Raw genomic sequence first — 130,189 nt, forward strand, 5'->3', positions numbered from 1 at the left:
CCCTCATCTTTCTACCCTGCCTAACCCTGACACCGGAGAGGACTTTTTAAAATGCAAATAACCCTTCAATACATCACCCACCCACCGCTTGTCATATCTTATTTTTATTTCCACATTGTCTATTTCCCCCTTTTTTTTAAGACTCCAGAAGTTTGACCTTTGACCGAGACACCTGACCAACATCAGCCCATGGCAGCACAGATACCCGGAACATCCCGACTTTGAATACTCATGCCAAGCCATGAATTTACAGAGCCTTTACTTGGGAAAACACTATATTGAAGCAGAGCTGAGTGAGAAGAGTATCGATCGAAAGGGAGAGTAAAGTAGCAGCTGCATCACCGGGAACAATTTTTCCTGGTGCGTGGGAAAGAACAGCGGATGTTTTTCTGCCTGGCATACTGGTGTGGAGCCCATCTTGGAAACTACTGATATTAGCAGGATTGGTTAATATGTTGCCTATCACCAAGGCTCAGTTTCATTTCATAATGTTACTGGTCCTGTCAAGCTGCTCCATAAATTCATGGCCGACTTCACTGAACCTTTGCTCTGGTCAATGCAGAATGATGTATATGCTAACAGATTATGAGCTGCCTCCACTGTGAGCTTGTAAAAGAAAAGAAATGGTCTATTATGACTATTTATTGATGTTACATAACAAGCTTTGTAAAGATATTGTATAAAGAGCTTTTTAACCCCCACAATAGATAACATAGAAGTTTAAATTGAATAGTGGTAGTAAATGCGCACCATGGAGAAAACTATGCAGCACATGAAGTGTTAAGGATTTACTGCAGCTTTTTGAAACTTTATTGCTCTTAAATGTGATGCAAATGAAGAGGAAAACACACAATTGTCTGCCAGCAATTCTTTTATTTGCGTTACAGATTTATTTGGTTATTCGAAGATTTAGTGCCTGTCGCCTAGGTTATTTACATTGTTCAGTGGTAATAAAACTGTATACAACTATATACTTTAATTTGTGGGATTTAAAATCATTCAATTTGAAACAAAAGTACTGTTATTAAATGCTAACATATGTTCATCTTTAGGCAGTAAAATCTGTTTCACTCTCATCATAAACTGGGTTTACAAAGTGTACAGCTGTCTGAGTCATCGAGATTGAATTACTAACTCCAGTCCCATATAGACTAGGAATGTCAGGCATCATAGTGGGCTGGTCAAACATAGGATTATCAAACCCATGGTCGAGAGGTCCACCGAGATCTGGTATGTTGTTTCTATTTTTGAATCTGTTCAGTGTTGGCATTTGAACAACCCCTTTATGAATCAAGACACCCAAGATAATGAGTGTAATCAGCAGTAAAACTCCAAAAACAACTCCAACTGCCAACCCTGCACTATCTCCAGTTTCCTCAGAAGAGGTCTGAACTTCAACTCCGGAGATTCCCAAATTAGAGCCATGAGAACGAGCATCCTTCATTATGTCCTGGGCCAAAGCTGCTGACTGTATTCCCTGCTCTCCATCCAGTATTACTATCTGGATTTCAGATAACGTACCAAGACGGATTATCCCCATCAGCCGCTGTGGCTTTAAGACTTTGGACATCCCCAGCTGAATGGACTGGTATTGTGGCAGGGCAAGAAAAAGGTGACGGATTCGTTCCCTGTAAGTCTGAAGGTTAAAACCGTCATCAAAAAGGAGGGTAACAATGGCACCACACACATCACAACAGTGTCCTGTTGGGCGAAGAGGGTTCTTACAATTTGGAGAGTCACACGTTACTGTGCTACAGATCTGCTGATGGTGTACAGAATTCCCACAGTCACAGCCAGAGGGATCCTCACAGGCTGGGTTTCCGACAGCAACAGCAGAGGATCCATGAAACTGCAGTTTGCCCAAACTTGAGCTGAGATACTGGGAGAACTCAGACTGGGTAGTAAATGTATCCCCCAGCACAGACACAGATTTGACAGTGATGCTAGAATGACTAGAGCTGGTGTCCACTCTGAAGGAGGAGAGGGCTTTAAAAACAACATCATCGTAATGGCAGGGGACGCTCTCCTCGTGGACAGAGAATAGGAAGTTTCCTTGCTCTAGGTCATTCAGAGTTGCAGCTGCCTGCCATAGAGTTGGATCGTACCACTGAAATGACTCTGAATCTTTAAACTCGGTCGTGACACCCGTTCCACAGCCTGGGTCCTGCCCGGTGACAGCATAAAATCCAGCTCCTGAATTCAGGATGAACTCCCCATCAACTGGCAACCTCATCTCCAGCACAGCATGAGTGGTCTCCACAAACACAGACACTTTTCTTTGAGCCGAAAACTGAACTATGTCATTGCCACAAGGAATATCGCCTTTGTCCCAGTTGGTCTTATTCTCATAGTTTGTATCAGGAATCCACTGTTTATATAGGGCATTTGCTACCCCAACGAGACAGAAGAGCAAGAGCATGTCTGGTATTTTCAGCATCCTGGGTAATTGTGACAGCCTAAAAGAATATTGCGTGACCTTTGTTTCAAATCTTGTGACTAACACGAGTGCACACAGCTTACTAAGGGTACTAAACCAAATCAGCCTGCTCAAGCAGGTAAAACATTTACATTTTCTGCTACAACAGACCGGTTTTATTGGTAATACCAAAACATCCTTACCACTGCATTTTCCCTTCAATGCATTTCTGCTTAGAACTAAAGTAGAAATGAATTATTTAGGTTTATATTGCTGCTATTGCCACTGACACTGCTATTTGTATACTCACTGAATTACATTAAGTCCAATGCAATCAAATGTGGTGATAATTCTGCTTCGTCAGTAATGCTAATTCTCTGATCGATGCAATAATTTAGCTTCTGGTCTAAATTATATATATATATATATATATATATATTGTGGAGCAGGGAAATTATTTTACTGCTATTGTTAAATAATCATCATTATTACCATTGCATTAATAATATAATCTGCAGTATGATCATTGCTTTAACAATGTAACAGATAGCTTTAAGATGGCCTTAAGATGTTTATGATGATGTTAATTTTGTATTTCAGATGCAGTTATAACTATTGTGTACACAATGCATATCTGTGCTTATTTGAGTTGATGTTCAGGTTCTTTAAAGGTCTTAAGCTTCACTGACGTGACTGTTCAGGTGATACATGCTGAGGGAAAACTAGAACATAGAAGGAATTGCAATACATGCTTACAAAACACTTATATATCAGGTCATTTCATATTAAGGTTTTAGTAGAGGTTCTTGGTTAAAACATTTATTTAGTAGAAGACATACACATAGTCTCGGTGAGCCTCTGGTCTAGTGAAAGGTCAGAAGTGCAACAGGTGAAGAGGTGACACAGAGAGCATGTGAGGTCGTGACACACACACATGAGTTAGATTTATTTAGAGGAGAGAGAGATTAGTCATGTCTCGGTAAAAGAGGAACCGTCCTTGTCGTCTCGGCAAGAAAGAGGAACTGAAAGGTAGAAAGGAAGTGCCGGCCATGAAAATAGAAGATGATCTTCTGGGTTAAAAGTCATTGTGGTGTTGATCTGATCTATGTATAAAATGTATCTGTGACGCATGAAGGGGCGTCAGTAAATCAAACCCTGATGCTATAAAATATCTGTTTATGCTTTGATTAAGTCGAAGATCACTTGCTGTCTGCGTACAGAGTGTCTTCCCACACGTGTGTAGTCATTAAAATCATTGTTTGACCAAGAGCTTCTGGACCAAGGGTGGTTTGTACTCTCCCTCCTCAATTTTGAACCTTAACAATATATATATATATATATATATATATATATATATATATATATATATATATATATATATATATATATATAATGTGTGTGTGTGTGTCAAACATAATTAATTTGACTGCTACCAGCATCAGATACGCACCTTAATGATCAACCATCATCTAATTCATTTTCAGTGAGTAATGAGCATTTATATGCACATAAATCCATTCAGATGCTTAATATGAATGCATCAAAGTCCATATCATTTACATTGTTTATTTTGCATTCGAAGGAAAGCCATCAAGTTTACTTCTTGAATTTTCAAATGTCTAAGGTCAACAGGACTACACTTACAGTCGCACGACCAAAATAGCTCCTTCTTGGAAGCTGCAAGAATCTGCATAGTAAACAGACTCAAGTACCCGTCGCACTTGGATTTCCCTTCAGGCAGTTCCTGACGTGCGCCAGTGTCACGAGCTAGTAGAGTTCGTTGTTTATGGAATAACGACCAAATACGAAACCGGACCTGACCAGCACAAGTGACGATTGGGGAAAAACACCAAAATATGTGGTGTAAGTCTCCTTTGGGTGCGGTGAGAGATTAAACAATCAGCCAAAACTAATTGCACCTGTTTTTAGTCGTTTACGTGAGCACTGCGGAAGCTTTCTGTGCAATCTGACCTGCGCAGACTAGAGCGCTGATCCACTTAGGCTATGCCTTGTTTTCCAACTCAGTGTTCAGTTTAGATAAACTTTAACCCGAAAGCAACATGCACCCTCTGGCATCTTGACACTAGTTTGAAAGTCCAACACGAACGCTGTAGATCAGTTTTCAAAGATTCACTTTTCTTTCTGTCTTTCTTTTCTCTCGCTTTCTCTCTCTCTTTTTTGGACAATCACATTTAAAATAGTGGTGGATGTAAATAATATTAATCCTGTAGCTAAAGCTGAAATATCGTTGTTTTCCATAATAAAAGACTCATGTGGTGTTTTAGTACTCTTGAGTGCGCTTTTATAGTCCTTCCCCGCTTATTTTCTTTAGTAGGCTCATAATAAAATCTTGTATTTCTCAGCGGTTAACCTGTAAAGATATGGGATCATTACAGCTTCACTTAAGCTAAAGCACATGATCTTTTGTAGGAAAATGCCAAACGTTGTTATGACGGCTCATCCATCAAATGGTGGAACTGTGACACAAGTGGACAGCATCCAGCATTTGCCCAGTCCTCCCCATCCTCCCACTGTGGATGGTGCTAGTGAAAGTGGACACGATGTGGAAGTAGTTAAAGAAAGGACCCCCCAAGGTGGTGAATGGCTCCTGTCTGGGATAATTTGCATCAACATCCTGATGCTTGGCTGTGCTCTGGTCAGCAGCAGCGCCTTCAATGTTGTGGCCATAACACCAGTGCACCGGCAAATCTTCCTCATCACCCTCCTCGTCCTTACTATGTTGTGGATGCTGTTTTACATGGTCGTCACCTCCCGAAAGGATCGTGCAGTCTTATTTAAAGATCGCCATGCTGGGCCTGTGTGGCTCAAGGGTGAGAAGTCCGAGCAGTGCTTTCTGGCTCTGTTTCTGATTGCTCGTTTCAGCTTAAACCCCTAATTTTTTATTTTTTTATATGTTGCAGCTGGGCTTGTGCTGTTTGGCCTCCTTAGTTTCCTCATGGACATCTTCAAGATCGCCACTTATGTGGGCTACCTTCACTGTGATTCTCCTGTTAAAGTAGCCTACCCCATTGTGCAAGCTGTGTTTTTATTTTTCCAGGTTGTTGCATGTTATGAAAATTGTAAGAATATACGCGCTCTTGCATGCTGCACTGGCAAAACTTTTAAAAGTTGTCTCTTTTAGACCTACTTCCTGTGGTTTCATTCAAGGGACTGCGTGCAGCTACACACCAGCTTAACACGGTAGATTCTTTTAAACATTTCATCACCTCCATTCACTCATTTCAGAGTATATAACATTCCTTATCTTTTTTCCCTTTCAGATGTGGGCTTACTCTTACACTTTCAACTAACCTGGTGGTGTGGATGGCAGCAGTGACTGAGGAGTCAATTCACCAAACTGAGATAACTCATCTGAATATAAGTGTCTCGCACAAGTTGTACAGAGGTATTGAGCCGTAGCTTCCTGTTTTTAGATGAAGGTCAGTGTTTACAAGGAAAATAACTGATGGTTGCTCTTTCTGTTCCAGCCAACTACGGTGCCAAGAAGTGCACATGCAGTCATATGGCATGTGAGACCTTCAAAGAGGCCTTCTACTACCTGTACCCCTTCAACATAGAATACAGCCTCTTTGCTTCTGCCATGACCTACATAATGTGGAAAAACGTGGGCAGAATTGTTGAACATCACAAGCACTACAAATTTAACTTCTATGTGAAAGATGTTTTCGTAGGGCCTGTAGCAGGACTGCTCCTGGTGGTGGCAGGACTTGTTACATTTGTACTGTACAAGATTAACATACTCAAAGAAGACAAGGATAAACGAAATAAGGCCCTGCTGATTCATTTCATTATGAACATAGTGATTGTTAGCTTGATGTCCCTCTCCACTATGATTGGCTGCATTATTTACAGACTGGACCGCAGGGAATATGTATCAGACAAAAACCCCACTCGCAGCCTGGACGTGGGGCTACTGGTGGCATCCTCTTTGGGGCAATTCATCATTAGCTATTTCAGCCTTGTGGCTACAGTGGCGAGTGGAGCCCAGGGTTACCTAAATGTGCTCAACCTGGCCTGGGCTGTGGTATTGGTGGTTGAGATTGGCCTGCAGAACTATTTCATCATTGAAGGCCTCCATCGGGAGCCCATCAATGTAATGCCGGCAAATGCCCGTGCTTTTCAAGATCATGCTGAAATGGCCAATGACGTGGAGGGTCAAATATCAAGATACTCAATTTCTAAAAAGCCAAGTTGGAAAAGGAGAGTTCTGAGGGAAGTGTGTGCCTTTTTGCTCCTGGCAAACATAATTGTAAGTTGTATTTGTGCTTATTGGACTATCTACAGTTGTAACAACCAGTGTTTCCTGTCAAAATGTGTCTAATTCCCTTTTTCTATATTGACAGCTATGGATCATGCCTGCATTTGGGGCTCGTCCCCAGTTCGACCACTCCGCTGAGATATACTTTTACAATTACACAATGTGGAACGCAATTGTGAATATTGGACTTCCTTTTGGAATCTTCTATCGCATGCACGCTGTGGCCAGTCTCTTTGAAGTTTATCTAAGAGATTGACTAATCTCGTAATCATTATTTTGATTTAGGTGAACAATTTTATGTATCAAAACATTTAACATGTTATTTAACTACCTTTAATAAATAAATTTAAAAAATGTCTTCGTGTTTTCAGTTTTCCCTGTAGAAGGATTCAGTGCAGGGATTTGATATGTGGCGATGCAAATGTGTTCATATAATAAACCTTTTGCAGATTAAGTGACGAACAGGAGCATGATGCCACCTAGTGGTTAACATGTGAAGGTGGCGCTTTTACAGATGGCAGAATTGGACTTTGTGCAGAACTGCTGCTACTTTATGAACTGTTTACACACCTGAAATTTCAGATTTGCTTTACAGCACTGTCATACATAATGTGACCAATGCAGAATTTGCAGATACATATTATATATTATATATATTTTTTTTCAGGACACTTTAAGGAAAATACAATTTCAGCATAGAACATTATAAGCATTTCTCAAAAATGAAACCTTGTCATATACATAAAAACATACAATCTGTCTCAAAATATAATCACATAAACTTCAACCACAAACGACAACTCAAAAAGGTGCAAGTTCACTTTAAAGCATTTCAAGTACAACAAATAATATTGGAATGATAACTTTGAGCTATACAGGATATGTTACACGTCTTTGAAAGTTAAACAATGTTCCCTCTTTCACTTTTATACTGCTAAAATTTGCCTCAGCCCTTACCAAACACTCCAGTCATCTCAGTGCTTTGACAAACATTCTGCGGTCTTAAGGTTTGAAGAAATGTACAAACACAGTTGTTTATGGACACTAGTGATAATTCAAACACTTTCTATCTTAATATAGAGAGAAATTTCTACTCCACTCATCTGAATGACTCCCCTGTCTAGTTTGGTGGTGTCAGAAGCAAGCAACAGGTTCACAAGGATAGTTTCAACACAATGAGGTTTCCCACAAAACCAGCAGATACTGAAGGGATGAAGAACCCTAGATTCATTTTCATTGACAGTCTACATCCTCTGGATCTCAAATAGTCGGACGTCAGTGTCATACCAGATCGGAGGATCAACATTGCTGAAACAGAAAAAAAGAAAATAATGGATTCGTTTTAATTTGCTTTTGAGGATATCAGTGTCCATAATTCTCGTCTAAAATTTCTAACTCACCGCAAATAAACGACGCCCCACATGTAGGTGCGAAACCACATGGCAGTGCCTGCATTGGCCTGATATTTCCTAATGAGGATGGGGTGAGGAACCGGCAGCAGGCCCACTAATGTGCCATGCTGTAGAAACTTTAGGATCTCTGATTCATCTGTTAGACCTCTGCAATGAAAGACACAGTAGACGTTTACAGCATTTTTAGTAATATATCAAAACAGTTAGAATATGCTTTTTGCAGTCCGATCAAAGCTAAGCGAAGTGTTTGCATACTTGTCGATGCAGATTTTCTCCACCTGAGGCACCAGCACCTGTAGAAGTCTCATGATGGTCTGCAGGGGTAGCTTACATTTCCAAGAGAGGACCTGGGATAAAAGCGAGCAAATCTAAATTGACTTCTCATTCCTCTAAATATCCAACATCTAACAAAAACTGAATGAGAGGCTGAAAGCAAACCCAGTCTGGTGTGGGAGCCCAAAAGGACGTTGACGATGCACTTGACAAACGTCTTCTCTCCATTTCTGCTTCAGTGTAGAAAACATCCTAATAGTGTGAATAAATGCATTTAGAAATATCCTCTTTCCACTGGAGCAAACCAATACACCCCATAAAAAGGCACTTACTTCATTGTCCCTGCCTGAGTTAGACTCCGTGTCGCTGGTCCCAGTGACTGCACTTTGGTCTGGGTGGACAGCGTTTGGGGAGTCTGTCTTTGGAACTGACACCATGGTGCCATCCTCTGATACTTGGGACTTCTCTGTCAGTTTATCAATGCCTACAGGAAACCAGCATCATAAATCACAGGACATTAGTGAATACGTTACAGATGTGTCTGGCGACATTACTTTACTTTTATAGTCTTACCAAAAAATTAAATGCAACACCAACTAATTTTGTGTTGTAACTAAAAAATGCATAGAGACTAAATTAAAGACATATGAATTCAATCTGCTAGTTCTAAGGCAGTCATTTTCATGTGCATGATGTGCATATGTACATGAAATACATGACACTTTATTAGTTATAGATGTTCAGCAGCTTGCATCTAATGAGCTAATAACATGGCAGCAACTCAATGTATCTAGGCATGTAGACATGGTCAAAGCAGCCTGCTGAAATTCCAACCGAGCATCAGAATGGGGAAGAAGGGTAGTTTAAGTGACTGAACATGAAATGGTTGTTGGTACCAGATGTGTTGGTCTGAGTAAGATTTACAGAGAATGGTCTAAAAATAAGAAAATATGGAATGAGCAGCAGTTCTCTGGGTGAAATGTCTTGTTGATGTCAGAAGAGGATGGCCAGACCGCTTTCAGCTTATAGGAAGACAACAGTAATTCCACTTCTTATAATCAAGATACACAGAAGAGCATCTCTGAACACACAAAATATTGAACCTTGAAGCAGATAGGCTACAGCGACAAAAAGCACACCAGGTGCCACCCCTGTCAGCTAAGAACAGGAAACTGAAGCTACAGTTCACACGGGCTGGTGGAAAAACTCTTCCAGGTCTGCTAAGTCTCAAAGTCTCAGTCGGATAGTAGAGACAAAATTTGGTGTGAACAACATAAACGCTTGGCACATTTTGGGCCCCTTATTACCAACTGAGTATTATTTAAACCCCACAGAGGACTTGAGTATTGTTAATGACCTTTATGACCAGTGTACCAATCTCCTAATTGTTGCTTCCAGCAGGATAACGCTCCACGTGATGAATCTCAAATTATGTCTGTTTTTTGAAGAAGATAATGAGTTGACTGTATTTGAATGGCCTCCACAGTCACCAGATCGTAGACCTATAGAGCACCTTTGCAATGTGGTGGAACAGGAGATTCTCATCATGAATTTACAGCCCATAAATGTGCAGTAACTGTGTGGTGTCATGTCAATATGGATCAAAATCTCAGAGAAATGTTTTCCTCACCGTTTTTGAATCTGTGCCATGAAAAATGAAAAGACTTCTGAAGGAAAAATGTGTCCGGCGAAGATATATGTTATGTGCGCTGTGACTACCACACAGTGAATAGATTGTTTTGAAATTACAACATTACCGTACAAACAACACGTAGAGTCATTACCTGGCATAGCAACCAGGCTGGCCTTTAGTGTACCGGGCTCCGCTGGCACTGCAGGGTGTGAGCCCTCCATGGATACAGTCTCTTGGGAGCTGGTGCGGGAAATGACGTCGGGCGACTTCTTCTTCCTTTGCAAAGCCTTCTGGATGGAACTGGGGTCAGAGGGCAGGTTAGCCAGCTGATGGAACACATTACGCTTGCGAATTATGGCATAAACCAGGTTGCAGTTTCCTGGGGAGAGAAACATGGACACTTGTGAAAATAATGTATCTCACAACAAAAGAACTAGATATCTATCTATCTATCTATCTATCTATCTATCTATCTATCTATCTATCTATGCCTTGAATGTCTCCAGCTTTCTCTTACCATCAAACTGGTACTGGATAATGTTGTTGAAAGCCTCGAGAAGGAAAAAAACCAGGTGATGGTTCTGAGCTGCAGAGAACAGGAACCAGGTGGTGGAAAAGGCCTCCAGCAGGTGGAGCAGTTTATTAGCTGCTACCATTGACAGGCTCTTCAAGTAAGGGGAAACTGAAGGATAAGCAGGAGTATTAAAAGGGTGTGAAATAAAAACTGTAACAACTAATTGTCATGGCGTGGTTATGTTGAAAACAAAATCTGAAATCAAATGCGTATTTACCATTTACAATGATGGTTAGTAGGCAGTCAAAGAGAGGCTGGAGACGCTGGTGGCCTGTTGTGATTATCTTGTGAAACACCTAGAAACCAAACAGAGCCACAGCTGTAAAACTTCACTGTATTTGAATTAGTTAGCTATCAAGAAAACTCCCATTTCAGCACAGCAGCAGGTGTGTCTTACCACTATAAGGAGGTCAGCATGAGTCCCTGTGAACACCGGGATGTCCATAGGCACATGGAGAGAATAGGGCTTATTCAAGCGCACGCCAAAGTTTCTCTCACCACTCAGCAACAGCAAAATGAACACACCAATGTGCATAAGTCCAACACGTGCTGCAGAAAAGACAAATCACACCAGAAATTGTTAAATGCATGCTTCTAGTAGAGGTTTGTCGTGTGCAGTGAAGCAACTGAGGAGACTCACACTGGTCTGCTCTCGCGTCATTCAAGTAATAGAGTATAGGAACCAGGATATCTAACACATCGCTGCTCTTCAGGACAAAGAACAGGAACTTCTGTAGTGGGAACACAAAGTAGATTGTGACGTCAAATGAAAGCACCTTTTAATGCATCGCCTCCCCAAAGAAGCCTTTATCTTTGTTCTAACCTTATTGAAGTCGCAAAGTTTCCAGAAAAGCACCAGAAGCTCCTGGTGGAACTGGATCTTCTTGGTGGAGTTAGGCAGGTAAGTCTGGGTCAAAGGGTTGGTCAGCAGACGAGCCAGGCCTTTCAGTACAAAATCAAAGTCCTACCATTGGGAGACCACAAAGATACAGATTTTCACAATACAGTCTTTAAAGTAATGACATTGGAGGATTTTTAAGAAACACTGATATGCATACCTCCTCTCTGTGAATCCTTGACAAATAATTCACAAACAGGTTTTCTGGTCCTGTAGACTGAGCCGAACAAATTCAGAAAGATTTGAATAACATTAATTAAATGCAATAAAGCCATCAAGTGTCTTCGTCACAGTCTTGAAGTTACCTCTTGTTCCTCTATGCTGGATGGAGAGGCAGGGGGGTGGGGAATCCCTCCATCATGCTCCAGTGTCACAATGAGGATCTGTACCGCCTGCTCCACCAGCTGCTCCCGGTAGTCAGAGAAGAGCAGGTGGTTGTACGGGATGCCATAACCCACCGGGTCATAAGCGCACACCACATTCAGGAGAGACGTGAATAGAGGCAGAGCATGTCTAGGGACAAACAAAGATGGTGACAATGTCACTAAATGTCATGCAATCCATCTTTCATTTTTTGCAATTTTATTTACATCTAAGAGATAACTGAACCATGACACATCACCATGGTGATATAGCAAGGTTTATGTCACAAACACTGAGGGGGTTTTGTGACTGAGTTTGAGTGTTGTATTATTTTACTTTCAGCACTTATTCTTGGTTGGTTTCTTTATGTTTATACTCTCAGGCTTTTTTGGTTTCTGAACAAGTATTTGATTTCTTCTCATGGTAGTTTGTTAATATTTAGTTCCTTAAGTCTTCGGTTTCTTTTACCCCCTCTGTGTTCTTTGTATCCTGCTGTCAGCTCTTAGCCTCTGTGGTAGGTGTTTTTCTGTCTTGTTATTTCCTGCTTTATTCTGTCATTTGTCTCCTAGTGTCATGTTTTAATTTTACTTATTATTCTGATTTAGTTCAGCTGTGTGTCCCAGGTTCCTCCTCACTGCACCAATAACCCCTCTGTGTATTTATAATCACTATCTTCCTTTGTCCTTTGCCAGGCCGTCTGTGTTCTCAGCCTGTTCAGTCCGATCTGTTTGTTATGGTTCCTTGGTTTCAGTGGTCGATTTTCTGCTTTTTATTTGTATTGACTTATACTCCACTAGAAGAAAAGTCATTATTATTTAGCAAGATTGGCCTCTATAGTCTGCATTTGGCTCCTTTTGCGTACATCACTACATTTGTGTGTGTGTGTGTGTGTGTGTGTGTGTGTGTGTGTGTGTGTGTGTGTGTGTGTGTGTGTGTGTGTGTGTGTGTGTGTGTGTGTGTCATGGTAAATAGTCAAAACCTTCTGTCAGTTCTAAGGTTTACATATCAGGAAATTATTAAAACATTTTCTAGTCCTTACTGTGTCACCCTAAGATGAACAACAGCATGACATATTACACTTTATCTTTATTTATTTAAAAACTGATATGAAATTGAAGAAAATGCACCATTCAGTAGCTTGAAGAACTGCCTTTATCAGCAATAACTAGAACTACTTGTTTTCTCTATGACTTTATCAGTCTTTTCCATCATTATGGACTCTTCTTTACATGCATAACCCAGTTTCAGCCAAACTTTAGATATCAGACAGAAGGCCCCACATTTGACTCTAGAATAATTTGGTATACAGAAAAGTTCAGGGTCAGCTCAGTGACTGCAAAGTGCCCAAGAAAACAAGCATAAATCATCACCTTTTATAATTGGTATGAGGTGTTTGTGCTGATATGCCTTGTTTGGTTCTCTCTAAATGTGGTGCTTTGCATGATGACCAAACATTTCTGCTTTGGTATTGTTTGCATAAAAGACACTGGTGTTTTCAGATGCAACTTTTCACATCTAAGCCATTCTTTTTAGAGAGAAGATGCTTGTGTTTTTCTTATCGCTTTGAAAAAACATTAACTTTTTTCTTTTTGAGTCTGACATGCAGCTTGGGTTTTTTGCACTTTCTGTGAGCACTGTGCTGTCTGACCTTTGGGTAAATTTGCTGGGATGCCCACTCCTGAAGATACTGGTAGCTGTCTTGCAATATTTTCCACTTGTGAATAATGTCTCTCGCTGAAAAACAATTGAAACTGCCTTATAAACCTCCCACTGCCAAAATATCTGTTTTTTTAGAAGTTGTCGCACTTGCTGATGATCAGTTAATGACGTATATTTGGTTAGCAGCACCTGGCTGCTCTTAATTCCCATGGAACCAGTAAGGATGTACTTGGTTTTGTCACACACCGCTTCTGTAGTCTGGTTTAAGTTGTGTTAAGTGATAAATGACATGCTGTCATATGCCATAGTTCATCTGAGGTTGTATTTACCTCATTTTGAGATGTGCTAAGGGCCTTTTTTTTTTTTATCGTGTCCTGTGAGTAAAACTTTAGAATTGGATTTTAAAATTTGTGTACTTCTCCTTCTTTCTTTTTTTTTTTTTTTAAATCATTGCTGTATGTGTGCATGTGCTTTTATTTTCCATTACCTGTTTTCTGTTGAGCAGAAAAATGTCACCCAAGGATTGAGGATAGTGTTGTCTGATGAAGGAGGGAGGTACATGGCCTCGGAGAAGCAGGTCAGTAATAATCTCAACAGTTCTGTCCTGAAGGATGGAGATTGAAAAGACAGAAAAGACAAAAAAGAAAAAAGAAAAGTAAATCACACACACAAAAATAAGATTACATTTTAGCTTTTACCACACATGAGATTTTACACACTTGAGGCCAACTCACCTATTCAGATCATGGATGTAGTTTAGAGGGGGCGACTGTGCAAATCCCACCCCTGCCTCCCAAATGTATTCACAGCTGTCTATAGACTGCATGCTCTCTACTGAGTCCTGGATAAAGTCACACACACAGACGTACACACACACAAAAAAAATCCAGTCAAATAGCTTTATAGCTACATTTCCTGGTCTTAGATTTGCAAAGTAATTTATTCAGTGACTTAGACTCAATTGTAGATAATGGGAAGATTGACATTGTCAAACATTGTTAACTCCTGGTAAGAAATAGCTTATGAAACCTGATTTCTGGTATATGAATTCTAATATTCTGCCATTGCCATCCAGATTGTGGGTAGGTATAATTTGCTGTTGCTGTCACTTTTTATATAAAAGATAATTTCACTTTAGTTGCCATAACAGACTTTTCTGACATCTACCTTAGCACTGAAATGATTACATGAACAGCAATGGGGAGTTCAAAGTTACAGACTGAGCAACATTCTTTTCATACTCATGGAGAATTCTTCCTTTGTCGCTGAGAAAGTATCAGCCACCAGAACCTAGCTCGGTGCTTCGGTCAAACTTGAGTGGCAGGTTAGTTGGGAAATCTTTGATCAGGAAGAAGGAAACAGTGCTTGAAGAAATATGTCTAACGTCTGGAACAATGTTAGAGACTAAGGTCAAGGAATAAATGTTTATTCTGTCAGCAGTAACTTCTTTTGCTGGATGGAGGTAGGATGACAAATTAATGACACTGGACTGTACCGTGTCAGAAGGACAGCTGTTACTCACAGGGCCCCTCTTGTGACTATGCACAGTGAAGTCAGGGCAGAAGAGGAGGTCAGCGATAGCCAGGAGCAGCGACTCGGCCAGTGGTCGAGCTCCTTCATCATCATCCAGCTCGTCTGTCTGAAAAAATGTGGAAAAAGTGGAATCCTTCAAAAATATTTACATTTTTTTAAAGAAAAGGAAGAGAATACACCTTTTTATATCTGGAATGAGGGAATTTAGGTTCACTGGAATAAAGCATTCCCACTTGGGAAAGCACAGGGCTTATAACCACTGTTCCCTATAAGCTGAGTGCATGAGCAATCGCGCACTGCTGACACAGTCTCCGCGCACAGAAAATCAGCGAAATAAAATAAATACATGTATTTACTTTAATTCCAATTCAGGCTGGATTTTTTTTCTTTTTGTGTGTGTGATTTTCTGTGTGGGGAGACCGTGTCAGCAGTATGCGATTGCTCACGCGCTCAGCTTAGAGGGAACATTGCAACTAATTTATTAGGTGAATCCATCTTTATATAAGTAAAATAAGAAAGCTTCCGAGAAGCTTGTTGACACTCTGTCATATTTTTTTAGAAACAAACAAAAGCAGTATTTAGTGTTACAAGTGATTTAAAAACCCGCTGAATGTGATGAGTATATTTATGAATATTTTTATCTAGCTATCTATTTTCTTAACTCCTGATCCAGCCTTGTGAGCACTGTGATAGACTGGTGACCTCTCCAGTGTGTGCCTCGATTTTCTTCCATACAACCATGGATACACAATGTTAATCTGTGACAAACTGATCTTCCTTTTCCCATGCCAACTCACCCCAGCCCGCCCAGCACCAGGCACTGTGGACCAGAAAAATCCTCTCCAGTCCTGGTCCTCAAAGATGTAGGGAAGGATGCGGGTCAGGATGCGACAGCAATTCAGGACTACCTGCTTTTCTTTCTCAGAGGGACAACCAGACTCTGCTCCCTGGACAAGCTTCTCCACGGCCTGAAGAATCCAGAAACATTGTAAGTGGGTGATTATATTTAGTATGGAACATAATATCTAGTATCTACATCTTCTGTACTGATATATGGCACTGATCATTTAATTCAGTTTGATATTGTGTTTTAATTCAATTTAAAAACAGTGAATATGCTTCAGCTACACTGGTGCTAGAACTTGTTTAGTTAATGAAGCATGACCCACACAGCACACCTCACCACACATCAAGGATCTATAGTGTTTTATAACATTTTTTTGAAATAATATAATTATTTTAACACTGAATTCTTTCCAAACCAGAATGTCACCATGAGGAAAACAGCTATCCATCCATAATCATAGATTTTAATCTATGATTATAATAATTCCCAATCAACTTTTAGTTTGAGGACATAAAGATATTATAGCAGTTATCAAGAGTCATGCTCATTTGTTTGTTAGGAAACATGGCACCATGTTAAGCACCAGCAGTCTTACCAACAAACAGACAAGCATACTTAATCTCTGTATCTGCAATTTTTGGACCAAAAACAAAAATTTACTTGGTGATTTATTATCTAAATTTAATCAAATACACGCTGCAGATAAGCAAGCTAAAAAATAAGCAAGAACCCCTTTGAACCTGCTCAGCTTTCAAGGGCTCTCATCCCCACCTCTTCATTTAATTATGCTGTGAGCCCCACTGTGTTTGTTTCTGACAGGCAGCTTCAAAACGGAAGCTGGTGGCTAGAGACGGGAAGCAACGGGAAAAGGAAGGGGAGCTGACTCATTTATTCAGACATCTAAGAGCCTGTGCAGGGCTCTGCAGTCAAAATAAAGCACAGTTTCCAAACAACAGCATTCCATTATGTAACACAAAATGCGCCGAGAGTTTATTTAATGCTTACTTTATAACAAAGGGTCGCTAAATTCGAGGGGGACTCCTCTCGAACAGCTCTTATCTCTGCAGCTGGCACCAGTGCGAAAACATCCTGGACCGTGGTGGTGGTGTCTGCCCAGAACTGATCCCAGAAGGCATCGTCTGTGGCTTCCACTGGCTGGAGAAAAATATGTGCACATTTCAGTTCCCTTTGAAGCAAAGCTGAGCATTTAACCTCGGCCAGACGTCTTATTTTATTTTATTTTATTTACAACAGCCTTGATCTTGCGCTGCACAGCATTAAAATCGCATCTGAGACCTTTACCTTCATACAAAGATGTACACGCTTATCCTTTATTTATACATAATCAGAGCTCATGGCAATGTCAACACAATTGGTTGTTCTAGCAGCAGCGCAAACAGTATCTGTGACACTGACGGCACAGTCCACCTGCCGCATCTGCAAACGTAGTCCAGACCTACGTCATCACCTTTGATTTTGCTGTACGCCATAATGTATAATCATCTGAACTGAACGCGTACAGCATTGAAAAACCAAACAAGCAAAAAACAAACAAACAAACAAAAACAAATTACGGTGACTCACAAAACAGATTCTGTGACAATTTAATCCAGTTTAATAAAAATACGACACAGGCCTGTTTGCCGCGTTACATTCAGGTGATAAATATTTATAATCTGCAAAATAATAAACAGACGTGACCCAAAAAGGCTGCATGCAACACGAGATTAGTTTATTTTTATTTATATATATTTTCTTTTGCTCCTGCGTCGCAAGCGTTATCCCTTCATCTCGTCGACGATGCTCTTCGGTGCGCCCACTGGCTCTGTCTTTTAACGATTTATTTAGTTGGATAGAATATATATATAAACTGCTCATAACCCACCTGTGTTTTGGTCGTGAGCTGGATCACTGCCTTCCTGAAGTTCAATTTAGAGTCGGTGCTGCCCATTGCGGTTATTTGCCTTTATACACAGAAGGACCGCCGCTACTGACAATCCCTGATAATCTCACCTTCGTCCTTCGCTCGAGTCATTGGCGGAGACAATTTTTCACTCTATTGGCTGACTGGGCAAGCAGGCTGCACTACAGACTGCAACTTCCGGGTTGAAAATGTGCCAGCCACTTACTTCAGAGTGGATATTTTGTTTTAAGCCTTCTATCTGCCATACAACAGAAAATACAATATAATACATGGCAACCTAATCTGCACGTCTACTCTTCAGTATAAAATATCCATAAGAAGGTATATGTGGAAATAGACTTCAGCTTACTGCTTTGTTGACTTGTTTCTATTTAATAGTCTCAGCCCTCAAGACAAACATTATGACAATAAATGTGTTTGCAAATGGCGACATCCTATGGGGAAATTAATGTGGTATAAATGGGGTTGACTTGATCAGTACATTTTCAGGGTTAATGTGCTGTTTAAAGTCAGTTCTTGTGTAGAACGTAAGTCTCTGAATGCTTTGTTACTTTCGGTTACCACAGAATCCGGGAACAAGAGCAAGAGATTTGTGCATTTGACTGACATCGAACCAAAAACTTGCTTCTAAAGCGAATGTACAAATTTCACACTATAATTGCTAGAATACTGTTACCTTTAGGCGTTCTTCCTTTCAGTCCCAAGCCACCTCATATTTTTACTTATGAAAAAGGAAAAGCATGCATTACACAAGTTAGCTTTATTTTCTGTTGCTTATTTCTGTTGCCCTTGTTATTAACCTTCACGTCTATATTGGTATATATATATGCTTTGTTCTCCCAAAAAAACAAAGCCATGTGAGTTAGGGTTCGTTTTTTCCTATTGGTCTTTAAAGGCACCATAATTGGTCTTTGCGCAGGCGCGGTGCCATGTAAACACAACAGTTGCGGTTGGTTGTGCGTGTTATCAGTTGCAAGTATCGTTGGCTAGGTTGAGTTTGAACGCTAGTAATTTTATTTCGATTTAAGAGCGCAATAGTTCCGAAAGGGAGTAAAAATTGTACTGCGTGCTGTAGTTAGCTAACATATGATAAGAGGATTCCCGTTAGCTTGCGGTGACGTTAGCATTAGCTTTGAACCTATGATAAAGCGCTTTAGGACAGGCTTGTTAACTACCTAGCTCGTCAACGCCTGATCTTTTTTGTTGTCAATTAGCGCCACGTTGATTTTTTTGTGTGGTTTATCACTCTAACTGATGTCTTTGGCACTGTGACTGAAATGGAAAACCGTATCGCATTGTTATTGAGCGTAATTAGCTAATCAGGCAAAGTTAGCTAAACTAACAGGCCGTCGACAGACAGGAAACGAGCTCCGTTAACCAGCAAATAACGACAGCCAACCGGCTCCTCCTGTCTGCTCAGAAGAAAATAAAAAGAAGAATCTCATTTAGGTTGCTCAAGTGTTATCATATGTTGACTGAAAGCAGGTGAGCTTACAATATAACTCCATTTGAGTAGATTGAGTAGTGATTGAACGAGAGTTGGCTCGACGTTTCCGTGGCCTTTGTTGCAGGACCCACGTAAAATATTGAATATGCTAACAAAATAAGCATGGTTCCAGCAACCGTAACTGGTCACAGCAACTGTATTACTTTAACAACTGTAGTGCTGTAGGTCTATGGTGTCTTCGAAGTACCGTTGAGAATATACCGAGCTAGCTGGTCTTGAATATAACAATGGCAGCTTGCAGTGACTTTGCATAATAATCGTCATGTATACACTGTAGCAGGGATAAGTCATTGCTTTTAAATTCGTCTACTCTACAGTTAACTGAGGAGTTAGGTCTCATATGTTGCTTACACTTGTTTTTAATAAGTTGGTGAGGCCAAATTAATCTTTACCTATTTTGGCTTTCTACCTGAACAGGAAACGGCAGCACAGTGGTGGTGATGAGGAGAATGGCCACCTGGTGCCCCAAGCCAAAAGGCAGACCAGAGCACATCCCATCTCTCCTGAGCCAGGGCGTGATGCCTGGGACTCTGAGGTACAAGCGTTAACTGAAACTTGCATTAAGCATGTTATTCAGTTCATTTAGAAACTATAGAGGGAAGGTAACATGATACTCACAGAAACCTGAATAGAAATGCAGAATAAGCATTTCTCATTTTTTTGCATGTCATTAAGAAAATTTTGATATTACACAAAGATGACTGGTGTGAATACAAAGTGCAGTTTTTAAATGATGGTTTCATTTATTAAGGGGAAAAAGCTATCCAAACCTACCTGGCCCTATGTGAACAAGTAAACCTAATAACTACTTGTGCCATCCTTTGACCCAAGAACTGCAGTCTAGCTTTTGATAACTGGCTACGAGTCCTTCACATTACTGTAAATGAATTTTTGCCCTTTCTTTTTTACAGAATTGTTTTAATTCAGCTACACTCTCTAGGTTTTTGAGCACTTTTCGAGTTCAGGACAAACCCAAAGCATCCGAATCTGATTTGAGTCTAGAATTTGACTAGGTCAGTCCAAAGCTGTCCATTTTTTTGTTTTCTTGAGCCATTCAAAGGTGGACTTGCTTGTGTGTTTTTAGATAAGTCCGACTGCATTGACTAGTGTGTTTGAGCTTCATGGCACAAACTGATCAACAGACTTTCTCCCTTAAACGTTACCTACCATATTTGACTTTTAATGTAATGTTGGCAGCACAGTGGTTGGCACTGTTCTGTCACAGCAAGAATGTCCTGGGTTCAATTCCACTATCAGGCCGGGGTCTTTCTGTGTGGAGTCTGCATGTTCTCCCTGTGTTTGTGTGGGTTCTCTCCGGGTACTCCGGCTTCCTCCCACAGCCCAAAGACATGCAGTTAATAGGGATATGTTAATTGGAACCTCTAAATTGCCCATAGATATGAATGCGGGTGCAACTAGTTGTGTGTGTGTGTGTGTGTGTGTGTGTGTGTGTGTATTAGCCCTGCGACGGACTGGCAACCTGTCCAGGGTGCACCCTGCCTCTTGCCCTATAACAGCTGGCATAGGCTCCAGCACCCCTGCAACCCTGAAAAAAAGATAAGCAGTAGAGAATAGATGGATATGATGTTGATGTACAAATTAAATTTTATGCTGGTACTAATGAAACTCAAACCTTATTTTCCAAAACTTTCAATTAAAGATATTAAGATTTAAGATCATTTAAAACATGCATTTTGTGTTCATTCAGGTTATCTTTGTCTAATGCTAAAATTGGTTTGACCTGAAACATGTCAGTTTTCCAAATCTGCAATAAAAGAAAACAAGTACACTTACTTGCACCCATAATGTCACTGTGCAGATGAAACTGTTGTAAAATCATGACTGCTTGTTCCTTAGTTTGAAATATCCCTCTGTTTTCCTGTATTAGTCTGTGTACATGTGGTATTTTAACTTTGTAGTATTTAATTTTATTTTTAGTCAGGAGCTTTGAATTTTACTAGATGCAGATTTAAAGTAGTATCTGTTTCACTTTGTATGATATTAAATTCCACGTTGATGTGCAGACCCTGGATTCTAACATTCTAATGGTAATGTAATATCTGCATTTCAGTCATCCAACAGTGAGAGCAGCAGCAGCATCAGCAGTCCTGAACGTGCAGCTGGGAGCTGCGTCAGTCAGTGTGCTCAGGGCCCCTGCAGTCCGCTTAGTGTGGGCAATTCTTTTGAGCCCACGAACCCAGTGTCCTACCTGCATATCAACCGCATCCTGAAGGATGCCCACTTCCAGAGCCTTCAAAACCGAGGTCACCTGAGAGACACATGATGACATAACGTCCCTCTGTCTGTCGCCAGAGGATTGAAGCCCTGAGATGAGTATGAGGATCACATGCTGAGTCACTTCACACATCTCTTCCCTACCCATCTCCACTGTGGTATGTCACAGCTCTATAGATGTGTGGATGGAGACCAGCATCTGGTCATGTGTCTGAGGATGGTTCATCATTAAAATAAATCATAATGATAATCATTTTAGCAATAATAACTGTGATCAACAACCATTCTTTTGATCCACTTATTTTCCGACCAGTCTGGTTTACGTGCTTCTCTATGAGCCTTATTGTGACTAGAAGATGATGATGAATCCATGTATTTTGTCTTAAATGTTGTGTGAAAACAAAGCAAGCTGTCAAGGTGCCACCATACACAATTTTAGGCTGGTCAGTGTGACTGCTTTAGGCTTCTAGTAGGGGAATGGGGGTTGTAAAATGCTGAATCAGATGTCTGTGTAAGTACATAGACCAGTCTCAGGGAGGATTTGCACTTGTCTTGGACTGCTCATTTGCTTTCATAATCAGACAGGGACTACTTTATGGGGGGCTGTAGAAACCATGGCTGTTAACTTGGCAAAGGACAAGATCTTTTCAACCCTTAATTATTTAAATACCTGATTTACTGTTTTGTAAATGCATCTCAATCAAACGTGTTAGAGTTGGGTCACGGAGAAGGTCACATTTTTGAAGGATTGATAACACTCCACTACAGAGAATTTCCAACAGTTTGACTGGTAAAATATTTTCAGTGCCATTGCATTCTTGTGTTCATTTTCATGTAGTTTAATTTACTTCTGATTTTGAAATTTACCATGTGTGGATCACTTGAATCACACTTTTTGTTAGTTCATGTTAATAATAACAAGATACTGAATTAAAAAAAAATAAATAAAAAGATGGACCAGTGCTTTTGCTTACTTTTTTTTTTTTTTTTTTTTTTCTCAATTCAGTACCTTGTTATTTTAGTTTGAAAGCCAAGGCACTGCTAACCAGCTAGCCCCACCTTTTTTCTGCTAGCTGGGAAACTTTCAGCTGCCTTCAGTGAGTCTGTTATCCCAAGAAGGCTCTTTTCTGGCTCGGTACGAAATCAGCTGTAAGCTGAAAGGTCACTTCAGCCAGAATCTGCAGCAGACGCAGAAATTGTACATGTTTCATAATGCAAAGCTCAGCAGACGTGCAGATCAGGACAAGAACCAACATCTTTAACTGTAGTCCAATTCAATGGCGTTTAAGTCTATTTGTGGAACGTGATAAGTACTGGAGAGGCAGGGAAATGACATGAAAACCACGAGAATAGCCTCCTGGCCAACATGGGAGCTAGGGTAAGGTAGTTAATTCCAATTAGACCTAAAATAATATACCTCTGTATTGCAAGTTTTGTGAAAGTTATCTGATTGGTCGACCACTCAGCCCTTAATGCAGACTGAATCATCTATAATAAGGTGCATGTAATTATAATGTTACTGTTTTAAATAACAACTGGATTAAGCCATTTCCAAATGAATATAATAACGATCAAAAGGGACAGTGGGAATGCTCTTATTTGTCTGTATTATTATTTTTTCTTATAATAATGACAATAGAGGCTGGTTGGTATAAAATTGAGTGGACAAAGCTGACTAACAAAAACACAAGAGTACTTTGATTATTGTGAGTTGAGCTCAGACGAAGTAAAGATAATTTTAGTGTTTTGTGACCATGGAAAAGTGATCCAGTATGTTACCTTTTTATCTCGTGACCACAAAGAGAAATCCAAACAGTAATAACACCCATTAGCTCTACAGCCTTCCAGATGTCTTATTTTCTCAGTTTTTTTTTGTTTTTTGTTTTTTTTCTTTCTTTCCTTTATTGTACAGGGGATGGTGCATTTGGGGGACAGCTAGTTGTTTCTGTCCAGACAGAGTTGCGGTGCAGCCTTTTAGGTTTAAAAAATAAAAAATAGGCTTGGACTGCAATTATTACTGGAGCCACTAAAGAGCAGATAGTTTTTTCTGCCTGTGCACTACCATTCAGATATTGCTGCATGAGTGTCCCTCTGCACCAAACATCCAGGTGGGTTTCTAGCATCCTGTTGGGATTGATTTATTTAAATCATTGTCCCAGGACTAAACTCAGTTGTTGTTTTTCTTTTATTTTAATTTTTAAACTGGCATGGCAGAAATGAAAGCCTTTTGAAGATGTGGTTTATTTTTGTTCAATTTTATATTTTTTCTATATTATATATTTAGTAATGTACATGATATTAATGTGGCAATGATTCTTTTGTGAATATCCTCTCATTTCATAAATAAAATTTATTGATTTTTCAACAGTTGTCTTTCTTTTCTTTTTTTTGCTTCTGGTCACCAAATGATTTATGCTTTCCAAAGTAATGATGTCTTTTGGTTTGTTGTTAATATATCAACTCTTAATTTTCAGTGCGAGAAGGAATGTTTTCTATTGGCTATTCATGCTGTCAGGTTTGCTCATTGTGGAAAGTCTATGCATACAGGTATCCCATCTATCCACTTTTTTTTTTCCTCCAGTAATGAATGGCTCCCCATGCACTGAGACCATCTTTAATGAGACATGACCTGTGTCTAAGGGAAGCACAATGAAAGGTTTCTTTAATTAGCATGCTATGTGTCCTTGTCACAGACACAGTAATAGATTACATACATTAATGCACCACATGTAACCACGGTTACCGTACTGGCTACTGTGGGCGCTCATTACTTGCCTCCTTTGATTCACCCATCTCCACCTCTGCTAAATTAGAGATGACAAATGGGTTAGAAATGTTCCTGCATTGTACAGATATACCTCTTTCTGCAGGTGCATGATTTAACTAACATACAGCAACATACAGCCTTTCATCTAAGCATCATCATCTGAAGTATATCAGAATATCCTCTTGTTTTGTTGTGGACAGATATATATACATATAGAGAGAGAGATAAATAGATTTAATTTCTTTTTCCAATATGCATGAGGGAGGAAAGAAGCCTATTAAAGATATTATACAATATTGCTTCCAAAAATGATTCTTTAAGTTGATGAAGTAATAAACTGTAAAAGGTACAACAGCTAAAGTTGGCCAAGGGCTGTCTTTATTTTAACCAAGTATGTAATTATGTATTTATTTATGAATTAATCTAACTTTTCTGATCTTATTTAACATTAAGTGTCATTGAAATTTTGCAAAAGCCCAAAGGCTGCTCCTGCACCAACCTGCCATTAAAACAACCCCAGTAGGGTTGAGTGTGCATCCCAGTCTGTGCTGTGGAAGCGGCAGATGTTCTAAGCACAGATGTTCTCAAACAGAGCAGCAGAGGGCAGCACACTCTGTTAGCTAGACAACGGTGTTCATTGCAGTCTGAAACTCATAAACAGTAAACAACTCCACAGCAGGATCAAGACATGTGAGCTACATAGAAGATATTTATCTTTAATCAGTTGTTACATAGAAACACACACACACAGAGTCCTTTCCTTTCAGCACACAGATATGAAGGTGGGCGATGATGAATGGCTCCCATCAGTTGAGTGGAGAAGCAGGAGAGAGTTAAATGCGCTGTCCTTGTTCTGCGGTCTATGTATGCGCATACATTGTTATATTTTTACCATGGCCAGCTAAAAATCTGGGTTAGTCTATGGCTCCTTTTCTGTGTGTCCTCTCGGCTGATTCCCATCTCGCTTTAAAGGTGAATGCACGGTGAACACCAGTTACACACAACAGTGCAGGCAAACAGAGAAACCTGTGCATGTTTTACATTCATCAGTGTCTGGTTCACCTTCAGTTTCAAGATTTGCAGATACCAAAGCTCCTGGAATAATCTAACCAACATTGTTCTAAATAATGTTCACAGGGCAGTCCCTCAAGTAATGGACATTCAGGTGTATATATAGTTATACGTATAAGTGTAAGGACTAAAAGAACATGAGAAAAGACAGAAAAAGTCTGTGTTAAGCTGCTCTGGTCACCTTTGACTCTGTTTGCCAGACTCTGGCTGAAATGTATTTGGGCAGCTGTTGCCTGGCATGAAATGGTGATTGGGTTGGCATCAAGTATGGTGTTTTCCTTCTCCAGCCAACACAAACATCTGCTTTGCCTCCCATCACCATTTCGCCCGATATCAAACAACAAAGCTCGCCTGCTCTGCTGCCCACGGCCATCCTAAGGATTAATGACCCACCGAGCACATTAGCAGTGCCCTATTGCCCCTGCCTGGCTGGGGATGGGAACAAGGAAAGCCAGGGCAGGCAAACAAGGAGAGGGAAGGATTAATGGTCCGGATGATAAAGTACTGTACAGGTCAGGAATCAAGATGAATAAATTTTCAGGTGATTGTGAAATGTTGAGTATTTTCTCTTTATACACTTGGCCTTGATCAATAATTTTACTGCCAGAATAAAAATATTGCAATATCTGAAAAAAACAACACATAGCAGGGAAAGTCATCTGAGGATAGAGGTCGTTAAAATACGGAATGTATGGCTACTAAAGCACAGCACTCAGGCTAAAACGACTTGCTCTTAAGTAAAAACAAAAACTAAGGATCTTCTTCCTTCTCCTTTATGAGCTGACCTGCACTGCTCCTGTGAGTGCTCACTTTCCTAAATGCTGATGTCCGGGTGTGGACGGGAGGGCTGGATTACCTCAGTGACTGTAGCCTAAACATGCAGCTCCAATGCAGCTGAGACACAGTCGTCATTTTCCTGAGCGAAAGAAAGCACAGTGCGGCCTCTATCTATAGAGCTGTTTTAAAGCTTTGACCGGACTGACCAGACAAGGAAGATAACCAGCTCTGCATGCTTGGGCCGCTGTCTCCAGTCCACTTTATGGCCTCCCTATTCAATTTCACACAATACATTCCATGGGCAATGTACAGTTTAAGCTTTTCATCGCACAGCCGAGTCTGGGCCCCAATCGGACGCTATAAACGTTCATCCCAGAGTTCTGTGTGTCACATGCATGCTGCAGCTGTTCCTCCTTTTATGGATGCTTAGGAGAATATTCACCCACGCTGTCTTGTATTTGTAAAATGTGATGTTTACGTGGTTCCGTTTTGCTCTGTTGAACTGTCAAAACTTGCGGGCTTTCAACCCAGAGAGCTCTGCAGAGAATAAGTGCAATAGTTTAGAGAGTGTCATGCTAAGTGGGACTGTTTAGGGTTGGCTGGGTAGAACATGCACTCAGCACACCACCATATAGACTGCTGTTTTCTAAATGGACCCTATTAACTGAATGGAAATGGGCTGCACTCAGGCCTGCATTGTTAGTTCAGAGAGGACAAGCTACGCGGCTCACACAGCCTGGTGTCGTCTCAACACGGCTGACCTGCCACACTGGCATGTTTCATCACCAGAGGACCGATATGGCGCCGCTCGCAGCCACCAAAGGGCAATTTGTTGCATTTGGACTATAACTGTCAGGAAGAGATATACCCTCACTTAAATAGCCGCCCATAATCTGCCCCTCTCCCTGTATTATCCTAATTGAACCCATGGGCGGCCAACACCATCAATAGCTGAGCTCATCTGCAAATTAATAAAACATGGGCCTTCACCAACTCTATGTCTGTGATAGAGCTTGGAGCTACTTAGACACACTAAAGGAGAGAGTGTTTGTGATTTTTATTTGGAGAAGAAAAGGAAGTACAATAAAATGTTCTCATTTTGTTTTCCAGTGGTGATGAGCACAACTTCTTATGGCTCCCATGGTCAAACATGCATTTCCTAATGAGATCCTTTATCTTCTTCTCCTTCCAATAATGGAAATGCCTATGAAAACCATTATACACCACTTACCTAAACATAATCGTGGTAGTTACCCTGTCATATAGTGTTGCTAGATCACTGGTTGCAGGTTCCAGCTGATTCAACAGGTGATACGATGTTCTGTGTTTTTTCCTCACTGCTGATGTGAGAACACATATGCCTCAGTCAGGACTGAGACATGCTGGCACCATCAACAAGTGCCACATCAGCGCAAGTACGGGGCGGCGGGGCTTTTGACTAGTGTTTATTTTGACTGTCTGGACCGAAGCCCAGCGTGATGTGGGAGACTACGAGAGAGGTGGTCATCATAATAAGACCTGCTTCTTAATAACAACAAATCCTCGAGGACACTAAGAAAACAGCCCGACGTTATTAAAGACATCTATCACATCTCGTGGGCCGTTAATCACTCAGTCACCATCTCTCCCTCCACCTCCTTTCGCCACTGATGATCACTCTTCTACCGAGTGTGCAACCAAGCCCACAGTGACCAAACTTTCCTCTTCTTGCTCTTTTTTCAATCCCATGCAGCTTTCTTCTATGTAGCACAAGGACCTTTGTTTTCACACACACAAAAAACCCACAGCAAAGACTTTCAAAGACTTTGACCTCCCACTGGTCCCCGAAAAGGAAGGCCAGGTCCAAAGTGGCATCACTCTCTGAGGGAAAACAGTGCTCCTCCAATATCAACACAGCGTACCTGGCCTTGAGTGCACCTCAAAGCTTTTGGTCTATTCATGGGTTTATTTTACAGAAGAGTTAGTGTGCACTAAAAAAAGAAGAAGAAAAAAGAAAAAGCCTCTTGGACATAAAGAAAGGAATGCTGTAAAAGCTGCAAGGCCATGACAACTTGATGAGCCATCAAGACCGACGCTGAGCAACCACAAACATGGATAAAAAAGGCTGACATCACAGGGCTTGCTTATATGGAGTCATGGATATATGGACAAAACAGAAAAACAAACTGACTCCCCAAAGAAAACAGAGCGAGTAATCCTTGGACAGAGCATTGTTTGGGCACATTCATGATTGTTGAAACACCTCAATGTTATTGTGAATGATGGGGCATGATTGTCTGTGCTGGACTGGTTACAAGGTGAGGGGGTGTAAAAACATGAGTAACCATTAAACAACGAAGGGTTCCCACAAAAAAAATATACACATATATGAGAATGTTTAAAGCTTTTAATTACATGCATAAGAATGAAGAAAAGTATTTCAGAGTATAAGAATCATGTCATAACCTTTGAGTTAACTGAATCATACTAAAAAAGGATGGGTAGAGTTAGAATATAGTAAAGTGCATTTTTTTCTCAACTCTCTGACTTCACTTGCGCTATTCTTGGCGATTTCTGCAATGTTTGACTTTATTCCAGTGAAATTTAAGGGAAAATATAGTGCCTTTAAAAGAGTCTCTAAACCAGCGGTCCCCAACCCCTGGGCCTCGGTCCGGTACCGGTCCGTGAGTCGTTTGGTACCGGGCCGCGAGAGTTGAGGCTCAGGTGTGAAATGTATAGTTTTCAGGGTTTTTATCGGTTTTCAGCGTTATTTTGTTATCGTTTTTATCGTTTACTCGGTTTTCCTTGGTCTTTTCACGTGTGTTATGAATAAATTTTCTTTTTTTCGGGACCTGTACTAGTTTTATTTTGTTGTATTTATCCGCGACACCTTAAAGGCCGGTCCATGAAAATATTGTCGGGCATAAACCGGTCCGTGGCGCAAAAAAGGTTGGGGACCGCTGCTCTAAACCATCCACCGCCTCCTTTGGCTGTGAATCCAATGTGGGAAAAACATACTTGTGACTTTAAAAAAAATCAAAAATCAAATCTAGATTTGAAACAAAAAGCTTACATTACAAACTGGAGGTGAGACGTTTAAAGAAAGTGGATATTCAGAGATGGGAATCTTGGTTGTAAAGGATACTCACTTCAGGCAAATGAAGGTCGGATGTATGGGTGGATGTGGATGCTGGGAGTTATACAACACACTGAAACTCTATACCAAAGGCGAGTTGCTCTCGAGCAGCAACTGAAATGTGGTTAAGTTGTAACTCATTTTATAACTCAAATGCTTTGTTATGTCCATAAAGCGTTTGGACGTAACAAAGCATGTATGGTCAAGCTAGTATGGTCAATTCTGGCTGCAGGAACCCAATGTGCAAGTGGTTTTAAAATGTGGAATCCAAAACAAATGGGTTGCAGGATGGTGGCTGTGTCAGTCTTTTATACAGTCTCTGCTAGCATACAAAGTAATTCAGGAATTTAGTTTGAAATGCACCTTTTCCCCTCGCTGACTTGATTTCAGATTTCTAAATTTTGCTGTGATGTCAGGACTGAAAAGCCAAGCCAAGCCAAACTGCAGTTCCTCTAATGGCCACTTGACTTTCACTAGTTACTTTAACAGCATGAAGAAGTATAATATATGTTTTTAGCCTACATGAGTAGTTTCCTCCATCATAACAGCTGTTCGGTTGGAGAATGTTTTGATTTGTGGACTAAAGGGGACGGTCCCTTGATTGATAGCTTTTCTAACATACCTGCTCTAGCTAACGGCCTAAAATCCACTGAATTGTCCACTGTGTGTTTATGCTCTACCTGCCTTTTGGAGCATTTTTAATTGAATGATCTGATACATAATTTAGCTTTCTGTGTGTTTTTTCATCAAAGAAAACAGTGAGTAATCCTTGGACAAAGTATTTTTTTGGCACTGCACATGATTGCTGAAACGCCTAAATGTCACTGTGAATGATGGTGCATAATTGTCTACAACCTGTTCAATCTTCAGTTGTGGTGAGTGAAATTCTAGTGTTTTGTTAGCATGTAAGCATTCATTAACTGATCTGAATGTATTTGCCTTGCACCCATGCAGATTATGAGTACAGCTAGCTAACATTAGCCGATATCTTGGTGCTTCAAAAAACCCCTAAACAATGCTAAAGTTAAGGCTTTAAAAGGGAAGTCTAAAACCAGTGGGTGACATCACAGTGGCTGTGTTCATCTGTACAAAGTCTGTGATTAATCTCCACAGACTCCCATGTTAAAATGTTTTACAACAAACTCTGCTGTTTACATTGTATTAAGGCTTAAAGTTGTGCACTTTTAGAGGGATGGACAGTTATGTGACAAGTGGCACTGACTAGGCCCAGCTGTCTATGAAGTATTGCCTCAGCATGTTTGATTTTCTTAGCTGGACCTCTCAGACATTCACAATATTATTGTATTCTATGCTCAATATTCCATTCAGTTAAAAATATCATCAATTTTACTGTTTTTTTAACAGCAGGAGATCAAAACATATTGACATATTCACTTTGCTATAGATCAAACAAAAATAAGTTAATCCATAGTGCTAGTAAGTGTACTCTGTTCCTTTTAAACACAGCCAGGTTATCCATTTGACCCTGCTTTGAATCTTCATCCTGAGCAAAGTTGTTAGGTCTAGCTTCATATTTTTCACACAAATGTGACAATATAGATTTTTCACATTTAATACTACACCAAAAAAAAAAGAAAGAAAGAAAGAAAGAAAGAAAGAAAGAAAGAAAGAAGAAGCACATTTCACAAAATGTTGGGTTCTGTGTGAACAGCACCCCTTCTTTCTGACAATCCCACATTTCCTGAAATGATAATAGGTGTTCAGACTGTCTAACACTGTTTGAAATAGTTTGCACAACTACATTAAAATCCTCCCTACAGCTTTGTGCATTAATAATTTAGCGCTCTGGAAGGGGCCATTCTTCATAAAGATGACTATTACTTTTGATTCCTAAGTAGTAAATTTTACAGCTGATACTTAAGCGCAACTTCTTCTGTAAGGTTGCACGTGTATTGTCGCAGTAAATTAAATTCCTAGGACTCGAATAGGATCTACCAAGAATGCCAGAAAGAGACATAATACCTTTATTTCTTCAAGTGTGGTCTTTAAAACAGCGCAGTGTCATGCAATGAGCTGTCCGGTTTCTATTTAATGATTTACTCCCGCGAAACTTCAGTGGAAACATAATATTTTACATCCCTCTGAATGTCTTGTGTAGTGCAGCAGAACGTAATGTCGACTTTCATTACTGGAATTGGAGTTTTTCAGAGAGTACAAGCTGGAGTTTGTCCAGACAGGGCTGTTGAAATTTGCTGTGTTGATTAACATAAAAAAAAAAAGAAGTCACTCACTGTCGCTGTCACTGCCCATAAAAAGTCGAGCCCAAAAGACATTAAGTAGAGGATTTATGGCCCCTATATATTTGAGTGGAGGGCTGCTAAACCTTGTGAAGTCTCTCTTGGCGCGGTAAGGTTTTGCTTTCTCTGTCTCGCTCTGTTGGTTTTTTCCCTGTTGCTTCAGAGTGCCTACAATTTCCCTTTCTTTATTTTCATTGGCATTTAAAGAGCACAGCGCTCTGTTGAATGTACTCATTCAATAGTGAGCTTTTCAACACAGACATACACACAGGAATACATTAGAACACAGACCCGTGTACACACACAAAGAACGAAGCCATGCGCATGCAGAGAGTAGACCCTGACTTTCCTGCTCAATGCCACATGACGTTGGAACCCAGCGAGCATCAAACATGCACCGGCTCTGAAAGCATTTCTACCTGTCTGTGTTCGTTATTGTTGGGGGGGCATTAATTGATTGGCTTGCTCTCTGTTCCCGTTTGTGAAGTGGATTTAGTCCTGGCCTTATGAAGGTTGCTGAAATCTATTCAGACCATTCTCTTTGCCTGGTGGAGCAGAGCACAGCGGTGGAGCAGCCGCTGTCTCCAACTTTATTGGTGGAAATTGCCCTTGCACTTTTTAATCTGCCATCTCCCGGGGTCTCATAACACTTTATGGCTTTATATGTCTCATCAGGTTTTATATTCTACGATCATACAAAAGATGACTTTCTGCTTTTTATGTCTTTGATCTCGTTTTTGGTTTTTCAGTCACATCAATTTCTTTTCTTCGATATTTCCAGCTAAACGAGTGGATGATGTTATGGGGCCCTAAGAGAAGTTGAAGTATTGTTTTTACACTTCAGTACAATAGTTTAAAAAAAAAGAGATGTGCATGTACCATTGCGCTAAAATAGAAAGAAACATGCCTTTTATGAATGCTGTATGTGCGTCAGTATGACTGAACTGATGAATAGAAGCAGTCACATGGGGGAGATCAAACTGTGTTTGTACAGCTACAGTTTATGATCTGTTTTTTTATATACACACTTCAAACTATGTTCCAGTAATTAAACATTTAGCTGTTTTTCTCTCCCATAAAACAGCCCACGTGCACCTCGAGGCTATCTGGATCATCCATAATTCTTAGAGGGAATAATTGCAGAGAGAAATTGTCAGGATCAAATCATCAAAAATAGTGACATTACTCAGTTTGACTCATATAAGCTGCAACTTTCTGTGCATGCCTCCCCCCCCCCCCCCTTCTTCTTCTTTTTTTAACACACACACACACACATGGTAATAGCTCATGCAGATGGTTCTATAGTCACATCTGGCAACAGCTGGAGTTGTGGGCCCATCTGTTCCATCCTAGGTGGAGACAGAGTGGGATTCTGCTGCTTTCATACTGACCCTCCTTTACATATATTCACTTTTCAATCCACTGCAGCAACACAACAGCCAAAATCCTACACCAGCGGGGCTCTCGTACCTTCCCCCTATTCAGACAGAGCAGTCTATTACGTTGTTGTTTCCTTCTCTTTGTTTTCTTCCTCTTGTGACTTCGCTGATTTTTCTTCCTTTTGTTCTTTTATTTTTCTCATTTCTGTCCCCCTCAGTTTTTCCCCTTCCTTTTCATTTTCCTCCCCCACTTTAATAATATGTCCACATATTATCAAAGTGACTCGTAATTAACTGCGTGGAACACGTACAGCTAGATGTGTGTGGGAGACACAAGATCATTTCTAAAGCAGCGAGGGTTTGTGGTCATTTCGTCACCGCCGTTTGATGACATCTTGCCATCGGAGGCTAACTCTGCATCAAACCCCCAAACAAAATAAAAACACCTAAGTTCTGTGCGGTTTTCAAACTAGACTGAAAAGACGCAAATAATTAGATCTGAATAAAAATGTGGAAACTCAAATACAGTTCAAGACACATGGCCTGTCTCTTACTCGTTTAATTTCACTCCCCAGTTCTTTTTTCTGGAGAGATCCATGAGACCCATTTCCTTTCTCTTCCATCACCTCCCACTACTCTACATCTTACTTTTTACTTGCCACATTCTGCAATCAATCTGGTGTTCATTTTATCTAATGAGCTCACTAGGTTGTCTTAAGCAATGGTGATTGATAATAATGGCTTAGAAATGTCTCATTGATTCACTCCTGTATCAGACTAGTGAAGTAAAGGCTCTCTCTTCATTAAAATCATAGGTCATCAACTGAACGGTCTCTCCCACAGTATGTTTTGCCTCTATCGGGTTGGCAGATCCTTTGTTTTTGACTGCCCCTCCCCCACTCCAATGCATGATAAGTGAAGCTGGTTTGTAGTTAACGCATCTGCATCTCTTGTAATATTCCTTTCTGTAAGGCTTCCCAATCTTATGTTATTGCTTCTTTTTTTTTTGAGAACATACCATCCGCCATGTTTTACAATATTTTGCACCTTTAAACAGACTATTGAGTGTTAGCAAATGTGTGCAGTAGACATCATTTCATTGCAGCCAATCAAAGAAAAGCAAACGTGTTACAGTTGGTCAGTTTGCTGGAAGTCTTTAATTTTTATGGCTGGGCTTCTTAACAGCCATGACTGATGGAGCCATTTGACTTTAAAGCTGTAAGAGCTCCTGTTTGTTATGCAGGCAAGATTGTGAGGCCACTGGCAATATGTCTCAAAACATATTACTGCTTTATGCATATACCCTTTGTGTGTTTGCACTCGCATGTGTGAGAGGTTGTGCATGAGAGAGGGGGAGTGACAGCGAGAGAAGGAAAAAGAACTTGAGGGGTGGGGGCTTCTTCTAATGATAATTTAGGAATGGGTGTATGTGACAGAATTTGCACCTACATGAACAGTGCACAGTCAGCATGCGAGCTCAAATCACTTCAGTAGTTTCACATCAACCAATTTAATAGCTCAATCCCGGCCAGTGAAGTTTTTATTCCAAATCCTGTCCATAATCTAATGGCCTTTGAAAGTCTGCCACTTCCCCCTGGCTGACAGGTTGTGCATTTGGATCTAATTGAATCCATTTACATCCTGCACAAATGGAAAGCACATGGAGGCCTTCCCACCTGGTTTTGATCAGCTACTGAGTTGGGAGAACCACACTCTTTGGAGTCCGCCGAGTGCCAGCAGGGGTACGCTGCGGAGTGAAAGATGGAGAGTGAAGGAAGAGAGGACACATTTTGATATTACCCTTGGCTCTAATTAAATTCAGTTTGAGTCCTGTTGCCTCTTTACAATTTTGAGTGTCCCTGCCTGTCTGCCAGACTGTAGTTGTTTACAGTTGTATTATTTTGCCACAAGGGGGAGTCTGGCAATACCCACTCATGTATCACTGCTTCTGTAGACCCAAGAATCTTTCATCCTTCTTTTCTGGTTTGATGTTGGATAGAATATAGATTCAATCTTAGATGTACAAGCCCTCAGGGGGTAGTTGAAATGTTACAGTAGTTTGAAGGATAATTAAAAACCTTTGCTGTAGCCTTTAAATCCACTTAACAATCAACAGGTTTGAGTTTTTAAAGCAACTTAAGGCATCTAAAGACAAACAGAACTCAAAAGAGGTCAAACCATTTGCAGCTGAGGTGCAGGAATCTACGAAATGCCTTTGTTAGGCTCCTCTTTTTTATTTTCGCTTCATTTTACAGTGTTTAAACTAGTATAAAAAAAAGATTTGGGGGCATGCTGGTGTTGTCACTGGGTGCACTTGGTTTTAGGGATGGGTCATAAAAATGTTTAATGTAGTTAGTCAAAAGTTCCATCCGTCTACTTTTTTCCACTAATCCAATTCATGGTTGTGGGGAGGGTGTGCTGGAGCTTATCCCAGCTGTCAGAAGTTAAAACGTTAAATTCATCTCAGGAAGAGTTAGAAGAGAAGCTAAACTTAAAGACCAGACATTAAAAAATATGCTTCATTTTACACATGTTAACCTGTGTACCGCTGTAGTCATCAAGGAGATTTAACAGTCATGCCTTGTTCCCATATAGAACTGCAGTCTTAAAAAATTATGCGTGAAACATATTTTCTCTCTCCCAGGCAGCTCGGTGGTGCAGTGGTTAGCACTGTTGCCTCACAGCATAAAGGTCTTGGGTTGAAATCCAGTCTGGTTCATTTGTGATTCTCACTGTATCAGGACATAGCCTATCTTGGTAGTTGGGATAGGCTCCAGCCTCCCCCATGACCCTGAACTGGATAGACAGATGAAGATGGACGAATATAACGGATGAACAACTGACCTCACAGCTCATTGTTCATTTAGTGGGCAAAGTTCAGTTATTGTGCAAATGTACTGTTTATAAGGTTGGGGAAACCTGCAGTCAGCTGAGACTGAAGAAGTCACTTAGATGAGTGACGAAATGTTTCTTCCACTGAAAGCGCTACATTCAGATGAACAGAATCAACCTTTTTGGGATGGATGACTATATTTTCTCCCAAACCTTCCTTTTTTCAGAGAGAGCATATATAGTTATATATAATTATATTATTTACAAGATAATTTTTTTTCACTTTCTTTCAGGAAATAAATCATACTGGTAACCATAACAAAAACAGTTTAGTCTCTAAAATGAGGCCAATGTTGTGAACCCAACATTGGCCTCATCTCCTGAGTGAAAGATCTGCATTTGACCACCCCACCCTCCTCAAAGTATAAACATCTCTAATACCAGGAGCAGGATTACAGCTATTATTACTGGGGGGGGGAAAGTATATATATATTAGCTATCAAGAAGACAATCTATTCAAACACAGGCACACTGATGCTGTCTCTCATTCAAAGCATAATTAAGATTTTGTTTTACTTGTGTGGGAAAATAAGAGGTTGTTTGTGTATCACCAGTTGCCAGCAGTAGCTTTGTGTACTGCATGCAGCATGCAAACGTTAAGATTAGTGTCATTATTTCTATCAAGAGAATTTCCTAATGCTGTTCTTTTAATTTAATGACTATAACTTTTTTGTTTGTAATGCTGATGTATTGCGCACATCATGGCTAAAGTATCCCTGCATGCTGAAGGGAAGCATATGAGTGGAAATTGGCATTTGTGTGTCTTTTTCCACACACATCAGAATTCATAGCACGACTGCTGTGCATGGCCTACATCCATGTAGTTCTGCAAACAGATACGGTTATTGGAGCAATGGGTAACATCATGACCTTCATCGGGTCCTGCTCTGTCCATCCAGCCCCACCTCCTGCCGCATCTGGTTTGACCATCTCAACCCCAAACCCCTGCTAGCCACCCCCACCTGCACCTCATCAATCTTGGGTGTCATCATTGCCACACTTCTGGCTATTGCTAAAGTAAGCCACGACATGAAGACGTGAAAATGATGAATGGACTTTTCCGGACAGGAAGCGGCAATGTTTGAAGAGACACCCCACCCCTCCGTTGTCTTTCCGATCCATTTTTCACTTTCTTGCATCTGCCATGTCTCTCAGTTGTCCGTCATCCTTGCATCAATAGAAACCCAGTTCCACAAAAATAGGCCTCAAAAAGACGTTTTGCGTTTCTTTTTTTTTTTTTCATATTCTCTCTACAAAGTTGAATCCTCAAAAACACGTTTGTCTAAATTTAGTCTGTTGGTCATGAGCCACACTGAGAAAATGTATTTTCTGCAAACTGTGACTGCATAAAGGGAGCTTGAGAAAATCACTAAATACTTGTTATACATTCATCCTTTTTCAATACAGTCACTCAAACCCATGCAGTTCCCCACCATTTTAGCAGTTACTTCGCCATAAACAAGACTTAAAGTGAACTTTGACTGTCTGCATGTCATCCATTGTTGCATCTACATACCTATAGTACAGTCATTCATTGCTGTAAAATGCCATCCATTAACAGTTGTAGAAGTTTCTGTATTTTTATGGTTGTTGATGTGAAAAGAACCACTGTGTGTTCCAAAAGAGCCATTATCAATCCAAATCTTCATAACTCTTCTCCATAAAGCTTCTGTCGAACACTTGCATATTGTCGCTGAATGCCACAGAGGTTTTTATAACTGTTCATGACTGAGATATTCATCGTAAATGTTGGTCAGGCATGGTTATTACAATATGAATGACAGTAGTTTTCTCTGTCATGTGATTTTGAAGTTTATCTCAGGATGTATGTTAAGGCTTTAGGCGCATATTTTGTTGAAAAGAGCCAGCTCCTCAAATTCTTCTATAGTCTTTGCTTGCATTTTGCTCCCATGAACTCTAGCTTCCAATATCAGACCAAAGAAACACTCCCTTGTTCCTATGCTCCCTCAGGGCAAAGTGGCAGTGCTAGATATTTAAGAGATTTAAGCCTCCTTTGTCAAGCGGACTGAAGCCACTCCTTCTTTTTTTCCCCTAAAGCGCAGTATAGCAGCTGGGCTTTAATACAATATCGTCATCATCTGTAGATTAAGACAGGCAAGGTATGTTGTTCCCATCAAAATGAGCAGGGGAATAAAACGTCCACTGAAGTTTTCTTGAACTCATTTGTTTTCCAAGCCTTTCGGAAATGATTCTCTGTGGAATTGCGCAATTTGTCTCACATCAATTATTTCTTATAAGACAAAATGCTCCTGTTAAGTCTGCTATGCACAGCAGGACATATGTGAATATTCAATAAAAGATACAAAACTGCAGGTAAACACTCCAGTAAGGCTTTTTTTATTTGACACATATTCCATCACAGCATTTCATTGTGAATACATTGAGAGATACCCTTTCTTGTAATTTGATTAGTGGACCAGAATTACAGCCAGCCCTCTCTCATTTACTATTACTAAGAAGAAAACAATTAAGCTATACATGTTAGCTATCAAGGAGACAACACGCCTGTGCAGAGACACACTACTAGATAAAACATACACTCACACACACACACACACACACAAGTCTCATTTAATCCTTTATGATGCGCCTGGAATTTATAATGATTTTAATTAGAAAAGGTGCGGTAGGAGTCTACTCCATAGCAATGCTGACACTCCAGGGTGCCTCGAGCCAATTAAAAATATGTGCTGATCAAACAGTCTGCCCTCACCGTGTACAACTATCCCCGGAGCCTCTGCTGCAGCAGAGGGATGGACAAGCTCACGGCCTCTTGCTCTCACCGCGCAGGCTACAGAGAAGCCAGCAGCTCCACTCGACACTCTCCACCCTGAGATCTGGTTCAAGGCTCAGTTATTCCCATTAGCCGTATATGACGCAGGGTAACGGAGGCCTAAGCGCTGAGCAGAACCCCCATAAGAGAAATCCATCAGTTCACAATCAAACGTTTGTGAGAAAATGTCACACACCCATTTGATCCCAAAAGAGATCTCCCCCCCTCACAAGGGAACAGGCACAGCCCACTTTGCTCTCACACTCTGAGTGAGAATTATATGACAATTTCGAGTGACAATTAAGCCTGGTATTAATTACATCATTCTTTTTGTTTCAAGAAATCCCTGTGATGTTGCCAGACCCAGGAGTGCTCAAAATAGATACATTTAAATGAATGTGAAATCTTCTTATATTTTCCAGATGTTAATATTCTTGAGGAATCCTCCATCTCTGTCACATCCTTTTCTCCCCTCTCTCTGTGAAGTCCCTCCTCCCTCTATCATTAGGCATCTCTGTCCCTAGTGATTAATGACACTAATGAGCATGTGCAGCCATTCACTCTGCCACACATTATTCTATTCTCTGGCCTAGGCCATGTGTCATGTCCTCTTGAGGATGAAGAACATAGCTTCCTGGTCATATTCAACTGAACAACAATATTAACCCCTATCTTTTGCAATAAATGCATATCAGGGTTACACTTGATGCACAATCGCACAAACAGAAACAAACAGAGAGACAAATGATCATGCTAAAAGGTTTACATTTAAACCCACCTGAGTATATAATGAAAAATGATTTAGATAGATAATGATTTTCTAGCTCGTGCTCAGGTCAGAAAAATGTGAAAGCACAAACTTTTAAAAAAAGAGGCCAAAGCTTGTAGTGAGATCATCAAAAAAATAAGATAATTTTTCTCTTTGTGTGTTGCTTTGTGTCACTCTGCTGGTTTGGCAGCTCATAAATCCACATTCAAACTTTCTCTTTCTTAAAAATGAAGGGTTATTGATGATATTAGAGGAGATGTTGCTTATTGAACTGACAGTGCCTGATGCCGTTTCTGCTTTTCTCTGCTCCAGCGTTGCTGTGGTGGATCTGGCGCTGTTAAACTTTTATCTTTGGCAGACGTTGCAGGCTTGTCAGGTGAGCAATAGGAAATCATAACTGCATATTTGAAGATCCATAAAGAAGGCCCCCATATCTTTCAAGACATGTATTAGCCAGGACCCTGAAATACAGCTGCTCACTTTTATGTTGGAACCCCAGTTGGCCATTGGGATTTGAAATTAATATGACAGAAGGGCCATCTGCTATAGGAGACCACAATAACATTCAGGAAAACTGGTTTAGGCCTTGCAGAGGACATTTTTAATTGGATGCGTCACACAAAAATATATACATGTCATATAAACTCATTTGTTGGAATGATGGCTGAGCTGGATTTATAGTAGCCTGCAAAGAGACACAGAGACTCAGGACAAGAAGGGGAGATGCTTAGAAGGAAAATAAATCAAAGGCAGACACCCGGCCACTATTATTATATTCTTGTTATTGCTTTACAATCAATGCACCGCATCAGATAGCTGTGAAGGAATGCTTAGTTTTACTCCAATTGTTCTGCTTGTTATCGGAAGTCATGGCATTTTAACATGTCCTGACATCAGTGCCTTTAACTAAAAGCCACATAGTTTCAGTCAGGCCCGCAGCTTGCTGTGCCGCGAGGCTTGAGTCACTGAATCCCTATTGATCATTCATCAGTAACTGGTGGCTCACTCTCAGCATCTTCTTGATTCGGCAGCGGTGTAGTGTTATGCCCTGGTTTCATTTTTTTGCTTTGCTCTGCAGTCTCTGCTACATGTGTTGCAGTAAAGTCACAATACAGCATTGCAGAAGCAGAGCTGTTTTACTATATTCATGAGCAATAAAATGTATTTTTTTTTGTAATTATTTATTTGAGGCTCGTTTGTACCTTGCATCTGCCGTTCAAACACATTTACAGCTTTTGCTAATTATTATCTGGTACCTTGATCATATTATGACATACTTTTTTTTTCCTTTCCAAAGCTGGATTTATCATAAATGTTGCTCATAAATGTTTTGCTCTCCTTTCTTTATACTGAATTTTCAAGACAATCTGGGTTCTTGTCATTTTAAAACTCGTGCAAAGGATTTTAGCAATCATCTTAAAGCAGGATTTGCCACATAATTTCTCTCTGACATTACAAAGCAAGCAGTAAAAGAATTCTTTATTTGAACTATTTCACTGTCAGCAGAAATCCCGCAGTATTGAAACTGGCAATTGAAATCAAAAAATCCTAACAAACCAGTCCTAACAAGGATTCATGGTGTTGTGAGGGGGAGGGAATACACAGTGAGTTGTGTGTTTGAGTGTGTCTGTGTGTGCTCCTGAATGAAAAGCGGAAACCCAAATAGCTGAGCTGATTTGCCACAGACAGACCAGGGTCTGGGGAGACACCAGGCTCGTCTGGGACCCCCCGAACTGATTGTCGTGATCGTTGCCCAGTTTGGTCATGTGACGCTTATGCAATGTTGTCCAACCTGCAGCTGGGGTGGAAATTAGTCACCCAACACACAAACCCTCTTTTCTTTTCCCAGACAAGAGCTTTTTGGTAACAACAGCCATTTTGCTCACATGACCAAAAGAGCATCCTGTCAGTTGAATTCATTACTTGCAACAATTCAGTATGTTTATTTTTTTTTTCAGCACATACATGAGCACGAACACTCACTTAGCCTTTGAGTGCATTTCCTTCATGTTACCGCAGAAGCATGGAATTGTACTAACAACTGGTTATGCACTTTTCACATATTATCATTTCTATTGTGGGCCTGCAGGGCTACAGGCGAAACAATCGCTGCTCCACTATAATCCTCACTGAGGTAATGAGGGTTTTAAAATATGACATGAGGCTCAGTGAACCTAAAGGTAAAGAAGGGCAAACGCAACAGAGCGCTAACTTGGAGAGAAAAAGATTAGATCTTGCATTTAAACAAACAATTGACCTGCGTCATTTAAAACCTTGAGACTTTTAGCTCTGCGATAATTTGACTGAAAAGCTTCATTTTTAAATTTGTACTTATTATTTTTAAAGCAGTCAAAATATACTTCTTTGCCAAACACAGACATTTGATCTACAGCTGATGGATAAGTGTGTGTCTGCGTGGAGGTTTGTGGATGTACATTCTGTGCATTGGCTGTAGACACCTTCAGTAAGCTTTTGTTTACAATCATAGGTAATATGATGGAAATGAGCGTGTTCTTTTGTTTTTTTGCAAGAATAACATCTATATTTTTTATTAGTGTGGTAAAACCAGAGTTCTCTCCTTGAAGTGAAGACAGGACCACATAGAGGGCAGTTTTAAATAGAGTCCAGTCCTAGTAGGCTTCTGGTTTTGCCATATGCCACTACAATTCACAGTTATTAGCACTAGCACCTTACAAGCACACAAGTATGCAGATACACACACGGCCCCACACACACACTCATAGGTCATAGGTCATTTGTTGTCAACCATCTCTGTATTATTTCAGGCTACATGCTGTTTAAAGGCTTAACTTGGCCAAAGTAGAAACATGAAAGCGACCCCCAGTAATAAATTCATTCAGGGATGAATCTCATTGTTTTAGGTTAAACTCAATACACTACGATTTTGGAATATGTGTCTAAATTGTAAGAAAATTGGATTAAAATTGCCCAGATGACTTTTAATCTCTGATTCATGTAAAGTTTTCTTTCTTTCTTTTTTTCCCCTTCGCCAAATTTACCTGGTACAGATATTCTCTAAACGTGGAATCCATATAACGCTCAAAATACCCCGGATGTACGGCTGCTTGGAATATTGCTGGGTATTTTATTGTGGAACTAAAATCATATGGACATTTTTCCCCTTTCCCTAATATCCAAGGGCCCTTTATCCGTGTATAGATGTGGGTGGGAGGCTACAGACTGTCAATCATTAATGCTTCATTGATCAAGGACAATCCCCGTCGTAAAAACGGTCTCTCTCTCTCGCTCTCTTTTTTTTCTGCAGAAATCTCTCACTCCGCATTAATTATCACTATGTCTGTTGTGTGTGGGCGTGCGTGCACACGCGCGTATTAGCGTGTGTGCTCCTGTGTGCAACTAAGCACCCTTTTGAATATTTCGCATTGCACGCACTCACTTGAGAAGGGCTCATGATGAGATGAAATTCCAGCACCTTCTGCTAAAATACAAGTTAGTATTCAAGCAATGTGGCCGAGCGTTTGTGAAATCTCACACAGGGCAGTGCACACAAAACTCGAAAGAAGAAAGAAAGGGGGGGAAATGCATTAGCCAAGTCCATCTTAACGTAGGGCATATTTTGATTTTTAACAATTGAGGGCTGAGGTATACAGGCTCTCTGAAGTGAAGTGACACCAAACCAGCCTGAGATTTTCTTTTTGCTCAAAAATATATAAATTACTCGCTTTTTCTTTTCTTTTTCTTTTTTTGGCTATCCATTTAAAAATAAGATTCTTAGATGGATGTCTAACACACACACGCGCGCACACATAATTTACCATAAACCTTTATTTTTGCCTTGAATAGCTGTCCCTAAATTCCCTTAAGTCTACCTTTTTAAAACCGCACACACACATTAAAAAAAATTCCAATAAATAAAAGAATAATTACAGTTATTAGTCATCATCCATACATTGCCAAATAAGAAAAAAATAAACTAGGGCAGTTCGCTTTTTTATTATTCAAAATAAATACCACATTAAAAAATAAATAAATAAAATAAAACACGTCTTCAGTAATATTTCAACCCACATTTGCAGCGAGGCAGGCAGGATCAAGAGTATTTTCAGTAAATCCTTGAGTCAACAAGCTATTGCTGGAATAGTAACAAGGGACATGCAGGACCGTCGTTTAAAAAAAAAAAAGTCAAATATTTTGGCTGCACCACATTCACGATCGTCTCTCCAGCCTCTCCACATATCCATCCGCTATCTCGCCTCGCTCTCGTATTTTACACCCCGATCTGAATTTACCGAAAGCCAGACAAACAGCATGCGACGCGATCATCCGATTAACTCCAAGTAAATTTCCTGCAAACAAATCACGCTGGACTTCCCCCCATTTTTATATCAGCAGCAGCAGCAGGAGCACGTTGACCGGACTACGACAAACCTCATGCAGCCACACTTTAAAGCGCTGAAAGACTCCATGCAGGATTTCTTCTCCATTAAAGCGGACCTCGGCGGGGTGATCCACAACCGGAGCTTTTTTTCTGTTTGTTTGCTTTTTTTTGGGGGGGGGGGGGGGGGGGGGGGGGTCTTTTTTTTCTTTTAACCCCCTTTTCCAGCGCCCTCACGTGCAGCCTATAACCCGAATCGTTTCGTGGCTCGTTTCACTTGTTTTCATTACTTTTCATAAAGCCCCGGCATCGCTAGTCGGCATTTACACGAAAACTAACCTCCATTATTTTAAATATCCAACACATAATTTCCCCCTCTCTGCAGTATTCCCTTTGATTCACGCTTGACTCATATGGCTTCAGGGCCAATAGGGGTCCGCCTTTGGGGCGCCTTAAAACCGTTCCTTCTTATCCCCCCTTTCATCATCTAACCTGGGACGCCTTGAAACTGCAGGGCCAGTTATTGCCTTTTTTCCCCTCCCGGACAGCCCAATGCGGACTGGCCAACAGCCAATCAGAGTCTTGTTTACATTCTGTGACTGACAATGCTCTGTCCTCGTGCCAGCCAATCAGAAGCAAGCATACAATAGGGGATTCATTTGTAAACATTTAAAATAATGCAGTAACCAATCCATAGTAATAGCACTGCGTGGATAAAATTGGGGAATATATCTTATCTCCATGATTCCGCATGGAGATAAGATAAATTCGTCTTGCGAGCATTGGTCAGAAATGCTGTAATGGCTGTAAAGAAGGGGAAAAGTAGAAGTACACGTGTTTATATGTATCCCCATGGATGAACGCCTTGAATTGCTAACAACATTTTAAAAGATATGGGCTATTAATCTATAATCTATAAGTAGTCTGCTTGTACTTGGTGTTGCAATGTTTTGTTTTCAAAACTGCATTTGTGAATAAAAACGGTATTATTTTATTGATTATTTAAACACTATATATTCTAGCGATGAAAAGACTGCTCAGATGGTTTGTAGGCAAAGATCCCTTGTTTAGCTTTAAATAAGTAATTAAAAAAACAAAAACAATTTAATTTAACATCTTCAATAGGGGGTGTCAAACATAAGGCCTGAGGATCAGATTTAGCTCTGCAAAGACTCCAATCCGGCTCCCTGTACAGCTTTAGAAAGTTGTGCAAAAATTTGGAACGTTTAACTGTATTTTTATAGGTTTGATTATTGATTAAGACCCCCACCCCCCACTGCCATCCACACTAGACCAAAGTAAAAGGACGTTTTCTATGAATGAAAGAAAGCTTTGTGTTCTAAATGTACAATTACAAGACAGTCTGAGCAATGAACACGTATATCCTTCATTTTCACTGGCCCAGCCCAATTCACATCAAAGTTGGATGTATATGGCCCAAAAAGTAAAATGAGATTGACATCCATGCTCTACAGTGTACTCTTTTATTTTCTTCTTTCTCTCTCTCTCTCTCTTGTTTACACACACACACACACACACACACACACACACACACACACACACACACACACACACACACACACACACACACACACACACGTATATTAAGTGTTTATGCTTTTATGTGGATTATTGCTCATTTGTGGCTTTAGAATTTTGGTAAATGGTTAAAACGACTCTTTTTTTTTTATTAGTGTCTCTTCCTTAGAATACTTTGGTGCACTGCTATAAATAATTAAATGCACATGAATGTAATATGTGCCGTTTAATTCTTGATTTTATACTATCATCAAGCCGTTCTCTATCTTAGTTTTATCTGCGATAGATTAAAAGCTGTGCTCGTGGTGCACTGCGCTCTATTGTAGCGATTTGTGCATCCAGTGCTTTTAAATCTGGCGCTTTTCACTCCTTTTATCACTGCCAGTCACCACACTATTGGTCTCTGCTGCCAGCCAATCGGAAACCACCCTGTCCGCGGGCAGGCGGCACGAGCTCATTAACATGCAGGCATCCGACCAATGGAAGGATGTGTTTACCCTGCCCTCGAGACGCGAGGTACGCAGTTGCACCGGGAGAGAAACCGCTGCTCGGAGATCCGAGCCGCAATCCAGCCAGGCCGGAAGCCCCGGTCGCACTGCTTCCATAGAGTGAACCAGCAGGCTACTGCACAGCCTCAGATGGAAATAGTCTACTATAGGATTACACTCTAGCCACATGGTTTATTTCAGATTTTGATTTAAATGGGCGTCGCACTTGGCCTTGCACCTTTCCTCCTTGAATTTTGTGATTTTATAATTTATGGTTATGCAAGGATTTAACATACCAGTAAGTAGTAATTTTATATACCTGATTTTCTTTACTTTTAATAAAACATACCAGGGCCTGTTTCCTCGTTGTAAAATGACAGATGGTGTAGTAAAAATGCAGATTAAAAAAAATGCCAGGCTGTATGTGGCATGCTGTGCATTATAGAGTGCCTTGTTATAATTTCTAAAATAACAAAACAGGATGAGCTGTATCTTCCGAGGAATAAATTGTAATTTTATACCCTACATTTACATTTACATGACATAATCAAGGGCCTATTATTATTATTATTATTATTATTATTATTATTATTATTATTATGCAATGTAATATTATAAAATGACTACTAATTAACGACTTTACAGCTCTTTTTTATTATCAAGAAGCTTAGCTGTATTATATTTTATGTGTTTTTATATTTTAGTTTAATTATTTTTTGATTAATTTTAATTTCAGCTATTTAAATAATAATAATAAAATAAAAAATAATATCGTTTGATTAATAGTTTAGAATACTGTGCTTTACCTCTTGGTGTGTCTATATTATGGCTGCCAGACTTATAAATTCCTACCGGAAAATTTGCATACAAAGAGAACGGGAGGAATGTCTTCACACACCCCGGCCGATGTGCACTCCTTGCCGGCCAGCTCAGTCGCGGAGGGCCGCTTGTCTCGCAGCACTATCCGACCTATACCGCGTGATTTGATTAACTATCTGCTTTCCTGCCGTCGACTCGATCTTACAATTGTAATTGACATTGGCTTAATCAATTGTATTATGGTGGTCGATCCTTTGATTTTTTTTCTCCCGTTATTCGAACGATTGTTTGATGCACGATTTCGCAAATTTTAGGCTAAAATAAAAAACAACAACAACAAATAACCACATGCGATTACACGGCAGCAATTACATGCCCGTGCGTATACTTTCGGAATATTTAGAAAGCTGGTAAATGCTCAGTAGTGTTATTCTTACAGGTCTGTTGGCATACAGGGAAGGCTGAACGTAACAGCATGGCGAGGGGAAGGTAATGGCCGACTGCAAAGCACTTTCTCAGTGTGGAAACAAAGGCAGTCCTCCTGACGGGCGGCCATTCACCTTGGATCGCTTTGCAGCCCAAGAACGCAATCTTCTGCTATCATGAATGCTATAGCAGGGCTTATTTCACGTTTTCGCGTTGAGGATTCACATGCAAGCTCACACATTACCTCAGGAAGGCTCGGTCAATACGATTTTTTTCTTCTTCCCAAGGACCTGCGAATGGAGCGATTTTATTGTTGTTGTGTGTGTGACATTGGATTGGAGGCTGTAACTGGCAACATGGGGAGATAATGGTGCTGAGAATGAAATAGCTTAAATGATAATATGCCTGCTCTCTATTGGACGTTGTAAAAAAAATAGTTTTAATTTAATTACATTTTATTTTAGTTATTACATTTATGAAACAGATATAGATTATTATCTTGGCAATCCATTTGTAAAAGCTATTGATGACCTCAGATGGAGAATCTATAATATAAAATGAATCTTTCACTTATATTTTGGAAATTACTAGAGTTGTTTTTGAATCCCCCCCACCAACAGCCAGTACTGAAGCACAATATAAGCTTTCCCCTTTTGGGAGACCTGTTAAAATTCGTAATATATATATATATTTTTCTCCTTTTTTTTTTTAACAGTAAAATACAGTTTATTTTCATTTTGAGAATGGGCCACTTTCCCATCCAGACTAAATATTTCTATTTTTGTGGCATGGCAGAGGATGTAGCCTGTAATGTATTTACTACTCCATTTGATTACCTGACCTGAAATAGGTCAAGGCAGACGAAGACAGTGAGAGTGCAGTTATTCACGTGCGCACACACATATACTCACGCGCAGACGCGCGCACGTGCACACACTCGCTCACACACACACTCAGGGAGAGAGGGAGAAAGAGAGGGGGTGAGTCCATGCCTTTCAGGAGCTGATGCATCTCTGTTATAAGGCTGTATTCTAAGTATATTATTATTTATTATTATTACTATTAATATTTTCAATACAATTCTTACGATTTGTGTCGAAACTCTGCGAACTGACAGCTCAGACTTCCTCTTCAAATAGTTTCTTTTATTGTCATATTTATTAAGAACTGGGATTTTTGTAGCTTGAAAATGCTGCATGATATATTCGCGATTTATGCCACTTAATATCGTTATAGAGCAAAACGGTGCCATGCGTAATGAGAGGTGGATGGAGATTACAGAGGCACAAAAAACGCCATGCATCAACCCGAGACAATAGGACGAGCTAGAGAAGGCAGGCAGCGTTGTTCACCTTGAGATAGGCTGAGTAGGCTTCCATCATTTTTAACCCTCCGAAACAGGACGACACGTTTCCTCTCCCTATCAAAACTACAAAGCGGGGGTAGGGGGGATTGTCAGATTGCCGCAGAAATCACAGTTGATCTAAATCATTATATTGCATGTCATTGTGCTTTTAGAGATGGTGACATCTGGTGACTGCTGACATGGATGTTGAATAAAATGTTTAGGCTCGACGTAATCTGAGCATTGTAATGCTTTGCATACAAAAGTGAACATATAGAAACCTAAAATGTGTCACCCTGCTCGACGTGTCTGTGAAATCTGAAGTACTCCCCTCCATATTTAGGCCTGTATCCCAGGCTGATCAATAGAGCCGGAGCTGAACCCGGCTCAGTGGGCTTTCGGGCGCCTCGGTGGTCGTTTGTATCTGCCATGTCTTATTTTCTGTAGTCAGTTATAAGTCGTAAGGTTTATTTTTTTTATTAGCAATATTTTAAATATATATCCTTAGTGTGACAGGAAGGATATTTGAGCAGAAATAAATGAAGCGGTACTAATGATGTGTTTTCTCCCATTTATTTTATAGTACTAGACTGCAGTAATGTTTTGCATCGTGTTAGGCTTATCTTAAATGAGCTTTCCATTTTTTCCATTTACTGAACATGTCTCTGAATTTCTCCACTGACAGAAAAGATGATCGGGGGCTACGTTTTTGGCTGGAGAAGCCTGCGATCGACTGAATGCAACACATAGATACGAGGGAAAGGATTATTATATGGGTTGCATTTGATTTTCCTGACCTGCCCTATCCGGATTTCGGATTACTAAACATTCTTCGGAATGGAAGGACGGGATTTCGCTGCTCCGGCGCACCTCCTTTCTGAGCGGGGCGCCTTGGTGCACCGAGCCGCCTCTCGGATCGCTCCCTCGGGCCACAGCTCTGTGCAGCATGCCGGCCACTTCCCGCCGGGGAAATACTACCCCTCACACATACCAATGGCTCCCCACTCAGGTTAGTCAAACGTATAATGTGTGTGTGTCTCCCACACAGCAATACTGTTTTTCTTTTTTCTTTTTTTTTCTCATTTTGTTGTGCCATAAAGCCAGCTGTGCATTTATCAGCCCGAATACAAGACGGTGTCGGGCATGTATATGGAGTCGTACCAAGCTGATTATTTTTGCACAAAAGAGAATAATAGAGGGGGTTTTTCTGTTATAAATTATGGGCTGCTCAGGTGTGACTGTTTACAGGAATCCGCTATGCAAATATCAGCTAATAAATCAAGAGAGATTTGATTTACACAAGGCCTTAAACCAGGAATTGTGATTAAGCTGAATCAACATTTATCTTAAAGGTAATGACGACATCTTTGTTAAACAAATAGTCACTTGATAAGATGGGTAAATGCCATGTGTTTAAGAGCTGTTTTAGTTTGCACGTAGGAAGCTGGACAGAGCACAACGACACTGATTTCCTGCTGGCTCGCGAGCTGAATTTAAAATGAGATTTTGTCACTTCACGTTAAATTGTAAAGTGTCACAATGATGCCATCGCTTAACCAAAACCCTTGGCCATACCCAGAGCCATAAGCACGGAATGGATGGATGGATGGATGGATGGATGGATGGATGGATGAGCAGGTCTGCATGGGTTATGGCGTATGAAGGTTATAGGAAGGAAAGCAATACTAATCCTCCTTCTATATTGGGCTTTGAAGTGTCGGGGTGCAAATGTGTTCACAGTGAATGCATCAGGTTTAGCAAGTGACTTGGGTTTCATGTGAACCCAAATGTGAATGTTTTACAAACGGAAGTATGCACATTTGTGTCTGCACAGAAGAGTCCAAAATTTACAACCCTGCAGAATTAACTCCAACAGCTCATATGTTTTTTTTTGTTTGTTTTTTTTAAAGGACAATAAAAGAAAATGATGCACAGTCCCTCCACCCCACAAAACCTTGAAAGTGCTCCTCTTTACACATTTACTTGATTTGTGGTCACTTTTTGTGCCCACATTCAGTTTTTTTTAAAATTCTCTTCACACATTATTCTGGATTTAATTAAATATATAATGGCAAGAATTCAGTTCAGACAGGAAAAAAAGGATAATATAATTATATTGCACATCTGTTTTAATGGACTGGATCACAAAATGCGTGTTGGCCCTTTTTAGTTTGTCCACCCATGTAAAACAAAAGAGATTTAAATAAGATAAGTCAAAACAGAGGCGTATTGATTGCATCAAACAGCTCCACTTTTGAAAGAATCTTCTTTGAAAATATGTAAATGCAACCCCTAAAAACACATGTTTATGATGCAGCTGAGCAGTCTTGGGTTACTGGCAAGCAAAAAGGCATATTTAAATATTTAAACCCTTTAAAGTTATTTTATATGCCCAAGCCGCTAAAAGTGTAACAACCCGCTCAGTGTCGGTGGTGAAAATTCAGCATGCATGTCATCCCTGATGATAAAAAAAATCTGAATTGTTATTTTATATACTTGTTTGTTTATTTATGTTTGGGATTTTTTAAATAAAGTGTTCTGCTACAGCAGGGCAGGGTTGTAGTAAGTTAACCAGATCCTAACCAAATTCTGCATTCATTTGCAAAAATCCTACTAAACATGAGGCATAATTAGTCATTCAGGAGAATTCATGGGTGCCGTTCACAATTCATCTCTCATCATTCATGTGTGCTTTTGGCAGTAGTGACACACACACACACACACACACACACACACACACACACACACACACACACACACACACACACACACACACACACACACACACACAGTGCCTGCATCCATATGTCTTTCATTTTTATTGTTTTATTTTCTTACCATTCATTCTTACAGATGTTTTGCTTGAGAGCACGAAGGCTCAGTGCTGGCTACAGAGCACAGGTGCACCCCTCCACCGCCTGCCCCCCAACCATATTTGGTGTACCTTTCGTAGTATTGTGCTACACACACGAAGGCCTAACCTTCCAAATGTCATCACTGTTCAATGAGCAACACAGGTGGTTTATTGTTCTCCTCAGTCTTGTCAGTAGCGCATGGGCGTGACAGCGGCGCGATCTAATATCCTCGTGATCTGCAAAATGATTTTATTCTTTACATTTCAAGTGTTTGATTGAATTAACATAAAAATAATTTGACATAATTTCCAAATCTTCTCTAGCCTCCACTAGGATGACTTTGTTATTGTGCTCTGCTGACATCCAGCATTTGATTCATTGTTTCAATAATATTTGTAAATGTCAGGCATGCCATGATGCAGATATGTGGATGAGACATGAAGCATAATTTATATATATATATATATATATATATATATATATATATATATATATATAATAGCAGCTTGTAAAAATATTGGATTATTTCTGTCAAGACCGCATGTTGCATTTTTTTAGACATTTAAAAAAAAAGAAATATTTGGTGGCAGAACTAGCTTTTAATACCAGCACCTGGATAGAAAGTTCATTAAAACACAATTTAAATGTAAACTCGTGTTGTAAAAGGAAAAAGAAAAAAAGATTTGTACTTATTCTGAATTCTTTTTTAGAAAGAACATTACTTTGCAATTTAATTGCTTTCATATAGATTTTTTTTTCCAGTTTCCCCAAAACATTAAATCAAATCTTACTATGTAAGATTGGTTAAATGCTTGTAGGGTGTCGAACCAAACTGGTTCCAGTTTGTTCATCTTGACAGGGCAGGTCATTAGTGTCCCTTCAAGTGTCCTGTATGCTGGCAACATTAGCACAACTGAGCGTGTTGTTTGCGGAGTGTGTTCAGTTTCTCTTCACTTTACCCCTGGGGACTAACTTGCACACTGGTTCACATGAATACTTTACAAAGAGCATGAATATTTCAGGGTTGATGTAAAAAATGCATTCAAAGGCGGGTTTCTGATGTGGCTCCTTGAAAGGGTTCCTCTGACGTTGCGGAGGTATTTATTGCGAGCGCTCCCTTCACCCATTGCTGCTAAAAAAGAGCGATGGCAGTTGCAGCATTCTCCTCTGGCATTGTTCCTAACAGGCTTTTGGAATTTTGAATTTTTTTTCTGGGAAAAAATTCCTTTGTTTTTGGGGAGGTTTTCGGCATGCCACATTCACACTGCTACCCTCTTGTCCACTGAACCATGTTACTTAGAGCCAGTAGAGACTCTGTCAGTTTGCATTTGCCTCTGTCCATCTTCACCTACTACAAGCCAGTCATTTGTAATGCATGTCAGGTGGTCGATTTATAGTTTACACTTGCACTGTGTTCTGGGAATCTGACATTGGAGCAACTTCTCTCTGCCTGTACTTGCTGATACAGTTCGACACAGACCTGTAAACTCCTCTAATGCGATTTAATTTGGCCAGTTCATTTACAAGGACTTTGAAATAGTAATTTTATCTTCTTCTGGCTCCAATGCAGAGTTGGAGACGGTCCTCGCTTGGCTGTGAGGCCAAGATTCAGATGCTGGATAGTGTCAGAGCAGGAGACACAGTGGAGCTGTCTTTACTGCTGGCATTTATGGCTGTGGGCTCATCTTTCAGCCATATTGTTCTGATCAGTGTGCTCTGACTGAGGTGTGGCTGTGTGAAAGCAGCGGGGGGTTCACAGCCTGTCCATGGCTGAGCTCTGCTCTAAACATCCCATGTAATCAAAGGTCATATTTATGCCATCTCACTTAGTCTCCTCTTCCTTTGCATCTGCCCGGCCTCCCTTTCCATAGGCTGTCCTCTGTCTCTTTTTCCCTTCCATTTTTCAGTCTCCTTTCTTTCCAGCAGGAAGACTCTTGTGTCTGGGAAGTAGTGGTCTTCCTGCCACTTCTGTTTTAGCCACCCTCCCTTGCCCCTGGGCCATTGTTGTAGACCACAGATTTGTGTGTGTTTTACAGCTGCTGTTAAAGATAAAAAACAGCCCCTTCCACCCCCTTTATTGTTTTCTGGTAGGATGTCCCTGTCATTCCCTTGGTTTTTATGTCCTAGTTGGATATCTGAGCAGCGCCCCCCCCTTCAAAGGTTAGCCATGCTGTCTGGCTTCTCCCATTTTTTTTCCAAAGGAGAATAAATAACTTTACTGGGACTTTTATTGAACGTCTCATTGCTGGACTGTCCCATGGGTCTGTGGATGCTGGGAAGAGGCTTCAAACACAAACACAGGTGTTTGGTGGAGTTAGCAAGGGGCTGGTTACAACCAGGGTCTTTAAAACAATAAACTTCAGCGAGTGAGTGAAGGTTGTTTGTGGGAAAAGAGGTTTCTTCTTCTTGGCCTTGTAGTTCTAGTGTTTTGAACACTCACCGGGTTTGTACCCAGCTCCTGTTTGCCTTTGCCCACTCCCCTTCCTTGTTGACCCCAGACAAGAGCAGCGGCTGGAGTGTGTTTCATGGCCAGTGTAATTATTTAGCAGCACAGCTTCCAGCCTCACTCATCCTGCCACTAGTCTTTTCTCTGGAACTCTAAACCTTTTGGGCTATAGTGACATCTGAGCGAACATACATTTTGAATATAGTGAGCATTGTATTAAAAGGCTACTTGTACACAGGGGCAACTATAGTTGATGTGCAGTGACAGAGCATGGGTCTTAAGCCAAGTTCTATTTGGCTTTACGCTACGGCTCTGCAAAACAGAGTGAGAACCATGGCCTGTTGTTGGGCTCATTTGTGGATTGTTGTGATATAACACAGTTCAGACATGCTGTCAGTGGAGTCCCCCTGAATAGTGGAGGCGTTGCTTGGCATCCTACACCTGGCTGAAATAGCACCTTGCCCTGTGCAGCTGCCATCTGTCACCTTCCCCTGACACTGCGGCCCCCCCTGGAAATCCAACTGACTGGCAAGGGCAGTCAACTGTCTGTGAAAGGGTAAGCCCCTTACATATTTGCAAATACCTTTGCTTGCAAGAGTAACAAGACTTTAGGTGTATCTGTATCATTAAAAAGAATTTTTTTTACTAATGATTTAAGTGATCATGAAAAAATATTAGCATCTAAATCAGCCACTGAGTGTAATAAATTTAAAGTTCTATTATTTAAATTTTGTTGCTTATCAGCAAAACTGTTCACACAAAGTGAACGCCTTGGGTAGAGAAAAAAAAGGATCTGACTTTGCAAGAGGATTTTGGTTAACTGGTGGCCATGTTACCTCAGATACAGGCTCTTGACTCAGTCCGCTACCCAAACCACACCATGTGGCATGATGCCACAGAACCCTTGCCTTGAGCTTGGGGCGTGTACACAGGACAAACACAAAGGAGTCCCATGGGTGACAGTGACTACCAGGGTAGTACCTTCCTGTATTGGATTTCAGGGCATTGGATTTCAAAACCCTCTCATGTATTTTTACACTCAATGTGAGGAAGTGAAAAGTTAATTGACGAATCCAACGAAGCCACGATGAACATGCACGCACATATGCATGCACGCAAAAAATAATGAAAATAAAAGTGTTGTTGCCTGCTTAAATAGACTGATAGGTTTGCCCAAAGCCAACCGCTGCTATTTTGTTTGTGATTCAGATCTCTCTCTGCCCCCTTCATGCTCCCTCCCTCTCTCTTCTAGTATCAGGCTGCTTCTCATCAGGCAGCCCCAGGCCCACCTCAGCGCATGGCCGTATTGCATGTGACAGCTGTTAGACATTATTAACGGCTCAAGCAGAAAATCCAGATTACTGTTTTTTTAATTTCAATTTTATTATTGTAATCGTTCAGTGAAAAGAACAAAAAAAAAAACAAAATAGGGGGGCCCTTTTGTTGTTAGCAGATTTGCGGTCAGTGACAATACTGCAAGCACACGAGTGTTATGAATGTGTGTGTGGTTATGTTTGGGTTGGTGGGTGGGTTTGCGTGTGTGTTTGTGTGTCTTGGGGTAGTGTTCTCCAGACAAACCACCCCACCCCACTAGAGCTGAGGCACCCCGTGGTTGGCTGTGAGGCCTAGACAGGTGCATTGTTAACCCTCTAACGTCTGAGCCTGTCTCTGCTGGATCTGATGTTAGTTCTCTGGCAGAATTGAATGCCACTTGGTGCGGCATGTGTAGCAGTCCCAATTTGTGCTGCATTCACAGGAAACAGCATGCTGCTCTAATGGCGTGTTCTTTCTCCGCACAAATTAGGAGTTTTGAAAATGACAGTTTTTCGGGGTAGCTGTGCAGGCTTCACTTTCTGCTTCAGCACTAACATGTTGTAATGTCTGGATTTTTATTTTGAAACAACGATATAATTCAGCAACTGCTATGGTTTTTCTCTAGAGTTTGTCTTTATTTCCTTCACTTTCTATTTTCTGGATTCTGAGCTTCCCTTACTCAAATGACTGTAATCTATAAATGATAGTGTGCGGCAAACTGGTAGAAAAACTTTACCCACGTTTCGAAGTCTGCCAGTGAAGAGAAGCAGGTGTTTGTGATGTACAGTACCATTCAATAAGATGTTCCACTTAGTATATGCAAAAAAGAAAATTGCCATTAAATATACAAGCCGTATGCCTCTGAAGAGTGTGTCAGCCCTTTTGTGAGAAAACAAAGATTAGCATCAGGAATTCCATTTTAATAAGTCTCTTGGGAATATCCAACCAGATGCCAAGTCCTCAATCCAAAAGGGACTTGTTGCACTTTCTGTCTCTCTCGCTCTGTTTTTTCCACCCTCTGTCTTGGTCTCTCTCTCTTGCATGAATATCCTGAGCTCTGCCTGACACTGATCAGAACCCCCCCAAAAACTTCTTCCTCCCCTTCTGCTTTCTGTTCAAATCACTCGTTTTGCACCATAAATTCTCTCATGCCTACACATTTGTTCTTTGATGATCCATGTCATACCCTTTCTGCTCCTCCCTGAAGCTTCCCCACATCCTCCATTTCCCCCACCCTTTTCATATTCACCCCCCCCCCCCCCCCCACCACCACCAGTTCCTCAAAATGGATTTGTTTTGTTGCCCTCCACCTCTTTCTGCATATTTTCCCCCTGCCCCCTCTGCCTGATGTGACCACTAGGCTACACTGCCTCCTCTCTCTCTGATACAGTATGCATCCCGTGGATCCGGGGTAAATGACTGGCTTTGCAGCAACAGATGTGCGTACGTCTGCTGTCGCTGCTTTGCAGTAAGGTTTTTCCTCTTGCCATGCGTGCCCACTGACCTCCCCTCTGGTGTTAGCGAGTTAAGGTTACTTTGTTTCCTCGAGAAAGAAAGAAAAAACGGACAGAGAGAGGGATGTGACGGCAAGTCTGGATGCACACTTGTCAAATGCTGTCATACACTTGCTGGTGCATTACAAATACATACGCATAAAAAACAGCATGTACACACTTGCGTATGCACACACACACACACACACACACACACACACACACACACACACACACACACACACACACACACACACACACACACACACATCATAAGGACGTCATGCAGTCTCACACATCTTCCTTCCCAGGAGGCCATGGGGCCAGTGGGACAGAGCAAGCTTGAGAGTCTGGTTCATCTGTTTACATCTAATTATAGAAACAGGGCTATTTCTGCAACCACTACTCCAGCTTTTTTCATATTCCAGAGTGAGAGAGAGAAGGAGGGAGGGAGGGAGGGAGGGAGGGAGGGAGGGAGACAGTTGGGGAGTAGGAATAAAAGGAAGGTGTGAGAGAGAGACGAAGAGAGAGAGAGAAGAAAGAGGAAAAAAAACAAAGCCTTGACAGCCTTTTCTCACAATGGTGAGCGGTTATCTCATCCCCTCAGCACTGCTACAGTCTGCAGTGTCTCAGTACAGTACAACAGGACAGGGAGGGGGAGAGTGTCTTGTATTGTAAGCCCTCTCATCCTCATGTAACATGAATGTGCAAATTTATGAGAAACAAGCAACAGCAAAACAAAGCAATCGCTGTTTTCTGTTTTTTCTTTCTTTCCTTTCCCCCCTTATCCATTAGCCTTGACAGTCACCCCAATAAAAGAGAATAAATTCTGCACCCGTGCCCTGTAGGCTTTTAGTTTGACCCAGTGGAGAGCGCCATCCATCCAAAACAGTCCAAACAAAACGAAGTAAGAGTTGATGTTTGGGATTAACGTTGTATAAAATGTATCTAGTATTAAAGCGACGGGGCCAGTGCTGTAGTTAATCCTCAAGCTTGGTGGCTGACACCCAGCTGAGTGGCTGCAGTTTGCCGGTGGGGCTGGAGCGGGGGAGGCACTGGGCTTCCTGCCTGGGGATGCCAGGTGAGAGCCAGATCAGGCCAGGGATGTGCCTCTTTTTGTTTTTTTGTTTTTTTTTGGGGGGGGGGGGGGCAGGCAGGCTGCAGCCTCTTGCAGGTGTTTTCATTACAAAAAAGAAAAAGAGGAAGAAGAGGAAAAAGAAAAGAGGCTGAATGCACAGCCTGTGGGATGCAACTTGAGACAGGTTCTTCCCATCCCCCCACCCTAATACATAAACTCCTACATAATGGAAATGCTTGCTTGCATACACCAAACTGCCACCACCCACTCCTTTTCCTTTATTCTCAGACGTGGCAGGTAAATTAATTGGCTGCCAGTGTGTAACATATATGCCGAGATAAAGGTGCTCTGTCTGGCCGAGGTGTAGCGTAACGACCGTAATGATAGCTCCATTGTGCTTATGTTTAGGGGGGTAGTTAGCGGCACAGCTAGCAGGGTCGTTGCCGGAGGGCTGGATAGCCTCTGATTAATAGTGGGGAATGCTTTGAAGTGACACCCAAGTGCACCCGCTCACAGGCTAATGGCAATGCCATCGGTATAGGGAGTGCTCCCTCTTCCTCAGTCTTCATTAGCTAAGTTTCCCCAGTACTCTCTCGCCACCCACGCCTTACATGCTTGCCTCTTATATAGACAGCCTTTAGGAACACTTACGTGTTTTATTCTTGCAGTTGTTCCGTGGTTCCGCTGTCATTTCTCATTCACATTTGTGTAAGGAGTTTTTTTTTTAAGGCATCGAACGTCAGCAAAGAAGAGGCCTTTACTCACAGAGTTTCACCACGAAGGTGAACTGTGTCACAGCCTAAAGACTCATGGGATTCATGTGGCACAAGTGGGACATGGCAGGGGACTGTTCCCAGGATCCACTTTGATCTGGCATGCTGACGGACGAGCTACAGCTGTGGATGTGTGTGTGTTGTAGCAGGGAGGCAGGGTTGGGTCTGTCAGCTGTTGCAGTAAAGTAAACTATTAGTGGTGGGAGAAGGCAGCGATTCCAGTGAAGAATTAGAACCAGTTCTAATTGCAGTGAGGTTGGGCTATGATTACATGCTGGCTAATGCACTGACAGACCTCTTACTTGGCTGGCTCTCAGAAAGCTGCTGAAATGGCTCGATGCCTTTTGGTTATACAGCATAATGGGAGGGTGTGTGAACACACTTGTGTGTGTGTGTGTGTTTGGTATGTGTGGGTGGCTGCCTGTGTGTATCTCTGATTAAACTTGCTTTTAAGGAGTGGGGGTTTTTTGTGCTTTTTGCATGTTTTCCCGCAAGTTTTTGCATACTTGTGCGTTTTCTGTTTGATAGCTGTGCTCCGCTTGTTTCTTGAGTGCCTGTCATTATTTGTAGTAGAAGCAACTTTTCTTTCCAAATCAAAACTCAGCTGGCACAACTGTCTCTGAACAGTACAGAAGAAGTGTGTTTTAGTGTGTTTTGAGTTTTTGTGTGTATGCCTCTGTTGTATTTGTGTGTGTGTCTGTGTATGCCCATGGGAAACGGCAATCAAAGGAGCCGTGTGGTGTAGAGATTGTATGAAAGGAGTGAGAGAGGAAACAGAGTGGCAGGCAGCTGAGAGGGCAGCATGTGGGGGTGGACAGGGGGCTGATGCAGGTGCCTAATTCTACCTCATCTCTGGGCATTTTATATTCCATCCATCTCTCTCTTCTCCAGTTCTTTATGGGGCTGCTGGTTGATAAATCCACCTGCTTCAATTACATTGCTGATTAGCGGGTATGTCTGAATAATAGCACACAGATGGATTTATACATTGTAAGCCTGTTGCTGAAGTAATCAGGTAGGACTTTTAAGAAGCTGTGCTTATTTTTCACCTCATAATTTGAATTATAATTAGGATTTTGCGTGTGTGTGTGTGTGTGTGTGTTTATTCAGGTGTAAAGGCTTCTTTCCCTTCTACAAGAAGCTCAGCAGTAAAGTGCTTAAAATCACATGATATTCCTTGCATATGGCCTGACAGTTATGGGAAATATCTGCTGTTTCTTCTTCAGACCCTTAGGCCTGTGTTGTCTGTTTTTTTATCTAGGCAGAAAAAATACAGACATCATTGTGGTTTCTCTGAGCTCTGGAGGTCAGAGAAAACATTCAACAGAGTCACAGGAATTTTCTAGTGTGTATCTGTGCTGATTACTTACTGGTTTAGTCGTGGCTCTTACATAGACTGGTGTGTTTCAAGGATTACTCACGGGATCACATGAGAGATCTTCAGGAGGCATTTTCATACAGCAGGGACCCCAAATGCAACCCCAACAACAGTCCACTGATGACTACCAGTCATAAATGTGTCATGTGTATGTTTATTCGTGTGTGGTTGTTAGGAAACAAAATGGGATGAGTTTGAGTTTATTAATTCATGTACAAGATCAGTAACGTGTCGGCTAAGCAGTGAGGTATGAGGAGCGAATTGGTCATCCTTGGTAACAGGGTATTGCGAGACTAGAATAATCTGTACACATGGAAACTGGATGGATAAATACCACGTGTGTAGCGGTAAAGTAGGCAGCTGTGTGGGAAGCAGAGGATTGTTGGGAAGAGTGGAACATGTGAGGGTTGTGCAGATGTCTGTTATTTTAGAGAGCAAATTTTCTTTAAGCTATGAGGTCCACAGTGTATTAACTCTATTGTGTGTGTGTGTGTGTGTGTGTGTGTGTGTGTGTGTGTGTGTGTGTGTGTGTGTGTGTGTGTGTGTGTGTGTGTGTGTGTGTGTGTGTGTGTGTGTGTGTGTGACTAAATGCGTGTATCCCTGTTTGACAGATCTTATTTCAGAAAGTGGAGCTGCTTTGAGGATCAATACTGACATGCTGACTGCACTCGTGCACATGCACGACGCACATACACACACTTTTTTTGGGCTCAGTGTCTCATCTGTCAGTTGTCAGTTTTCTCCAGCTCCATGGGTTCTCTTTCGAGCTAGGCAGATGGCGAACACTCAGAATGAAAGCAGATCCTAAGTCCTTTTGGATCTCCATCAGTCTCTGGGACCATCCTGCACAGGGCTCAAGTTTCTCAAGCACCGGCTGAGCCTTCCCGGCGCTCCAAACCAGCCATTTCGTCACCTTGCTTTACCCAGCTCACGTATGTCGAGTGTAACGGCGGTTCTTTTAAGTCTCGCATCCAGCAGCAGTCCACATTAACTCACGCAAGCGCTGAAGCTAAAAAGGCTGCTGACAGTTGCTCCCATTGCTTACTCCACCTCCTCCCTACCAGTTCAACAGATACCTAATCCCAGTAGGGTATCTATGCCCCTCTGCTCTTCCAGCTTCTCACCAAGTGTGTAGCCCTACACTGCATGCATTAACCAAGTTCACCAAAGGGCATATTTCCCCACACTGGTCCATGTCTCTTACCTGAAGGAGCAGCTGCACTTCAGGGTCTACCAGCCTGTATGTTTTTATTTGAGAATGAGCAGGGTTCATTACAGCACGCTTGCTTGGACTTGCTTTTGTTTGAAGGCCGCCCTGCACCTAACTGCAAGAGATTTTTATGAGGCACGGTTCTGAGCCAGTCAGCCAGGCTGCTGTGCCACAACCAGATTGGTGGGGAGCAGTGCCATCCCACCACATACACCATCTGGGAGATTGTGCGGAGAGGAAGGGAGAAAGTTTGTGTTCTTTTGATTATGCACATATGTTTGTGTAGGTTTGTATTTGTGAACATGCAAAGGGAGAATGGTGGTTAGAGCTACTTGTGAAAGGATTTTTTTTTTTTTAAAAAGGGTGAAAAAAGTTAGTCTTTTTTTAAAAGAAATTTAAGGTGGACCTTATACTGCCCCTGCCCACATCTTGTGATGTATGGGCTTGTGAAGGAAATCTCTCATTTGCCACTTTTCGTCTTTTTTTCATGTCATTTTTTTCTCTCACTCCGTCTCAGTGGAATTCAGTTTTTCTCCAGATCTTTCACTGTTTCCACAAAGCAGCAATAGAATAAGACAGAATAAGGGAGAAAGGGAAGCGAAAAGGACGGCAGCCAGAAGGAAGCCGTAGTCCTTTTTTGCGATTGGTTTAAAACCATGTTGAATAAAAGCCTTGTCGTAGCGGATATGCTTCAAGTAAATATTCATAGGTGTTGACATGCCAGCGTAACGTATTGTGTTTGTGGCAAGCAGGCATGTCGGTATGCAGTGTATACTTTCTGCTTGTAAATAATTCAAAACACTTGTTATGGTGCTGTTCCCGCTGCATTGTGGTTTGAGCATCATTGTTGACACTAATAAATGAAAAAAAATGTGTTTGCATCTTTTGTGCAACTTTATATGGAGAACACTGCTGGCCACGGGGCTGAATGTAACTGGTTTTTGCTGCTAATATCTGCCGGTGAGCACATTACCACACTGAGGTCGCAGTCGGGTCAACTGAAGTCTGGAGCTTTTAGTGTTGGTGTGCATGTGAATGTACATTTATCATGTCTTTATGTGGACCTTACTCACTCAGGTGCTAGCTATAAATCTAGCTCACCCTTTCCTGGCCTGGTGAGGACACAGCAGGAGCCGATGGGGGTTCACCTTTTTTCTTTTCTTCTCTCTTCTTTTCTTCTCTCTTCTTTTCTTTTCTTTTCTTTTCTTTTCTTTTACAAACATTGGAGGGGGGGGGGGGGGGGGGGGGGGGTATAGGAGGCCAAAGGGTTAGACGGGAAGAGAAGAAGAGAAGAGAGATAAATGAGGGAGGGGGCTTAATGAGAGCCCTGACTCACATGATTATGGGACTGGCTGATAGAAATCAGGATCTTTCTCAAAGAAGTCAATTAACCCCCTCCCCCTACTCTAATTATGCATGGATTGCTCCACTGGCTCTTTACTGATAGGGCTGCTCAGCACAGCTCAATATGCAGACTCATGCTGCCTGAGTCTGTGTTGTGAGAAGCATTTGTCAAGCTTTTTTTTTCAGTCTGCTAGCAGCCTGCTTTAAACTCAGGGTTTTTCAAAGCCATTTGTTACCCCCATTCTACTCCTCTTTACTCACCTGCTCACAGTCAGTACCAGGCAGTGCCAGTAGGGGGCTCCACCCTCAGGAGGATTCTGGTTATTAGCGTATTAGTAACTAGATGATGACTGAACTCTGTGGTCAGAGTAAATAAGCAATGTTGTAGAATGTCAACACGACCAGGCGGCTCCTTCACAGCACCCAGTGTTGACATAACTGCTCTCTTATCTGAGGAGAGCAAAGCCCATCGCCACAATAGAAAGCTATGCCAGATCAAATACAGTAAAGGCTAGAAACCACACTCTCCAAAACACAAATCCATACTCACACAGTGGCTGTGAGGGAATGCGGTGCATGTGGTAATACATACAGCACAAAACAATGGATAAAGCTGCGGTCCCAGCACAGGTTATTCGTTCTGCTAGACTGTCTGGTTTTCATGTTAACCCATTAAAATAATGGGGTGTTTAGGGTGCTGGCAGTCTGCGTAAAGAACCTGGACTCTGCTGTTATTGCTCAGCTTGGTAACGAATCAGTCTGACAGTCATAAAACACGCTTTGCCATTAAGCATCAGTGAATGAGCGGTTTAAGGTGAAGTGACAACTAATAGTTGTCTCAAAAAAAAAAGCAGAAGAAAACAAAGGACGCAGGGGAGAGGACGCAAAAAGAAAGATGTCCGTGTTTTGATTTTCAAAATCTGTGTTTAAGCACCTGTGTCACATTTGTGATCTCTGTGTCAAAACATTTCAGGAGACCTTCTTCCCCTCATTGCCTCACAGCACCCTAATAACTCTTCTTTAGTCTGCTTCCTCGCCGCTTCCCCTCCACACGCCCCTCCTCTCCATTATGGCCTCTGCCAGATCTAGACGGCGCTTGGCTCACACTGGCGTTATGATAACCTGCTGAAAGCTGTTGCTCTCCTGTGAGCATGCAGACTCCCAGCCGAGGTTTCCCTGCATCACTTTTCCCTCGTGTTCTCCGGTCAACCCCACCACAGCTATGACTTGCTTCATTTGTTTCATACATTCACCAAATCATTGCATGAGTTCAGACCTTTCATATAAATTTTGGCTTTCTGACCCAGCATAGGTGCTGATATATTTTATGGCCACCAATGTTAAGCATAAATTAAAGAAAAATAAGAATAGGTGCACTGTTCAAAGTAACTTTAATAGTTACTCAGGGATACTGAGTTTTTATTTGAAACCTAAAACACTGCTAGTATAGAACTATTAGACATGGCCAGTTGGAAAACATTTTTTTTAACTTGCAGGTTTATAACTTTTCAGTATTTAGTGGTGTTTTTGTGTGACTTGTCAGTAAGTGTGTGTGATTGGAAGGATCTGCTAAGGCAAACCAAACAAGCAGCTGCAACACATCTGTTGACTTCGATCAGATGCTGCAAGCCTGTTGTAAGCCCACAAGGTCTGTTCCCTTCTTCTCTGCTATTTCTTTTATATATATATGTGTGTGTGTGTGTGTCCCAGACAAATACAGAGGGGAGGATAACACATGATGGCCCATAATGCCCCTCCAACATACTAAATGCGATCACTGTAAAAGTAATGGAGGACTGCAGTGGTAGCTGTTCATCCACACAGACAGGAATGAGCAGCTGATCTAGAAAAAACAATCCCCCTTCCTCCTCCGTGGTTTGACCTTGTATTTTTGCCTCTTCCACAATGAGTCGTTAAAGCCGTCAAGATAACCAGCTGGAGAGCAGAGGAGGCTAAGGTAGGTCATGGCAGGTCAGGGAACAGGAGGGGAGACAAGAGGCATTTAAATTTGTGGGGGGTTTTGTCTTTGCTGCTGCCTTGCTCTGTGTTACACTTTATCTGCTGATGTTTGTGCAATGATGAGCTCCGTTCTTTTGTAATGATGACAGGAAATGCTCTTAATTTTACTCATTTCTGCCTTTGTGGCTGCAGATGTTGAGCAGCACCGGCAGCAGCATTCCATAGATGACCGGTGTCAAGAGTTATCGCAAGATATAACTCATCTTTAAAGGCCAGTTTGGCAGCGTGATTTGGCTAAACTGGTGCATTTGAAAGTGCAGATGGATAAAGTGGGAGAGGAAGTGGTTATCTCCATGAGTCGAGAAGAGTTTTGTCATTATGGCTAAGACGTTTGGTAACAAGAGAAGTCAAGGTTATGCATGTGAGATTATACACTGTGTTCTTTACAAGGTGATACTGTATAATGTTTGGCCTTGGCTACCCAGGTGCCTCGCTTCCCCTTGTCTGTAGGTTATCAGAACAAAACTGCTTGCATTTGTCTTAGCCGAACGCTACAAGAATTAAACATTTTTCCTTTGTTCCCCCTGTGAACCAACAGCAAATTACATTCAGGGCTGCAGAAAGACCTTGGACTGGCTGGTGCAGCGGTTCCCGGCTCTGTTATCTGCACTGTTCTGCTCTGTGCCTCTGACAGGCTACATCAAAAAGAGAGAAGCCAGAGCAGGGAGCTGCCTTCTGTTTCTCTCACAGACATCAGACTTTATCATATTACAGGACAATCCAAGAGAACTTGGAGGACAGCAGCAACGTAGTGACTCCAACCAGACCCCTGATGTCCGGGACTGCTCTGCATGACCTAAATGAGGTGCCAGGCTACAGACGGAGGGAGGGAGAAAAGATGGGAAGACTGGGGAGAACAGGACATTCCGACGAGTCCTCGTTGCCGTTTGAATGCTAGGATGTTGATTTATGGGTGACTCTGATATAGGGAGGGGCTAACCCCATAAAACAAGATGTTCATTACACTTTTGGACCTTGTGAACACTGATGGACAAACAAGAGCAGAGAAACGGAGCGCAAATGGGACAAGAGAGTGGGAGGAAAAGTGATTTTTAAAGAGAAAAAAAACTGAAAATGAAGAGAAAGTGTTTCCATTTTGAAGCATGTGGCTGACGCCAACTGAGGGAAGAGACCGAGGTGATGAGGGAGGACAGAAATATGGAACTGAGCAGCAGGGGGATGGAGGGAGAGTGATGTGGGATGATGGAGAGGGTGTGAGGACGGAAAAGGAAAACTGAGAAGGGGAATGAGTGATGGGGCTCGAAGGAGCAAATGGAGAAGAAGGGATGAAAGTGAAAAAGGGAAGACAGCAGGCAAAATTTGCTCCAATGAATTGAGCTGCTTGCAGATTTATGTGGTGTTGTGGTTATCATTGTGCATGAACCAAAGGAGATGGGGAGACTCGAGCAATGCGACGCCCAAGCGTGAGCGTGCGTTTATCTGTGTATGCATTGCAGCGCACTTTTATTCTCCCTCAGCACGTTGCCCATGTCTCCTCCAAAGCAAACTAACTTCTGAATTTGACAGAACCCTCGCCTGTGGTGAGGTAACATCCACCAACATCCACACTACACTTTTCCAAAGTCTATCTACCTAGCACTGCTGGTTGAGAGAAGAGAGGATTAGACCACCCAGGACTGGGTAGTCAAAGCACCGCTTTGATGTGGCACGAGCATATGTGCAGTGCATGGGTACAATCTCTGCTAAAACACACTCGCAAAACACAGTTTTACTGCCTCCTGTGCGGCATCATTACTCCTCGTCAGTGGAGCGGTGGGATGCTCAAAAAGAGAAGGAGAGCGAGAGCGAGAGAGACGCAGCCACCTCCTGTGCCAGGCACTGCCAGGCTGAAATGCTGGAGCCGTATGGTCACCCTGAGGGAGGGGAAACCTGCCCGGTCTAACCACATCTCAATTAACCAATTAAGTTCAAAAGTTAACAGGGTACTAATTAGAGAATAGTGCTGAATCCTTGTTTTAATCTCTCTTTTTTCCCCACTACGAGGCATGTCTGTGTCCGTGACCTGGCTGGCTGAGCTTTGCCTGCGTCGGCTGAAACATGGCACGCAAGCTGCCGTTAGTCACCCATCCATCCCCATGGCCAGAACATAAAACCAATGGATTTAGAAGGATCAGTTATCAGCTGTAAAACAAACCAGATTCAGAGCATTCCATCTGATCTTTCCAGTGAAACAGGAGGACCATGAAAATCCCATTTTTGGATCTAGAGTTTTCAGAGACCTGTGAGTGAATATTCACAAATGAAGGATAGTTTTTAGTCATAGCTAACGTGGCTGTTTCCTGCTCATCCGGCTTGTATTTGTTCCTGCAGATGGGCTTTAATGGATGCCAAATGGGAGGTTTAGTGCCTCACTATTGGCCTGTTGGAGTCTCTTTTTTAACACCATCATATTAAATGACTTGCGTTTAGGACTCAAGGCAACGGCGTGCTCCTGTCGTTGACAATATGCCTCGGGCAGAAAGTGTTTGTAACACACCGCTAAAAGTATAAATTTTATCCCCGCATTAAAGGAGGAGAAGAGGGGCTGCTATATTGGCTGCTACCACCAATAAAAAGATATGTGGGCTGTATGACACAATTGTAGTAAGGCGGCTTTGAGCCCCGGAGCCAAACATGGTGTGTTTAGAATCAGGCTGACAGCTCGATACAGAGAGAGGTGAGAAAGCCTTCTTTGACTCTGCTCTGCTTTCTAACGGGGAATTATTATTTTTTCTGTCTGTTTGTTTTTTGGGATTTGGGGAGTGTGGTGGTATTTAATGACCCATGCAATTCAAGCTCCTGAATGATTGGTAGGATGATTAGCTGTTTGTATTTCTGAGTGTGTGCGTGTGTGAATGAAGAAGAGGCTGAATAAGTCTTGGATGTCAGAAAGCAGTTTGAGGGGTGAAGGACTCCCTTGTCGTATGCGAGGCCCTGGAGGATTCCTCCCCTCTTCCTCTCTTCCTCCTCCTCCCTTGTTCGCCCCCTGAATCTCATCTCTTCCTCTGTGAGATCCACAATGCTGGGAAGAAATGTGTCATTAACAGGGGAGACCAAAATAATGTTTATGGGCTCAAGCAGCACTGAAATCATTTTCCATATCAGTGCAACTGCATGGGCCCTGTGGGGGAGTAAATCTGATTTTCTCCTCCCTGTGCCAATGGGAAACATCATGGGAAAGAAAACAGATTGGATTGTTAGAGAGATGGCCTGACGCAGCTGTGGGCGGCTCTTTTTGTGTTTGGGTGTGCTGCTGCTGTGTGCGTATATCATAAAGACAGGATCAAGCAGAGAAGGGAAGAGAAGGCAAAATAAAAATGTGGATGTTAGCGTGAATCTGTGGATGAGAGAACGAGCCCCACTATGGGAATCGCAATTTCATGCCTCGGGAATAAAGAGCTGGGATGCAACAAATGACCCTCGTGGAACAATGGGTCAGTTAACAAGCACAACCACCAGTTTGGTCTGGACACATCAAATGTCCTGTAGAAGTTACAAGGAGTAAAGTAGTTCCAACTAAATCTGATGCCTTTTATGCCCGTTCCATAAGAAACATTTGCATTTTATCCACGTAGCCAAGAGGGAAAAAAAGGAATAGGTTTAGTAAAGCGTGGAGGGAAGTTTAATAAAGTAAAATGCTGACGGAAATAACTATGTGCTTTGAGAGAAAACACTTCGTAATGAGAAAACTGCTTGAGTAATTTGCACTTCCTGTTACATCATGAACACTTAAGTTCTCACAGAAAGGACAGAAACGAGCAAAAGCAGAATGCGGTGATTTCGTGTTGTGGTTTTCTTGTATGTTCTCTTAAATCTCTGTTGTGGGACTAGGTAAAGAGAGTGTGCATGTGTGGGTGAGTATAAAAGGAAGGTAATGGGCCTTGAGCTCATTTGGCCTGGCCTGGTGCTGTTGCTGTTTCGAATCTGTCCTCCCACCTTCCGAGTCCCGGACCTGGAATGTCTGCTTGTTCTCCACAGATGAGGCCAGTGACTCAGCAAACAACTGCACTTTCACATGGCTCACAGCAAGCGCGCTTAAACAAGGGTCTAAGTGATGAGCCCAAACCTTTGCCTGAGGCTATTAATATTTTAATAGCAATAAACAGTGAGTAGCATTAAACCTTAGCACTGCACTTTACCCTTCATCGCCCCACTCTTACCCCAGTTTTTTACTCCGCTCTAGCTCTCACCTGCAATCTTCACCGCTTAGCACAATCTCACTTTGACAGTCAGATGTCTGATTGTCTCTTAAACAACACTTCCTGGCCCGCTCCCCAGAAAATAGCCATGAAATTTCAGTCTGTCTTCTTTATTTACTTTGCCCATAACACACCTCTTCAGCAGGAACTCTATCAGACATTGATATCTCTTTCTGTTGGCCCCCTCCTGCCCCTCATACCAGTGTTGGCACAGCGGCTATGGAACTGAAGAGGAAGCTCCTTTTTGATAAAAATAAACCTTTCTGAAAAAGAGCTTCATGAATGATTAATTGTGATAAACATGACGTGCTGTACTCCTTGAAATGGCAGCCTGGCCAGGTACCTAGACACATGTGATGCTGGCTTTTGCAGTTTTGCAAACTGCTGTATAAACAGTGAAAAGGTTCGAGGAGTAGAATAGATAAAGAGAGACGCTGGTGGCATGTGTGCACATTTTCTCCCGTTTTCTCTTTAGCGTGGCATGTGTGGCTCCATTGTTATGTTCGGGCTCCCTGCCAAACTTGAGTGAGCCAGTTGGTCTAATTTGTTTAGGATTAGAATCTCTTATCCACATCATGTCGACTTCTATATTGTATAAACAGCTGGGTGAAGTGGCAGGGGTTCTTCAGCTGACCTCTCCAGGCCAATTTTATTTGCATTGTACTCATGCAAAGAATTCCCAGAATCCCTTTTACCCCGTCATCACTTCAGTAGTGAGAGAGTGGCTGACCACGAAGCCACTCAGCAAACACAGGCTGTCAACTTGAGCGAGACGACCACCATACGGATGCACAATCGCACACACAAAGGATCACATATGTTCATAAACGCACACACACATACTCCCACACGCTCTCTGCTGATTTCACTTTGAAAGTTTCTCACAGTTCCTCGGTCTCTTATCTACTCTAAACTCTCACCCCTTTCCCCTCCTCTGGATGTTGCATGTAGTAACGAGGCTTTCTCACTCTCTTTCGCCATCCATTCTTATAACTGGTTCTCTTTCTCCCACCCCCACACTGACCACATCCACTAAACTCACTCCACAGGCACGCAGTGTGGAGAGTGTTGGAGGCGTCCGCTGCTGGCACTTTCCCCCACCCCTGCACTGGGCCCAGGTCCAGGACTGGACTGCCTGCTCGCTCTCTCACTCTTTCTCTCCCTCACTTCAGTATACTTCTGATCCTCCTGCAGTAGCCCACTCCCCCAGTCCCACCATCAAGCCTGACATCGACACAGAAAGAAAAAAGTCAGGGAGGTGGGAGTTTGTAAAGCAGGGGGCAAGTTAAGAAGAGGAAGGGGAAAAAAACTTGCTACAGCCGTTCTGAAGTGAGGAGGAATTTGGCTACCAGTTGCACTAATGTTTTCAAGATGACTTTGACTGTTTGAAGGAAATCCCCCCACTTTAGTAGCCATTTGAAATTCCATCTGTGTTTTATTGTGAGGAAGTAGGTGCTGGGTTAGTCAGCGGCCCTCCAGGGTAGCAGTGCAGTCTGTCTGGGGCTGCTGATGTGTACAGTTGCCCAATCCAGTCTGTGTTACTGGAGGGTCAAAAACTAAGTCCTGTGTTTGAGTGAATGTGTATGTGTGGAAAGTCTGGCTGGCTTCTTCTTGGGCGTCTGAATTCCTGGGCAGAACATGGAACTACATTAGTAGGAAACTCTGATGAAAAAGACACTGAAGTGGGAGTGAAGTTCGCTTACCAACGAGCATCCTGCTCAGTATGTTTTTACTTGGTAAGTAACTCTTCAAATGTCTGTTTCTTCCTTGCTGTTTCCTACTTTCATAGTGGGTTCTTTCGTAAACAAGTGCTAAAGAAACAAGCTGCTACAATTTACAGCTAAACACAGAAATTCTTAAATGTCTGATATAATATAAAACCTAGCTTACCAGTATATGTTCTGTCGCGTTTCTTTCTGTGTTAAAGCAGTGCCAGTAACTAGCAGCTCCTGGAAGAAGTACATTTATATTTATTTTCCCTTGAATCACCAATCTGATGTTAATTTCATTCATTTAAGACAAGAAGGGGAGTGTGTATTTTCTGTCAGAGGACATGACTGAGAGAGTGAGAGAGAGTACAGCTGCCACATGGCACTGACCGTTCACTGAGCGACCTAAACTGCTCACAGACTCTCTGATACGAGCTCTTATAAACTGGTTGTGTGTCTGTGTGTTTTTATTCTCTGGCATTTCTTCTTCTGCTTCTTCCCTCCACTCTGTGGCACTTGGTGATCACTGAGCTGTGGAGAGCAGGTTGATGCAGTCACATCTGCAATTTTCTTTCCGTCTCTCTTCTCCTCGCGTCACCATCACTCTCACTTCTCATTGTGCGTCTGGCTTCTTTGTCTAGACGACACGTCCATCCGTCCCTTCGGGCTGCGGTCTGTGAATAAGACGGAGGGCTTTAGACTGCCTTGGCTTGTTTTTCAAGAGCAGACAGAGAAATATGATCCAAGGTGAAATAAATGTACTTCTTCTTCTTCTTCTTCTTCTTCTTAGAGGCGTAGTTGTAGATCCCCATGTGCTCCCTCACATGCTCATAAACACAAGCGCATGTGGATGGGCGTCTGCCTCTTCAGGAGAAATTTTTGATCTGATTCCCAGCGTTGAAAAGAACAAGATGTTGTGGGTGGGTGCTTGTTGTCTTCCTAGCTTTTTTTTTTCCTTTTACCCCATCACTTTGTGGTCCACATGCAGATGAGATTGTATTATGCTTCGTCAAGGCCCCAAATTACCCCGAGTTGTATGATGACATCACATCCCTCCCCTCAACTTGACAATTGAAACCTGTTTAAATTCACTGGACGAGTGTGTGTTTGATTGCAACTGTGACCTAAGTGGGGTTTCAAGGTAGACTGGCTGTTCTTGCTGAGCAGCATGCTGACCAACTGCATCTGCCCACTGCTGTTGTAATGGCTCGTATTCAGCCTCCTTGCCTCGAGCGCTGTTTCTCTTTCGTTCCCATGACAACTGGGCCTTCGTTCTCCTAGCTACGCCTCCCTGCCTGCTGCTCACTCCGTGCCGCCCTCAGGGGCCCATGCCTGGGCCCACATTATTGTGTGTGCATGCATGTATATTTTTGTTGTTGCACGCAAACTGGTCTCCTTCACCCTTGCACACCAACGCCGGAGCAAAACAGTAGCACTAGTTAACACTTCCACCTCCGGAGGTTCTGCGGCATTTGTGTTTGTTTCTCTGGATCTATGTGAACACAACTGTGTGAGTTTGAGTGTTGGGATGTGGTGTTGAGATGTCAGGAAGGGAGGTGGGTTTCCCCTTATCCCGGTGTCCCCTTCTCCTTTAATTCCCTAATAGGATTAATCTTCATCTCTGTCAGGGATCGGTGCCGATTAGGATGCACATGACCCGATTTTCTTAAGAGCGCATACAACTGCACTGCTGGCTCCACTTAGGAACTGGAGAAATAAATAAACACAGTTTAGAGAAAACACACAGGTGAAGAAAACATAACTTTTACAAGGAGGCGGTGGAGCAACGGCTAAGTCACTATTTATTACACCACTAAAACTGTAATAGTAAGTCGAGCAGTGGTGCCGTCATGGCTCAGACTTTTATTCCACTTGTTCTGCACTGCTTTAGTTGGCATCCGAAGTGAAAGAAAGGTGAAAAACCAGCCCACTTTTATAACCTATGTGCTTTCTCACCGACACCTCTGATTCATTAGGATTTAAATGGGTTCAGGGAGGGCATTGTATTAACGCAGCGTGAGTGGAGTTTGTGTTTTCTAAACAAGAGTATGAAAATTTGAAGAAAAAAAAAAGAAGCAGGAATTTGTGTGGCGTCATGCACAGCATACTTTCAGTAGGAGGCAACTATAACACTAAGGGAGAGGTTATTTAGTGTGATTGACAGGTTGAGGAGTCTGCCAACCACTAACTCTCACCTGCTACAGTTTACATCAGTCCTTCACCAAGTGAAGATGCCATGGCCAAACTGGACCACTGGAAGGTCTGATTTGGTTGTGCTGTGGGAAGGGCTTGTGGTTTGATTTGATCCAAGACCCTTCTGAGGTTTTCATTCAATCCCTTTCTCCCTGAACACAGGCTTAAACTTCAAAGATCTCCTTGCCCGACATCTACACATCCCCTTTTTAATGTATTGTCCTTCTCCTTTCCTTGTCTTTCTGGCAGAGGCTCTCTCCTCACTGCGTTAAGAGGGGCTTTGCAGCCTCTCTCTGTCACTCTATGTCTCTCTCACCCTTTCTCCCTCTCTCACTCTGAGGCAAGGCTGTTAATAATGCAGGAGGATTAGCTGATTTATGTGAGCCGGAGGCACTGAGGAAAGCTGGGGTTCCTGGGGGCGACAGGCAGAAGAGGGGAGGGGGGCAATGAGTGTGCAGCATGGAGGGCGGTGACATACAGGAGCCCGACGTGTCTGGATGATGAAGGTTGGATGTGTGCCTGGTGAGCATGCTGGCCATAATCCACCCACCCACCCCCCACCTCCACTGGCCCCCGACACCCACTCTGAACTCCGCAGAACCGTGCCAGGAGCCCTCCACAGGGACCAAGTGATAGGAGGTGGCAGCAGAGGGGAATGGGGACTGATACAGAGCAAAAGGAGAACAGCATGGATAGTGTAGCATGTGACCAGGCTACTTGACAGTGTCTCCCATCAACATGTGAAATGTTGCTATAGACAATTGAAATCTGATTAAATAGAAGATTTTTGCTACCATGTGATTTAGGAGATGTAGTCTCATTATTTTGTTCCAATGTTTTGTTATTAGAAGTGGATCTAAATAAAAACCTCCAGCCCAATTTTACAGGCTTAGACTAAGATAACCTGATAATCCAGATAATCTACAGCAAAAGAGAAATGAATCACAACACACTTTGGCTTCATTTCTTTCTGTGATCAAATTTCAGAGACCTCCAAGAGTGTCGCTGCATCCACATGCGCACAAACACACACACACACGCAGGATTGGTTGTAAGGTAGTTTTTCGAGGCAGGGCGCTGTAAGGTTGGGGATCGTGGGGGATTTCCACCTGTCTGGGGCGGTGGTACCAAGTGTGACAGAGGTGCTTTTGTACGTGTTGTGTGTTTGTGCGCGCACGCCTCTGCATGCTTCTGTGCTCTGGCCTATGAGCCATAGGCTATTCGGTGCAAAAGCGAGAAGCAGCCTGATGGGTTTATCCCTGCTGTCTGCCCAGAGGATGTGCTCACTCACTGGCTGGCTGATTAAGGCTCCCACACAATTGTTCTCACACTCCCAGAAAAAGAAAAAAAAAAGGATCGATGCATGTTTGGACTGATTCATGCTCCAAGAAAATCAAATCACTCAGCATTCCTTGGGAGATCAGCTTGTCATAAGAGGCTCATAATGAATTTCTACTGTGTCGCTCTCCCCGTGTTTTGGTGTGCGCGATATACGATACACTAATGTGTGTCTGAGCATGTATCTGCATGTGTGCTCTCATACAGGCAACTTCATACATATGCATGAGACTTCACGGTGGTGTGACTTGGGGGAAATGAATGCGCAAAGAGCTGGGCACCCGGGCCCCTCGCTCAAGTGCACTGGCGGGCGCGTAATGGGAATGCAATTTAAGCAGTGGTTAATCAGTGTGTTTTCTCCAGCTTGCCCAGCAATGCATAATAGACAATCAGCCCCCAGTCATACGGGCGTTGCTACAAATGGTCAATTACTCATCATAGTCTTGTTAAACACACAGTTCAGCCAGCCAGGGACAGATTGCTCTGCTGGTGCCATTATTATGGTAAAGAACAAAGCAAAGCAATGCTAGAAACAGGGAAAGAGGGAGGGAAGGAAGAGACAATGAGGATTTGGAAGAGGCATGGTGTATTTCTGCACATCAAAATGGGACAGAGGAGGGGACGAGAAGAGTGAAGACAGCTTTTGTAACAAAGCAGGAGGAAGGAGAAAGGAGTAAAACACCGAAATGGAACCAGAGAAGAAAGAAGAGCACGGGATTGTCAGCGTCACGCAGAGAAAAAGCAAGACTGAAAGAAAACCAGACAGAGAGGAGGTGAAATGGAGCAAAGCAATAAAAGAGATTGAGGGCATGAAAGTGAGAGATGGAGAGCACAAGATAATGGAGGGAGGGAGAGAAATTGAGAAAGGGACACTGGGGAGCAGGAGCAAAAGTGTGTGAGAGCGAGAGGGAGAGAGCCTGAGAAAGTGTGTACTCAGCTGTGAGATGAGACCTCTGTCTGCCCATGGGGAGAGGTGGTGTGAGGGGAGAGAAGACGAGGGAAGAGGACTCTGCTGACAGTGAGGGGGAGGAGAGTCTCACACTTTCTCTCTGTCACACACATACGCTCTCTCACTCATTCAGCCTCTCCCGAGAGCAGCAATCACATTTGCCTGGCTTAATGATTCTACCAAAAAAAGAGAAGAAAAATATGTATATATGAGTGGGCCTCACACTGAGATGCAAAGCTATTCTTGTTGTTTTTCCTTTTTAGTCACACTCACTGTCCCAGTGTACACACACTCCCAATTCTAACCATTCTTCTCTCTCCTTACCTTTTGTTCCTGTGGGAATGCAGGCAGTGGATTGATGGGCAATTCTTCTGCCTCCTTCATGGGGACCTTTCTGGCCAGTAGTCTGGGTTCCCCTCCTTCCCACCCGTCTCATCCCTCCCGGCCGCCCTCCTCGCCCTCTTCGCCCTCCTTCCGTGGCGGACCCCACTCGAGCGCCTCGCAAATCTGGTTTCCCCATTCGCATGAAGGTACCTCAAATCACACATGTACACAAACACACAGCCCCTCATCTGACCGCACCATCTGGATGAGGTGATATTTATGTCCTGGCATTATTGGAGGCAGCTTTGCACGGTGTATTGTTACTCTGATATTGTATATTTTTGTGTCGCGCTAGGTTTGCACCAAAGTATGGCTTATAATCGTCTGGGCTCCAACCCTTTTATTTATGCACTAAAATAGGCCCACACCCAGCATGTTTGGGATAGAGCACTGTGCCACGGTTTTCTGGATACAGACACAGGGTTAAAAGTTCAGCCACAGAATCTTGCGGTATTCGATTCATGTCAGCAGGAATGTCACTCAGGGCCATCTGAAGCAGCACATGCGACTGTGTGCCAGTAAAAAAAAAAAAGTTGCAGTGATTGCAGAGCTTTCAGCCGGTGTCTCCATCACAGTCTTAAAAAGGTTCCCACCAATCAGAATTACTAAACCCTTACTCGACACACACGCACATACACTCACAAACCAACTTCAACACCTCATATTCTGTCTCCATACAGCCAGGAAGTCAGATAACGATAAAGCTGAGGGATTAATGAAGTTGGGTGTTTCAGGAATTAATTGGGGTGACAGATAAACACAAGACAAATCATCTTATTAATATATTAACGTAAGGTCAGCTTTTCTGTGTCTTCACCTTCAGATTTACATCTTGCTAATTACGCACTGTGATGGCCACCTAAAATTACCTGGTGAATCACAATCCTGGATGGACTCTTGTTATTTCAGCCCCCGGTTATAATATATTTATTATCTAAGAATAGCCCAGATGTTATTGGTGGGGAGACCAGTGGGAAGTGTTTCTTTTCTCTCTTTTTTTTTTTTGAAATTCGTGGTCACTCATCAGCGGCACCCCACCTGCATGTTATGTGTCCAGGGATGATTAAGTGGATTACAGCTGAGATGCTGTATTGTCATGAAGATTGTTAAGTCATATGATATCTCCCAGCAACTTCCTTGCTCTGATGCCCCGGGCACCAGGCCGCTGACTCAGTGGACAGATGCTACACCAGATTAAACTCTAGACTTCTCCAAAATATTAGCTCCGGCGTCAGCCCAATCTCAGACATTTCCCTCCAAACTCATTTTGTAAGCATCAGTGTTTCCTTTATCTTATACTTTCTAGATTTCATTGTCAAACACTTTCTTCTTGTGGAAAAGTAAAATAATATTAAGAGTGATGAAGATAATGCCAAGCCTAATAAAAGTAATGGAGGTGATTATGACTGGGATTATTACTCAGTTGGCAATGGAGGCCATTATCTCTATTGCAGTTTAATTGCATATAACGCACTAAGAGCATGATTGAATCCAGACTGTTCATCAACCACATTCAGCTGTTCCCTCCTCAAGATAATTGCATATTGTCTTTTTCCTGTTTTGCATAAAAAGCAAGTCATCAAAATGAGCGGCACAATTACCCAGACTCTCGCCTTCTCTCTCCGGGTGTCAGCAGAACCCCACCAGCATCAGAGCAGGCATTGACTTGTGCTTGTGTCGGTGCATTAGTGTTTCGCTTGTAACCTCAAAGAAGTGCTGTGTTTTTATTTTTTTTTCTTCTTCTTCTTTTTCTCTGTTTTTAAAGTGGCTGCTTGCATGCATATCTAAGCAAAGCAGTTCAAATTTGTATTCGAAAACGATTTTACGATTCGCACGTTTCTGGCATATACCTGTCATTGCGCGGAACGTCTTTGTTTCCGCTATTCCTCTGACACATTTTTCTGCAGATTAAAAGCCCGAAATCTAGCACGTAACAAGCAGATGAGAACAATTATCTCCTTTGCTTGCTAACTAGTCACTTAGTGGGGATAAACAATGGACTGTGGCTATATGGAGCAGGCTAATCACATTTATTTTTTATTACTCCTATTTGGTGAGTGAATTAAGAATTAATTCCTCTTTTCAATATAATAAGTTTTGCGGGCATTTGAAATGAGTTGGTGATAAAGAAAAGCCACATAAAATGTAAGATGGATATTATTTTTGCTCCATTAAGCCCGGAGAAAACAGCAAAAATGTTCAGAAATGCAGCATTCTTTCAAGGTTTCAGCACCCAGATGTACCAGCATTACACTTCTTTTACTGATTATGCGGGCTGTTACAAAAATTTGAATATTTTAACCTTATGCATTGACCCTAAACATATCCATGGAAACGCCCCTACTTTGGCTACTAAAGTAACAAAATATCCCATCGCAAACTTTCAACCTCAGTTTCTCAGGTTGGCTAAAATAAGAGGGAAAAAAAGGTCTCTCAACTTCAGCTGCCCTGGCATGGGCAGTAGTCTGGACGTGCTTTCCTGTCAGTTTAGGCTCCTTTAAATGACACTGGCGGTAAGGATAACTTTGGCAAAGGCATTTTTTTTTTCTTTTTTAACACAACAGTCTTTTGTTGACTTTTGGTTAAAGATTTATTGTTTTGGGAAAAGGAAAGTGTACAGCCAGTCTAACAAATTCTAGGATATTTCTGTAAGGTCACAGCAACAAGACCCAAATCATTAGTGGCTTTCATGACGTCAGAGGAGTTAACAGAGATTAAAGGAAGTTTTTGTTTCAGAATCTCTTCTTGCCAGCTACAGCAGCAGCCATTGTATGTTACCACAAGGAATTGTCTGTTTTTTTTCCTTTGCTGAGCTGAGCAGTGCTGTGAGCTCACTGTCACAGAGACGGAGTCTTAGTATACGGCTACGGATGCAAGAAGAAGGGTGGGTCGGCGGTGGGGGGACACAAAAATAGGGGCAGATGCAGTGTAGTGAATGTTTCAGTAAATGTAAAATGTTTTCACAACACCTGTTAAAATAAATTAGGCCCACCGAGCTTTTGAAAGATTTATTTTCATATCTGGGACTGTTTGAATAAACCCCACTGAATCGACTGAGTGGAAAAATGAAAAAAATAAATAAATAAATAAAAATGACCAAAAGAGGAGAAAAAAGGGTGGGGAGTGGGTAAAGAATAAAAAGAAAACCTGCCGACTCCTCGCAGTCCCGAGGCCAGCTGGCCAGGGTCCAAATGACTTCTTAAGTTATGCCAAAAATAATCGCAGTCTCATATCTTTGTCCACACATATAAACACACGCGTGCACGCACACACAGAGTTGCCTGCACACACCTGTCTAATCCACTTCTGTTTGATACGCCTTTCCAAGCCTATCTTCAGTTGTCCATCTTTCCTTCTGTGAGCAGTTGCTTGCTTTTCCTTTTGTAGGATTTAAGCTGCACCCCCCGCCTCTCCTCTTCCTTACTCCTGCTTCTTTCATTCTCTCTCTCCCTCTCCCTCTCTCTCTCCTGTGCCAGTCTGCATCCCTTCCTTTCAATTAGTCAAACCTGAAGAGATCCACCACAGCACTGCCCCTCCTCCGCCAAACATCTCTCGTCTCCTCTCCTCTTCTCCTCCCTTTCTGTGTCTTGATGGTTCTGTCACTTTTTTCTCAATTAGCGGACCTGACAGGCAGCTCAGGCTGCTCCTCCTCTCCTCTCGGTCTTCCTGTGGCGTGCTCTCTCTCTCTCCGTCCTTCTATCTCCTCGTCTCTGATGCGTTACAGCCACCTCCCTGGAGAAAATAGAATTTTCATTTATGTTATTTTTTTCTTCTATCAAAAGTGGTGAAAGCCTTATCAGTAACTGAATGTCTTCAGAGAAGGTGTAAGAGGACTGGTATTGTGCTAGTGAGAAACCGCCTCTAAAGCAGCAGGAATAATTCTCCTCTGCCTCTAGGTGCTGTTCTATATCTAACCCCCTTCTTTGTCCTCCCTGTTGGCCTGCTTCTCTCAACCCACCATGTTGCGAGAAATACCTTCAGAACTTCTAGAAATCCCTCCTTGGGATGCAGCTCTGTTTGTTCTGCCTCTCACCCCTGCTCTGCTGGTGGAAAGGAGGGCATGCGCTGTGAACTCCCCTCTGCTATTCACTTGCTGATGCTGGCGTGTTTATGTGTGAGTGTGCGGAGGGAGCGAAGGAGAGCGAGGTTGCTGTGCAGTCAGCAGACTGCACTAAGACCCTGCTCACGTCGCCTGCAGCAGCATCGGCAGCGGCAGCAGAAGTAGCAGCTTCCCTTGTCCTGGCCAGATTAATGGCTGAATGAGCTCCGCCGTGCCCAGCAGTCCCCCTCTTGCTGCCCCAGTGGAGAGCATGCTGAAACTGAGAAGGCTGGCATTATCGGGCACAGCCAGACCACACTGTGAAAAGGGATTACGCCATCAATCGTCACGCTCACAAACAACATGCTGCCGCAGAAAAAAAAAAAAAAGACCCTCTCCCAGCTTGGATAAAGACTGGCAAACAGCTCTCTGCTTTTCCCTCTCCTGAAATCAAAGGAAAAAATGACTTGCTTAAACAAAGCTCCCCCCCCCCCCCCCCCCCCCCCCCCAAAGCTGTAAATGAATTGGCATAATTTTGCGTTCTTATTAATCATGACAGCAAAGGAGGAGACAGAGACAAAAGAGGGGGGATGGGAAGGGAAAAAAAACAAGGTAGAAACATAGGTGAAAAACGGGAAAAGGGAAAAGTGAGGGTATGTAATTATCACCCCTTTGCCCTCCTCAGAAAGCAGCACCTCCTGTGTTATTGCAGGGCTGTTTGCCTCCTCTGTGTATTTCATTAATTAAGATGGGAGGATGCAGAGGCCGCACTGAGAAGAGGTCATTAAGCCCACCACAACACTCCTCCCTCCCCAGAGCTGGGACCGGGCCCCATTGATCCACCGGCAGAAAGTGAGACATTCAACACTCATAGCTGCTGTAAAAACCATGTGTGTACAAAAACACATGGCCGAATAAAGTGCATCTGCGCTTTCTGGGATCAGGTCGCACGTTTTCCAAAAATTTTTTCCTCTCTTTCGGCCCGTATCCTTTTTACGCCATCCATGAGCTGCACTGGAAAGTAAAGCTACAGCGACAGATGGGTCTAATAGTTGAGCTGAAGAGAAATTAATCACTTAAATTTTACTTTATGACAGTGGGCTGATAGACCCGTCTGTCCTATGAATTAAAAAAGAAACAAAAAAGTGTGTCTCTGTCTTTTTTGGTTTTCCATTTCAACAAAAGTGGTTCACTCATGTGACGGTGTGTGTGTGTGTATATAAATATATATATAGTCTTTTTATTTTCCTTAGTTATTTCTTTAACTTGTATGTAGACTGATGACTTGGATTTAATCATGCTTTTTTAAAGTATTAAACTAAAATTACGCTATAGCGCTGCTGTCACTAAGCAACATCATCGCATTATTGGACATTTTTTGTGTGTCCTTTACAGTACCTCGATTTTATTCCGTTGGTTGGGTGAAATGATTAATTACACGGTAGCATAGATAGGCTAATTTAATTCACATTGATGTGTTTAGATGCTATAGTTACTCAAATGCAGTGAAAGTGGGTTGTCATAGAGATGCTTTTTTTTTTTTTTTTGTATTGATATTGCGATGGGCTTTCATCTCAGTCCATCTTTTCTCTCCTCTACACTCAAAGTCCTTTGTGTTTTCCAGTGTCCCGTTGCAAAATGAGCTTTTTGTTTGGTTGTGGCGTAAACGTCCTCCAGATGGGCTTGGTGTAATAAGCCCAGGTGTACTAGCTTACAGGCCCAACATCCCGATGACCTCTTACCTCTGATGTAGGTCAGTAAAGGTTAGCCGCCCAGCTCTCTGTTCATTGCAAACACAAGCTTCAAATCCATCCTTATCACCCCATTCAGATGGTTCAAGGTGCGGCTGCCACTTCTAAGAGTGAGTTAAAGAAAGCACCATATGTTTCAAAGACAAATTTCATATATTACAGAAATCCCCAGGCTTGTCTGTTATTGTTTTCATTCTAAACTCCAGCAGGAAAGGCAAACATGTGAGGCACAGCCAGCACTTATTTGCGTATGAACACCACCAGCTGCATTGGACCTGAAGGATTACACTGGATAACTGCATCTCTGTGGTTGTTATCCTTTCTTATCAACTCTCTCCCTCTCTGATATCTTAGCAGGTCCAGGGTATCCTCGATTCTCAGGGAGTCTGGCCCACACGTTCCTTCCTATGAGCCACTTGGATCACCATGCCAACAGTGGAGTTCTCTATGGGCAACACCGTTTCTATGACACACAAAAAGGTGGGACGTGAGACTATTAAAATTTTATCACACGGAAATAATATGAATTCAAATGGAAGCGGTATAGTCTGGTGCTGTTGTCTGTGCAATACTGAGAGCATGCTTTTTTTTTCTTTCCGTGACTAATTTGTCTTCTTTTTTCTATTTTATAGAGAACTTCTACCTTCGAGGTCTCCCATCCCAGCCACCTCTCATCTCAGCCAATCATAGTCTGCCACCAATGTCTCGGGCAGGTTCAGGACACACTCAGGGGTCCTGCAGCAGAGACAGAGATCAAGGGGTAGGCACAGGCATACATAAGGGTCTTAAAGAGGGGTCTGTGGAAAGAGGAGTGGTAAATGTCAAGGACAAGGAGAGATCCAGTGGTAAACAAGAGGCTAAGGAAAGACAGCAGCAGCAGCAACAACAGCAGCAGCACCACGCTCACCAGCCACCCCAGCCAACACACCACCACCATTCTCACACTCATCAGCAGCACCCGCACTATCCTCAGCACCCGCTGCCCCTGGAGGAGGTAAACAGCCGGGCCCTGGAGAGGCATAAGGCGTCGCTCACGATGTACAGTAAAGAGCACCCTCAAAGTATGAGCAAGCCCCTCAGTGCCTGTTTGCACAATAGCAAGATGCAAAATGGAGATCCAGGAACTGGAGCAGGGGCTAAGGTGTCCATGTCCAGCTGTGGCGGTGAGGACACAACCCTTCGGGTTATGGGTGGTGGGGGGAGCAGCCAGAACAGACATTTGGGGACTAGTGGCAGTGGCCGCTGCACCAAAGAGGGGGTAAGTGGGGAAATGAGGATCAGTGAACAACCTTCAGACTGTTTGGAAAGGGGTCAGGCACCACTTCACCACTCTCTGCCCTACTCTGTACCCCCACCCTTACATATGAGTTCTGCTACTGGAGGGGCCCATCCACATCCTCATGCTCACCCCCATACACATCCCCATCCAGGGGGCTTCCACTGTCTTCAGCTCCACCCCAGCCACCCACATCATTCCCACCACACACACCACCATCCAGAGTTTTTCTGCCCACCGCCACCTGCTCCTCTAGCCAACCCTGCCTCGCACGAGAGGGGGCCAGTCAATGTGGGGCGAGAACCTAAAGTCACAGGGCCTACATTTGTGCCATCTGTGGCAGACGTAGGCGATAAATCTAATGGGCCATTCCAGCTTAATAACCCTGACTGCCAGGGTGTGGGTAGTGGAGGAGGAGGCAGCAATGCCAAGGACAAGACAATCGAAAAGAATGGTGGCGGTGGGCACCACAGTAATTGGCACAGAAAACAACAACAGCAACAACAGCAGCAGCAGCAGCACCCATACAGAAAGACAGAGAAGGCTCCAGACTGGATGCAATCCCACCATCAACACCTTCAGTCCTCACAGCTTCCTCCACCTCCCCAGCAACAACCACCACATTCTCAACAGCAGCATCAAGTAGTGCGATCGCGGAGTGCTGAGTGTATCAACAGTGGTGTGGAAATGGATGTGTTCAGACCCTCGCTGCCCCAGGGACCCAAGGCAGGGCACTCGGTCCCTCATTCTGTAAACACTTCTCCTTATCGAGACTGTTCCCATCCCGGACCCCCGCCAAACTCTTCCCCACTTGGAAGTAAAAACATGGGGCAGCACAGTGGAACACAACACAGTGGTCCCGGAGGTAGCTGCTCTTTACAGAGAGACGGCCAAAAGGTAGCCAGGATTCGCCACCAGCAGCATGGCCGACCTGGCCCAGAGACACCCACTGAGTTGAACCAGGGGAATAGTCAGGAGCTTAAAAGAAAGATGGACATGTCTCCTTATGGTTACAGCAACAGCAGTGGGCAGCAGCACCACCACCAGCAGCCCCCAGTGCCACCCTGGAATATGAGGCCTCCTCACCACATGTCGCAACCTGAGGAGGAGCAGAGGAAGTCATATATGGAGTTGGGGAGCACTGGTGGGCAACACTCTCAGCAGCAGCAGCAGCAACAACAGCAGCAGCAGCAGCAACAACAACAACAGCAGCAGCAGCAGCAACAACAACAGCAGCAGCAGCAGCAGCCGGGAATAAGCCTCCCTCCTCCACAGCCCCCCACCGCACCTCCCCTCAGCCAGCAACAGCAGCAACCACAGCAGCAACCTGATCCCCAGGGTCCAACTCAGGGAGAGAGCAGTGCAATGAAAAGCTTACTAAAGTACAGCAACCAGCAACAACCACTGCTCGTCTCCCAAAAGAATCCATTTGGGGGGTTAGGAAATCTCAAATCAGGTCCATCTGGGGGGAGCTGTGCCCTGCAGGGCAACAAACAGACTCTGCCTTCCAGGAAGGGTACGGCTAATGACAGTGAGCGTCCTGATTATAACGGGCGGAGCAGGGAAATGGGGGAGCCAGGTCATGGTGAAAGTGAGGTGCGGCAGCCGCCAGTAGGAATAGCGGTGGCGGTGGCCAGACAGAGGGAACCACCTTGTCGTTCAGCTGAAAATCATCCGAACAGCCGACAGGGCAGGGTCCATCCGTCTGTGAAAGGTAAGCAATCCAGGTCACTGGCTTGTGAGAAGGCCTTATATTTCTTTATCTGTAACTTGCCAACAATATCGCTGCAAACAGAGAAACAGCCATATAGAAAATAAACAAACAGGAAAAAGCACATTTTTAAGCGGATAAAAAGCCAGAAAAATATTGATTTTGTGGTGATACCCTTTGCTGAATGCAGTAAAAATCCAGAATGGTATAATTCTCACACTCATTGCCATCAGGTATACGCTCCAGTCCCCATGATCCATTACAGGATAATATAGGCATAGCTAATTCTATGAATGGAGTTTAATACTTATGGGTTTAAATATAAATTTCCTCTGCAGCAGTCCCAAACAATGCCTTGCTGATTTTAACTTGGTTTTCCCCTCTTTAACTTTCTAGTTGCCCTTAATCAAACATTAGTGAGTCAAACAGGCATCAACCATGATGTTTACAGATGTCAAGTCTGAGTCCATTTAGAGTTGCCAAGATAAAAAGTAATTAATATAAGATTTCTAAGCCTCGCTCTGAGAACAACAGTATATAAATGGAAATAAATAGATATACAAAAAAATACAATATTAAAAAAACAAAACAACTTTGGACAAAATTGACCTACATCAAGTTTCAATTTTATTTCATAAATATCTGAATGTGTTATTATATTATGAAGCAAGTTATTTTTCTTTCCAAATAAGACAGTAATATGTCAATACTGTGCACTATATGGTTTTAGCATGAATTCTGCCAATACAAAAGCATTTAATACTCAAAATGTATTCATTTGCAACTTGCGGCACGGTTCTGACAAGTGGCGAGAGACTTGGGATTTTGTTCTCACTGTGATCCACAATGGTGAAAGTTGATGTTTGCCTCACAGGGCAGCCCCGCTCCATGTATCTGTCAGATCCCACCACTGAGGAAGACAGGAAGAGGCTGAGTGAGGAACAAATAGGTCTCACTTGCTTGGACAGGGAGAGGGATGCATATATCAGGTATGTATTTTTAAAGGTGTTGTTCAATACTTAATAAATTAAAATCTTTACAGAAACATTCTAATTTGTATTTCTTTATCTTTATGTCATTCTGATGTCAGGGATAACAAAGAGAGGGTGGAATTTGCAAGGATCCACCCTTCCAGCAGCTGTCACGGAGACCTTGCCTCTCATCTCATGGTCCCGGGCGGGACGTCCCTCCAGTCTGGCCAGTTGGGAGATCCTGCTGCACATTCTGCTCACCATCATTGGATGCCAAGAACTGGAAGCCCATCTCTCTGGATGACGGGACATTCTTATGGTAAGACGCTTTCTGATGGCAGGATTTTATTGTTATGGTTATGTTTATGTTTATTCATGTGTTATAAAGACATATAGTCCAGCTTTTTTTTGTTTATTGAAAAAAAGGCCAAAACAAAGACGTTTAGAATTGATTTGATCAGCTGATACATATATTTAAAGTTCTTTTGTTTATATGGAATTCTGTAATTTAATTTCTTTATAAAGCAGGTATAGGTCATACAACCCTACACCAGAATCTGCCACCAGCTTTCTCTGCAGCCATGCCAGGCCCTCTGCAGCCAGTCCTGCCTCTGCCTCAAGACCCCTCTGCCCAACTGGTGGTCTTGCCCTCCGAGCCTCCCACCCATCCTGCGACCCATCACCTGGGTAAGCCATGGCATTTTATATGTTAATCTAATCGATCTACAAAGCACAGCAAACTCCACTGGTACAGTATCTGTATACAAAGAGTAAAAATAAGAAAAGCTTGTTTGTTATTATGCTTATGTTTTTGTGATTGTTAACTGTGTGTGTATGGATGAATGAGGACTGACAGGAAGAGAAGCTAAGGGCTAAGGCCGATGCTAATGGGAATCCAAATAAATACAACACAAGCAGCAGAAATGCACCAAATTTAGCTTATGTTCTGTGAAACTAAAACGAGTTATTTCACTGTTAATATTACTTTGGGCTAAGATAAGTTTGCAATCTTATGATAATTGCTACATGCCAACTGCTTGGCCTGGCAACAGTGGCACTCTCAGTAGTTCAGGATGCTCATACAAAGCTATTTTGCCCCTACAATACCACAGCAGAGGAAGAGGAAGTGAATGAGGTGAAAATCACTTCACCAGAGTCATTGTAGATGCGTATTCAGTGAACAGACTGTGAAATTTAATTGGCTCCCAGTCTTTGACGATATGTTTCCTTCTGCGCGCCACAGGAGTTTCAGCTGAGAAGGGAAGTGCATCCACAGAAACTTTCCCACAGGAAATATTTTCATATCCGATTTTATGTGGCGAAATTCTTAGTGTGTCTTGCAAAAGGAGCTGAAAGATCAAATTCATTTGGATAATAAAACCGCTAATGTGGAGTGTGTAGCACAGTGCTAATACAGATATTATGAAGACGCTCATTATGTAGTTCTATATAGTGTGGTCTTAGTACTTTCCAAAAGGCACCTCTGTCATTGTAGATCACCCATATGGAGTTGTGCGTGTCCTTAAATCCACATAATGAGACAGGTTGTACACCCACACACATGGGAACCAGGCTTACTGCTGGGCCCTTTTGCAGAACCCCTACTGTGGTTTGGCCGGGAAGGTGGGACTTTTTGGCATAAAGGCCAAGACGAATGCTCTGACGAGAAAAACATGCATTTCCAGCACAGCATTTTGACCTCTAATCAACCTATGACCATTATATTCTGTTCACATTTCATCATTTTCATAACGTCTTTTTCCAGCATTCCAAAATTCTCAAAGCAGTTCTTAAGAGACAGCTTTTTGTTCAGAGCGGAGGAGAGTGTGGGATTGTTTCTGCCTGGGGAGATGTTGTTCTGTGAAGTCAAAAATCTTTTTTTCCTTAAAGGATACATGTTGTTGCTATAAATGTGAATACAATGATTCTTTAAATGATCCATAATGGTTTCAGTGTTTTGAAATAGTTGTGTGGGAGGCACATAATGATAAATATGGAGAACACAACTGTTCTCTGTTTGCTAATGTATTCTAGTGAGTCGTGCCTACTGTCAATGCGTATGAGCCCAAAGAAAAGTGATGTAGAGTGTGTGTGTGTGTGTGTACGTGTATGCATGTGTTTTTGTTCTAAGGTAGCCCCCTCCATCACATTTCTCCTTTTTTTTTTTTTCTCATTAGATGTGATGGAGCAGCCAGGGCTGTGGCCCCCTGTGTACGGCGCCCGGGGCCCACCCTCCCACATGCAACATCCTGCTGTGTACTCCCGATCCCAGTTTCTACGGCAACAGGAGCTGTACGCTCTCCAGCAGCATCAACAGCTTCAGCATCAGCATCAGAGTCACCAGTCGCAGCAATCACAACTGCAGTCTCAACCTCAGCAGCAGCAGCAGCCACAGCAGCACAGAGCTGCACATGCCATGAACATGCAGCACCAACCCGCTCACAATGCACAGGTGATTGCAGAGTCAAAATACGCAAGGGAGATTAATACATGCAAAAGTGCAGGCAATGCAGCGAAGCGTAAGCGAGTCATGGATCCCGTGACTTTTGAGTCTATTTTCAATTTGCATAATATTCTTTGAAGGATATGCCAACTTTCCTACAGGGGAAAAAAAGTGTATTCCCGAATACAGAAAAGCAAGTAGCATTGGCTGTCAACCAGATTGCAATAAATGTACTATTTGGTTAATGCATAAAATCACTTGTTCACTAAATTTAGATATGCAATAATTTTGTATTAATGCCACAGATACAGAAGAGAGCAGACGAGCCCTCAGTTGAACTGGAAGAACTCATTTCAGAGCCAAGAACATCTAAACCTGCCAAAGCTTACTCTTACAACCCACCGCAGAGAAACACCTCACCCCCTGGGACCTGCACCACTCACCTGTCCCCTTGTTGTCAGTCCCCTTCGCTGCGACAACATCCCAAAAGCACTCCTTCAACACCCTGCCCCGCTCCTAGCCCTGTTGCAGCAGTACCTCATTCACCTGCCATTAGCCCTGCTCCACCTCAAATGTTAAAGGCTCCTGAATCCGAAGACAAGACGGGAGAGGGGCAGCCTCCACAGGAATACCCAGGGTCTCTGGAGCCTGGTAAGTGCAAAGAAGTGTCTAGAAAAAAAATGCAAAAACTGTGCGTAAAAGTTTTCAAACTGTCTTTGAAGCAGTGTGCACAGTGGTTTTTGTACAAACAATAATCATCAAATTAGCGCTTGTGAGATAACATACTCACACTAATCAGGTATAATAACAGAGTCATGTAGAAAACCAGAAAGAGAACAGAAAACTGTTCTAACATATAGTCAAATCCTGTGCATCATACCGATTTATAACTGGAGTTGTCACTGTTCAGTGACCCCATTTTTTTCTGCTGGTGTTGCGGTAATATGTGTGGGTAGCTCTTTTGGCAAAGCCTCTGATTGAATAAACGGTGAAGAAAATGGCTGCCGGCTGTGCTGGGACTTTCCAGAACTGTTACCTTGGTAATGATTGAGAAATACCTTAGTAGCGGCCTTTACATCTCCTCCACCCCCACACGCCTGAAACTATCTTCATCATTATTAATGTCTGGCTAACGGCTCCCGCAAGCCAGAGGAATTGTGTCAGTTTCTCTGATAAACTAAAGGTCTTGTCCACTTTAAATAACACGCACACACACAGTTACTTGTGGTAACTTCCTAAGGTTGGGGGATCAAGGGAAAGTGCTTTTTCATTTCCTTGCCCTGCTTTTTCACTCCATGGAACCTAGTTAGCAAGAGAGTTTCGTTTATCATGGGTATGATTGGTCATCTGTAACACATCCGCATCACAAAAACAGTGCTTTCTATTAAGGAATCATAATATGTGGGTTTTTTTGGGAGGATGGTTTATCAGAATTTTTGGAATAAATAGACAATTGTTAAATATTAAATTAATAAATATTCTTTTCATCTATAGACTTGCCTCCTGGATACACATACCCTGCTATTGCGATGGACTACAGGAGCGGACCGTCACCTCAGGGTGTTCAGCTGGCTGAGCCAGCTGACCTGGACGCAGTCCAAGTGGAGCCTGCTGAGCATGCTCCCCAGTCTCTGGCCAGCCTAGGGGATGAGTTAGACTGTCAAGTGGTAGTCAGACCCCTTCCAGAGCCACTCCCACTCAAGGAAGTGGCGCATGAAGAGGAAAACAGAGTGGTTGATGGAGTTCTGGAGCAGAGGGATGAGGTGGAAATAACAGCCGTGACAGAAGCTAACTATGTCCACAGAGAGGAGGAGCAACCAGAGGAGCAGGGACAAACTGCAGGAGAGGTGCTGGTTTGTCCACCTGTTGAGAGTACTGTGTGTGAGGCTCCTTCCTGCCCAGTCTCCATTTCAACAGAAGAACCTGACAGGCAAGACGCTGTCATTACCTTGGAAGAAGAGGAGGATGATGAGATGACGGGTGGGGAGATTCAGGTGGAGTATGCTCAAAAGGTCAGCATGCCTGGAGAGCAAGAGCCAGAGCTGCCCACCATCATCGAGCTTGATCCTGCTTCTCCTGAGTCACAGTCCCCGCCTAATGAGTGCGCAGAGGACAGTGAGCAGCAGCACGACAACAAGATAACCTCTAATGATGCCTCAGTGGATTCTGTGTGTCTTTCCCCGGCCTCAGCTTCTGCCCCTAGCCCAAGCGAGGAATCTTTTGCTGTGGCCCCAAAACCTGTTGTGCCCTGCTACTGGAGTCTGGAGCTGCTGATTGCTGCTGCGTTCTGTACAGATGTGCCTCCATTTCCCTTGTTCTCATATAGTACACCATCAGTTGCCCCATCGCAATGCAACCCACACCAGGGTATCGAGCTTCTGAGTGAACTAGCGGATCTGGAGCTGCAGCAGCAAAAGCGCACTTGTGGAAAAAGCCAGGGTGAGAAACAGTGGCTCCTCCATGACTCTAACACATTCACATTCACACAGCAACACTCACATCAACAGAATGCACTTCTCTCATAGTTTACTCTCCTTTTCCTCTATGTCCATTGAGACAAACTCCCACTCCCCCTCAGGCCTAGCCTCATCGCTCTGTGCTCCCTCCCAGATAGTCCTCTCTTCCTGCCGGTCTCATGAGCCTCTTGTGAATTCTAACACATCCCCAGAGAGGCTGTCTACATGCTTGCTTGCCGTTGCTCTTCTTTGGCATGTTAAAGCCACTTTTATTTCCTAAAAGGCTGTTCTAATGATGCAGGGCCTCAGGAGAGGGAGAAAAAGCAGGAGGACAGGGCTGAACTACTAGTGAAGGGTGTACACCTTCCTCTCTCACTCACGCTCCCTTCGAGCTCTCCTCAGGGAACCGTCTGTGTCTCTCCATCCTGCAGCTGTTTGATACACTCATGCGCGCGCACCCAAACACGCACAACTGCAAATACACAGAGTTAAACTTAAAGGAGAGACACCAGTTTGTTTCATTCTCTCACTAACATAACACTTCATACTGAAAGTTGGTGTGTAATCACAAAAGCAGTCATTGTTTTCAGCACCCTGGAGCATTGCCTGGCTAATTAGACCCCATTGTTTTAAAGTGGCTTTAAAAGCTTCCTTGTTTTTCAAAGTACCATGCGTTTTTGTTTTTTTTTATTCATGCAAAAGGATGTTTTGTGTTTACCACAGCATCCTAATGCATTTAACTGCTCCCAAAAGATGGTTCTTTAAAAAGGGTATCATCTGATTCCAGAGTCAGTGATGTCTTCGATATGCGATATTGTTGACAGCTCAGGCAAGTAGCAAATGTCGATTTAGAGTCACAACTATGGTTAGTAAGACGATTCAGTATATTTTTATTTATTCATGTTAAGATGTAAGACTGTGTTACTCTTACAAACAAAATGTCATTTTCCTTGTGACTAGGCTACAATCTGCTATTCAGCTTGTGGCTCAGACCATTAATGGCAGATAGACTACTCAGTGTCATAAGCAGATAGGCTACATAGGAAAAGCTCAGTCCAGATGGTCTGTGAGATATCAGCATATGGTGAGTCCAAAATAATGTGACCTCTGAAAAGATATGCTGCTGATTTCTCATACTGTCCTAATCTGCTCAAATTTCTGCAGAAAACAAAACAAAACAAAAACAAAAAGACCCATCTTTCTCTCTCACTTTGACATGAGTTTCCTTTCACAAATGTTAAGTAAATAAGCTCTGTCCACTGTGGCATCTGAATCGAAAATGTATAGATGCAATATGAACCCTTCCCCCCCCCCCCCCCCCCTTCTGTAAACAGAGGAGGAACTACTCATGTTTGACCTCCAAAGCCTTGCTACCCTGGCCACGGCCCGTGCGCTGGAGCTGGGCTCCGAGGAAAGCAGCAGCGCGAGTTCTGAGCGACAATTTCCAGCCCGCAGGATCCTCAATTTACGAAGGAAATGCACCTGGACACCTCGCAATGAACCAGTAAGGCTATAAAAGTGTGCCCTTCTTGACGCTTCAAAATGTTCCCAGAATTCTAACGATGTTTCAAACAAATAGTAACTAATGAAGTTGTACTTAAAATGTTCCTTGATTGCTTTTGTTACATGTTACATAACCACTAATTATGCGTGTTGTTCAGGTGTGCCCAGCTAAAGTTAGCATGGAAACAATGGATGGTCCTGAGCTTGCAATGCGTGTGAAATTGGCTGAGTTACAACGTCGTTATAAAGAGAAGCAGAAGGAGCTTGCCAAACTTCAGAGGAAGCATGATCATCAGTGAGTATGGCGCGGTCCTCCTTTACCTGTGCCGATTCCCAATCGGTCCGTTCCAAAGTAGTAAAAACATAAACGTATTTCATTCACTTATAGTTTCAAAATGGATTTCTTTTAGTGCTTTAGAACCTTCAGAGTTTAGATATAGGTAGCGTCTTAAAGCTCGACCGGCTGCATGTGTGTTTACATCTGCATGTGCCAGCAGGAAGGAAGAAACACCTCGCAGCCCAGCACGGCGAGGACCGGGGCGGCCGAGGAAGCGGAAACCCACCCTCACCACAGGTCCAGTGTCCTCATCCGAGGGCCAAAGAAAAGTCAAGTGAGTATCAGTTAGCCCATCTCCGCTAGCTGGCTGTAGTCCAGTCATGCATGATAAGCCCCTCTGTATCACTGCCATACAGGCGCTGCCTCTCATTGGCATAAGCAGGAAACAGGAGAACCACTGAACTATTCTAGGAAGTCGAATCAAACCTCTTCTACTCTAATCAACATTGGTGTTATTAATTGCGTAACGGGGCAGTCTGTGTCAGCTGTGTCCTACAGAATACTCATTCAGGGTTAATATATATATAAATAAAAACATTCAACTTTACCGGGCTGAATTGTGCACGTCTGATTCGCAAGGCAATAAGAGTTAAGCTGACTTTTTGAGTCCATGTATATGTTTGTCCGTGTATGTGTTTGAGGAATATGACGAAAGAGGAAAAATTAGCAGAAACGAGCAGGAGAATGTTTTTTTAAATCAACATTGTAAAAATAGGGATGCCTTTCCTGTTTGGAAGTTGTGTTGGAGGGGTTGGTAAAAGGTTTACTCTCAGGCTTCAGTTATCCCCGGCATCTAGGCTCAGAATGCCTTTGGGCACTAAATATTACCTCGCAGCATTCCCTCTCTGTCCATCTTAATCCTTCTTTTCTCACTTCAGTTTCTGGACAACTGTCCACAGCTGCCCCTTTGCAATGTCACTTGCCACTCTTCTTCCACCCGTATCCTCTTGCACCCCCCTCACTAGGGCCCGTGCTGATCAGATGCTAATGCTGAGTGACAATGACACCCAAATATAAGGCCTGGGCCCTCAAGTGAAGTGCAGTGGAGGGAAAGTGGGAGCAGATATGGGGTTACAGTCTCACAGAAGAGTAAACTGAAGTCTGTCTTTTTGTTGTACTTTAAATTGAATCACAGCCAAGACACTTTATTTTTCTTAAAAGCTCCCAGGGTGTACACCCTTTTGTTTGTGATGTGTGCACAACCCAAAAGAGAATGACGTGATACTTGTGAATGAGAAACAAGCAAGCAGACTGAGGACTGTTTAGCCCCATGTTGCGTTATGTGGCAGGGTTCTATAAAAGCGCTGTCCTGCACCTGCCAGTCATGCCGCTACAAAACGCTGATGCTTTTGTGCTGATGGGGGTTAGTGGGTCAGTGGGTCAGTGGATAGCCCACCCAGCCTTTCAGTATCTTTTTCCCTACTTTGCTTTAACCACCGGGGGTGCGTGTGTGTGGTAGTGTTTGAGTGGGAGATACATTCAGGCCTCGTGATCAAGCCTTCCAACTTGCAAATTTTATGCATCTGTTTAGTTAGAGATGGATGCAGCAGTGTGCTTATGAGCACTGAAGCAGGCATTGTTTGTTTCTGTGCACGCTTATGTTATTCCTGTGGGTAGAGCATTGGGGTCCTTTGTGGTGTCGCTTTGATTTGGGGTTGGACGGGGTTGTATGCTAGAGAGAACTCCTGCTTGCCAGCAAACCCTGATAATCAATTCTGTTTAATTAGTCACTGTACACTCAGCTCCACCAGCCCCCTCCACCATAAATGGGAGGGACTCTGTCACATTGTGTTTGTCAGCAGCGGAAAGCAAGCCGTGGTGGGATCTGCCTCACGGGGACAACTCACACTCCACTGGCACCTCTGTCACTCTCCTGTCAGTCAGTGGGCAGAGAGTCCCACTGCCTGACAATTGCTTTCATTCTTCTTGAGTCTTGCAGGTGCATGCTGGAATTATGAGATTTACACACAATCAGCACCTTCATGGGCACTGTGAATTCGCATGCTGCTGATAAATGACATCAAAACAAACATGCAAAAAAAAAACAGCACATGGTTCTTTACTTTAAAAACAGTTTCTGCACCAATATGGAAGCAGAACAAATGCGCAGTATTTTACTTATCTACGTCAGATTTAGTCATTGGAATGGAATGGTTTCCGAGGTTGTATGCATGCTAGGAGAGAGGAAGTTAATCTTTTGTTTGAGCATGGTCTGGCTCATTTCGGTGTGGTCTACGGGCAGTCTTCCAGGGGGAAATTCAAGGGCATTTGGAGTGGTTGGCCTGTGATGCTGCTCAGCATAGGGGAAAGTGTGTGCCACAGTGATATGAAAAAGCAACCAGAGAGGCATGATACTCACTGAATACAATATGACCACATTCAAATTCCAGTGCCTTCTAACCATTCACGGTATCCTTCAAAGCTGTGCAGTAGTGCTTTACAGGGGACAAACATTCTCCCTAGAAGAAGCACCAAATTGCCCTCAAACAATCCCAGTTTTCTTGTTAGAGATTAATTTTCAAGTGGGTGTCTCAGACACTGGACTCTTCTTGTCCTTTTTGTCATTCGGCTCACTTGACAGAAAAGGGAAAGTTACCAGATCCCAGAGAGAGGTGACTCAACTCCCTTCTTTTTTTTCCCCTTGCAGATCGATGGGGGCAGGGCTTGGTTTGCCTGACGACCTGGGAGGGGGCGGAGAAAGCCAGCGAAGGAAGAAGAGGCTGTCCAGTCGAGGCTTTGAGCGACTCAGCAGCACACAGGTCAGGGTCCCCTTGTCCTACTCCCTTCTGTCCCACACATAGCCAGAAATAAAAGAAGCCGCTCTTTGTTTCGTTGCATTTGATATATCCCTTTGTTGCATCCCATTTCTAATTAGGCGCTACCCTCAGGAGTTCATCCTGATCCTCTGCTCTCCATATAAATGTCTGTCTTGTTAGAGCTTCTCCAATTGCTTTTTTAATTCTCTATTCTTGAGAAAACAAGGGCTCTCTTCACAATGTCAGAGGAGATGATGATGTCATGATGATGTCATTGTGATGCTTTTGTGGCTTCTGTAAGGAGTGTAACTGGTTTTCACCAGTCTCATCTGTCTTTCTGTTGCAGCAGGTAAAAGCACAGAGCTGCAGAAAAAGCAGTCTTCACAGCATGCTCAACTCCAAGCTGGCTGGAGATGTGGTTCAGCTCAAGCAAAAGGCCCAGGTTAAAAAGAATCTCTCAGGGACAGGCTCGAGGGACAAGGAAATTTCACTCTGCAGCTCCAACCTTAAGCATGGACACAGAAGCCAGGGCACAAGCAAAGCAGACTCCAGGCGAGAGTCTGGGGGACAAAGCGATACAGGTAGATAGTGGCAATCATTGCACTGATTGTGCTTGTTCCTCCTGTTTTTAGTTTTACTGTGCAGAGTATTGTTGTTTTTCCCCCCATCAGCAGTTACCCTTAGAGTTAAGCAGTGATTTATTTCTTAAACTTTTTCAGCAGCCAGTGGGGACAGTGTCCACCAAGAGAGCTGGACCGGACTGGTGCGTTGTGGACGTAAAAAGGGATCGACCACCCTGAGCCAGCACAGAACAAAGGTTCACCGTGGCCAAAGGCACGAAGCAATGGAGGAGGAAGAAAGCTCGCCTGCAGAGAGCGACTCCTCTGATCAAGGTGGGACAGTAAATACTGAGCCTGGAGACGTAGTTAAGTCAAGTTAATGATTAAGGAGACAAACACTCTACTTTTAAGATTAGGATTAAAACTTTCTGTTTTGATGAAGCTGATAGTTAGGGTTGAATCGGGTGACCCTGAAACATCCCTAAAACATAGGCTGCAGTAGACCCAGGTTGCTGGGCACACTGAGCATTTCTTCTTCACTCATCTCTTTTTGCTCTCTCTGTGTTTATACACCACTGCTATATTTAATCATTCATAATTATTCAACTCTGGCTCTTTCTCCCATAGTGTGTCTTTTGTCCTGTCTTTCTCTCACTGCTCGCTTCTCTTTGCCGTCACCCCCCAACCGGTTGCGGTGGATGGCTTCCCCTCCCTTAGGGTGGTTCTGCTAGAGAGTTCTTCCTGTTAAAAGGGAGCTTTTCCTTCCTACCGTCACCAAGTGCTTGCTCATGATTGTTGGGGTTTCTGTCTAATATCACAGGGTCTTTATCTACAATATAAAATGCCTTAAGGCACCGCCAATTGTGAATTTTTGCTATATAGATAAAATTGAATACCAAAATTGAAAGTTACCTTTAGATATCTAAATAGCTAGCTATGAAAATATGACAGGGATTTTTTGAAACATTTCTACAAATTTCTACAAATAAAATAAAAATGCATATCTGACAAGTACAGCTAATGTACTGAGTCAGTCTATGATCCAAAAGCTCCTTTAAATCTATATTGCCTTTTGCTAATTTCTAAAAAAAAAAAAAATTGAAAACCAATCCATTTTGATGGGCGAGTGAAGAAAGATTGGGATGTATGTCTTGGCAGAGATGTGCATTTACATTCAACAGCTCAGTGGTCAGCTCTGTTGGCTGGTCTGGGCTGGACACAGACACACAACTATAGACACCTGGCTGTGAGAGTTTTGCACACCCCTGGAGACCCGCATACCAGGTCAAAGAGCCGCTGCAAAGAAAAAAAACTGCAGTGACAAACATAAAAACTCCCTCATACTCTCCCTAGCACACACATTCTCAGTAGCATGTGGGTTCACACCAGGAAATACCACTGAAGCAAAGCAGTTCATATATCTTTCCTATAAACCGTTAAACTATTTACTTTAATGCTAATGAAGTGTCTGTGGATTGATTGGGAGTGAGTTAAAGAACTTTACTGGTTGGTAATGACGTGGGGAGATGGATTGGATAAGCTAAGTTTTTTTTTCATGCCTTTACTGAATATATGTTTTATTGTTTCCTAAATCTGCTAGAAGATGAAGAAGAGGAAGGCAGTTGTGATACTGATGAAGTTCAAGATTACAAAGTCCAACCCTCTAGAGATGTCACTTTAAGCTCCTCCATGATTGGGCCTAGTCCATCGTCTGTTGTAAAACTGGAAGCCAACCAGAAAGCCTGGAACAAAAAACAAAGGCAGGAGCTTTATGGTAAGACTGCCCTTTGAAAATAATTGATAATTCAAGAAGCATCTGTTTTACATTTGTCCTCCTTTGTATTGTTAGCTCAGTCTAAATGTCCTTCTGTAATCAAACCATACAGGATCCCAGAGTCTGTCTGGTGCAGAGGGGGAAGTCAAAATCAGGAAGAAGTCCAACTCTAGGATGGGCATGACCACAGCAGTTAAAAATCACCAAGACCACCAAGATCGGCAGCCTGAAGTAGCAAGAAAAACATGTGGGCCCAGGTCTAAGGAACCTCGGTGGGGCAGTCTTGGGACCAGAGGCAACCGCTACAGGAGGAGCATGGGACTAGCTACCTTTCCCACCACAAGTGAGAGGCTGAAGCGGGCAACCCGCAAGAGCACCATGTTGAGAGGAGCAATTAACAAGGTAAAAAAAAAATTTTCCAATCGAAATTTTGATCAACCAATTTTATTAAACCACATATACTGAAGATATGACACAACAAAACTGAAGTACAAACTTTGCATATGGTATATCTTCATGTGCCCTTGCTGTGGCAATAATTCCTCTTCTCTCACTTTACCAGAGGAGAAGTTGCTGGCCAATTGGGGGCTCATCTTTGCAGGGCGAAGATGGAAGCAGGGGACAAAGGAGCAAAGACCAACAGGTACCAGCAGGCGAACAGCAAACAAACACTAGCTTTCAATTCTGGTCATATCTTAGGCTACGTTCACACTGCAGGTTTTAATGCTCAATTCCGATTTTTTGATCAAATCCGATTTTTTTGTCTGCTTGTTCACACTACAAATAAAATGTGGAGCGGTGCTTCAAAGGATAGTTGCAGATTTCTGTCAGAATCTGCAGATATTTCAGTACAAATAAAATGTTCACGTTTCTCCAACATTGTCTTCCCAACAGTTTCACTGACATCTACACTGGATGGCCAGGAAGCGTTCGCGATGTCTTCTCCGGCGCTGATAATTGGCGTCTGTCTTGTGTCAGTGACGTAAAAGACGGATTTAATGCGACATGACCGTTCAAACAGCAGTCGCTTTCTAAAACATCGGATATGTATCGGATTCAGTACCACATACGAAAGTGACCCAGATCGGATTTGAAGATATCGAATTTGTGCCGTTCACACTGTCATACCATGATGGGTCACATAGGGTCAAAAAAATGGGATTAGATGCACTTTTGCCTGCAGTGTGAACGTAGCCTTACTTTCCAACACATTATTGTGGAACTACTATACGCATTCAGCATGTTTTGCATAGCTCAGCCTCCTGCTGATTAAACTCTGCGGAGAAGACTATGTGTTATGAGGGAGGGAAAAAACAAGTAAAATGAGTGCAGATAGGTAATGGTACAGGTTTTGTCCCCTGTGGTTAACTGCTAGTTTGAAAAGCATTATAAACAATATCTTATCACACTATCTCCACATTTATTATTTATTCATCTTCACAGTCATTTATGCTTCCTTTCATCCCTTCTGATATGTTCTGTATAGCCAAAGGGACGAGCAGTGAGTCGTTTGTTGGAGAGCTTCGCCGCTGATGAGGGTTTTCAGATGGATGGTAGCAGCTTCTCAGAGGAAGAGGAGCACAGCAGCCATTCGCGCAAAAACCCTGAAGGTCTGAGATAAAATTTTATATCTTTTTTTTAATAGTGTTTTAAGTAGCAGATAGAATGGTTACTTTCACCATTACAAATTTTAACCAGGATACATTGTTTGCTCTTTCTTATGCAGTTCCAAACTGTGTCCTGACCAAAGAGCTGTTAACCGATGGCCTGAAGGTGCTGATTTCCAAGGAGGATGAGCTTCTATATGCTGCCAGGGTCCACACTCTGGAGCTACCAGACATGTAAGTGAACTGTTTTTTTTTTTTAAATATACACAACACTTTTTTTAATGTTAGTCTTAATTTAACTCAAGGATGTTAGCTTTCAAATTATATCCTAAAAACTTTAGTCTGACCTTTTGGTCAATGTTAACCTGAAGTAAACTTTGTCGAAGTGGCATTTCTAAGCAGAAGCTGAGGTATGGCAAAAAAGGGCGTCTACAGAAGGTTATTATAGCTGTCAGAGCCATGTTGATAATAAAAAGGATTTTTGCATGCTCGTCATAGAAGTTATCAATAATTTCATGCTTCTTACTTAACAAACGTCACATTATTCCATACTAGGCTCTGAGTATCAATACAGCTCCTCTGGTGCAGGCAGCAAAGAGATGCTATAACAACAGTAGAGTGGGAGTAACACATGACATGGGAGCCAGGCAAGCATAATACAAGCATCTGAAAATAGCTTCATCTTATTTCTCTCTGCTGTGCCTCCCTCTAGCTTTAGTGTTGTTATTGACGGTGAAAGAGGAAACCGCCCAAGAATCTATTCATTGGAGCAACTGCTACAAGAAGCTGTAAGTTCACCTTGTTGCACCTAAACACTCTTTGTTAAAAGAAAGCCATGTCTCATCTTTGGCCACGACAATATATTCTTTCTTTGCACTTTTTTCCACATTGCCTTCCAGCTTTTCTTTAGCCTCTTTTAGTCATTTCGCTTTCTCTCTTTCAACTTCCCTTGTTTCCTCTCAGGGGTCATTGAGAGCATCTAAACTTAAGTGAATATGAACAGATGGGCAGGATCTTTAGGTTTATGTGTGTGAGTATCTTTGAATGTCTGTTAAACTAAGCTCTTTGTGTGGGCTGAATAATCCCACCAAAACCAGGATCCATTCACGGTTTGGAGATTAAATAGGACATGATGCGTACATTACGTCCCCTTTACTGCCAAAATAAGAGCTGTTTAAAGGCTGAAATTAACAAATACACTATATGTGTATGAAGACCTGTTGTGAAGCAAATGTTGGGTTACAGAGCTATTGTAATATTGCCATTTCATTTATTTAACCGCTTCAATACCTTGGCTGGTTCTTTACCTTCTCTGTATTCACAATAGCTTCATACTGTTTGCTATAGTGGGACAGATTTGTTCATGCAGGTCTCTTTGTACTAATAACAACTGGGTCACTCAAAGCAGAGCTGTCGTACCCACATCTCCTGAAACTGACTTCATTATTGCCAAACAGGGCACAGGACATTATGCTTGCTCAAAAGGAATATTCCTAAGACGAGGAGAGCTGAAAAGTAGAGCAGAGTTTAACTGGCACGATTGTGGTTTGCAGCTGTTAAGAGGCCATTGTAACTTTGCAGTGACTTCATCCTAAATGCTGTTGTGCTCATAGCTCACTTAAAATTCTTTTAGAAATTAAACGATAAAGTTGTGGGTGTTTTTTAAACTTTGCATGTAACCAAAACTTCCTCATGGTTATGGATACATGCAGCATGCAAACATTTTCAAACACATTCACATTTTAAATGACATAATGCTTTTTATAAAGCTGTTCTAGGTGAATGGATGCAAGAAAAGAGGGTAATTTTAACTCATTGCTATGTGGTTGCTAGGCAACGTGATGACATTATTGTATATAATGTATCATTCAGCTATTGCGGATATAAATGAGATGTTGCTGTTGTGAAATTAAAACGATAAAGATGCTTTCAAAAGGTCTTATAGGTCATTTTCACTTGCTGCTAGCTGGTTGCTAGGCAACATGATGTCATCATAATATCTAGTATAAATAAGAGTCTTCACTCGTGAGCCAAGTTTGGCTGGTGTAACTCTGATTGTGTAGAAGGAGTTGGAGGACAAAGAAACGAACGCAGAGAGATTGTGTGTATTATATTTGGTGTATTTCATGAATTTTTTCTGAAAAACTTTTTCATATTTAGTTATTACGTTTTTTTAACGATAAACCACTTTTAAATGTTTCTAAATGTACTATAGAAATAAAATGTACTTACTAGCTTTAGTAAGATGACTTTATATATTTATTTACATTATTTATTCATTAATTTTTTTTATCTTTTAAAGTTCAAACTTCACACCAAAATCACTGATTTTATACTTAGATTGTTTAGGGTGAGTGGTGTAGGTGACCAGTTTTTTTTATACATATATATGTATCTGCATTCTCTTTAATATAATGGAACTACAACATAAATTGCCTTGTGGCTCTTAATAAACAAAACTAAATACATAAATACATTCATTATAAAATGAAAAAAAAAACCCAAACAGTAGCTATATCTATCTAGAAATCATGACCTAAAATGCTCACAAACAGGTCTCTGATTTTTTTTTATGTCTATGTCAGCCAAACAAGGTGTCCAGCTAACCCACACTGCTGTTCCTTTCATTCATAATTATATATCACATGTTCATATGGTCTCAAAGACAATAATAAAAATAAATCTTACTTTTTAAGTATTCTTTGTATAGTGTAACGCCCTTGCTTTTTTATTCAGGTATAAATGCAGACATAGTCATACAAGAACACAATGTTATTTCAATTATCCTCAAGATGATCTTGCATGCCCATTAGTACACGTTAGCCTACTCTCTACCTTAACACTTACCTCCTCTCATCAATGTCAACTTGTTAATGTGATCAGTTTAGCTTTTTCGTTTCCTTCTTTAACTTTCTTCTCTATTTCCCGCTCGTAGTGTCATTTTCTAACTTTCCTGGCAGTTTTATACCAAGTAGTTCTGGCAAAACTGCTCTTATCTAAACACTCATCACATAGCAGCTGGTTCTAATTGTGCCATACTTCCACTTTGGTGTCTTTAGATTAGTCCAAGAGCCATTCATTTGACTCTGACAGCAGTACCCTGATACCCCCCCCCCCCCCCCCCCCCCAACCCCTGACACGCATACACACACAAGCACAAGCACACACACGTTCACATCTACACCTCATCAGTCAAAGGGTCCCTTGCCATAGCAACAGTAAATGAAAGCAACCTGAAAGAGCCCCCAGTGAGTGGCGGATGCTGGGGCTGCCTGCATTGTTGGAGGGAGGATCTGGCAACCTGCAATCACAAGCCCTCTATTCAGGCCCTCTTTAGTATTACTCAGCAAGTCAGGATTTACTGCATCATGGCTTCCGTTCTTTTCAGCCCTGACTGGCACATTGGCATGAGATAAGTGCCGCTTGGAAACGTGGCACAGTGGCTGCCCAAGCACAATGCTCCATTGCTCTCACACTGTTTGTATGTGTGTGTCAGTGTGTGTATGCAAGCATGTCTGTGTGTGCATTGTGTGGAACCTGTAATGAATCTTAATTATGTTTTGGTCTGACTCCAGGTCCTGGATATACGTCCAGAGTCGGAGGCTATGCTCGCTGAAGGAACCAGAGTGTGCGCTTATTGGAGTGAGCGCTCCCGCTGCTTATACCCAGGCTATGTTCGCCGAGGTGAGGCATCAGTTACAAAGAAAACTGTATATGCATATCGTCCGCTTTTATCACAGCTGATAGAGTGAATTTTTACCACTTGCAGGTGGTTCATCTGATGAGAGGAAGCAAGGCGGGGTGATGGTAGAGTTTGATGATGGGGATCGAGGGAAGATTTCACTCCCCAACATCCGCCTCCTGCCTCCAGGATACCAAATTCACTGTGGGTGCCTCCTCTTGGAGTAACATGGAATTAGACCCTTTTTTGTTGGGGTGTGTGGCATACTGTGTTAACTAAATGCTGATAATGTTCTACTTTAGGTGGAGAGCCATCTCCTTCCCTATTGGTTCCCAGTGGTTCAGCAGCCAAGAGAACCTCCAGTCTGGAGCAGGCACCAATCAGTGAGAGACCTTCAGACAGACTGAGCACTATTAACACTGTAAACACCACCCAGAGTCTGACCGTTATTAAAAGAAGACCAGGTGAGAGTTAACCCCTGAAACCATGTTTACCTCCAGTGTTACATGAGCTGTTAGGAGTTTTATAAATGATTTAGATCATTTTATTACAGATTGAAAGACTTTTATAATCATCTAAACAAAGGTACAACAAACAAAATGATAATTAACAGTTCAAAATAATATAATCATTTTAGACAATCATCATTATGGAAAAGCTAAAAGCAAATTTTAGATAACCTATAGTATTAGCTATACTAAAATAAAGAAGATCCAAAATTTTCATTTTGATATTTAATTTGTGCTATAATTTCAAAACGTATTGATTCATATGCACAAAGAAAACAAAAAAAGAACAATTTTTTTAAATTTATCTGTATTTTATATGAATTTATAAGTTGACGATTTGAGAAAGAATTACTGTAGTTTTAGTAACACTGCAAATAGATACATACTCAGGCTAAAGATCGAAAAGTTGCCAGCAACACAAAGTTTCACCCACTGACCGGTCGCACCCCTAGGCGTGAGTGGCCCATGCTGAGATTTTTCCATCGTAGCCAAAAGGTTTGCTGGACGAGGATTTGGGCAAAACAGTGCACCGTTTATTTGCAGTTTATTATCAGAAACTGTTCAATAAACAACATTTTCTTCCGACATAGTTTTAAGAAATATTTGCAGACAGTGAAGTTAACATAACAAATATTGGATGTTGGAGGTTCTTCACTGCGTCATTGTTTGGCTATATTTCTGCACAGCTGGGATTCTTAGTCTGCGTCTTCGCTCTGCTTTTGTCGTGTTCCATTGCATGTCTATATTTATCCATCAGTCATGACGACAGCCTGCATATCAAAATGTGTGCAAACAATATGTGCTGCTAGGCAACCAGGCATGCTTCGATTCTATGGAGGTCAAAATGGCCTCTTTGGCGATTCTAGGTATAATTATTTTTTCTTTTTTGTCTCTCATCAAACCCCAGAATTCACTATGTAATAATGAAATTTATTTTAGGAAAAGTCATGAAATAAGAGATAATGGGGTTTTATTTTAAGCGAGGAGTCTAAATGAACCCTTTGGCAATTCTAATGTTAAAGATGAAGACATGTCTTATCTCATAACAAAACATTGTTGATTTTAACAAGAAATTTAGGAGTTCTTGACAATAATTCAATAAATAGACTGCAATGCGATCTAATACAACAGCCTTGACAAAAATACTTTGTAAAGTGTTTATTTTTCAGCTTTGGTTCGCTGTTAGAACAGCTTATTGTTGTGTTTATATTTAGTTATTTTCAGTATCATTCTAGACATATTTTATTGAAAGGTGTTTCCACTGTATGAAAGGTATATCTAATATATATACACGGGTGTGTACAAATACACACCCGTGTTTGCTCATTTGTGATTTATTGTTAAAGCATATTATGTTTTTTTCATTCTAGGGAGACCAAAGGGTTCTGGGAAAAAACAAAAGCAGCAGCAAATTGAGAATGCCAATAAAAATCCTTCGCCTTTCCTGGGCTGGAGCTCATTGACCAACACCAGAAAGAGGACGTCTGATAATCTCTTTCAGTTCAACGGTGCACCCAAGAGGACCTTGAAAGGAAAGGAGGATGACCTGTTCTCTATGACTCATTCCCAGTCACAGGCTTCCGTCCCAACCAAAGGCCTTTTCAGCAGCAGCTCGTTTGAGGTGGATTCCTTTAGAAGCATTGCAAATGGTTACTCTTCCTTCTGTACCCAGTCTACAGGACCAGGTTCGGCTTTATCTTTGGGTTCCAGAAGTGGGCTGTATGGTGAAAAGCGCAAACAAGATGAACAGGTTATGCCAAGGAGCAAAAGGTCTGGACAAGAGTTCCTCATCAAGTTGGATCATGAAGGAGTGACATCCCCCAAGACAAAGAACAGCAAGGCTCTGCTGCTGCGAGGGGCATCTTCCAGTGTAAGTGGCTTACCCAGGACAGAAGCATACTCTCATCCAGTCCTGCTGGTAAAGGATAACAAGAAGGGAGCCTCCAGAGTAGAACTTCTTCTAAAAGGGACCACACCTCAAAGAAAGCCCTCTACTTCTATGCGTCTCGGGGAATATGGTGACTTGGGCTTCAGCTCTCACAGAGACTGTCACAGCTCCTACTCTGATCTGGATGATGAAGAGGAAGAAGAAGAGGAAGAGAGGAGGGCTGCACTGGCTGCAGCCTCAGGAGGACTAAGGACTGCTGGTCGCTTCCTTTCTCGTCTCTCGGTCTCCTCCTCTTCTTCAGGTTCTTCAAGCTCCTCCTCTTCAGGCTCTCTTTCAAGTTCCAGCCTCTGTTCCTCTGAAAATGATTCCTCGTACAGCTCAGAGGATGAGGATAGTTCAACACTGATGCTGCAGAGTTGTCTTTCCTCCCATCGGGGGCTCCTACAACCATCAGAACCCTCTACATCTTCAAGGCCTCGCCAGCATGCCTTTGTGGCCAAAGCTATGGCTGTTTCCAGTGCCAAAGGTGCCACCCTTAACCAGGTCTCTCACAGCAAGTCCTTGAAGAGGAAAGAATGTGCAGGCTCCCTATCTAAACCAACTAAGGATTTTGTCAAGAAACCTAGGATGCTTCCAGATGAGGCTACATTTATTCCAAGGCCCAAGATGTCCGCATTCCTTTCAGGAAGACAAATGTGGAGGTGGTCAGGAAGCCCTACACAGGTGAGAATAGGCTATCAATCGGTTTAGGTTTTCTCTTGCAATATTAGCTCAAATAGTTTACAATACGTGCCCCTTGAGGTCAACAAACATCAGTAATAATCGTCATTATCAAAGAGGATTGGTCAAAGTGTCTGGTTTTTCACAGAGGCGAGGACTTAAGGGCAAGGCCAAGAAGCTTTTCTATAAGGCCATTGTGCGAGGCAGAGAAACGGTGAAAGTGGGAGATTGTGCTGTGTTCCTCTCAGCTGGACGACCTAACCTCCCATATGTGGGTCAAATTGAGAACTTCTGGGAATCATGGACTTCTAGAATGGTAGTCAAAGTCAAATGGTTCTACCACCCTGAAGAGACAAAGCTAGGGAAAAGGCATCGAGATGGCAAGGTAAGCTGGGTTGTTATACGGGATACAGTGCAGACAAATATGCAAAAAAATGAAGAAGCAGGCAAATACATTTCATAACACTGTTTTCGTAGCTATATTTGTAACGTTTTGCTTTGTGAATATCCTGTAACTAATCCCTTGTTTCTGTCCAGCATGCCCTTTATCAGTCGTGCCACGAGGATGAGAATGATGTCCAGACAATCTCTCACAAGTGCCAGGTGGTGAGCAGAGAGGAGTATGAGTGTCTGACTCGCAATCAGAAGCCGAACAGTACCTCTCCAGATCTGTACTACCTGGCTGGGACGTACGATCCGACCACTGGTCAGTTGGTCACTGCTGAAGGCGTTTCCATCATGTGCTGATCCACTAAGGGGACACACTACTGAAGAACTTCTTCGGAGGAAGAATATAACGTCATGATTTCTCCTATTCAACCATTCAGTCCGGCAGAATGGCTAATGTTATTTGGGTTTGCCTCCAGGACCCACAGACAAGATGTCAGCACCAAAACTGGACTGACTGACATTACACACTGGAGTCTGTTGGTGTCTAACATTTGTGAGGCCGTGAGCATAGCTGGTTGATCCAGTCATTAAGAATAGCAGAAAGTCTGTGTCTTTCTGAGCAGAGCAAAATTCAATAAGTGACATTTCAACCATCTAACTAATCTCTTTTAAAAAGGTCCTTTGACAGCTTCACAACTCCTTTTTAAAAACTCACGCTTCCAGCTCCTATCAAAAGGAGAGCTGAAATTGTAGTTGACTGTAAAAAATAACATTAGGCTCAAGAGTCAATGTGGACCAATTCTTTAAAAGGTAGCCTTAGGGAATGGAAACAAAAGTGAGGCACGGGGCTCGACCCAAGCCTCTTCATTCCAGGGAAGTTGAAAACATGTAAAGGATGTAAAGTTGATGTCTGTAAATATTTTTAAATGTTCCTAATGAAGCCATACACTTCAGTACCTCTCACCTGTCTTAACTGTTCAGGTGTATATTGTATAGTTCAATTATTGTATTGTTGTCTGTTGTCTATATGTACATAAAAGCTATTTTATATAGGAGTTTATTATGTATATATGAAATGTATCTTTCCATGTTTGCAATTGATTTATTTTTATATATGTGTAGAATACATTACATTGTGTGCGCTTTTTCTTTTTTCGTTTGCTGCAGGAAGTTAAGGTTGAAGATGTTAGTGTTGCACTGCATATGCCCTGCTGAGAGAGACTGAGACAGAGCACAGACAAAGACAGAAGGATTTAGTCTACAACAGGACAAGACTCCCTTTCTAAGAGAAAGGTGTCATTCTGTTTAAAAAGAAAAAAAACCCCACATAGGTCAAGTGGCTTTTTGCGTAGTTGTCTGTTCCTTCACATTTTCGTTTGGCTATTTTTTATTTATTTACCTCTCTGATGGTCATCATCACAAAGTCAGATCAGACTTAACCGCAGCCACGGGTCGAAAGTGATTTAAGATGTGATACGAGCGTACCGTTACAGCGCGACGTTTGTGTGCGATGAGTGTCCCGACAATATAATCGTGTCCACACAAATCAATGTTACACAATACTGGATCTTCTAATGAAAATCTGTTAAATGTGCAATGCACTCATCAGTGCATAGTTTAGCATAATATGGCCTACAAAATACCAAAGTGTCTTTAATATCTTAATTTCCTTTATTTAAAAAACAAGCACCTGTACTGAACACAGAAATCACTGGTAACTTATAAAATAATTGTCCTCCACTATGTGCAAATTTACTGGCTTTGCATTGTGACAATGGTTTCTTGCACACGTACCTGCAGTTTTGGTTAGTACATAAATATGTACCAAAATGCCACCTGGAGGTGTGACTGTGAAGGTCAAGGTACTGATAAGGAAAGAAGATGAGTACTGACAATTTGTTGAAATGAGTCCATTTTTAGTTTCATTAGCCGTCTGTGTCTATTTTGTACAGAACACATACATCCTTGATGCTAACTGTGAAGGACAATCAGATTCACAAAGCAATGGACATAGAGCAGGTTTACTCGATCTGGAAATTACTTATGTTATTTAATTTGTGCCAAGTACATTTTCTCTATTTTTGTCTTGTTTGATATGCAATCCTGAGTATTTTTTTGCTCACAAAGTTTTATTTTGTTTGCCAACATTTTATTTATTGTCAATGTTGCTGTTCATGCCAAGAGCGCTTTATGAGAATGTGACATTGTTTTTTTTTCTTGGTGTGATGTCGCATTTGCATTTCTTAAATAAAACTGGTCTTATAGAGGCCATTTAGTGAAAAAAAAGATTAAAAAATAAAGCAACACTGGATTCTTCTCATCCAAAAACCTCTGTGATTTAATTCTGTTATTTTGACTGTTTCCCACTCATCTTACTGTTCATTTCCTATTACCAAACATTATATCATTATATGGACAAAAGCATTGCCCACACCTCTTAATCTTTAAATTTCACTGTTTTCAATCAAGCAAAAAAAAAAAAAAAAAAAAGTCAAGCAACTGGCCACACAGTCTGCTTTTATCTGTAATAGGATGCCACTGTTGTAACAGGTCAGTTTGTGAAATTTCTTGCCCCTAGATATTTCCAAATCTCTGATTGCATTAACATCAGCACGAAAACTGTGCTCCCAGAGCTTCGGGGCATGAGCTCCCATGGCTGAGCGGCTCCTGTGGGTGTAATGTGTCGGTGGCCCAGTACTTTTGTCCATATAGAGTATGTTTAACCCTGTTCTTTTTTTAATATACAGTATATTAGTTAATTTTGTGAAGCAAAAATAAACACTTATTTTATTTCATTTAAGCAGAAAGTTAGAAAACTGCACTCTCTATGCGTGCACACTATACATCTGTGATTCTTTAACAAATGTATTAAACCACCAGTCATAAAAACAAGAAAAGATAAAAAAAATCTGTCAAAAAAATGGTTAAAAAACAAATTTATATAGTTATTTATTAGGCATTTTATTAGGCAAATAATAACCAAATTCATGTTTTTATACCCAAATTTGAGCCGGCACACTGGACTTCTCTAACAAGTCAGAAATTCATTAATCAAGGATAACACTCAGTCACTAAAGCTACCTTTTTCTGTTCATGAATGCAAGTACATTACCTGTGATTTGTCATCTTTATTTAAAAAAAAAATGTTTTAAAACATAACATGCTTTTTTTTAAAACAGTAAATTTGAAAATTCACAGAAAACAGCAATAATATTTTATCATTAAAAATATAATTTTGATTAAAGAGATGGTGAATTAACAGTCATTACAGAAACATAAAAATGTCTCTGGTAATTACCAATACTGTTCATTTAGGGCAGCTGTCACACAAACCTTACACTGGGTGGTGGTCTAATAAATTTATCAAGCACTGAATATCAGCAAGACAGAGTGATATAATTCTAGAAAAATGAGTGTGTCAAATGGACACAAAATTGAAGGCAGAAAAAGAAATAATAAAAAGTAAGGCTGTTAATGCAAATGGAGTAACTAGTTCAGGCAAAGCACAGCACACTCTGTATCGTTTGAACTTAACAGTCACCAAAACAGAAATTCGTGAAGTCGGCACACTATCGTCACGGCAAGCTCGTGCTTGCTGCACATTACACTCTTTACTTTTTACTCAACTCACATGACTTATTTCTACTTATCTACCTTCTAATTACAAATTCCCCAGCCTCCACCACTTCTAGATGTTGGAGGGACCTCTTGTCATGTTGCACATTATGTATATCACATGCACCATTTACATGTCTGTGTTGGCTCTTTTCTTTATACCCCTTAGGGAGCTTTAACATGCTCCCCTTAGAATACTGAGGCTACTTGGATTCATTTGCAAAGCACCATCAAGCACAAAGCCCCCTTTTCTGCCAAATTCTTTTATTTGTTCCAATAAATCCTTTGATGTAAGTGTCTCTGGCTGAACTAAGTTTATGTGAGCTTTGTGTTCCTTAGTAAATAGAGACAGATCTGTCACAGCATCAAATAAAGCCTAGTGGGTTTAGCTGCCAAGCTCTGTAAATATTGTTACCGCGCCAGATCCGCGGCCCCGAACCGTAGTAAGGAAACTTCTGGCAGTTACTTGACTCGCAGCCGGCAACAGCTTACTATACAGGTCAACTCCGCTAGCAAGAAGATCGAGGGAGGCGTAGGAAACTGCTTTACCGAACCTTTATTTCTCCTCCAAGGCACGAACACCGCGTACAGTGGGCTGAAACAGTTTACTCACAGCGGGCATCGCCGATACAACTTTGGCTGCTGAGGGAGTTATTATATTCCTTTTATTTACTTTCTCTTCGTCTCTTCTGTAGTTAACCGTTACTTTTCTTTTCCTTCTCCGCTCACCCTCACACACCCGACAGGCAGTTCCGCTACACACACCCGCATACATTTCCCATCAGGCTTCACCCTTAAAGGACCATGCCTGTAACACTACCCCCACTCTGGATGATAATTAAACCCTTAACATCATTCCAGCACATGAACCCCCCCATTAACAAGGAAACATACAGCATTCGTGCCCCCAGTCCAAAAATGGCGATCCTTAGGATGGAACAATCTTGACGTAGACAACTGTCCATATTTTAAGCACAAGAAAACATAGGATGTACAGGGTTCACTTTGAGGAGGGTGCAAGTCAATGTCCATATCCCGCCCTTCACATAGACAGTATTCATAAAGAAAGACATTAAGGCACTACAGCTGAACGTTTACCCCTATATCCAGCTTTACCTCATTAGTATAAACAGTTCAAACAATAACTTGCAGCCCGTCGACAGCCATGTTGCCAGGAAACAGCAAGACAAACAAGCCCAACAGTACACGTAAGAATAGCCCCCTGTAACAACTCAATTTACAACAGTCATATCACTTAACATATGTAACATGAACAATTTTTTTTCTTTTTTTTTTTTAACTACTGAGCAGGGCAGCGATCCGCCTACACCCCGACTCAGTTAGGACATACTAGCCTAGTGACTGACCCAGTCACCAAACATGTCCGGCGCCCGCCGCACACGCTGTGGACTGGAACGGGGTGTGGACCTGAAGGAAGGGTGCTGTTCTGGTCCTTCAGCCCCATCCACGTAAGGCTGAACAGGGCTGGCTGGCAACCCACTACCATCTCCTTGAGCGGGTGGCGGAGAGCCAGCTCTCAGGGAAGCACCAGTATCTGGTTGATCTGCCCCAGCTGGGGTCTCCCACAAGTCGAAGGGGCCGAAATCAATGTCAGAATCGCTTTCGTCGAGCGCTGGAGGAGGCACCTCGGTGGGTGCTGCCTGGTCGGAGTCTTGGAAGACCCAGCTGTTGTCCAGCGGCGTTCTTGAGTGATAAGGCTTGAGTCTGTCGTGATGAACCACTTTAGCCTTTGCTCGGGGCCACTTTTTAATGCAGTAGACTAAATCATCCAACAGGCCCACTACGAAGTAGGGGCCCTCATTGGAAGGCAGAAACTTGCGAACCTTGTGCCGCACTCTCTTGGTCCCTTTGATCAGATGCCACACTGCAGCGCCGACTGGATACTGAACTTGGCAGATATTCTTATCGTACTGTTTCTTAGCGCGCTCAACAGATTTCCCGAGAGCCTCCCGTGCCAGTTGGTGGGAAAGCTCCAGCCTTTCCCTGAGTTGCACCACATACTGTGGTGTAGTGCAGTTGGGGGTGTCGTCGGCCGGCAGACCCGCGACCAGGTCAATAGGCTCGGTTATCTCTCGGCCCAGAAGCATCATGTTTGGGGTCAATCCTGTGGAACTGTGCTTAGTTGCCCGATAAGCCATGACAGCATAGGGGATCATTATATCCCAGTCCCAGTGGCAGCGCTCCGCGGTGGTGGCTAAGGCCTTCTGCAGGGTAGCATTAAAACGCTCTACCTGGCCATCGGACTGTGGATGAAAGGGCGTGGTGCGTGTCTTTTTGATTCCGAACAGTTCACACATCCCCTGGAACACAGCCGACTCAAAGTTGGTGCCCTGGTCGCTATGCAGAGACTGTGGGGCTCCATATCTACATACCCACTCCGCAACAACCTTTCCTGCCACCGTGGGCGCTTGTGCATCGGGGACTGGATAAGCCTCCACCCACTTGCTGAAGTAGTCTTGTACCACCAATATGAATCGGTTATGCCTTTCTGTTTCGTTCAACGGTCCCATCAGATCGACTGCAATCCTCTCCATGGGGGCGCCAACACGTACCGTGCCCATCGCTGCCTGGGGGGTTTTTGGGGGCCGCGCCCTTTCAGCACAACTGGTGCAAGTGCGGCACCACAGGGTCACATCATCTTTCATGTTGTACCAGTAGTACCTATTCTTCAAGCGTGCCAGGGTCCTTTCTGCCCCAAAGTGGCCACCCACTGGGCCATCGTGCATCTGCTGCATTACGGAGTGACGATAGGCGTGAGGCAGAAGGATTTGGGGGAAAAACACATTACTTTCTGTACAGTGGAATTTCCTCACCAGCACTCCATCTTTTAGGTACAGTCTCTTCCACTGCGCCCAGTAGGCTTTGGTTGCGGGGCTGCATGCCGCTACATCGGCCCAGACGGGCCGACCTTCCCCTTTTTCCTTCCATTCCCAAACTGGGCCTATATCCACATCGTTCTTCTGGCTAGCCAAGAGCTGTTCTGGGGTCCAGCCACTGAACAAGCTAGTGTGATGGGACTCATCCACCCGGTGGATATTTGGGCAGGCGTCGTGGCTACTACTGGAACAACAGTCCACTGCTGCTACGGGTGCACACTCTGGTTCTGCTACCCGGCTTTTCCCATCGGTACCATCAGGCCCCACTACCCCCACTGGGGGCTGCCCTGGGGGGGTCATGCTGGTACCACAGTCCTCTAAGTTACACTGCACACCTTTATGCTCGAACCGGTCGCTGTTGATGGTGGGCTCTGGGAGTGTGCACGGGCATGAAGCGCGGCAGGGTCTCCTGGAAAGTGCATCCGCATTCTGGTGGTTTTTCACAGGTCGGTGCAGCACCTGGAAGTTATACTCTGCCAGCTTCTCCAACCAGCGGGCCAGCTGGCCCTCGGGCTCCCTCAGCCTGGTCAGCCAGCGGAGGCTGCTATGGTCAGTCCGGACAGTGAACGGCCTACCCAGCAGGTACTGTCTGAAGTGGGAAGTGAACGCCACAACCGCCAGAAGCTCTCGCCTGGTCGTACAATAGTTTTGTTCGGTAGCCGACAGCCGCCTGCTCCCATAGGCCAAGACCCGCTCTTCGCCCCCTTGCACTTGGGAGAGAATCGCTCCAATCCCACAATTGCTGGCATCAGTGTCGAGGAAGAAGTCACCCTGGTCCAGTGGGTAACCCAGGACAGGGGCTGCCGTAAGCCGTCTTTTTAATTCCTGGAATGCTCCCTGGCAGTCGGCAGTCCAGTTAAAACGGGCATACTTCTTAGTGAGTTCGTGGAGGGGTTTAGCCACTGTGGCAAAGTCCTCCACGAACCGGCGGTAGTATGAGGCTAAGCCAACAAACTGACGCACTTCTGTGACGGTCCGCGGTGCAGGCCAGTCCGTCACCTGCTGGACTTTCTGGGGGTCCGTGGAAATACCTCCAGCAGAGATGATATGGCCCAGATAGGCCACCTGCTCCCGAAACAGGCAGCATTTAGATGGCTTCAGTTTTAGGTTGGCTCCACGCAATCTGATGAACACTTGCTCGAGCCGCTCCAGCATCTGGGTGCTATCCTGGCCCAGGACAATGATGTCATCTAGGTACACTAGGCATGTCTCCCACTGCAGCCCAGCCAGGACTCTGTCCATAAGCCTTTGGAATGTGGCCGGTGCGTTGCACAGTCCAAACGGCATCACATTCCACTCGAACAATCCCTTACGGGTACAAAATGCAGCTGCTTTTCGGGCTCTGGGGGTCATCTCTACCTGCCAGTACCCTGAAGTCAGGTCTAGTGTACTGAAGTACTTGGCAGTAGAAAGCGTGTCAAGGGTGTCCTGGATGCGTGGCAGGGGATAAGCGTCTTTAAGGGTTCGCTCATTTAGTGGTCTATAGTCCACGCATAGTCTGGGACTCTGGTCCTTCTTCTTCACCATCACAATTGGAGCAGCCCAGCCGCTATTGCTAGGTTGAGCTAGCCCAGCCTCCAAGCTCTGCTGTACTTGCTGGTCGGCCGCTATTTGTTTGTCCCCTGCCATCCTGCGCGGCGGGTGCTTAACTGGTGGCCCTGGCGTGGTCAGGATGTCATGCTGGACAACACCAGTGCGACCAAGGTCATTCGGGCCAGTGGAGAAGACATCACTGTAGGACCTCAGCAGGCCTGCCAGATCGTAGCGGGCAACGTGAGTCAAACCGGGGCTGCTCTCGGCGTAAAGGGCCTGCAAATGGCTTGGTACAGAAGCAGGGGGAGTACCATTAAGTTCGAGGGCTGCCAGGACCCTTGGTGGGCGACCCCCCGACCCCTCCAGGACCTGCACGGGCTGAAGAACCCCTGCCACGGCACCACGCTTTAAGGTGACAGCTGCGGCCCCAGGGTTAAAGACTCTGATTGGGATGCTAGAGGGTTTACTAGGTTGCACAACTGCGTGAGCTACCAGTACTTGGTGCTTCTCCACAAAGCCCTTTGTAGGGCTTAGCATCATGTCTCTATGGGCGGCACAGTGGGAGCTGGAAAACCCGGGGACCACATACTCGCAGCCTGGTTCCAAAACCGTAGTGCGTGCCACCCTAACAACAAGCACCTGGGGTCGAGGGCCCACGCCAGAACATGGTATCTTTTCATTAAACAGGGTTATCTCTTGGCGGCCGTAGTCTAAGCAAGCGCACGATTGTTGCAGGAAAGGGTGCCCCAGAATAACTTCAGTGCCTTCAGCCATGTCGGCCAAAAGAAAGTCTACATTTTCAACACCGCTCCCCACCTGTACAGGCAGGATGACCTCGCCCAGAACGGCCAATCCCTCTGGACCAATGCCTTGTAGAGTCTGAGCAATGGATGCCTGCACCTGAGGTCTTGACTCTGCGGGGATGGTGTTAAAATAGTGGAGGGGCAGCACATTCCGCCGTGCACCAGAATCCAGCAAGGCCCGTATTTCCCGTCCCTGTATTGCTATCTGGACACACATCACATCTTGGCCTCCGTTGTGGAACACTGTGCCTGGGTCAGGGGCTGGGCCTCTAGCAGCTTTTACAGGCTTTTGGGCAGGTGAGCGAGGAGAGGGGCAGTTCCTCTGTAGATGTCCTATGCCGGAGCAGTTATGGCAAACAGCCTCCTTCCTGCTTGACCTGTTAGATGTGCTCCAGCTTTGGCGCCCACGCTGGATAGGTCTTTGGGCCCTCTCCGGTGGTTCATAACTTAGCATATGAACACTCTCCCGTAATGCAGCTGTTCGGGTCCCCTGTGCTGTAGAGACTCGTGGCCCTGGCTGCATAAGCTGTGTGACTGCCCTGGCGGCCCTTTTCGTTGTCTCGAACCTGTGGGCGATTTCATAGGCTCTTGCCAGGGTGCGTGGTTGTTCTTCCAACAATTTCTGGACCATTTCAGCATCTGCCAAAGCATTAGTGAAGATCTCTACAGCAATGCAGTCCTGCTCCAGCTCGGAGCGGTTGGCATACACAATGGAAACCTTCTCGTATATATCATCTCTGAGGGTGTGCAGGGCCTCACCTGGTTTCCGGATTCTCTGCCGTAGCTCAATGCCAATGGCTGCTGCATGCTCTGAACACGGCCCATAGGCAGCCTCCACCTCCTCCACAATCCTCTGGTAACTCCAGTGAGCAGATTTGGGGTTTTTGTGGATTATGGCTCCAGCTGCGCCCCTCAGGCTGAATCTCAGTTGGACAGCCATGGTGTTCTCCGTCCAGCAGTTGGCCTTTGCACAGGTCTCGAACTGATAGAGAAAGTCTTTCCATGACCCTGACCCATCGAAATGGTCTGGTTGTAATGTGGGAATTTTCTCCTTGCCCCTCGTCTGTCCATCAGCACTACAATCTGCAAAACCCCCGTCTTGCACTACACCAGGAAAACAGCCGCGTGGCCCTGGCATGGCTTGTTTTGAACTGTGACCCTGGTCATGCTTGCAAAGCCCACACCCCCCATCTGGTGCTGATATTGCCATGCGAGTTGTTGGGGAAAAATAGCCCTGAGCTGGCATTTCATAGCTGTACTGCGCAGGTTGGGGTATACCCGGCATAATGTGTAGCTTCGCTGGCTCAGTAAACGGCGTTTTTCTAGGGACACTGCAGGTACAGTTCATGGCGGTGAATGGCTGGCTGCATGGCCGAGATGTAACAATCCGAGGTGGGTGATCATGCGAGCCATGCTGTCCCACTGTGAGCGGTGTAGATGCAGTGTTACCAGGGCCTCCGCAGTCTGAGCACTGCAACTGCTTAAACTCACTGCACACTGCATTCTGCTTCGCTATTGGTGTTAAGAAAGGGTTGGTGTGAGCTGAAGGTGGCGGGGTGAGATGCCATGCAGCCTCAAACTCCGTCGTATAGACTGCTGCTATGCTCGCCGCTGGCGTTAACTCTATGTCCGTGATGAAGGGGTTGCTGCTGTGGATTCTATTGTTTACATAAGTGGCACGGTCCACATTAGCTGTGCCACTCTCTGGGGTTTCTGGAAAAAATGGGTTGCTGCTCTTACTGAAGTACATTCCCATGCCATCCCCTTCAGCATCTCTCGGAGCCGCCATTTTCTCTGTCGTCCGAGGGAAAAGAGAAAAAGAAAGTTCGCTCCCTCTCTCTCGGCGCTTTGCGGAGTTTTATCCCGGAAAAGAGCCCCCAGTGTTACCGCGCCAGATCCGCGGCCCCGAACCGTAGTAAGGAAACCTCTGGCAGTTACTTGACTCGCAGCCGGCAACAGCTTACTATACAGGTCAACTCCGCTAGCAAGAAGATCGAGGGAGGCGTAGGAAACTGCTTTACCGAACCTTTATTTCTCCTCCAAGGCACGAACACCGCGTACAGTGGGCTGAAACAGTTTACTCACAGCGGGCATCGCCGATACAACTTTGGCTGCCGAGGGAGTTATTATATTCCTTTTATTTACTTTCTCTTCGTCTCTTCTGTAGTTAACCGTTACTTTTCTTTTCCTTCTCCGCTCACCCTCACACACCCGACAGGCAGTTCCGCTACACACACCCGCATACATTTCCCATCAGGCTTCACCCTTAAAGGACCATGCCTGTAACAATATGATGTTGACTGATTCAGAGATAGATGTGAATTTGAATTTCTGTGATTCAAGATAGAGTATATTTGTCTATTTTCTTTTAAAAATGAAACGGTTCTTTGACGGTGTGTGTTTGGTGGGGGTGGTGGACAGGCATATGATCACCCCGAAAGGTGAACAAAACTACAATTTTCTCCACCCTCCTCCCAAAAGATCCAAGTCTAGAGTGCTAATCACATCAAAATGTCTGAATGTGTAAATTCAATGTGTAAGTCCTGTGATGTTTATATATAATTCAGTGATATAGATTCTCAAAATAAGAGAAATAACAGAAATGTACAACTGATATTCATATTTGGTTTTTTTTTTTTTATCAAAATAAAGGGATTTCTTCAAACATTTTTCCATATAGGACATGTCAAATAAAGGATATAAGTAAAGAAGAGTGCTCTCTAGTGGAACACAAAGCACGCTGCATATAAAATAAGTTTAAAAATACTTTTTTCTTCACAAGATTTAATCTCAAAACACAGTCTAGTATCATGAATTTTAAATAGAGCATGAAATGCCTGCAGCAATATAAACCCATGCTCATTCAGTGCCTGAAGCAGCAGGTACATTCCTCTGTACACCCACACGATCCGTAACCTACAGCATCTGTCCATTTGCATATATGCATAGCGGCTTTGACAAAGCCAATTTCTGTAACCTGAAACCCGGGAAACAACTACTGACGAGGCCTGAAGGAGACACAATATGGGTCAGTGACCTTTCTCTGCAGGCCCAGGGGTCTTTTTGTCCTGCATGGAGCCTGGGCGCCGCAACCCCGCCCCCTAATGCCCGGGCAGGGACTAATGGGTACATCAGTCATCTCCAACAGCGTCCCAGTGAACACAAACAGTTCTATTTACCACCACAACCTTTTGTGTTGACTATGGCCACTGCCCCGTGTCCAAGCTGTTGCCTTTCCTGCGTCAGCAGGACTCAACTGAAGCAGAGGGTTAAGAGTGGGTGTGCGCACATGTTAAGGTCATTATTATGTTTCGAGATAGTTTTGCTTCATTACTTCTTAGTACACATAAGACTCATTAGAGATCTAATAGGATAATTTGGGGTTTAATTAAAATACTTTTGACAAATTATACTCTCTGAATTAAGCCAACTAAACAACTTGTTTCTATGAGGAAGATAAATACCACTAAAACACTTTGGTACATCGGACCGCATTCCTCAAAGACTGCCTCAACTCTTCAGCTGCACCCCAACCTAAGTGTGAGATCTCACTCAGACTGGTCTGCCTGCCTTACATTTCAGTGCCTGTCTGGTTCAGCTTGGTGAGCATCCAGACCATGTTGCTCAGTGTCAACAGGAGGAATGCTTTCCTGCACAAATATCTACACCTCATAAATGTCTCGCCTTCTGCTTGACCCTGTCTGGCCTCTGACTGTGACGAGGTTGAACAGGGGACAGACAGCCTGGTTTTCTGTGCGCGCATGCGAGAGAAGGGTTGAGGTGAGGTCTCGGGTCTTAACGAGGTGCTGGGAGAAGAGAGCAGGGCAAACAGATCACTCGGGCTCTAACTGCTTATTTTTAAACGACACCCTGATCATTCTTCTAGAGCAAATCGGTTATGGAGCAGCTAAAGCCATCGTGGAAAAACCTCGACCATATTGTACTGGGGAATTACCATAAATTACATTCGTCAATGGTGAGAAGCAAAAGTCCAGCCACAGTGTGAGAAATAAAAAACATATTTGATATCAAATGACTCATGTTGCAGGGTGCCGGATATATAAAAATGTAAATGCTCAATAAAATGAGTGTTTTGGTGTCTAATCGCAAAGAAACTGTTAATATGTTAGCAGATAAAGTTTAAATATCAGTGGGGATCTGAATGCTTTTAGCAAATGCCCATAGTTCTTCAAAGGGATATGCTGGAATAAAGATATTAGCATATACAGACGAGTGACAAACTAAAGAAAAGAACAGTAAAAAGTTTCCAAATAAGCGACTACGTCACTATGTGCTATCACAACACCTTCAGAGCACCTTAGCATTGATTATAAAAGTCTTTTATAAAAGTCTAAAGGAGGGAAGAACCCCATTTCTTCTAAAGCTTTCCCCTCAGTTGTTGTTCAGTAATTGCATGTGAAGGCCAAAGAACGTGATTCATATAATTTCAAAATCCATCAAACCACTCAGTGACCTCTCTGTCCCTACACGTGGGGAATTTGTCATCCTTGAAAAGACTCCCTCCCACGAGCAGAAAAATATTTCATCATGGGATAAAGGTGATCACAAAGAACACCTTTGTATTGATTTCCTTTCATCTAAAAAAGGGGCAAATGAACTCAATCCAGGTCATGCAACCATGCAAAATGCAAGTAGGTATCCTGGAGGAGATCCAGGGGCTCCTCCTGGAAGGGTCAAGAGTTCAGAGTTTTTCCTTTATTTTGTCACCTGTCTGTATGCCAACATGCAGTAAACTCACTAGCTGTGCTGTGTATTGCCTCCTGTGGCTCAGTTCCAGCCTCGCCGCCCCTAATCCATTTCTCTGTTGCTCATTATTAGTGGCTTGTAAAGATTCTGTATCAGCTATGCTAAAAGAGCTTTTCACAGTATTACATGGGATTACTGTGTCTCCTCACCAAATATGTTGTGTACAAACTCTGCTGTAATATTACCAACATGTTTACATGGTAGAGACAAAATAACTGCTTGACTCATTCCCAGGGTCTCCCCCTCTTTTCGTTTCTGATTTGGGCTGTGTTTTATCTCACATTCATCTCTCTCTTCCTTTTCTTTTCTTCTGCAGCATACGTTTGCGTGTTCATAACGAAGTGAACGATGGTAATGAAAAGAGAACAAATCTCAGGAAAAGGGGGATTTGTATAAGTATATGATGGCTGTCTCACGGGGTTAAGAAAAAAAAGCAAATGCTTAACTACATGGTACGAAACACCATCATGTGTTTCAAACTGCTCAATCATAGTGCAGTAACCCAGCGTGGCAGCAATTGTTGCGGATTTTAAATGTGTGTCTGAATCTAAAATACCAAATCTTTTTCTGACTCTGTTTTTTTGCACATGACCGAGCTATGAAAAAAAGATATAAAAAAATATGTCAGTAATTCTGCTTTCGGCTGAGCTCCCCTGCATAGTCACAGGAACTACAACAGTGGTCACTTGTCACCCCTAAGTCAACCTCCGCACCAGAATCAGCTCTCTCACATGTATAGATTGCCTTAGAGTGTCCCTTTTGTCACATTATGAAACAATACTGTGCCAAGAGCCGCAGTTGTTCTCTCACTGTCCGCAGTGCTCTGCTGACCTAACAATAGCAGGAAAAATTACAGCCTGTCATGAAAAAAGGGGCCAGGCGCCTTCTTGTGCTATCCTACTTGCAAATGCAGGACAGCTGGAAAAGCTCTATATCCCATAAATAACAAAGGAAGGCCTTTGACCACCTTAAGAGGGAAAAGAGATATACATTTAATGAGCTGCATATTCAGCCCACAGGTTGTTAGTGTTTAGAGTTCAGATTTGGGAAGATCACAGACCAGCAACTGAATGCATTTAGGTATGCAGACATGGTCAAGATGACCTGCTGAAGTTCAAACCAAGCCTCAGAACGGGGGTGAAAGGTGATTTAAATGACTTTGAAGATGACATGGTTGTTGGTGCCAGATAGGCCGGTCCAAGTATTTCCGAAACTGCTGATCTGCTGGGATTTTCCCACGCAACCCTCTTTTGGATTTACAAAGAATGGTCCTAAATTGAGAAAATATCCAGTGAGCAGCAGTTGTCTGGGTGAAAATGCCAGAGGTTTGGAGTGAATGAACAAATTACTTTGAGATGTTAGAAAGGTAACGGTAAGTCAAATAACCACTTGTTACAACCAAGGTATGTAGAAGAGCATCTCTGAACACAGATACATCAAACCTTGAAGCAGATGAGCTACAACAGCAGAAGACCACACCTACCTACCTTTCACAGTCATCAGAGCTCAATCCAAAAGAGCACCTTTGGAATGCGGTGGAACAGGAGATTCATATCACAGTTGTGCAGCCGACAAATCTGCAGCAACTGTGTGATGCTATCATGTCAATATGAACCAGGAATGTTTCCAGCACGTCGCTGAATCTGTGCCATGAAGAAACAAAGCAGTTTTAAGGCAAATGGTCACGGTGTCCCTAAATAAGTGGTTGGTGAATGTATGTCTTGCCTTAAACTCTTATAATTAATCCTTTCCATCAAAATGAAAACATACAGGTCAGAAATGGTATGGGACCTGAGGCCACAATAGAGCATTATGGTTTACTTCTTTCACAATACACGCCTCCTCTCTTTCCACACCTTCTTTTGTAGTGGTGTTTGTGCATTCCTGTGATGACAACCCCTCCATCTAGTTCTCTTGGGTGTTTACCCTCTTTCACGGTAGCAGAGAAGCAGCTCCCACCATCCCTCCTCTGTTTACTTTGCTCTTCTCCTCTATTTACTCTGTGCTCCAGCGCCCTGGCGCACCGCGCTCCAAACAGCTGTTCCATTATGGAGAGAGCAGGCGCTTCAACCGCACAGTGCTGCCACACAGCTCTCTTTGACAGCCCACCCTGGTCGCTACCACGATGACTGCCTGGCTCCGCTGGCACGCCCGCCATTGTTGCCATAAAGCTCAGTCTCCCTCAATGCCAGAGTGGCTTCTGGGCATAGAGTCAGGTGGGGCAACTGTCAGAGATTGTCTTCAAACCGCAAGACAAAATTTGCCAAGTTCAGCTCTTGATTAAGTGTCTCCGTATGGATGCAGTTCTGTGGTGGTTCAAACAAGCAGAAATCATATCCAGATGATCTAGAATAAACTGGCACAGGCACCTCCAAAGTGAAACAGGGGGTTTTATTCGCGTGACATTACAATAAGATAACTCCTCTGCATTTTCATAATTTTGGCACATTTTCTTCAGATAACCTAAATATAGCATATTCCTACATGATCCACATTATCTATAGTGACCATTCTCCCATATAGTGGACAACAATCCTTCCCTCTGTACACTTTGCCTGGGTTGCTATCAGGTAAAAAGGAAGACCATTGTCTATCTGACTGCCTTAGGGTCATTATAACAGGAATCTCAAGTGAATTATTTTTACCCTTCGCATGTTCGTTTTCCTGCTGATGTGCACAGCTGGTGCTGAATCAGGAGACAGGAAACCTAGGAGAAAGGCCACCAAGCACCCACAGGATCCCAGTGGACCACTGCAGTGCCCCGTGGCTGCAGCGACAGGAGACACTCCATTCATCACAATACAATAGCATCTGTCCAGGGGAATACGAGCTTACCTAGTCTAGCAAGTCTAGTATATACCATCACATGTACAGTAAGGCAGTGGGTGTGTTGATCTCATCTTCTCATGTTGCGTTTATGTTTTCTGGGGGTACAAAAAAAAATGGAGACGAAATAGGAAAGAAGGCAAAACAGAAAGGAAAACCTCCCCTATACTGGGATGCAGGTGGTCACGGCAACTGTTACCCTCCTCCACATTCACCACAGATTTCTCAGGGTGACGATGACACATGGGTGCATCAGTTTAAGCTGCTGAACACACACTCCCCTTTTCTCCCACCTAGTCCAGCTCGATAATAGCCTCTACTACGATGAAAAGGGATATCAGTGTGTATAATAGCACAAGTGGTGAGTGAGCATATTAAAGAGAAAGAGAGCCTTGCATGCATGCCTATGTGTATGTATAAAAATGCCTGTCATAGCAGGATATAAAAGAATTCTGCCCAGCTGCCAGGCCTCCAGTGCCGATTGCCAGAGCCCTTAAACACATCCATGTCCTTCACTGGATGGCTCTGCTCCTCTCTCCTCCTCGTTTATATCTAGCACTTTAAAAATATACAATCTGCTTAGATACTACGCACTCATAAGCTCCATGACTGTCACTTGGACATCTTCTCAACATGAGTTGAAGCCCCTGGGCAACTAAGCCAGGCTTTGATCAGACATTTTGGAGACATCTCTCGTTTTCTTCAAACAAATCCAGCGGGGTTGATGTGCTAAATTCGAAACAAACCCTAAGCACTAAATGTACCTTGCGATGGAGGAAACAGAGACATAAGCCATATATGGTCTGTTTAATGAAGAGCAAAAACAATCAGTATGCACATGCGTGAGTGAGGAATGAAAATCAGGAAAAGAAAATGTGTCAAAGAGAGGTAAGAACAAAAAAAAGGGTGAAAAGAAATTCTGTCAGAAAGAAAAGAGAGAAGAACACAGCATGCATGGACCGCAATATGAGATCAGCTGACAAACATCTCTGCAACCTTAGCAGGGGCAAATCAGCATCTATCACCTGAATGACCTGAGACAGTTGTTATGTATAAAGACTCAATTTTATCTTTTTTCTTGAATTTTAGCCACGCTGCATGTCAGTGGGAGAGACACAGAAAGTGGGTGAATGAAAGAAGACGGCAGTGAAGTCGGGTTAGGGTCCGCGGCTGAACGGTGGGAGTGAAGGTGAAAGAAAGGGAGAAAAAGAAAGATGTGGACAAGAAAGAAAATGAAACCTAAATGGACCAATTCAGCTGGCGGAGCCACACAGAGAATTCACCTGAGGGTAGTCTCATGCCCTGTTTGTGTCTCCATGGAGACAGCCCTCCTGAGTGTGTGCTTCTGTACAGACTGACAGTATTTCCACACAATTTCCTCATTAAAATCAGTGACAAAAAAAAGCTAGCCTATCTTCAAGTCTTCTGCACGTGGGGCTGGTTTTGATAACTGCGGAGAACAGCTGTGAGTTTGCTTCAATGTTGAGATTAATTTCTTTATGTATTTTGCATTGATCATTAGAAGCAAACTTGCTTTTTTTCTTTGTTTGTGTGTGTGTGTGTTTTGTAAGAGCCATTATATATGGGTGTGGGTAGCTCTGATCATATAAACAGTGGTGAAATGTAACTATGTGCACTTGTGAGGTACTTGCACTGAGTCTTTTCTCCATGTCACTTTCTACTTCTGTTCTACACCATCTAAGAGGGAAATATTTACTTATTTATATTGATTTGAACTTTTCAGGTCTAAGTGATTTATTAATTAAAACTTTATGATGAACTCAACGAATAAGCACGACTATAAAAGTAGAAGTTTTGGCAGTCGCTGGCTTGGAGCAATCATGTGTGTTAACGCGCTGTCAACAAGGAAACCCAGAGCAATGATGTAAAAGAAGCAATTCTTGCTGCCTATCAATCTGCGAAGGGTTATGAGGCCATTTCCAAACAGTTTTAAGTCCATCATTCTATAGTAAGAAAGATTATTCGCAAGTGGAAAACACTGAAGACAGCTGCCAATTTTCCCAGGAATGGACGTCCCAGCAAATTCGTCCGAATGTCAAACCAAGCATTGCTCAGAGAAACTGCAAAAATCAAACAAGTAAAGCAAAAACCATCAGCTTGATTTCAGACTCAGGTTACATCCACACGTACATGGGTATTTTTGAAAACGCAGCTTTTTCTATGCGTTTGGGCCTTTCGTCCACACGTAAACTCAGTTTTGAGTAGTGAGATTTTTAAAAACTCCTGCCAAGGTGGAGATGTTCAAAAACATCAAAGGTGTGCGCCTTTTTTGACCTCACGCATTATTGTTTACATGAGATGAATTTCTACAATGGCACATATAGACAAAATACTGTTGCTGTTAATCTTGCTCTCTGCAGTCTTACATATACACACGCAGTTATTTTGTTTACTCTTTCCCTCCCAGGCTTCTAGACTTCTGATTGGCCGACATTTCTACACGGTTAGGATTATATCGCCACCTGTTACTTTGGCATGTTCTTGACAGCGTTTTACTTCGTTTTTGCGGTTACATGTGGACGGGATTTTTCTTTAAACAAAAATGGAAAATCTCCATTTACAAAAATACCCATGTATGTGTGGACGTAACCTCAGTTAGGCCTAAGTTAGCATGCTAAGTGCTACATGACGGAGAACAAAGACCGAAGAGGAGATGATTGGCCACAGTGCACAATACCATGTTTGGCGAAAACCAAACACAGCACAAACGCCTCAGACCAACTGTTAAGCATGACGGTGTGATTACAACATTTTAGTAGTCATTAAGTCATAAAAATGTGGATGAAGTTATTGGTGTGAAACACAGATTTTTCTTTTTTGTGTAATAAACCACTCACTGGTAGAATGCAAATACTTAAAGAAGGAAGAAGGAGGCGGTAACGCAACGACAAGGGTTAGGGTTTGCCAACTACTAATAAACAACCATAGAAGAAGAAGCGCCACTTGCTACCAGAGGTCAGAGCATCTGAGTCGCTCTATTTAAAAGATTAAAAGATCCAGAGCAAACTGTACCAGCTAAAGCTAGCATGCGTCATATGCTCCATACCTAGGCAGTCATTTGAGAGTATTCTTTGAAGATCACCGTCTGCGTTGAACCAAGGAAACTCAAAGAAACCTTACCTAAAGTTTGCATATTTTTACTTCATAACATTTTTTAATGTAGGATTCTTAATTGAAAAATCAAATATAAAGATTTCCTCCAGTGCCACTACATAAAAACAAACAAACAAAGCACTATTTTTTCTGGCCTGTGAAATCTACAGCTTTGGATATAGGGTTCAAAGTCCTTTATCATCTTATATTCTGGTGCCTTAAGATATAAATCCATTTATAATATATGACATATCCATTTCTTCTCCTGTATAGTTACAGGCTCTAAGAGGTCATAAAGCACTGGACAAAAATGCCACAAAAACCTTTCAGCATATTTCAATTTAGTTGAGAGGGAGCTAGACTCCTGTACCTCCTCTGGGCTCTGCTTTCAGACCTTAGAGAATCCAAACCCCTGTTGGGAGACTTTGGCCAATCACATGATCCTTTAAGAGCATATCAGGTGTATTGAATAATGAGCAAAAAAATCCTCCTAGGAAGTAAGCTGCAGTGGCACAATCGGTTAAGCGGAGCACTGTAACTTGTAAAAGTGGGATCTGAATCCAGGTGGAGGTCTGTCAGTCTCTTTTCAGGCTACGCCCTTTATTTTTCTGCCAACTGGAGCTTTAATAACAAAGCTTTTTCTGTCATCCCCACCCAGCTTTCCTTCGTTTGCCATCGAGATGCGAAGCAGATCAGAGGTTCAATATGGCCTTTATCTTGGGTCTGTTGGCCAGTGTCAGCTTACAGGCCCCACTCTGTACACACCGCACATTATGGAAGTTTTAATAGGTGATCAGCGCAGCTGTTGCTGGCACAGCGTTGATTTACTGTGGCTAAGAGAGGGCTTAATGACTATAGAGGCAGACAGCTCTTAACCCTTTGATGTGCGGTGGATAATGTAGTTGGATCAGGTAGCCCCCCCTGGGAAAGTTGCATGTACACTCTTGCACTGACATAAGAATGCACTAGCAGAAAACGCTTTAGGAATATAATTACACCGTCTAAAAGCTCCCTAATAAGAGACTGCTAACCTCTCACTGTTAGTAGCTTATTCCTTCTGAAAAGTTAAAACAACACATGAATTAAACTTGTGCTACCAGTTTGGGCGCGCTAAATGGTTTATGAACATATAAATGCACAGAAAAAACCAAACCAAACAGATACGATGGTGGTGCTTGCTTATAGGTGGTCCACACTTGAGGAAATTCAAGCTTACCCAGCACACACAGCTCCGACAGAGAGCAGCTAAAGGACTTACGCAGAAGCTCGTGCTATTCAGAGCATGCACATCCATCTCAAGGGTCAAACGGCACAAATTCTGTTTACACCTCCAAGACACCAATATCCTGTCTTTTATAGTGTTTAATATCACAGCTGGATAAACAACAGGGACTGGGCTTGTCAAACAGTCATGAGATGGATTAAACATCTGGTGACTTATAGCCAAGAGCCTGAAGTAATGCTTTTTAGTTCTCTGAGAATGAACTTAAAATGCAAATGTCACAAGCGGCACAATCAATAGCTATGTCGTTGGCAAGTAAGACTTATGACTGCCTCACAGGGGAGACTTAACTGTCCACACACCTTCTCATATTTTAAAGTAATGACATCACAAGTGCAAAAAGAAGTTTGTCAATTTAAATAAAAAATTTTTTTAAATTGTATTATATCTATTGGCAAATAATTTACTGATGTTTGAGCAAATATTTGTTAATATAAAAACTGCTAACATATAGTACTGAGCATCACTGCGACTCTTTGGACACCACGTGAAACATGTGATCTGTACTGCCAGGTTAATTGATTGTGCAATATACTGAAGTAGAATTTCTGCACATCAATTATGCTGGGGTTTGTTTTTTTTTTACAAAATTAAAAAAAGAAGAAACATGAAGGGAAATTTTGCTTTTGTGCCACACTGCTCTCACAATCTGAGCCAAAATACTTTACATCATGTTTTGTAGCCGAGAGGGACAGACCATGGCCTTGTACCACAAAGCAAGTTCAGCATACCATCTTTTCATTACCTGGATTCACTCATCCTAACATACACAATCAGGTTAAGCAATCACATGGAGCTATCAACTCTGCAAGTTAACTCGGGGTTTCCTCTGCACAGCATTTGTGGCAATGACCAATCACACACTTAGATAAGTCTACTGGCAGCAGAGGGTTTGATTTTACAAAGGAAGATAAAAGACGGAATATCAGAAAATTTTGAAAAAGGTTACACACATTTAAATAAATCAGCCCTGAGAGAGGAAAAACTCTGTACAGTAGTTCTGCTGTTGAAAGTCAGCATGAATATGTGTGTGCTTTAAAGCTTTTGTGTCAGTAAGACTGGAAAAAAGCTACTATATTTATACAGTAAATGTAGTAGGTATTGCTTATTTAATAGTGTGAAGGAAAACCAGCAAAAAAGCCAACAGTGTAAGTGTAAGACTCATTAATATCACAGTTCTATCATTAAGACACATGAGAATCAGATGAATTAAAGTATTCCATTAACACATCTGGGCGAATAGCAACATTAATGCTTAAGTTTGACTCAGAACGTTATAGTTTTTATTCTTTTTATCCTTCAAACCCTCCAACAAACTGCGCACAGATGCCTGAAGGCTCTTCCAGCAATAGTTACACTATTTTCTGGAGAATTGATTGGTCAGCAGGCGGTCATTTCATCCCTGTTGATCTCTAATCTGAAGCAGGTTAGGATTCCAGCAGAAGTCATCATGTTGATACACTTGGGTAAGAAGTGAAGCACCTTCATAGCACAGAAAACTGAGGGTTAACCTGGATAAGTTCAAAGCCTTCTTTGTAGTAGAGACCTCATATCACGAAGTAGAATGTTTTCTTGGTCCCTCCCCAAGCTGGATTTCAGCAGATTCACTGCTAGAAGTCTTTGTTAGTGAAATTGTCAAAAAGCAAATTTAAAGTTAAAGCCAAATGCCCCTTAAGTCCAGGGATCAACAGACTTAATGTCTTTACAAAACGTTGGAAAATTTGGAGGAAATCAGTGGACTGACTAGCTGACATTCCCATTCTTAAGCCATGTTGCTAGCTTAGCTAGATACACATGTGTACTGCCACACAAACTAACACTTTCACACACTAACCGCATCGCTGTAACAAGTGAAAATCTGTGCCAACCTACTGTTTTGAACCACAACATAAGCCTTCAGCCATTAACCCATCTAGGAATGATAGCTAAATTGTCCAGTAGCTGTCAGAGGAAGGCCAGGATGTAATCAAAAACAGACGGAATAATCAACAAAAATGCTCTCTATTCCGGTAAAGATGTCTCCCAAAAGCACATGAATTACACTGAAGCAGGCTTTGGGGCTGTGAATGATGTTGGGTTACCAGCAGCAGCCAAGTCGCTGTCTCCCAATGCCAAGTGAGAGGATGCCAGGCACTTCCTGCTGTAAACAATCTACCCGCAGACTGAGAAAGAGGGGAGGAAACCTCTGAATGAGAAACAACAGGAGACACAGAGAAGACCCAGTTGCTCAATGAAAATTTCTCCAGTGAACAAATGTGCTCAATTTGTCAGACAAGCTACGGAAGTCTGTTTGAGGGGGAACGTGTGTGTTTGCGTGTGTGTCTGCTAGGGACAAATGGCATCGCTGTGTGCAGATGAACACATAGCAAGTGCTCAGGGCTTACGGAGACAGACGTTGGATATACAGCTTGGCTGAGTTCACGCTACATAATAAGGGCTCTCTCTCCTTTCTTTATCAACCTCTCTCCTCCCACGTTGTCACATCTATTCCCACTGCTGACCTAAACTGCTATATTTTAGCCAGTTTGACTGGCTACTAGGGCCAATACTCACGTCACATGTCACCATGACTAGCCATTGCAGCATTTTTTTAAATCTACACCTGTAATTTGTATGCACACTGGTGTATGCTGGGAATCTAAACAAACGGGCTCCTCTGACCTGCTTAACGTAGGACTAACTAAAGCTTTCAAATCAGCACAGGAGGGGTATAGCGCATGGTATCACCAAGTCATGGCATTCACTCTTGTATAAAACCCTCTCTTTTACAGTCTATGCATGCGAGAATGCAGTAAAAAAAAAAAAATGAGGGAAAATGACAAGTACAATGTATGTCTGGGTCTTGTGAAAGGCAGAGCTTGTTTATAAACGTGCGAGTGAACCGACCAGCATGTGGGGACGCTGAAACATATGTGTTTGCACATAAATTACAGCGTATGCATGAGCATGCATATGCAGGCATAAACAAAAAATGCACACAAGCAAAATGAACAGCATTCACTACGCATGCAAGCTCACATCCACCTAGACTGATTCACACACACAGGCATGTTTTTACAGACAGACACGCATACCTGCCTTTCTAATTCACACGATCACTCACGTTCTATGAAAGACACATTGAATTGTCAGAATGGCAGCAGCTGTGGCCTCATATTCGACCTGATGTCAAAGCCAGTGAGCCAAGGATAACATTAACACGAGCCCACTCCTGTCCCTTAAAGCGCACCCAGCCTGCGTCGCAGCGAGAGCCAAGTCTGCGCACAGCTGAACAAAGTCCAACAGTTTAATTAATCAGAAACTTCATTTATTGTTTACCTATTTACAGGCTGCTCTGGCTGAAAGATGAGCCATCTTTGCCAATGATGGTACACGCTGACAGTAAAGTAAGCTCAAGTTTTCATTTTACCACCTATTCTTAAAGCTATAGGCTGCTTCTCTGTCTTTAGGCTTCTACTTTGAGATTTGCGGTAAGGGGTAGGAGATTGGGTGCGTGTGTTTGGGGGATGACAAACACACGCAGCTTTCAAAACAAGTGCGGAGTTACAGCTAAGTAGTAAAAGGCTTTAAATTCAAGTCTCATTTATATGGCTGTTCGTATTAAATTTAAAAGGCAGTCCCAATTACACTGATCTAGGACCAGAACCTCTTACAGCGGGCAGCAGTGTGAGTGAGAAGCCCATGACAGAGCTGGTTTGGGCTGGGCAAACGCAGTAGGGTGAGCCGTAACGGCCTTTGGAAGGATCTTCCTGTAGATGAATGAATGGATTAATGGGGTCAGTGAGTACCAAGCTGCTGAGAAAGGAGAATCCCAGCCAAGGCAGCCATTTTACATTTTACTTTTACTGCATGTGGACCATTTTCCTCTGCTGGTTTTACAGAAGGCCGGAGGAGGGTCCAAAGGGAGCGCGGGAGAAAAAAGAGAGGACATTTTTGACTGCTTGTATA

At 42.8% G+C, this 130,189-nt stretch overlaps 5 protein-coding genes across 14 annotated transcripts; 3 read left to right on the plus strand and 2 right to left on the minus strand.

Moving 5' to 3' along the window:
• Nucleotides 1-813: 813 nt before the first annotated feature.
• On the minus strand, nucleotides 814-2,452 carry amn (amnion associated transmembrane protein). Its single transcript, XM_080905642.1, has one exon. It carries the CDS (start codon nucleotides 2,435-2,437, stop codon nucleotides 1,049-1,051), a length of 1,389 nt encoding a protein of 462 aa, XP_080761768.1. The 5' UTR covers nucleotides 2,438-2,452; the 3' UTR covers nucleotides 814-1,048.
• Nucleotides 2,453-4,141: 1,689 nt separating this feature from the next.
• LOC308411867 (proton channel OTOP2-like) lies at nucleotides 4,142-6,997 on the plus strand (the record flags this gene model as incomplete). Of its 2 annotated transcripts, XM_080905905.1 has the most annotated exons (7): nucleotides 4,142-4,279; nucleotides 4,847-5,247; nucleotides 5,338-5,474; nucleotides 5,559-5,617; nucleotides 5,698-5,822; nucleotides 5,905-6,686; nucleotides 6,781-6,997. In XM_080905905.1, the coding sequence occupies 6 exons, from the start codon at nucleotides 4,851-4,853 to the stop codon at nucleotides 6,949-6,951; spliced, it is 1,671 nt and encodes a 556-aa protein (XP_080762031.1). In that variant the 3' UTR covers nucleotides 6,952-6,997. The 2 variants fall into 2 exon arrangements, with proteins under 2 accessions (XP_080762031.1, XP_080762030.1); XM_080905904.1 differs by lacking the exon at nucleotides 4,142-4,279 and having other exon boundaries at nucleotides 4,833-5,247.
• Nucleotides 6,998-7,256: 259 nt separating this feature from the next.
• hid1a (HID1 domain containing a) lies at nucleotides 7,257-18,013 on the minus strand. The gene is made up of 19 exons (XM_080906047.1): nucleotides 17,773-18,013; nucleotides 16,893-17,042; nucleotides 15,838-16,008; nucleotides 15,030-15,146; nucleotides 14,242-14,348; nucleotides 13,995-14,111; nucleotides 11,791-11,998; nucleotides 11,646-11,702; nucleotides 11,411-11,551; nucleotides 11,228-11,318; nucleotides 10,985-11,136; nucleotides 10,805-10,883; nucleotides 10,531-10,695; nucleotides 10,165-10,392; nucleotides 8,713-8,864; nucleotides 8,546-8,632; nucleotides 8,363-8,454; nucleotides 8,096-8,254; nucleotides 7,257-8,003 (listed from the first exon to the last, which is right to left on the minus strand). The coding sequence occupies exons 1-19, from the start codon at nucleotides 17,836-17,838 to the stop codon at nucleotides 7,940-7,942; spliced, it is 2,403 nt and encodes an 800-aa protein (XP_080762173.1). The 5' UTR covers nucleotides 17,839-18,013; the 3' UTR covers nucleotides 7,257-7,939.
• Nucleotides 18,014-18,721: 708 nt separating this feature from the next.
• LOC308411266 (protein VCF1) lies at nucleotides 18,722-22,548 on the plus strand. The gene is made up of 3 exons (XM_080905136.1): nucleotides 18,722-19,296; nucleotides 19,736-19,853; nucleotides 21,390-22,548. Exons 1-3 carry the CDS (start codon nucleotides 19,280-19,282, stop codon nucleotides 21,600-21,602), a joined length of 348 nt encoding a protein of 115 aa, XP_080761262.1. The 5' UTR covers nucleotides 18,722-19,279; the 3' UTR covers nucleotides 21,603-22,548.
• A 23,217-nt stretch (nucleotides 22,549-45,765) lies between these two features.
• On the plus strand, nucleotides 45,766-107,771 carry bahcc1a (BAH domain and coiled-coil containing 1a). 9 transcript variants are annotated; one of them, XM_080905361.1, is made up of 29 exons: nucleotides 45,766-46,057; nucleotides 49,035-49,358; nucleotides 74,995-75,177; nucleotides 81,176-81,301; nucleotides 81,454-83,811; nucleotides 84,683-84,797; nucleotides 84,899-85,098; nucleotides 85,305-85,466; nucleotides 86,957-87,231; nucleotides 87,528-87,873; nucleotides 88,717-89,661; nucleotides 91,013-91,182; nucleotides 91,340-91,476; nucleotides 91,676-91,792; nucleotides 94,166-94,277; nucleotides 94,621-94,855; nucleotides 94,997-95,167; nucleotides 96,435-96,608; nucleotides 96,721-97,010; nucleotides 97,171-97,251; nucleotides 98,095-98,218; nucleotides 98,335-98,449; nucleotides 98,928-99,003; nucleotides 101,791-101,899; nucleotides 101,985-102,101; nucleotides 102,200-102,361; nucleotides 103,777-105,017; nucleotides 105,163-105,399; nucleotides 105,552-107,771. In XM_080905361.1, exons 2-29 carry the CDS (start codon nucleotides 49,187-49,189, stop codon nucleotides 105,759-105,761), a joined length of 8,760 nt encoding a protein of 2,919 aa, XP_080761487.1. In that variant the 5' UTR covers nucleotides 45,766-46,057; nucleotides 49,035-49,186; the 3' UTR covers nucleotides 105,762-107,771. The 9 variants fall into 9 exon arrangements, with proteins under 9 accessions (XP_080761487.1, XP_080761486.1, XP_080761485.1 ...); XM_080905360.1 differs by having other exon boundaries at nucleotides 81,179-81,301; nucleotides 94,994-95,167; XM_080905359.1 differs by having other exon boundaries at nucleotides 94,994-95,167; nucleotides 96,438-96,608; nucleotides 105,552-107,770.
• The last annotated feature ends 22,418 nt before the right edge of the window (nucleotides 107,772-130,189 follow it).

The sequence above is a fragment of the Rhamphochromis sp. 'chilingali' genome (assembly GCF_963969265.1).
Source record: "Rhamphochromis sp. 'chilingali' genome assembly, chromosome: 15".
Taxonomy (NCBI): Eukaryota; Metazoa; Chordata; class Actinopteri; order Cichliformes; family Cichlidae; genus Rhamphochromis; species Rhamphochromis sp. 'chilingali'.

What these genes read in the sequence shown, in the direction of transcription:
- hid1a (XM_080906047.1), bottom strand. Translation starts at nt 17,838, where the DNA reads ATGGGCAGCACCGACTCTAAATTGAACTTCAGGAAGGCAGTGATCCAG. An exon ending in CAAGGATTCACAGAGAGGAG is followed by an intron (nt 11,552 to 11,645) that starts GTATGCATATCA and finishes TCCCAATGGTAG; the next exon opens with GACTTTGATTTTGTACTGAA. An exon ending in TGACGCGAGAGCAGACCAGT is followed by an intron (nt 11,137 to 11,227) that starts GTGAGTCTCCTC and finishes TCTTTTCTGCAG; the next exon opens with CACGTGTTGGACTTATGCAC.
- amn (XM_080905642.1), bottom strand. Translation starts at nt 2,437, where the DNA reads ATGCTGAAAATACCAGACATGCTCTTGCTCTTCTGTCTCGTTGGGGTA.
- LOC308411266 (XM_080905136.1), top strand. An exon ending in GTGATGCCTGGGACTCTGAG is followed by an intron (nt 19,854 to 21,389) that starts GTACAAGCGTTA and finishes TCTGCATTTCAG; the next exon opens with TCATCCAACAGTGAGAGCAG.
- bahcc1a (XM_080905353.1), top strand. Translation starts at nt 49,187, where the DNA reads ATGGAAGGACGGGATTTCGCTGCTCCGGCGCACCTCCTTTCTGAGCGG. An exon ending in GGTCCATCCGTCTGTGAAAG is followed by an intron (nt 83,812 to 84,682) that starts GTAAGCAATCCA and finishes TTTGCCTCACAG; the next exon opens with GGCAGCCCCGCTCCATGTAT. An exon ending in GAGGGCCAAAGAAAAGTCAA is followed by an intron (nt 91,793 to 94,165) that starts GTGAGTATCAGT and finishes TTCCCCTTGCAG; the next exon opens with ATCGATGGGGGCAGGGCTTG.